Source organism: Cryptomeria japonica, chromosome 10, assembly GCF_030272615.1.
Source record: "Cryptomeria japonica chromosome 10, Sugi_1.0, whole genome shotgun sequence".
Classification (NCBI taxonomy): domain Eukaryota; kingdom Viridiplantae; phylum Streptophyta; class Pinopsida; order Cupressales; family Cupressaceae; genus Cryptomeria; species Cryptomeria japonica.
Window position 1 is genome coordinate 59,769,631 of NC_081414.1, and position 144,179 is coordinate 59,913,809.

Here is a 144,179-nt window from a genome sequence, read left to right on the forward strand (position 1 = left end):
TTGGTAAATTCCCGATGAGGATTGTTTGATCCATTGAATACTCTCCGCATCCTTGGTCCTGTGTCTTAAATTTTCCTTTGACAGCATCTAACAATTCATTAGGATCCACATAACTATGTGAGTGGGCCTCTCTATTGACTGGGACTTGCTGCTGAGGGGAATCCCTTAGAGTAGCACAAAATTGAAATGGATTAGGATCTCCTGGAATTGTTATCTCAGTACAATTGCAAGGATATTTTAAACATTGATGATAAGTGGATGGAACTGCTTTCATTGCATGGATCCATGGACGGCCAAGAATCATATTGTAAGGGAGATCGAGGTCTAATAGGAAATGTAATTATCATATGTAATTATCCCTTTAGATGGGCGCTCAGCATCATCATATGCTTTGATTGTTATTCTTCTAGAAGCATCAATGTCATTTTCTGTATAACCAAGGCCAATGACCACTCTCAAGGTACAAATATTAAGACCCACTCCGCCATCTATCAAGACTCGTTGGATTTTGCAATTATGGACAAAGACTTCAAGATGTAAAGGATCATTATGAGGGAGCTTATCAGGTGAGATATCATTATCAGAAAATGCAACATTTTGGGAAACAACTAGATGTCCAATTCGGGCTTGAAATTGGTCAACATCAATGTCTGTCGGGATAGTGGACTCAATTAAAGCTTTATCTAGGACTGCATGATGCATGGGGGACATTTTCAACAACTCAAGGATTGATATTTGTGCAGGTGTCTTTCCTAGATGATCTAGGAGATTATACTGACTCACAGGAGTTGATTTGGGAGGAACTGCAGGAGCTCCTTTCAGGACTATTTTGGATCGACGAGTGGTGACTGCGCAAGAAGGATCTTGTCCCTTTATTCTTAGGGTGGAAACATACTCATTCGACATGCGAAAACAATTGATGACATTGTTATAACCAGTATTTGCATAATTTGTTGTTTGGGTAGAGTTTGAAGAGGATGCTTTACCCTTGTCATGATCAAGCAAAGGAGTTTTGAAAATTGTATGATCAGTGTTAGAGGTCGCATTGGGCGGATCTACCTCAATTACTCCTTGCTCTAACAAGTCTTGAATCATATGTTTCAATTGAAAACATGATGTAGTTTTATGCCCTTTTGACCGATGGTATTCACAATTGGCATTATCATTCCACCAATGCGGCTTTACCACTGGTTCCGCCTTGATATCTGGTAACTTGATAAATTTTGCTTGTATTAATTGTTTCATTACTAACTCAATAGGCTCTCCCAATGGCATAAACTGTTGAGGAGGTCCATCGCTTGACCGGAAAGGTTTACGTTGCTAGTTTTGTTGCTGGCCTTGTTGTTGATTATATTGTTGAGTGTATTGTTGAGTATGTTGTTGGTATTGCGACAATTACTATGCAAGTGACCCTAATATGATATGATAATGACCTAAGCTTAATGAAGAAACCTAGGGTATGCAAATGCAAATGTATGACAATGTCAACCTGAGTTTGAATTATGAAAAGGTATTACTCTAATGCAAGAGGACACATGCAAATGGATGACCCTTTGTGTGGGGGAAAAAGCGAGACTAGGTTAATCATGCTCTAATCCTACCTTTTGACACACATTACGGAATATGAAAGAGCCTAGAGATATCGCACAATTGGCTACTTCTTTTTGTGAAAGAGAGAGCCACGGGATATCTATTAGGATTTCTATTCCCTTGTTGAAATTGTAAGATCAAGTAATGCAAGTTCAAACCCTAATCCCAAAATGCAAGTATAAACTAATAACAAGATTGCAGAATAAGAATGCAGATGTGTACCCGGAGTCAAAATCCGACTGAAAATGTTCAGGACGGGGGCGTAGGCGCCACTGTCCTGAAAACTGCACCGAAAACTGTCGTTCTGCACTCTGAAACACTGTCGGGAAGCTGTCTGAAAGTTGTTTGTCCAGAGGACCAAGGCGCCCAGCGCCTCTGTCCCAGGGACCAGGGCACCCAGCGCCCCTGTCCTGGCAGGACCAGGGCGCCCAGCGCCCCTGTCCCAGTCTTCTGCTCTGCAATTTCATACAAAGTGTTGTCTTGACCTTCTCTCTCCGGATCTGTATCCCGCGGTGTCATCTGAATCCCGAAACCTGCAATGATATCTGAAAAAGGGTGTATGGGCGGCTATATAGGGTTTTGCCTTAGTCAAACCCCCGCTTCGGTGATTTCCACCTCCACAAATAGCCAAGTTGTTTTGTAAAATGTATTGTGTGTGCAGACCTAGTGTGTGTGCAAGGTCCTAAAATGCAAGAAAGCAAACTAGAGCAACCTAGAAAGTAAACCCTATTTGCATGTAAATGATAACATAAATGCTCTAAATCAAGATGTAAAGTGATCTAAAGCATGAATAAATGATGTATTGAAGCTTATGTAAAGACATGAAAACAACATGAAATCATACCCAACCCTCAAGGGAGGAGTACAAGCCAATCTTCAGTCGGTAATCTCCTATTGTTCTTCAATGTCTTCCAAGCCCTAAGTGGATGAATGAATTTGATAGATGTTTGATAGAAGTATGTTGAATGTTGTTGAAGTCTTCAAAGATTTTCTCTTTCGCTGCATATGAAGTTCCTGAAAACAAAATTCGGATCCCTTCAAATGAAGAAAGAGAGCTCTTATGTATGAAACCCTAGGTCACAAGTTCGTCTTTTGGCCGACCTAGAGATTGAATATCCTGCTAATTTCTTGGGGTTAAGCTTTATTTTATGATTGGATCACACTCCTAAAATTTCAAGAAAAATGTCCAGGACCGTGTGCACTCCGGGTGCCACGGTCCCAACAACTTTTCACCAAATTTTCAGGAACGTCAGATATGATGATTTTAGAGAGAATCCTGAAGTTACAGGTGATTTCGAGATGTTTTGACCCCCGAAATTAAGCCCCCAAGCTCAGAATAGGGCCTAATTAGGGTTTTTGATTAAGTGATGTATTGGAGGAATAAAATGAAAGGGGCACGCTTTAATGAAAGGGCCCGACTTTGTGATGTGGAAAATGGTGAAATAGAACCTTTAGACCTAATTAATTTGATTAATTAAGTGCTAAAGGGGAAATGCCATGCAAAGTGCAACTGCGCCAAGGCGGGTGCTAAACTAGGTGTTAAATTGTACTGCTTTAGCAAGTGCGTACAATTTATGACGTTACATTTAGCCCCCACTTTAGCGGTCATATGAGTACTACGTGCATATGCAAGCTAAAGTACAGAAAGTAAACATTATTTGAAAAAGGATATATCCATAAGTTGTCGGACGAAGCCCCCAGCGGCATCTGCAGTACATAGTTACGAACCGCACCCTACAAAACACACGTTAGATCACAAAAATCACCTAATGCTTACTAAGGAAAGTGATGAAATCTGTGAGTAGCTGTATGCCCCCCCCTGTTTCGACTTGCTTATTAGGGAGGTGAAACAGGGTAGCATGTTTACTTACGACAAATTGTGTAAGAGAGTATTGATGAGGGATGTTCACTGAAAAGGCTTCATCAGAGCACTTTTTGGAACATCCCGAGAGTAGGGGAATGAAAATACGATTCCTACACAACAAACGGTTCGAAAATCGCATCTCCCAAACTCAAGTTATGATGAAATGAGTGAAAGAGGAAAATTAGGGTTTTGAAAATAAATGTACAGGAATGAACGTATATACCTTGAAAGAGACACTTGCATTTGTCACTTTGTTGATTCTGAGTACTGTTCATTGCAGCGGAGCCCACATAGCTATCATCATGCCTTCACAATGACCGGAGCATCCCACGAGGGTTGAGATCCTGCGCCAGGCCGTGATTGACGACGAGCCACTGGACGAGGTGAGTTGACTGAACTTTGACTTTTGATTTTCTGCATTTTGACTTTTCTGTGATCGTATGCGGGCCCTGAAGGCTGACCCGGGGCCCACCCAGGGCGCCATGGTCCCTGTGGGGCGCCCTGGTCCCCCCGGGGCGCCATGGTCCCTGACAGGGCGCCATGGTCCCCTCAGGGCGCCATGGTCCCCTCAGGGCACCATGGTCCCTGACAGGGCGCCATGGTCCCTGACAGGACACTATGGTCCCCAATCAGGGCTTGGCGAGGGGTTTCAGGACTAGCACACGATGTTCGACAGTTTGCATTAGCGATTTTGATGATTGAGTACTGATTACGGTTATGTTTTTGTGTTGCAGGGCCTTCCGTACATGAGAGAGCATACAGCGGGACATATTCTTCACAGTTTACGAGATCAAATTTCGCGGCTTACTCAATTAGAGAGAGACACACTGTCGATAGTAGGATTATGGTATGTGATCCTCATGCCAGCCATTCGGTTCCATCCTGCGATGCTGATGGCATTGATGGAGCGATGGGATCCTGACACATGCACATTTCATCTTCCAGTAGGGGAGCTGACGATTACACTCGAGGATGTGTACCGTATACTTCGTCTTCCTATCAGAGGAGCGACTGTTACATACGCGACTGATCGGTCAGCGGAGGATCACCAGAGAGAGCAGGTGTATTGCATAGGGAGAGTCATGTTGAGCGAGACGAGAGGTCGCATCATAGTCAGCTGGCTCTTACATCCTACAGGGGAGGTACCCCTTCTGAGACGCCTTATGATAGCCATCATAGCACTAGCCGTCTGCCCTAATGGGCGAGGCACGCACATGCATGGGGGTCTCACATGGTGCATCAGAGCGATGGAGAGACACAGGAGAGTGTATGCTTGGGGTCGGAGTATGCTTGCGCATCTCTATCACGACCTTGAGGAGTACGTATTTGGACAGGGGTTCAGTCTGATGACATGCACACTTCTGCAGGTGTGGATTTTAGAGCACTTCACATGCACCAGGCCCGTCGGCTTTTCGCTGAGTACAGCGAGCGAGCGACCTAGGGTGTTCGCTTATCCACTTACCAGCGAGTGGAGATTTGGAGATTTGTTATATTGGAGAGTGATTTTTGATAGACTGACAGCCGAGGTGATAGTGTGGAGACCTTACCTACGGATGCACAGATGGGATGGGATGGAGAGATAGTTAGCGTGCCTACAGAGGAACCGCCTACTGCGGGGACAATATGCACACATCATAGTCCCTTTCTACTTCGACCGAGTACGGACGCAGTTCGGGCTAGAGCAGTGTGTTCCAGCCGATGTGCCCATCTATACTCGACACTCGCGGGTCCTTCCCAGACCTAGAGCAGTAGCGAGACCGACGATAGATGACATCGAGACTACAGACTTAGAGGGATCTGAACAGGATGTAGTCACTGACTACTCTGCAGAGCCTGGAGCACAGCGCAGGTACGTCTCATGGTTTATGAGATCATATCCAGGTCCTATCTTTCCACCAGATCATCCGACAGGCTATCCAGGCCCATGGAGACATGGAGACCAAGACAAGGACCAGGGATCTAGGTCAGAGGAGCCAGAGGAGGGAGAGGGTCATGAGGAGGCGGGAGATCCTGATCCACCTACAGGCGATCAGCCCAGTGCCGAGGAGGAGGAGGAGGAGGATACAGATAGAGAGGAGGACGAGGGAGATGCAGGTGATGATGCGGATGAGGACGAGGATGAGGATGACGAGGAGGACAACGAGGAGGAGGATAGAGATGATGAGGAGGAGTCGGATGTAGCTCCCCACCATTCAGGAGACGATACCATAGCTCTGGATCCACCTCTTATTCCCCAACAGGGGGAACATGAGGCGATACGGAGACCCGTTCCTAGTACCGTCCAGCCCACACCCATCATGCATAGATTATTCGAGCAAGGGGAGCCAAGTGGTGCCCACACACAGATGCTACCATATCATGATCCCTACTGGCGTGAGGGAGATCCAGGTATAGTAGTTTTATATTGATTGATTAATGTTTTGATGATATAGAATGGTACTAACAAAAAATCTGTTCTACTGCCACAGCTAATGTGCAGGAGTGGCGTTCCTTAATTCAGCAGGCAATGACAGACATTTCCATGATAGCACAGATCCCCAGTTCCTCACAGATTGCCTATAGGCCTCAGGGGAACGCGGGTCGACATGAGGACTTGCTTTCCCCATTCCGAGTATAGGTAGATATATGGAGGGAGAGAGAGAGAGTCCTATCAGAGGACCTCCAGCAGGCACGGTAGAGAGAGAGAGTCCTATCAGAGGACCTCCAGCAGGCGCGGCGAGATCTAGCAGCGGCTCAGGCTGAGGCTACCACCTATCGCGCAATCCTTATGGATAGGGATCGTAGGAGTTCCTCTCGGAGTCACTCACGGTCTGTATCGCACTACACACCCATGGGTCCACCTTCACGGCTAGATCAGGAGGGAGCATCCAGTCGACACTCTCCAGCCACTAGCCCTAAGGATAGGAGATGATTTTATGATGTAAAAGAGAGGTCACATTTTGGATATACAGTGACCTATATTTGTATACGATCCACACATATATATATGTATATATACATGCTTCTCTTTTGTCTCAAATGTGTTATCTTTAATGCTTAAAACAATGTATATTTTGTTTTGATTAAATCTAATACATCTGGTAAATGTACATGTATGTTCAAAATTTAATTTCCATGTGATTGATTTCTCAATGCTCCATGATTAAATTGATACATGTGTGAAAATATTTAATCAAGTACTACATTGATGATAGGGAAGAGATATGCATTAAGTCTAAGAATCATATAACTAATGTGATTTAATTCTGAACTTAAACACAACATGATACGATTCTACTTAACACATAAAGACACTGTATAATATGCTAGCATAATGGAATGTAAATCTTTCACAATTTACATAAATGAATTCAAGACAAACCATAAAGTAAGAAGACACGCTTGTTAGGAACGAAGCAATATAGATTAAACAACATAACATTTAATTCTATTTTGCTTTTATTAAGAGACACTAACATATTATCCAATGTTGAAGAATTGAAAAAGAAGATAGATGAAGAATGAAGAATTAAGCATGATATCTACGCAAGTGCATAGCATTGATAGGTTCTTTAAGAGGCGTACCATCTACATCCGCTATTTTGTAAGCACCTGATCCATAATCCTCAATAACGATATATGGTCCAAGCCAATTAGGACTAAATTTTCCCTTTTCTGCAGGTAAGGCATTCACATTGCGCTGATTCTCATAGAGGACTAAGTCACCTACTGAGAAGGAACGTTGAATAACCTTATCATTATAGCTTCGTTGTAGAGTTTTGTGATACGCTTGAATATGCTCAAGAGCGTTTATACGCTATTCATCAAGCATCTCAAGCTGTTGAAGTCGTTGTTCTCTATAAGAGTCATCATCTACTATACCTTTGAGAGAAACCCTAAGTGATGGAATCTCTAATTCTAAGGGCATAATAGCATCAGCACCATAAACAAGATTATAAGGAGTAGTTCCCGTAGCAATTCGTACACTCATTCGGTAGGCCCAAAGAGCATAGATTAGCTGGTTACTCCAATCCTTACCATGCTTATTCACGGTTTTGCGAAGAATTTGTTCAATTATCTTATTGGATGATTCGGCTTAACCATTTGACTGAGGATAGTATGGTGTAGAAAATCGATGTTTGATATGATACTTCTCGAGGAATTTCTTCACGTCGTTGTTCTTAAATGATGTCCCATTATCTGAGATTATAGTAGAAGGTATCCCGAATCGAGAAATGATGTTTTCTAGAAGAAATTGACAAATCACTTCAGCAGTGGTAGAGCGAAGGGGAATAGCTTCTACCCACTTCGTAAAGTAATCTGTTGCGGTTATAATGAAGGTGTGTCCTTGAGATGAAGGAGAGATTTTACCAATAAGATCCAAACCCGATGCGGAAAAAGGCCAAGAAGCTACTTGAGAACGGACTTCTTGGGCAGGAGCATGAATCAGATTATTGTGTTGTTGACATTGATCACATTTTTTAACAAATGAAAAGGAATCCTTCTGCATAGTTTGCCAATAGTATCCCATACAAAGCAATCTATGAACAAGGGATTTGCCCCCAAAATGCCCCCCACAGGCACCTAAATGTGCCTCTTCAAGAGCAATAGGGATTTCCGACTTGTTAAGACAACGAAGGAGAAGACCATCATAACCCCTTCGGTAAAGGACATTAGAAAGAATGATATACCTAGCAGACAGCTTGCAGATTCTAGCCCTAGTGTTCCTATTAGCAGAATCAGGAAAGGTACCATCAGTCAAATATCTTACGATATGCGAGTACCATTCATCTGAGTCTATAAAATCACAACATGTTACCAAGCTAGAATCGTCTACAATAGCTGGAGAAATAAGGTTGTGAATAACAAATTTAAGATCAACCACAGGGTCCTCTAAAGATACAAGAGAAGCCACACATGCCATTGCATCCGCATGTCGATTATCTTTTCGAGGAACAGGTTCCATGGTATAAGAATCAAATTTCTGTAATAAAGAGATGGCAAGATCTTTATATTGTGATAATTTGTCTTGTTTTGCTTGATATATTCCTGTTACTTGTCTTATAATCAATTGCGAATCTCCATAGATATGTATGTGTTTTATGCTCAGGGCTAAGGCTGCTTTTACTCCCGCTATAAGAGCCTCATACTCAGCAATGTTATTAGTACACAGGAAATTTAGACGATATGATAAGGGAATGGGTTTCTTTGTAGGAGAAATGAGAACAACACCTGCCCCCGATCCCGTACGACACTTAGAGCCATCAAAGTATAACTCCCAAGTTTCATCTTTCTCATAGAAAAAATGAAGTCGTCAAGAAAGGACTCAGGGTTAGAGAAGGAGAAAGGAGAAGGGGCCTCAACTAAGTGATCGGTCAATGCTTGTCCTTTAATTGCCCTTTGTGAAACAAATTTAAGGTCAAATTCAGTTAACATCATAACCCACTTAGCTAGACGTCCTGATAAATCAGTTTTAGAGAAAAGATGCTTCAAAGGATCAAACTTTACCATGACATGGACTTCTGAATTTAAAAGATAATGTCTCAATTTCTAAGTCGCAAATACCAAGGCCAAGCATTGTCTTTCTATCACAGAATATCGGGTCTCATAATCGAGTAAGATATGACTTATGTAATAAACCGGACATTCCTTACCATCTTTATCATGTTGTGCCAACAATGCTGCGAGAGCATGAGAGGAAGCAGCTGTATATAGAAGGAAGGGTTTAGAAGGTTCAGCAGGTTGAAGAATAGGAGGACTAGCCAAATACACTTTTAAATCTTCAAATGCTTGCTGACAATCCTCATTCAATTGAAAAGTGATATCCTTTTTAAGAAGTTGAGTAAAAGGAAAGGTACGATCCGCAAGCTGAGACACAAACCTATGAATAGCTTGAATCTTTCCTTGTAAGCTTTTAAGTTGAGACACATTTCTAGGAGGTGGCATGTTGACAATAGCATCTATTTTCTTAGTATCCACCTCAATCCCACGATGCGAAACTATGAACCCTAATAGTTTTCCACTATCCACACCAAAAACACATTTTCGGGGATTCAAGCGCATGTGATATTTACAAATCCTTTCAAAGATTTGACGAAGGATTTTAATATGATCCATGCGAAGAAAGGATTTGGCTAAAATGTCATCAACATAATCCTCTAAAATCTTATGCATATAATCATGAAAGATAAGGGTCATCGCTCATTGATAAGTTGCACCGGCATTTTTAAGTCCAAAAGGCATCATTATCCAACAAAACGTACCCCAAGGAGTGGTGAAAGCGGTTTTGAATTGATCTTGAGGGTTAATAAAAATTTGATTGTAGCCTGAAAAACCATCCATGAAGGATAACAAGGCATGTCCTGTCGTAGAATCAACTATCATGTCAATGTTTGGAAGAGGGAAATCATCTTTTAAAGAAGCCTTATTTAGATCCCGAAAGTCAGTACACATTCTTATTTTGTTGTCTGGTTTAGCCACAGCGACAATATTTGAAATCCATGGGGAATAGTCAATAGGGCGGATAAATCCAGCCTCCAATAATTTTTCAATCTCAGCCTTAACAAGCAGAGCCACCTTAGGATTCATTTTTCGAATCTTTTGTTTCACGGGCTTAGCATCAGGAACTAAGACAATATTATGAGTAACGATCTTAGGATCTATACCAGGCATGTCAGAGTATGCCCAAGCAAAGATCTCAGGGAATTCATGCAATAGTTCTTCATATTGTTTCTGTTCCTCTTCATCCAAACATTTCCCAATTTTAATGACTTTCTCTTTATTGCAAGGATCCATCTTAACATCAGTGGTGTCACTTATGAGAAGATTACTTTGTTGAGGAGTATCCTTTAACTAAGGGAATTCTTTCATAATCTCATCATTATCAATCTCTTTTCCAAAATAGGCTTCAGTGTTCAAACAATAAGGGAGTCCCCTATTGTGATGATAACGAGGAAGAGTGTCATAGGCTCCCAAGAACTCAGCTAAAGCATCGTCGGTAGGGAAGACATCCAAAGCACAAGCACACGAAGGATCCCCATCAATATACTCAGGATGTTGTATTGATAAAGATGTAGAGATAGCATTAACACTAATGCATGGTCTTTTAGAAGCTTTAGTACGTTTGCAGGGATTAAAGCCAAGTCCAAAGGCATAATTGTGAAAATTAGTCTCTAGAGGAACTCTTATCCCTTGTTCATGAGCACCACAACCTTTTCCATGATATCCATGCTTAGCAAAAATGCGAAAACCACGACCATAACGATCAGCCATTTCAGGAAGAGAAGGTGGTTTTTCATAAGACAAAGAATCAAACTCTTCATAATTAGAGATGTGAGGAGAAGAAGTTTGAGAGGCGGCCACAAAATTATTACTCATAGATTCAGGTAAGGTTGATTGATTTTTAGTTTCTTCTTTCTTTTCAACTTTATGATTTTCAGCTTCTTCCTTCTTTTCAACTTTAATTTCTCTAGAAGGAACCTTATATTCACCCACAAAGGTAGGATTAAAATCAAGGGATCCCCAATCGTCGTCTTCGAGGATCTTCCCAGGATCAAAATCCTTCTTATGTGTAGTTTCAAGTCGAGAAGAATCTTCTCCAAGAACTCCAGACTCGTCCAAAGAATTTTGATCATCGGAGAGCGAGGATTCACCGATAGGTATCTTATTTAAAGATTCATCACTAGATGAGGACGGCTTAGAAGAACCCCCCTTAAAAGTGGATGTTTGCAAACAAGCTTGAAAATTAGTATCACCTATCAAGGTATATGTCTTATTGTTATAAATAAATTTAACTTGTCTATGCAATGTAGAAGGGACAGCTTGCATACTGTGAATCCAAGGTCTCCCCAGTAGCAAGTTGTACGTTAGATTTCCCGACATAACATGGATAGGTGTAGGCAAAGTAACAGGCCCCACTGTGATGGGTAAGGTGATAGTACCTAATGAAGTTTTAGCCACATTATCAAAGCCTCGAATAGGACGAGAGTCCGGTTCAATTAAGGATGTATCCACATTCATCTTATGCAAAAGATTAATGCTACACACATTAAGACCAGAGCCATTATCTACTAGTGTTCGCCTTATAGCCGTGTCTTTCATGATAACCACAATCATCAAGGGATCATATTGATGTTGGATTTCACTAGTAGGCAACTCATCTTGGGTAAACACAATTTGAGCTTTAGGATTCATCACAGAGTTAACCAAAGATGCTATATTACTAGATGTATTCGGTGGAGGAACATTCAAATCTTTCAAGGCATCTTGTAACATTCCATGATGAGCGGAAGAAGTTTGAATCAAATCCCAAAGGGATATCTTAGCAGGGGTAGCTTTAGGTTGTTCTATGAGATCATATTCCTTTCCAAGAACTTGTGAAATATGTGGAGCTTGTGGAAGAACCGGTTGAGGATTCGGAAGGGAAACTGGGATAACAGGAGGAGGACTAGGCTGCCTATTATTTCTGGTATGATAAGTATGGGCAACCGCATGATAACTCTCTCTAGTTATTTGCTTGGCATAATTATAAGGACTTATAGGTTTTCTTCCTTGCACAGTGATGATTGGTTTATTCGGAGTACGAAAGGAATCATGATCATACCCTCCTTGGACAGTAAGGAGAGGTGACTTAGAAACTTGAAAGGTGGGAGAAGGATAAGCTCCTTGGACTTCAAAGAGAGGCTTTTTATGCTCATTCAAGTTTATCATGTTAACTAATTTAGAAGTTTTGTTCTTGTTTAAAGATTTCGATAAAGCCACAAAGTCATCAAGAGCATCATCCAACAAAGCATGATCATATCTATTGAAAGGTTTATCTTTTGATTCAAAAGGAGACATCTCCTCATAGAGGGGATTGGTGAAAACAACCATGTTACTAGATTTAGTGGAAGAGTTGATAGGAATTTACCCTTGAGAGGACTCATTCAACTTATCTTTCTCATCACAACGAAATGCCATAGTAACAAGGTTTATGAGTTTTTGGTAAAATGAAGGTTTGGCATCTTTAGGGTTTAAAAACTCATATAAAGCTTCATCTAATTCGTCTTGGCTATACTCATAATAATCATCGAAAACATGAACATTTTGCAAATAAAAATCTGACATTTTGAAAAGATTACACAAAATTTAAACACCCAATGCAAAGAAACACACTTTTTTTTTTCTTTTTCTTTTTAATGAAAATGAAATGAAAACACACTAAATCTAGATCTAGATCTAACAAATGCAATGCAAGAGGAAGCAATGATAGATTCACGTCGGGTTCACCAAAATGTGTGGGGGAAAAAGCGAGACTAGGTTAATCATGCCCTAATCCTACCTTTTGACACACATTACGGAATACGAAAGAGCATAGAGATATCGCACAATTGGCTACTTCTTTTTGTGAAAGAGAGAGCCATGGGATATCTATTAGGATTTCTATTCCCTTGTTGAAATTGTAAGATCAAGTAATGCAAGTTCAAACCCTAATCCCAAAATGCAAGTATAAACTAATAACAAGATTGCAGAATTGAGATTAAACAATGAACAGCTGTAAATACAAGGATGAAATAAGAATGCAGATGTGTACCCGAAGTCAAAATTGGACTGAAAATGTTCAGGACGGGGGCGCGGGCGCCACTGTCCTGAAAACTGCACCGGAGACTGTCGTTCTGCACTCTGAAACACTGTCGGGAAGCTATCTGAAAGTTGTTTGTTTGGAGGACCAGGGCACCCAGCGCCTCTGTCCCAGGGACCAGGGCGCCCAGCGCCCCTGTCCCAGTCTTCTGCTTTGCAATTTGATACAGAGTGTTGTCTCGACCTTCTCTCTCCGGATCTGTATCCCGCGGCGTCGTCTGAATCCCGAAACCTGCAATGATATCTGAAAAAGGGTGTATGGGCGGCTATATAGGGTTTTGCCTTAGTCAACCCCCGCTTCGGTGATTTCCACCTCCACAAATAGCCAAGTTGTTTTGTAAAATGTATTGTGTGTGCAGACCTAGTGTGTGTGCAAGGTCCTAAAATGCAAGAAAGCAAACTAGAGCAACCTAGAAAGTAAACCCTAATTGCTTGTAAATGATAACATAAATGCTCTAAATCAAGATGCAAAGTGATCTAAAGCATGAATAAATGATGTATTGAAGCTTATGTAAAGACATGAAAACAACATGAAATCATACCCAACCCTCAAGGGAGGAGTACAAGCCAATCTTCAGTCGGTAATCTCCTATTGTTCTTCAATGTCTTCCAAGCCCTAAGTGGATGAATGAATTTGATAGATGCTTGATAGAAGGATGTTGAATGTTGTTGAAGTCTTCAAAGATCTGCTCTTTCGCTGCATATGAAGTTCCTAAAAACAAAATTCGGATCCCTTCAAATGAAGAAAGAGAGCTCTTATGTATGAAACCCTAGGTCGCAAGTTCGTCTTTTGGCCGACCTAGAGATTGAATATCCCGCCAATTTCTTGAGGTTAAGCTTTATTTTATGATTGGATCGCGCTCCTAAAATTTCAGGAAAAATGTCCGGGACCGTGTGCACTCTGGGCGCCACGGTCCCAACAACTTTTCACCAAATTTTCAGGACTGTCAGATATGATGATTTTAGAGAGAATCCCGAAGTTACAGGTGATTTCGAGATGTTTTGACCCCTGAAATTAAGCCCCCAAGCTTAGAATAGGGCCTAATTAGGGTTTTTGATTAAGTGATGTATTGGAGGAATAAAATGAAAGGGGCACGCTTTAATGAAAGGGCCCAACTTTGTGATGTGGAAAATGGTGAAATAGAACCTTTAGACCTAATTAATTTGATTAATTAAGTGCTAAAGGGGAAATGTCATGCAAAGTGCAACTGCACCAAGGCGGGTGCTCAACTAGGTGTTAAATTGTACTGCTTTAGCAAGTGCGTACAATTTATGACGTTACACCCTTATTGATATGCAAAGGAGTATGACCTAGGTGAAACCTAACCTTGGTACTTGACAATGAACTTTGCAAAATGCAAACCTAGGATGAACCTAAATCTAAGTGACATGAATGTTGAGACAAGATTTTGAACAATGTTTGACAACCATGTTTGAAGGTGTTTTGAACTTTGTTGGATGAAATGCTCTTGTGTTTAACCTTGTTTTGAATCAATTTGTCTTGTTTTTGAAATGAGACACAACTCAACTTTTGACAAGTAAAGAAGACAAGATATTTTAACTTAGACTCAAGACAATCATGCTCATTCACACATTTCTTATGGATGGCAAGGGCAGTAGGTACTTGAGAGGTAGACTCGTTATGAGATTCAAGGAAAATACATAGATGCTTGACCCCATGGGCTCCCCTCCACAACACTCACTTCTCAGGGCAGCCAAGCATCAGTCCCCATGGAAATCTCCCCATGGCGAACTTAGTATCTCTTCCAAGTATCCGAACTTGTCCTTCTCAAGCAACTAGAAGGATTTTTGGCCTCTAAATACAAGGTGTTTAGTAAGGATTTCTATTAAGTGTTACTCCTTGGTGTCACGCAAGCGTGATTGAAACATTAAGCCCACCAAGATACCAAACAAATGTAGTCGCGCAAGCATGAGTTAGACCGTGAGGTCCTACTTAGATGTTGATATGAGAATGAGTCCAAGGGTCATCACTTCCCAAGTAACTACAATTCTCACAAAACCCTTCCTTCAAAGCTTTCGCCCATCAGGTATTTATTTATAGTGAGTTAGAATGCCAAGGTATTCTAGCTGTACTCACTTTGGGTCGTTCCCTTCTCACGATTGTCACTTGCTTGCAAAAGAAAGCAAATGGTCGGGAAGGTAAGCCCTCTAAAGGTAACAAACAATCTGAACCAAGAGAATGGTATCGAAGATCTGGATTTATGATCACCCTAAGAAGGATGAGAGCATACTCTCCTACTCCAATGTCAAACTCAACAATCAAAAAAAACACACATTCATTCCATCCTATTTAGCAATCATACTGGGTGCCTAACTATTTATTACAAACACAAAGTTTAGTTGGAGTACAAGGCAACCTGCAAAACCACCAAGTCAGAAGTTTGATTTGTTTGATCTTTGACTAGCGAACCTGCATAAAATTCATTAGTAGTTTCATCTTTGTCTTTGCCATGCGTAATGCCAAGGTGTTGCACAAAGAATCAGTACCAAAAAAACAAAAAGCAGAAACAGAATGCAAAACAAAACAATTTGCAAGTAAAAAACACTGCTTTTTACCTCTGTTTCTGGCCCTACACAGGCGCAGAATGCAGTAACACAGGCACAGAATGCAGTAACATAGGTGCAGATCCCTTTGACACAGGCATAGAAGTCCTTGACATAGGCGAAGAATGCTTGACACAGGCGTAGATTGATCCTACACAGGCGCAAAAGTTCTCAGAAAGCCCTGCATTACACTGTTTCTTGGGTTTTTCACCTGCAAATCAACTCAAAAGCACTCAAAAGCATGATTAGGGGGTTAGTTCACGTCGGGTTCACCAATTAATGTAGATAGGAAATGTGTAAATCATAAAAGCAAATCAATATTAGCCTAGTTCAATCATGAAAACTCAATTGCAATGATAACAATCCTAATTACACTCAATGAAAACATGAAAACAAGACATTCAAGATTGAAAACTAAGCAAACCAAATGCAAATGTCTTCTTCATGTGGCTCCATTGTCCTTCTTTCTCCTTCAAATAGCTTTGTTTGTGGATCTCACCTACTAGTGCATAAGCATGATGTGAAAGCAAGTAGACAAGACGATAGCGCAAGAATACTAGAAGCATGATTGATTCACCCAGGGACTTTGATTGAAGAAATTCATCCAATTTATAGATAAATTGGAGAAAAGACAAGATTAGCATGAAGAGATTTGAAAGGAAATTTCAAATCAAGAATGACAATTATGACAAATTATGATAAATTGACACTTTCTATGCAAGATTGATTGATTGACAATTATGACAAATTGCTATGTCAAAATTGATTGATTGACAATTATGACAAATTATGACAAATTTGCTATGTCATTCCCATGAAATTAGGAGAAATATTAGAGAAAATAGAAAATTAGGAATTATGAGAAATTAGTAAATTAGGTAAATTAATTAATAATTTTTCATCCATTAATTAATTCACAAAGAGAGGAGAAATTAATTAGCCAATTAAATAAACATTTAATTGTGACAAGAAGACTTAGGATAAATAAATAAATTATTTAACCTAGAGGGAAAATGACCAACAAGGTTAAATGAACAAGTCATAAAAACCCTAGAAGATGAATTAGAAATGCAAGGACGATAATTAGGTCTTGATGTAGGATCGATTTGATCATGATTTTGACTTGATAAAAGACCAATGCTGATAAATGATTTGATTGATAAATGCGCCAATTGATGAGGAACAATGACTAATTGATCCAAATTGACATGATTGAGAAGGACGACGATCAATGACAAATTGATCGCGAGACGACAAGATTGAAAATAACAATGATCGATGACAAATCGATTGCAAGTCGACAAGATTGAAAATGACAACGAGCAATGACAAACTGATCGCAAAATGACAAGATTGATAAGAGGACAATAATTGATGACAAATCGATCGCAAAATGACAAGATTGATAAGAGGACAACGATCGATGACAAATCGATCACAAAAATGACAAGATTGATAAGAGTACAACGATCGATGACAAATCGATCGCAAAATGACAAGATTGAAAAGAGGACAAAACCCTAATTAGGATTGACGATGTCCAAAATGATGACAAATGAGCATGCACATTGATGCGACAGGATAAGATCAATCAAAATCATGACTGAAGATTGTTATCGACAAGACCTAATTCGAAAGTGAGAAAAATGAGGAATGCAGAAGAAGGACTCGATGCTCGCAAATGATAAAGACCAAGTGCACAACATAGAAGAAATGTTAATGCGACACAAGAACCCTAAAATAAGGCAATGTGCAAATGTTAAAGTATGACTCCACAAGCGTTGACCATTTTTAGATGTCTACAGTAAGTATAAAGGAAAACTACCTTTGAAATGTTTCAATTGTGATAAGATTAGACATATGGCTTCTAACTGTTCTGACAAAGATTTCACTGAAACGAGAGATTACTGAGATGACAGACAAAAAGATAATCATTAAAGAGGACACCGAGACTTCAAAAGAAGAGATAGAAAAACATGCTTAATTGCTGATGAGGAATCTGAAGATGATAAATCAGATGAGACTGATACAGAGGAAGTTGTTTGTGTGGCCATCAAGGATGGATCAGATGAAGAAAGGTATGAAGAAAAATCCCTAATATCTCACATAAACACTAATGATTCTTGGATTATAGATAGTGGACGCTCACATCATATGACAGGAGATAAACACAAGTTTGTTATGTTAGAAGATTATGATGGAGGCTATGTTAGATTTGGTAATGATGCACCATGTCCGATAAGAGGTAAAGGATCCATAACACTTCTTGATAAAGCAAGATGCAATGATGTTTATTGGGTTGAAGGTTTGAAATATAATTTGTTGAGTGTAGCACAGCTAAACAACATAGGTTACCGAATAGAATTTCAAAAAGGAATTGTCAAAGTTCATGACAAGAATGGAAAGTTAGCTGCTACCGGGACACAAACAAAAGGTAATACATTTCACCTTGGCTCTACTCACAACAAGTGTTTGCATGCAAAGATTGATAACACCTGGTTATGGCATAAAAGGTTTTGTCATGTTAATTTTGATAATCTGATCAAGATAAGTAAGAATCACAAAGTAAGAGGTCTACGGAGTCTTGAAAAACCTGAGAATGCTATGTGCCGAGGATGCCAGATGGGTAAGATGACAAGATCCAGCTTTACAAGTAAGTCCTACACTTCTAAGGGAATTTTAGATCTTGTGCACACTAATCTTTGTGGTCCTATGAAAGTTCAAAGTTATTATGGTGATAAGTATTTCATATTATTTGTGGATGATTATTCAAAGATGATAACAGTAATGTTTTTAAAAGAAAAATTGGAAGATTTTCAAATGTTCAAGTGGTACAAGGCTAGAGTTGAAAATGAAACAGGAAGACAACTGAAATGTCTTAGATTAGATAGAGGAGGAGAGTTCACATCTGATGAGTTCAACCTATTTTGTAATGATCATGGTATTAAAAGACAAGTCTTTGCACCAAGAACTCCATAGCAGAATGGAATAGTTGAAAGAAGAAATAGATCTATTGTGGATTGTGCTAGAACACTGATGATTGAGAAGAAGGTTCCACAAACATTTTGGAGAGAAGCAATAAGCACGGTTGTTTACCCCTTGAACCGAGTTCAATTGAAGAAAAGTACTTTGAAGACACCTTATGAAATCCGGTATGGCAAGAAACCTAATGTAAGTTATTTTAAGATCTTTGGAAGTAAATGCTATGTTCATAAAGATGATAGAAATGGAAAGTTTGATCAGAAAAGTGAAGAAGGAACATTTATAGGATATTCTTCTAGAAGCAAAGCATTTAAATGTCTGATCAAGTCATCTAACAAAATAATAGAAAGTGCAAATGTGAAAATTGATGAAATTGCTGAAAGAACTAATGAAAGGAATTCCAAAGAACCAGAAGACTATGATGAATTTGTCTATGTGCAACCGAGAAGTCCTACTAAGATAACTGTTGAAGGAAATGAGGAAGATATCCAGTTACCGAGTGATGAAGAAGATCATACAGAGCCTACCGAGCCTGTATTAGCCAAATATGTCAGAGGGCACCATGCACCAAGTCAGATTATAGGAGATAAGGATGATCCAATGATGACAAGGAACAAACTGAGACAGAACACATGTTTGATATTTGAATTTGAACCAAGAATAGTGAAAGAGGTATTCAACAGTGAAGATTGGATAAATGCTATGACTGAAGAGATTGATCAAATCAAGAAGAATGACACATGGACACTGGTCCCAAGATCGAAAGACAAAAATGTAATCGGTACAAAATGGATCTTCAGAAACAAGCTAAATGAGAAAGGTGAGGTCATTCGGAACAAAGCAAGATTGGTTTGCAAAGGTTATGCCCAAGAAGAAGGAATTGATTATGGTGAGACTTTTGCACTTGTTGCTAGACTTGAAGGAGTTAGAACATTGTTGGCATATGTTGCTTTCAAAAACTTCAAGGTATATCAAATGGATGTCAAATCTGCATTTCTGAATGGAATATTAGAAGAAGAAGTTTTCATTGAACAACCTGAAGGATTTGTTGAAGACAATAATGAAGATCATGTATGTAAATTGAACAAAGCTTTATATGGTCTGAAACAAGCACCTAGAGCATGGTATGAAAGATTGCACTCTTATTTGATTAAGATTGGTTTTATAAGGACTAGTGAGAACAGCAATATGTACATGAAGAATGATGAAAATGGAATACTAATCTCAGCCATATTTGTTGATGATATTATATTTTGTGGAAAAGACTCTTTATGCAAGAAATTTGGAAATGAAATGAGCAAAGAATTTGAGATGTCATTAATCGGTGAGATAAAGTAGTTTATAGGCTTACAGATACTGCAAATGAAAAATGAGATTTTCATTACTCAATCCAAATACATAAAGGAAATCTTGAAGAAATTTGGAATGGAGGATTCAAAGCCAGTAAGTACTCCTATGACTACAAACTGCAAACTATCAAAGAATGATGAATCCGCATCTGTTGATGAGACACTCTACTGATCCATGATTGGAAAACTACAATATGTTGTTCACAGCAGGCCAGATATAGCACATGCAGTAGGTATTGTTGCAAGATTCTTTGTAGATCCTAAGGAAATACACATGACAGCAATCAAAAGAATTTTCAGATACTTGAAAGGCACTGAAGATTATGGCTTAGTATATCAGAAAGGAAATGATTTTGATTTAAAAGTTTATATTGATGTTGATTGGGTAGGCAACATTGATGACAGAAAAAGCGCAAGTGGAGGAGCTTTCTTCTTAGGAGAAAGACTAGTGAGTTAGCTTAGCAAGAAACAAGGATGTGTTTCTCAGTCAATAGTCGGAGCTAAATATGTTGCTGCAGCACTGAATTGTACCAACATTGCATGGATCAAACAATTGTTGGAAGGTATAAATGAGAAAGTTACCGAGCTAGTAACTATATTCTGTGACAATACTAGTGCCATTAATATTTCAAAGAACCCTGTTATACACTCTAAGGCAAAGCACATATCTATCAAATATCATTATCTTAGGGAAGAAGCTCAAGAGAAGAAAGTGGTGTTGAAATATGTTAACACAAAGGAACAAATAGCTGATATCTTCACCAAGCCACTACCGAAGGACACTTTTTAATATCTCAGAAGTAAGTTAGGGGTCCTACCCCTATCTTTTACTCACTGACTGAGTTCGATGACAGCATCACTTCGATGACTCTATTGAATATCTTTTGGGGAGCTGATGCTGGAGTGATACACTTTAGAATGTTTTTATGAAAGTGTATTGGAATAATACTGGGATAATACAGAAAATGATATAGGGAACAGGAATTGTAAACAAATGCTCTGACCGAGACTCAGTTGATACACAACAACAGGAAATAACTTCTTACAACAAGAAATTATGTTTTAATTCTATTCTTTTTGGCATTGTTGTCAAAGGGGGAGAAGACCAAGGAGAAGACCAAGGAGGAGAAGACCAAGGAGAAGACCAAGAAGGAGAAGACCTACCCAGGGGGAGAAAACTGAGAAAAGACTACAGATTGAAGTAAAGAATGAAAACAAAAGAGAAGTCTGATGTATGGGGGAGAGCATTTCAGCATTTTAGAATCACAGAATCCACATTTTTTTAAACAGGTCAAATCAAGTGGTTTTGCCATCAATGCCAAAGGCGGATATTGTTGGCAATATTACAAGGATATTGAGAAGGTTGTTGATGATTATGGACATAACTGATTAAAGATGTTTTACTATCTTGATATTATTATTTTTTCATTAATGTCAAGAAATTGATTTTCTAATTCAGTATGATGTTGTCATATCTTAAGAAATATGATATGAAGATTATAAAGAAGTCGGTAAAGACACAGGAAAGAATATAATGAATAAGGGGATAAGTTATTCAATGGGCAACTCTACCGAGTCAGACAATGATGAGATCTTGATGTTTTAGATTGTTTTAACATCATACATATGTTGTAAAATGTAAAGGTTAATATTATACTATGTTATCAAACAAAGAACCTAGTCGGTAAACCCTAAGGAACCTAGTCGGTAACGTAGTCAGTTAATGAAGACAGAATGTCTACTGAGTAAAGTTTAGTATTCACCAAGTTGCAACCGAACTATAACAGAATGCATTAAATGTTTACATGTGATATTTAATGAAAGATGCTGATGAGCTGGAGCGGATCAATGATTGGCAAGCCATGAAAGAAGTTTGTTAACAAATCTAAGGCAATGGAAAGTCGGCAAGAAGATCTATAGCTCAGATTAAACTGCATTACCCTAACACAAGTTCCAAGGTGAATGTGCAAGTTTCGAGGCAGGGTAAAACATTTTTAGATCAAAAAGATACAATGAACCAGGAAAAGATTGAAGATCTGATGGCTATGATTGATCATGAGAAATGTGATCAAGGAGATTAAGCTGTTAGAAGATTGTTTATAAATAAGGAACTGTTGATAAACAATGTATGCGGGCAAGTGTATGCACAAGGGATGCTACATAGTTATTATCGAGCATAGAAGCTTGAAGACCTGTTAGAATAACAGAGTATTGATGCCCAGAAGATAGACAAGATTAGTTCTATGTCTAGATTGTATTGAACAAATAGGAATCTGCTTTAGCATTTTAGATGTGAAGTTGCAGATAGATTTTGTTACTGTTATTTTGTGAAAGTGATAGGAAATCTCTTAACCGAGTGGACTTAACAGTCTTATATGTAAATCCTCTAACAAGGTGACATTTTGATTGAGTGTTTGAAATCCTTTGACAATGTCACTTCTAACAAAGTGAAGATCCTAACAGATATGAGGGAAATCCCTTAACCGGGTCACATCTAGTAATGTGTTTTGTAATCTTTAACAGGATTTGCTTTTAACCGAGCATACTCTAGAAGAGAATATTTCTTAGTGGGTCTGAAATCCCACAGTGGTTTTTCCCAATTTGGGTTTCCACGTTAAATCTGGTGTTATGAGGTTTATATTGTTCATATGCTTTTGAGTTTGCATGTTTGACAGTTTTTTATTATATGACTGATATATGTTACCGAGGTTGAATCTGATGTTTTATGGGTAATTAAGTTTGTATGATTCACCCCCCCCCTCTCATCTTGTTGGCTATTGGATCTGTACTTATATTAAGTATCAGAACTATTAGTTTAAACTTGAGTTGTCAAATTGAGCTTCCATATCGGGAAAGCTCTTATTCCATAGCATTTGACGCACTTTATCGTGAGGGGGCATCTAAACCTTCATTTGATAAAAGTTGACTTAAGTTTCCAAACAAAGTATCTCAATCGAAAACAAATCAAAGGAAACCATTGATCACTTGTGTATGACTAATCCTCATATTTTGAGAAGAAAAAGTCTTCATCATAACACTAAGTTACGGAAACAACAACCTAGTTCCCAGAAACTTGCTAAAAGGAATAGATTTCTCTACATCAATCGCCAACTCTTCAAATCTCATCACATCTTTCTGCTTCATATATGCTTATATCTTGAAGACAAGTCAAAATAATTTGACGAAGAGCCATTGAGAAGTAGAGCCTTTTGCCAAAAATCAACATTCAGTCAACACCTAAATCAAGGGGGAAAGATCAATCCAGCTTTCTTCCCAGACATTTGCATCACTTACAACATACCTCGATTTGAACCACCAACCCCCAAACAACACACAAAAGAGGAATTAATCCCCTTTGTCACCGAAAGTTTCTACTAGATGTTCGTTGTCACTCGCCCTCAATGAAACAAGAAAAGTGAACCACAACCAAAGTCCAGTATGGGTCGAAGATTATCAAATCCTTTTGAGTATCCAAATATAAAAGACACAGAAATTTCTGAGGAGCTCCTCCAAGAATGTCAAGAAAGCGCTTCATTTCAAAAACTTGTGGAAAAACTCATAGAGGCAGACAAACAAAAAATAATTACTCATGCTAACAAGCAAAGGAGTTAGGATCCCTAAAGACTTTGATACCAACATCTTTAGGACAAGGTCTCGACATTATGCTTATCAAGAATGACAAAGAGAAGAGGAAGCACGTGACCCTGAACAAAACATTCTTGAACGAAACATTCCTGACCAAAACATACCTAAACAAAACATGTCAGAACCCACGCATACTCGAACTAGGGATAACGAGAGGGAAGAATTGTTCCCTCAGCAAGCAAATGTACCCTTGGTTGCTCTCACCCAACAAATACAAATGCAGGATATGCAATAGGGGACGACAGTGTGGTATTCCTTAAATGAAATTTGTCCTTACCCCCTTGACAAAAGGTTAAACATGATACCTTTTCCTCCAAATTCAAATATTCCCAAATTTGACAAATATGATGGGAAAAGCAATCCTCGCGATCATGTTTGGGAGCTTTGTACCATGAGCCTTGAATTTGCCCGTGATGACACCTACTTGATGAGACTATTCCCAAGAAGCTTGGGAGGACAAACAATGGAATGGTTATCCAAACTCACACCTCCTATCAGATCCTTTGATGAGTTAGTCAACAAATTTATCACACAATACTCCTCCAATATTCAGCATGCAATCACCATGCTAGATGTCTGCAATACCAAACAGAAAAATAATGAAACATTCATGGTGTTTCTTGAACGTTGGAGATGGATGGTTTCAAGATATCCTCAAGACGTACCCGAAAAGGAAAAGATGGAAATTTTCATCAACAATTTGAATAGTGAGATGAGTTACTTACTCAAGCTCCAATGCATACCATCTTTTTCTAAGTTGATTGAAAATGGAATCCAAGTAGAAGAGGCATGTGTTAAGAAAGGGACATTGAAATTCTTCAAAGAAGGAACTAATTCATCCAACTCTCGTTTCAACAACCAGAACAACAACAACAACAACAACAACTTTGATAAATTCAGGTTCTGGACCAGAAACAAAAATATTGGAAATGAAGGAGGAAACGAGGCTAATGATGTAAAGTCCAAACAACCAGTATTGGCTTTATTAGGTAATCCTCGGGCTACCAAGAATCAAAAGGATGCTAACCAAAGCACTAACACTTATGCACCCAATACCAACCCAGAGCCTTCAAATGCAAACAACACCAACAATACCCAAAACAACAACAAAAATTGAGGACCTAATACAAATTCAAGGGGTAACACCAACAACTTTCCTAAACACATTTACACACCATTGGGGCAATCATTAGAGTCAGCATTCAAAGAACTCCTAGCAAACAAGATTATCTCATTACCAGCAATAAACAACTTTGAACAACAGGTCAAACCACCTTGGTGGAATGACTCACACTTTTGTGATTTTCATCGAAACAAAGGACATCAAATAAATGACTGCATGAGGCTTAAAAACATTGTTCAAGACATGATTGATAGAGGTGATTTCACAGTCGATGGTCTCAAAACAATGGTGATCATGGCGCCTTTAAAAATCCTCTTCCAAATTACAACAAGGATGGAGCTTCAACATCAAATGATACATGTGGAGCTCGTATCAATCACATATACAATAACACCATCAATCATATATCAATAGTTGACAATCAAGTCAATGTCATTAAAATCAAGGACAAATGCGAACATGAATCAATCAATGTAACCACCAAAGCTCAAAAATATGTCTTAAAGGGGCATACATCAACAACAAACACTATCCCCAAAATTCAATGTGATTTGGTTAGTCAACTACGTAGAACTCCTGCTCAAATATCCATACTTGAGTTATTACAACTTTCACCAAAACATAAAGACATCTTGGAGCAAGCACTATTGGAAACAAATGTACCTCAAGATCTGGATATTGACAAATTTCAAGCCATGGTGGCTCACATGACAGGGCCTCATCATCTCACCTTTTTTGAGCAAGATAATATCTCATTAAGCCATCCACATAATACTCCCCTTCACATCGAAGTCTTGGTCTACAAATATCGAGTTAAAAGAGTATTAATAGATGGAGGAGTTGGACTCAATATCTGTACCTTAAAACTTATCCGTGCATTAGGCTTCTTTGAGCAGTCTATTGATCCACACAAAAAAATCACCATCAAAGCATATGATGATGAAGAAAGATCATCCAAGGGAATAGTAATCTTGCCTATTCAGGTAGGACTAATACAAAGGGACACTATGTGCCAAGTCTTAGACATAGGCCTCACATATAATATTTTACTAGGTCATCCTTGGATACATGAAATGCAAGTAGTACCCTCAACCTACCACCAGTGTGTTAAATTCCCTTATAATGGGCAAGAAATTTATAATTCCCTTTTCAACATTGCAATGCTATGGGGGCAGCCCAAGAAAGCTTAGTTCCACATAATAGGGAAAAACAAAATTCTTCAGCAATGGATCATCATCAAGAAGGGCTCAAATCTTTATCCATGGATTTTACATAGAAGATGAAAATCAAAGAGCAAGGCATGGGAGAATACTCTTTTGAACCCATGTGTCTAACCAACTTACCAGCATCGCCTAAATCTCATGGTCAACCTTTTGCATCAACACATCAAACAACACAACCCATCACCAAGTTTGATGGCAGATTTATCCAATTGGGCACACCAGCACATGAATCAAAAGAGAAGGACATCCTTAGTTGGATTTACAAAGATGAAGAAGTCAGAGCTGCTACTATGGAAGTAGCTATACCAACACAACTGTATGGGAAAGGCTACATGATTATGCAGTAAATGGGATACAATGGCAAAGGACCTATCGGCAAGCATCGAGAAGGTGTCACAGAGCCATTGGATCTTCCTTCACAATTTTCTAAAGACAAAATATGATTGGGCTATGAACACAAACTAGCCCCAAAGCAGAAACCAAATAAATATCAAAAACCTCAATAGAAAGAAAAGAAGAAATACAAGGAGGACTCATGGCAGGAGGCACTACATGAATCAGCAGAGACAATAAGGAAAGCACGAGAACAACAGGAAAAAGAGAAACAACAAGAGGAATTGGCCATTCAAAGAGAAGAAGCATCACATAGAGAAGTACATTACATGAAAGAGCCTATTCCAAAAAAATCCGAATCACCCCCTAAGGAAATCATTACTCCCCAAGGAGAGACAATATATGAGCAGATGCAAAGAGTACAAGCGGGATCGGATACAGAATTAGAGAAAACTATCAGACTAGTATCAATTATCAGGGACCTATTTTCACCCTACAACATACCTATCCACAGCACTGAAAGAATCTGGGATAATACTTTTGAGACTAATTCAAATGACTATGAATGGGGAAGCTGTTCAAATGTTACTGAAGATATTCCTGAAAAATACTAGTCATATGCCCCTTTCTCTAGAAGGACAAGGCACAGAGCCTAGACTACTTGAATTTGGTCCACAAAATATCTATGATGCCAAAGAAAATGAGCAACGACATTACGAGCAATTCTACATAGAAGATGATACCATCGAAGACCTCAACAAAATCATTAACATATTCAATATCTCAGCCAACCTTAACGATACCTCCATCATGACACTTACAGTAGCTGAACTCGGCCCGCCCAATGACTCTTTACCACTTGTCTTTCCTGATCTCATAGACTGGGATGAACCTGAAAATCATGACATACCTATTTTCCCAGATGATGATTCTATTATCCATTACTTATGTACTGTCAACCCGGAAATAGACTCTACTAGCAAACAAAGTAATGACATCTGCAATCAGGAGAGTGCCAAGTCTCTCAGTCGCAAAAATAAAAGAAATAAAGGATCTACTGCTGAAAACCAGTCAATGGCAACACTAGATCACAAAAAAGTAAAAATAAAGGATGCATCTGCAGGTGAAAACCTTTTTAAGGCACCTAAAGATGAGAGACTTGACACCCTTCCTGAACACTATTAGGAGCGATCACCCATATTGATTGAGCCCACTCAATCAATCAACATTGATACAACAGAAGAAGCCAAAAACATACACCTAGTAGAGTCTCTGACAGAGGAAGAAAAACTAGAGTTTATCAAATTCTTCAAAGAAAAGCAAATCAATTTTGCTTGGTCCTATGCAGATATGCCTAGGATTGATCCAAACTTAATCATGCATCACTTATCTATTGCTCCAGGAGCTAAGCCAGTTAAGCAAAAATTGAGAAAGATGAATCCACATGTAGCACTCATGGTCAAAGGTGAACTAAAGAAACTATTAGACGTCAGATTATCCAACCTATAGACTATGTTGAATGGATTTCCAACATTGTGCCAGTTTCAAAACCAGATGGCAGCATCAGGATATGCACTGATTTTAGGGATGTCAACAAAGCTTGTCCAAAGGATGACTTTCCTTTGCCCAGTATCGACATAATTGTAGACCTCACAGCAGGCCATGCAATTCTATCATTAATGGATAGTTTTTTTGCCTATAATCAAATCAAGATAGCTCCAGAGGATCAAGATAAAACAACATTCACCTATCCTTGGGGAACGTATTGTTAGAATGTCATGCTTTTGGCTTAAAGAATGCTGGGGCAACTTATCAAAGAGCAATGACAACAATATTTCATGATATGATGCATACCTTCATGGAGGACTATGTGGATGATTTACTAGCTAAGTCATTTACCCGGGCAGAACATTTGGGCATACTAGACAAATGTTTTGAGAGATTGAAGAAATTTTAAGTCAGGCTCAACCCTAAGAAGTGTGTCTTCGGGGTAACATCAGGCAAATTATTAGGCTACATCACGTCAGCAAAAGGCATTGAAGTAGATCCAACAAAGGTACAAGCCATCATGGAGATGCCACCACCTAAGAACATTAGCCAACTCAGATCTCTGCAAGGACGGCTCCAGTCAATCAAGCGGTTCATCGCTCAACTAGCAGATAAAATTCTACCATTCAATCATTTGCTACATAAGAATGTACCATTCAGATGGGAAACCAAATGTGTAGAGTCATTCTATCAAATCAAGCAATACCTAATGAACCCACTAGTTTTGGTACCCCCAATAGTAGGAAAGCCACTTATTCTCTACATATCAACAACAGACATATCATTGGGGGGCACTATTAGCACAAGAAGACCAAGAAGATAAGGAGTGAGCTATCTATTACATCAGTAGAACTTTGAATGGATATGAGCTGAATTATACATTCATTGAGAAGGCTTGTTTAGCAGTGGTATTCACTTCTCAAAAGTTCTGACACTACATGCTAGCTCACACGATCAAGCTAGTGGCAAAAATTGATCCTATAAAGTATGTACTCAGCAAAGCAGCTCTCACAAGCTGATTGGCTAAATGGGTAATGATTCTCAGTGAATTTGATATACACTATATAGAGCGTCGAGCTATCAAAGGATAGATAATTCCAGATCAATTAGCTGAAGCACCACTACCAGATAAACAACCCATGGAGATCGAATTTCCAGATAGGGATGTCCTTACCATAACCACCAAGCAATGGACATTGTACTTTGATGGTTCCTACACTCAACATGGTTCAGGTTTTGGCATTTTGTTCGTCACTCTCGAAGGACACACCATACCAAGATCATATAGACTCATGTTTTCATGCACAAATAACATTGTTGAGTATGAGGCACTGGTTACAGGAATCAAAATGGTCATAGAATGGAGAATAATAGAATTGAAAGTCTATGGAGATTCCCAACTAGTCATAAATCAGATCAACAATGACTATCAGACAAAAGATGACAAGCTGCTGTCATACAAATGAATGGTGGACGATTTCAAATAGTATTTTGTACACATCACCTTTGAACAAATACCAAGGTTGGACAATAGAGCCGCCAATGCAATGGCTACTATCGCTTCACTACTACAAATTCCAGAGCAACAGAGTCGTTATGAGTTTCTGGTAGAGCAACTATTTTCCCCAACCCATGACAATTCTGCATCCCATGTTATTTATGCCTTAGCAGGTTCAGACTCTCCTTTATATAGAACAATATATAAGTATCTTAAAACCAATACCCTACCCATTGACCTATCTCAGAACCAAAAACGCAACTTTATCCAGCAAGCTGCCCATTATACCCTCACTGTTGATACTCTTTACCGTCAAGGTCTAGATGGTACTCTTCTTCATTGCCTTGATCATAATGAATTTGACTCTTCTTTACACGAGCTTCACGAAGGTATCTGTGGTACACATTCAAGTGGTCCTACTCTTGCTAAAAAAAACTTTTAAGAATGGGATATTACTAGCCGACGATGGAAAAAGACTTATCAATTTGCAAACAAATGTCCTAAGTGCCAAATCCATGGCAATCTTATACATGCACCAGCACAGGAGTTGCAGCCATTTACAACATCTTGGCCTTTCTGTCAGTGGGGACTAGACTTAGTAGGCAAAATACACCCTTCATCATCAAATGGACACAAGTTCATTATAACTGCAACAGAGTATTTTACAAAATGGATTGAAGCAGTCCCAATGACCACAGTAACTGGAAAACAAATTGCCTCTAAAATTCTCAATTATCTAATCTGCAGATATGGCATCCCCAGTTCTATTATCACAGATAATGGACGTCCCTTCAAAAACCAGGATGTATGAGAACTATGTGAACGATTCAAAATCCAACATCATTTCTCCACACCTTACTATCCAGGGGGGAATGGTCAAGCAGAGGCATCAAATAAAACAATATTGAAAATCCTCAAGAAAATAGTAAATGCTGCAAGAAAGGATTGGCAGGTGCAACTCAATCTGACACTTTGGGCGTACAGGACCAGCATCCGGACACCTACAGGAGCTATGCCATATTCATTGATGTATGGATCAGAAGCAATTTTACCTCTTAAGGTAGAAATTCCATCACTCAAAGTATCTTTGAAAGGCCTCATTCCAGATGAGGAGTATCAAGTAAACAGACTACAAGAGCTAGAACTTCTGGATGAAAAGCGACAACATGCCTATAATCACCTCAAAGCCTACCAATAGTGCATGTGCAGAAGCTACAACCACAGATTCATCCCTAGGATTTTTAAAGTCCATGATCTTGTACTCAAGGAAAATCCCAGAAATCAACAGGATCGAGAGAACAAGGGGAAGTTTGAACCTAACTGGTTGGGTCCCTATGTCATTATCTCAGCCTATGGATTAGGCACCTATCAGCTAACAACTTCAGAAGATGATGTTCTCGATGAACCAACCAACAACATCCATCTAAAGAAATACTATACTTGAGTAGTCTAATGCACAGACAAAGTGAAAAATACAAAAAAATCAAAAAATACAAAAAAAAAAACTCAAAACAAGAAAAAGGTGCCATAAAAACAAATGGTGAAACCCTGGCAACGGGTGCTACTTGTGAGATAATATCTCCTTTATCTATCTTTACTCATATCTTTTATCAGAAGTCCCTGGCCATCGCCCAACACTTTATCAAAATAAGCATTATTCAGGACATACTTAGCATAGTCACTGTCCTTGCTTATCTGACTATCAGTTCATCATATCCCACCATGGCTTGGTAAATCACTGTACATATCCACATTGATAGGTAAATCTAGCTAGGGGCAACATTCATCTAAAATCCATCATGTCAGCAAAACAAGCAAGCCGAAATCGCAGCATGTCAAGAAAAACTCCAACAGCCAAGAAAACAAAACACTGATCCACTTAACAACTTCAAAACACATGATGGATGATTTTCTGAAGTATAATTTGTTTACATCTTGCATGAAGTTTTGACTATTTTCGCACTTGAACTTTTTTTGAACTATTGGATCCCTTCAATTTTCTCAACGATGCATCGAGCTAGAGAAAGTGATTCGAGACACTAATTTTTTTTAGTTTTCTGTCTGTGAGGTGATCATTTATACTGTAAAAAGATTTGTCTCAAGACGTGATTCATATCACTGAAGACATTATTCCACTTTGTGCATACAAATGGTTAAATCTTGTATACGCATGCAACACTCAGGTCATCTTGGTTCAAATATACCTCGACGCTTGTGCCACCTTGCAATATCAAAATCCATGTAAATTTTTCTCAGGTCATTATGGTTCAATTATACCATTCTGTTTGTATAAATTTTCAACATATCAATAGCTCAATGATGATAAACACAATGAAATCAAAAACATGTGACTATTCAAGAATGACAAATAGAAGAATGAGGATGATCAATTAGCTGCATGTCATTTTACAATTAGCTGCATATTATTTTACAATTAGTTGCATATCATTATCATACATCTCATTTTCAAGATACATCTCACAAATCCTATCATTAGATCATGCATCATCCAATCCAAATCAAATCACAAGCATTTATCTAAGCAAGGCACCATCACATTAATGTATAAAACATCATCCATAAAACACATCACATGTGGATCAAAGAAATCGGTGTCGTATATATATATATATATATATATATATATATATATATATCTCAAAAATGGTCAGGTATACAAAAAAATGTCATGTTTGTCCAACATACAACACAATGATCAAAATACAATGGAGACAAGGTCTCTCAGGTATGACTATCTTCTGAGGGTGATGGTCTTGCAACAGATGTCCCAGCACCTAGATCTTCGGGCGGATCATGTCGAGACGACCCGATAACACCTTTTCTCTCCATCCCCGAATGAGTCTGCCTGGATCAACTAGCTCTAACCGCAGTATAGCTCGGAGCTCTCTGATCTCTAGGAACCACCTCCTCATATAGACGTCAGTAGTACTCAGCCTCCCTGGCTGCATACTGCATCCCTCTTAATGTGTCTCTCACTGAACCACCAGCTGCCACTCTCTCCAGACTATCCGCTTGAGCCTCTTCTCAACCTAAGCACTCCACCACTGTATCCCGCTCTGCGGTAACCTGTGTAATCTAACGTTGTTGCGCTAGTACCTATGTCTAAAGTTGTTGCACTGACAACTGTAGGGATCTAATCTATGCATCCTCTCAATGGGTGGGTACCCGCATCTAAATAGGTACCTATGTCATGGTACCCCCTATCCTTGTCCATGTCCTAGGCGTCGGTGGAGGTAGCACATATGATCTCCTCCTCTAGGTAAGACACCTAAACTCATCCATCCCACCCATAGCTGCTAAAACCTCGCCTGCTCGGCTAGCTCCACCAACCCTGACCACCAAAGCTCCCCTCTCTCCCTCACCAACTACTCGTCTGACTACTCCAACTCTCCCTCCATCTCCACCTCCTCTCCTCCCTCTGTCTCCTCTATCTCCTCTATCTCCTCGTCTCCCTCTACCACCTCCCCTACCATCTAAAAGGTGTTGGTGTCACCATGCCACCTCTCTGCCAATGCTGTCAGTAAACCTCAGTTAATGATATACAGAGGCATGTCCAACAAAGAGGACAACCCACATCTCTCAATAATATCTCTATTCACCTGTGTCAATCACGGAATCAGAGACCATGGCCTCGAAAATTACTCTCGCGACTGAAGAACCCCAAGCCGCTCCTGTAACAAGCAAAACATGTCCAAATATCAGTTCCCACATCAAATCCATATCAAAATCACAATTCATATCAACTTGAAACAATAAAAATCAAATCAAGTTTCATATCAGAAATCAAATCCATTCCATATCCAATCACAAATTTTATATCAACTTGAAACAATGAAAATCAAGTCAAGTTTCATATCAGAAATCAAATCCACTCCATATCCAATCACAAATTTCATATCAACTTGAAACAATGAAAATCAAATCAAGTCTCATATCAAGAAATCAAATCCATATCAAAATTACAATTCATATCAACTTGAAACTACGAAACTCAAATCAAGTTTCAAATCAAGTTTCATATCAGAAATCAAATCCACTCCATATCCAATCACAAATTTCATATCAACTTGAAACAACAAAACTCAAATCAAGTTTCATATCAGAAATCAAATCCACTCCATATCCAATCAAAAATTTCATATCTACTAAAAACAACGAAAATCAAATCAAGTTTCATATCAAGAAATCCAATCTATATGAAAATCACAATTCATATCAACTTGAAACAACAAAAATCAAACCAAGTTTCATATCAAAAAATCAAACCTATATCCAATCACAAATTACATATCAAACTTGAAACAAATTCAAATCAAATCAAGTTTTATCTATCAAATCCATATCGCGAAATCAACTCAAATCCATATCACAAGACTCATATCAAACACCATATCAGAACTCATATCAGACATCATATTCACGACACAAAAATCAAAGATCTAAAACAACAGACAAATCAAGATCATCATTCAAACACACAACTTGGAAGTTCAACAAAGACAAATTCAAAATTTATCAAAATGAAACACACATCAGCATAGCAAACACACAGATTGGCTACCGCACCCATCCAGGAGCACTTGGCAGACACCTACTTACCCCAACCTATCTCCCTTCCTCTAATTTTACTCCACAGCATCATATTTTTCTCCTAAAACCCTGCACTTTCTGCCCATGCGCTAAGACACCTTCCCTATGCGCTAAGCTGCCACCTATGCGCTAGTCAGCTATGTGCTACAAAATTTACCCCGCGTGCTAGACTTACCCTGTGCACCACCCATGCGCCACTATCTTTTCCCTACACGCTAGGTCTACTCTATGCACTACCCTTCTCCCACACTACGCTATCCTACTAGCCATACACGCTAGGTCTACTCTATGTGCTTCCCTTTTCCCGCTATGTGCTATCCTGTTAGCCATATGTGCTATCTTACCCCTATGCGCTAGCCTAAACCTGTGATGCGCTACCCAAACCCCCCCCCCGCCCCCCCCGACGCTACCCTAATTCATTAACCCTACGTGCTAGAGATTTTATCGTATACGCTACGAAATCAAACCTACGTGCTAACATGTGAAAATACGACACAAAAAATAAAAAAACATGCTCAAAATCGACCAAACAAAAAGAAAAAGGGGCAAAATTTAGATGACTTACAGGTGGACCATACATGGTAGGCCTCGGATATCGACGAACGCGCTCAAATCAATGCGAGGCATAGGGAACCGACATTTTGTCACTCTCCAAATGTCACTCTCTCCAAAAGTCAACAAGCACAAATGATACAAATAAAATCACTTTTCACCTTTTTATAGTGTAAAAGGAAATTAGGGTTAGTGAGAAGGGCATGTATTTTGCTCATGCTCTTGCTTATAACCCTAACAAACATCATTATCGGGAGATGAATCAATTAAGCACGCTTTCAACATAGACAAAATTTAAAAATGCGATCAAATTTACCAACTCTTGTCAAATCAACAAAAAAATTCAAAATCAATTATTCATCTCCCAAGGGGACATTATCAACATCATTTATCAAAATCTAGGGCACGACATCGACATTTCGACATCACATCAAATTTTGATGACACATCAATTTTCTTTGAATCAACATGTGCACACACGTCACTTCAAAGAGGGGCAAAATGTAGACGTGTAAAAATGACCACATTTCTAAATGAATATTTAATGTTCATTTTATTCTCATTTCTCTATTTAATTAAATCTAATTTAATTAAATCATCCACATTCTTCTATTTAATTAAATAAATTATTCAATTTATTTATTTAAATTCAACTAAGCCTTTCATGTCATTTAATTGAATAAATCATTTTAATTAATTAAATCCCTTGTCTCTCCTTTTAATTAAATTATTCACTTGAAATAAATAAATCTAATTTATTTAAATCCTCCACTTACATCTATTTTGTTGAAATAAAGCAATTTATTATCTTCCATCCACTTGCATTCTCCTACATCTCCCACTTGCCTCCTGACCCTCTGTCTAAATTCTTCGAGAACCTATCTAATCCTAATCAATTAATATAAACCCTTCGATTATCCCCTTTTCCCTAAATTTGAGGATGTCACTTCTCAAATTTGGAGTAAAGTCTTCCAAAGGCATTAAATCCTTTATGCCTTCAACAAACTAACTTGTTGAATTCCCCCAAATTTGGAAGGACTCTTACAAATTTGTCCCCAAAGTCTTCCAAACCATTAATGGTTAACTAACCCTTTTGGCATGGTTAGAGACTTTTTTCCTAACTCAACCTTTATCTAACCCTAGGGTCTCATCAAGCATTTAATGCTTTGACCATGGTTATTCCTTTAACCCTTGCACAAGAGTTTATCCTTTGGGTAAAATCTTTATCCAATCGGTTTTCTTAACCTAACCTTAACCCTTACCTTCTAAGGTAGCCATGAGGTCTTCTCAAGCATTTAATGCTTCTTACATCTCCTCTCAAACAGTCTTATGTTGACAATTGTCACCATTTCATTGGTGAGAATTGTAAACATGGATTGATAACTTTAAATCCTGGCCCTTGATAAGATCATCCAATCTTGACCATCCATTGCCCTATTTTTCCTATAAATAGAGCCCTCATTTTCTCATTCTCATATCCAAGTCTTTAGCATCGCACTTATACTCAATTTTATCAAGCATTTAGTCTCTCTTTGAAATAGAAATAATCTAATAAACATTTTAGAAGCATTTATATCATCATAAATAATCATATTAAACTAGTATATCATGTTAGGATAGTTCTTTTGCTAATCTTTTCAGCTTATCATCATTTACACACTAGTTTAATTCATATTTGTTAAAATCATGCATAATTAGGATTGCATTCATGTTAGATTGATCAAAAGCATCCCTCATTCTCATGATTGTCATTCCTAAGTCACTTTGCTCAGTGATCTAAGAGTACAGGCATTGACTTGAGGGGTCTTGTGAGATAGAGAAAAATGGAACACCCCTTGGGAAGTTGAGCTATTCCATACAGCTCCATAACTCGCACCAAGAGTCCCATTGGTGTGTGGACAAGTCATTGATTTCATAAATTCTCGTTTCATTGCACCGCTTTTCCCGCATACAGTGTTTATAAGGTTAAAATTCATCATTTCGATAGAACACTAATTCACCCCCCCCCCCCCCGCCCTCCTCTAAGTGTTCTTGGATCCCAACAATTGGTATTAGAGTCTGGTACCTCTGAATAAGTTAACAGCTTGAGGAAGATCTTGTATCCGGAATCTATGTAGATAAGTTTGAGGAAGGAACTTCAAGTAGCTCTTAAAGACTATCATACTGAAAGGTTGAGGAACATGAAGCTAGAAGATGAGTTGAGATCTATGAAGGAATTTATTTTTACTCTGCAGGAGAGGTTGTCATCTGCACAAGCTAAAAGGAAGGAACTTAGTGATCAATTGCAAAATCAGGATGATGGAGAGAAGAATGCCCTTAAGGAATTGTGTCAAAAGCTGAGTCAAGAGAATGGTGTCATGAAGAATGAAATGCAAGCTATAACTATGACGATGTCTAAGGAGATTGAAGACCTGAAAAAGAATGAAGAAAATCTTGCTATGTCTCTGAAAGACAGGTCTGAAGAATGCATTAGGTTGGTGCATGAGAATGATGTGTTGAGAACTGAATTGGTACAATCACAGAACAATGAGCAAGGGTTGGAAAGAATGATGATAATCCTAAGAAGTGTTCCGGATGCTGCAAATGAATACAAAGATAAGTTCAAGGTCAGTTCTACAAATCTTGATGAATTATTGAAGGATCAAAGAGACAATGGAGACACTAGAGGTCTTGGAATTGAACATGGAGAAAGCTCTGGTACTGCAAATTAGGGGAATCCACCAAACAACTGGAATCATAAATCACTAGTAAGGCGACCCAATGCACCTAAATTTAATTGTAATAAGTTTGGTCATAGAGCAAGTCAATGCAAGAATAGAGAAAATCAGAATAATAATGTAGTTCTCGGTCAATGTTCAAATTGTAAAAAGTATGGTCATAGGATAGAAGATTGTAGAATGAATGTGAGATGTCATGCGTGTGGAAAGTTTGGACATATGGCTAATCAATGTAGGTCAAGAAATGGTCAAAGTTATAGTAAGGAAATTCAGAAGATTAATGTTACTTGCTATGCATGCAACAAAGTAGGACATATTGTTAAATTTTTGCAGAAGCAAGAACCTACTGGCAGGAAGTGAAAAATGTAATGACAAGGGAAAGCAGAAGGTTGATGATATTTGGAAGGAGCATAAGGAGAAGTGGGTGATGAAGTCTGAGGGTCAGCAGGTAGAATCAAATGCCTCAGATGTTCATTTGGTTGAAGCATATACCCCAATTACTCAACTGACAGAGCTGAATGTTCCTGCAGTGATAGGAAACTCATTCGGTATCTAAGGCATTTGCCTTACCAGGAGGCAAATTAATGATAGATCTTGCATTGCCCCTAGTAGTGATTTGAAACAACCAACAGAGCAGAATGTTCCTACACTGACAGGAAACTCATTCGGTATCTAAGGCATCTGCCTTACCAGGAGGCAAATTAATGACAGATCTTGCATTGCCCCTAGTAGTGGTCTGAAAGCCTCTTTCAGATCTTTGGAAAATTTAGTTTGAAGGTTAACCGGCAAAGATTTGTTGGATCTTGGATCTGGTTTGGTTTACCAATAAGTCACTTTATGAGTTATGGTTTGGTCATACACCTACAGTTAAGTACTTCAGAATCTTTGGTAGTGAATTTGAAGTTTGATCCTAGATGCGATAAAGGGATATTTCTTGGTTAATTCTAATGAAATCAAAGCATATAAATGTTATAACAAAAAATTATAGAGAATTGTGGAGAGTGCTAATTTCAAGGTGGGTGAGTTGTACAAAGGTCAAATCAGAACTTATGAGAGAGAACTGGAAGTGGAGATGATCATAACTAAACTGGTAGCACCTATACCAGAATAGAATGTTGAACCAGTTACTCCAGCAGTATCAAAAAATTGAACAATAACTGAAGATCAGAGCAGAGAAACAGAAAGTCAAAAGACTCCTAGGTATGTAAGGTTAAATCATTCAGAAGATCATATCATTGGAAACAAGAACAAAGGAGTAATGACAAGAAGAAGGTTGGTAGTTAATGAGGTATGTTTAATTTCTCAACTTGAACCGGCATCAGTTATTGAAGCTTGTAAAGATGAATGTTGGATGAGAGCTATGGAAGAGGAATTAAATCATATTGAAAAGAACAACACATGGACTTTAGTTCCCCGACCTAAAAATAAGAATGTTATTGGAACTAAGTGGGTTTTTAGGAATAAAATGAATGAGGATGGACAAGTTGTGAGGAATAAGGCTAGATTGGTATGTAAAGGATATTCTTAGAAGGAAGGAATCGATTATGATGAGACTTTTGCTCCGATAGCTAGGATTGAAGCTATGAGATTTATTCTTGCTTATGCTACCCATAAGAAATACAAGGTTTATCATATGGATATTAAGTGTGCATTTGGTATGCTAGATTGGACAAATATCTTTTGAAGCTTGGTTTCACTAAAGGTAATGCTGGCAGTAACCTATATTATAAGATCACTGATGATGACATACTGATTGTTGAAGTCTTTGTTGACTATATCATTTTTGGAGGTGAGCATAAGTTATGTATCGAATTCTCTGATAATATGAAAAATAAATTTGAGATGTCTATGACTGGGGAGATGAAATTTTTCTTAGGTTTGCAGATTACTCAGAATGATAAAGGTATTTTCATCTGTCAAACTAATTATGCTAGAGAGTTGTTGAAGAAATTTGGTATGGAAAATTCCAAACCGGTTGGTACTCCTATGGTTACAAGTGAGAAATTGACAAAGAATGATGCATCAGCTCCGATAAATCCTACAAGGTATAAATCTATTGTTGGAGGTTTGTTATATCTGACTCAGATTAGATTGGATATAATGAATGCAGTTTGTATTGTATCAAGATATCAGAGTGATCCTAGAGAGAATCATGAGAGTGCGGTGAAAAGGATTTTCAGGTATTTGCAAGGAACAACTAAGTATGGTTTGTGGTATCCTAAAAATCATGACTTTACATTATGTGCATATACAGGTGCTGACTAGGCTAGAGATATTGATGACCGGAAGAGCATATCTAGTGGAGATTTCTTTCTTGGAAAGAAACTTGTTTCATGGATCAGCAAGAAACAGTCATGTACTTCTTTATCTACTATTGAAGTTGAGTATGTTGTTGCTGCTAGTAATTGTACGCAAGTTCTATGGATGAAACAAATGTTGAAGGATATAAAGGTAGATTTTAATGAACTGGTAGCTATTCACTATGATAACTTTCCTGCTATTGACATATCAAATAATCCGGTATTTCATTCTAAGACTAAGCACACTTCTATCAAGTATAATTTTCTGAAGGAGAAGGTGGAAGAAAATGAAGTCATATTGGTTTGAGGAATCATTTGAGTACTTCAGAGATAGATTGGGAGTTTCTGCCCCTCTGATAGAGACTTGAGTGATGTTGATTGGAATCAGTTCAGCATGCATTATCAGAACTATCATTCATTCTAGATTGATGTGTTGATACTACTACTCAGGGGGAGTAGTTAGATGTGTGGTTCAAAGGTTTTATGACTTTTCTTTGATGTTTATGTCAGATTTCTGGAACTGATGTCAAAGGGGGAGAGATATTTATGTGAAAAATAGAGCTTAACAGGGATATCATTCACAGGGGAGTTTGGTATGTTGGTTCAGAACTTCATTGTCATATCATCTTGGAGAGTTTCTTGGATGTCTTCCATTGGGGGGGACTTGTTTGGCATTTCTTCACAGTTGGATGTTTTCATATCTAGTGTTGCCATCAATGCCAAAGGGGAGATTGTTGGCAATTTGGAGGATTTGATTATGTGTTGCATTGATGTTTGTCATTGATGTCTACCGGCTTCCGGTAGAGTGGTTGGACTTTGATGTTGATCTAGAGATTTGTCTCTGATTTGGTCTGGCTATTGGAATTGGTTTGGATTGGTTATTCATATGTTCCTGATGTGTATCACATTCAGTTGGTTCGAGATTTGATAATCCGGATGCTATCATATGTTCTAGTAAGCCTTTTGGTTATCGGTAAGGGTTTTACTAGCAGTGCTTTGATGAAGATCTTTTGATGAATCCGATAAGTGGTGTTGGTGCGGCTTCTAGAAGATTATCAGGATGCTGATGATTATCATATTTGTGTTCCAGTTGTTCATGGTGTTTCATTTGGCTTATGGCAACCTATTATTGGTCTCGTGTTATTCTGCTAGGTTATAGACCGGTTTATGTAACGTGTTGGTTGATGCTCCCGATGCGTCACTGGTTGGATTTATTGTTTAGTTTATGTTGTTTTAGTCTTAGGCCGACTTGGTTTATCATTGGTTTGCAGGATTATGTAACCGATTTATTATATTATCTTTTAGGTGGCCGACCTAATTGTTTAGGTCTTGGGTTGGTATAAATATAATGTAAGATCTCTTTGTAGATCATGGAACAGGACTGAGGTTATGGGATTATCTATATGCGAATAAATTTGTAATCATATGCAAAGGTTTTGGTTGATCATAGGTGATCAAATTGGGTTTGTGAAAGAGGTTTAAGACCTTCGGTATTGAGCTTAACCGGAACTGTACTCAAGCATAGGAGATGCTATACTTGCAGTTCAATCTTCATTATGGATTGTATTCTGATATTTTTTGTAGTCAATGAGACTCCTTTTGCGATGACAAATGTGCTCTAGGTTGTTGTCCTTCCTGCATGTGCAAGCCCCTTATTGTAATATTTATTCATTTGATCAGTGGATAGATATTGTGGGTCTCCAATCCCACCATGGTTTTTCCTCATTGTGTTGGTATTATGGATGTGTTGCATTGGTTTTGTCATTGATGTCAACACTTATCAACACTTATCTTTCTGGAGATCTTTGGTTATGTCACCGGTAGGTTCAGTGACTTATGTACAGTCACCGGTATCTGGTTCACCGATAGCTTATACTATTCACCAGCACTGAGGATGAATTGTTATCATCTGGAGATTACTTGTTTATGTCAAAGACATGGTTTGGACACCCAGTTTTGGTGATTTGGTTATTGTTCTAATTGAGTTGGCATATTTGTTGTTACCAGCAAATTGGTCTAGGTTATGGACCAGCATGTCTTATCTATTCCAGATCAGCACAACACATTGTGGAGATGATTTATTGATTGGTTATTATTGTAAATGCATTGAGCCGACATGATACATCACATATTGATTCATTTGTAATTGATTTTATTGTAATATTCTTAATGAGCCGACCTACACATTTGGTCTTAGGTGTTGGTATATATGTAAGATCTCATTTGTGAGATTATGTAGAGGAATGTAATATGGTATGGTAAGGTTATGATATTTGGTGTATGCAAATATAAGCAGAGCTACTCACACAGACATCATTTGAAGATTCAAGAAGATAATCAGAGCTTAACTGGTACTGAATGCAGCATATGAAGATGTTATTTTGAGAAGTACATTATCTAGGATTTAATCATCCTATTGTAGTCAATGTGACTCTCATTTTGTGTTTGAGCAGTGAGCTCTAGGCAGTTGGCCTTTCTACATGTGCAGACCCCATTTGCACAACATACTATCTGCAGTAGTATCATCTGATTGTGGGTAAGGTTTCCCACCATGGTTTTTCTCCTTACAGGGTTTCCACATACAAATATTTGTGTTATGTGTTGTGGATGGTATTTCTCTTTTTGTTTCATGCATTAAGTTTCACCGATATTGTTATTAACTGTTAAACTGTCAACCGACATTAAGTTTGTTTTACCGGTATTATGCATCAAGTTTGATTAAGTTATATTTGGGTTGAAATTAATAGACAACTGATTCACCCCCCCCCCGGTATAAATTTGTGGTGTTATGGTATTCATCTTTGTGGTTGCATTGTTACTTATTGTTATATGCTTTTATGTTTACTAGTTGCTAAGTTATTGTGTTTATAAGGTTAAAATTCATCATTCCAGTAGAACATCGATTCACCCCCCCTCTTAGTGTTCTTGGATCCCAACAAAAACATGTGGCATAACCTCCTTACATGAAGAAAGGAAAAGAGTTGAGAAAGTTGGCACATAAGGCCAAAAGAGAGTGTGAAACCTAGCTACCATATAACCTACTTAAGAAATGAAAAAAATAGTGGTTATGAGAGGTGGCACAACAAACCAAAAGAGGGTGTGTAACTCAACTACCCATGTGAGGTGAAGAGTTACAAATATAGTCGAAGTATTTTTCCATGGTGGTGTAATTATTTATTCATCTTGGATATAATTACACTTTACTTAAGTTTACTTAGATACATGCACCACATTGTAGTTTGTATATGAAACACTTAGGGAGATGTGCATACATTTGGAGTGTGTATGTAGGATAATTTCTACCTTTTATGTTGTAATATTGTTATTACTTTATCATATCTACTTATTGTGGAATGATAATTCCACCTTCGATGGGTGATCCACGTCATGTGGAATATTTTACTATTTCTCCTACATACCCCTACCTACCCTTGCATCTCATTGAGCCACATGTCATCATTATGTGCTCTCTTGTCTCTTAACCTTGCCTTTATAAGCAGGCTCACCTACATTGTATGTTCTTGATGATCCAGTTGATCAGTATATTCACCTTGAATAGAATACAGTTTATTATTATCAAATATTTTGACTCTCTATTGTGCTATTCATTGAGCTCTTGATCTTGGCTATTTTCAACAAATTCTCACATGGTATCAGAGCCTATAGGGCTTCATTGATTAGTCATTTTCGAAAGCTTTTGGGGGTTTCTATTTTTGGATCTGAGGAGCTGCTTATTTTGGGTGTGTCCTGTATTGATTTGGACCTCACGTTGTGTCCAAGTGGTCGTTTCCATAAATTTTGAGTATAAATTTGCCTATATTTGGTGAAAATCGGATTTGGGGCTTTAAAGGAAAAATTTAGCCAATTTCGCTATAGGGTACAAATTTATTAAAAATAAATAAAAAATTCTATGAGAAATATTTTCATTTTTTATATTTTAAAATTCTCGCAGAGTTTTTTATTGTAAAAATTTATTAAAAATCAAAAAATAAAAATAAAAATTGTATTTTTACGGGGGGCTTTCCCCCCGACACCGTACTGTGTATTAATTTCTACAGGGTTCGATTATTTTTGGGGGCACCATCGCCCACATCCTCATACACCATCCCCTATCTTTTTGTTATCCACAACACCTACCGCCTGTGCCAAGGTCCTCCTACTCCTCCAACCGTCGACCGCCACCACTCCTCCAACTACCGGCCTCCTTTCTTCCCAACCACCTCATGGTCGACCCTGCATGTTTTGGTTATTGTGTCTCCTCTGCTGACATCATCCCCCAAGGTTATTTCCTGATGTCGCTCAAAATCCCGGCCACCGACGTGTCCTCCCTATCATCCTGATCGCTAGCAGCTCCCATGACCGACCACCGCACGTGCTATGTCTTTCGTCAACCCCCTAAGTTTCTGCCACTCGTTCATGATCTGCCCTCCGCCCAGGCCTAGCCTGGCCTGTGCATGTGCCTTGCCACCTCCGATTCTGCATTGGCTACCACCGCCAATTCTTTGGCGGCCTCCACTTGCACCTCTGTGACCCCTCCACGTGATAGTTCTTTACTGGCCCGCAACACCCCACGTAAGTTGCCCTGTCATTTGCTAACTCACCCACCACGCGCGCAGACACGTCAACATCCACGCAAGTGTAAGGATCTCAGTCACCAGCCATGTCACCATGAAACATCAGCCTATGAAAGATACCTTAGTAGTTCGTATAGCCATGCAAACCTGCACAGTCACCCGTCGTACTGCCATGTCATCTATACAGACCAATCGCATCGTGTCACGTCATCATTCTCTACAATATGGATGCCATGTCAATGGGGAGGTGAAGTTTTTGTGACGACCAAGCATGCATCAAATTTAAACCAGTCGAATGCTGACGTCAGTACTGCATCAACATTTTTTTTTTAAATTTTGAGCCCCCTTTCATTAAGCTTTTTGATTTTATAGTTCAAATTCAAGAGGCCATATCTTGCTCATTTTAGCTCCTTTTTTGGTGCAATTTTTTTTATTTGGGCTAATTTTTCATGCTCTTCGCAGTGGTGGAAGAATTTCTAATTTTTATGTACATATTTTTCACAATTTGCAATTTTTTATGATTGTACCTATCCAATCCTCAATTTTGCAACTTCAGAGGCTTTGTTTGGAGTCATACGAGCTCCTTTTTAGGTGTTGTTGTTTTTTAAAGTGCATAATGTTTCATCTTCTTTCATAATCTGCCATCAGTTTACAGTGATTTTGAGTAGGAATTGTACTTTCAATATTTGGTCATTTTTGGCCTATTTGCTAATTGTATTTTGCTTGGATCTCAATTTGAGTAGGAATTGTACTTTTAGAACAATAATAGCACCACTTGATCCTAAGGGTGATCCTAATACTCAAGTTGAATGGCTCACTAAAAATTCTATGGCACTTGGAACATTGAGAAAGTATGTATCATATGACCTCATTTTTCACATTGAGAAGTGTACAATAATTAAAGAGGCTTGGGATATTTATGAGAAATTGTATGGTCAAGTTGATGAGATTAAGGGCTACAAGCTTGATAGTGAACTCACAACATTGGATCCCAAGTATTTTGATACAATCCAAGATTTTGTCACAAAATCAAATGAGCTAAGAGCAAAGCTTAAGGATTGTGGCATTGACAAAAAGGATGCTCAATTGGTTTACAACTTGTTGGACAAGCTTTTACTAGAGTATGCAACCTTTGTTTCTAGCTTTCACACCCATCGATTGGCTCAAGGTGTCTCCTACACTCCACCATCATTTGATGCATTCACAGAGATGTTGATACTTGAGCAATCTAAGTTGAGTAAGATGGGGATTCTCAAATCATCAAAGTCACAAGCTTTGATGGCTAATAAAGGGAATCAAAGCAATCAAGGAAAAAGAAAGAACCAAAAGCAACCTAATCCTAAACAAGATGGAGCACAATCATCCTCTCCACAACAAGGTGATTTGTCATGCTCACCTAAGAGGAAATCAAATAAGGACAATCTTTTTTGTGCATATTGCAAGAAGTCAAGACATGATGAACAACGTTGCTACAAGAAGGATATTGATGAATTGAAACATCTTCTTGAGAAGAACAAAATCAGTTCGCCTTCTAGAATCTCTACATTGGCTTCTTCTTCCAAAGAAAAGGATAAAGGGAAGTATCACACTTTTGAGTCAAAAGGAAAGGGACGAGCTCTTTGTGCTACTTCAAGCCATGATTTAGGGAGATGGCTTCTAGATTTGCGTGCTTCTCATCATATGGCATCTTCGCAGTCTATGTTCTCTTCATTTGAGTCTTGCACCATGCCACATATTTTGATGGGAAATCATACATACATGGATGTGATTGAGAAATAATATATTTTCATTGGGGATAACTCCTTCAATGATGTGTTGTGTGTACCCCATTTGATAAACAATCTTCTTTCCATCTATCAAATCACACATGGGGCAACAAGGAAAATTGTGGAGTTCACACCTGATTCAGTTATCATTAGAGACTTGGAGACTAGAACTATCATTGCGAATGGGGTGGTTGATCATTCATCTCGGTTGTACTCCTTTTCACATTTTGGTCCTATTAATAAGGTTGATTCTTCACATGTTGATTTAGATTTTGAGGAGAACTTTGGGTACTTGAACTTGGGGATTCTCACATATTACCCTGTTCTTGAGACTTTCATTTTATCTCCTCCTATTGATATCACATCACCTATTGCACCTAATGATGCAAATGTTGCAATAGTTTTGCCTTTTGTGATTCAATATAGCAAGATATTTCTTGACTTCCAGCTTCAGTTTATTGGGATGAGTACTTTACAGACATTGCAAGTTTGTTTGTGGAGCCCTCTATTGCAGATTTGGGAGACATCAATGCGTATATTCATCCTCTCTTTGATGAAGATGATCCTTCTTCAATTGTAGCAAGGTAAAACTTTAACCCTCTTGTTCATTCTCTACATGATCATTCTTTTGAGGTTGACATGATTGTGGATTCTTATGTACAACAGTTGGAGGAGGTCTCTTTATCCTTAGAGGAGACATGTGAGTCTTTGGATCTCTTTCTACATTCATCTCTACTAGATCTTGGAGTGCCTTTTCAGTAGTGTGGATCAGTACACCACCTTTGGAGGGGGCAACTTTCAACATTTTCATGGGGACACTTGAGCAGTTTTCAGAGACTCTACTCATCGTGAGTTTTTCTCCTACATCTTTACTTCATGATTGGGGACTTCATGAATACACCTTTGTTTTTGTTTCTTCCTAAGGGGAGGAACGTTGTTCGACATTCGTGGAGTGGTTTCTTCATTTAGCTTCGAGCTTCTACCATTGGTGCATATTGTACATTGAGGGGGGGCTACTTGGTCTCTCTTCTTCTCTCATATGGGAGGGACTTTTTCCTCACATGGGGTTTTGTCCTTCACATACTTCTTTGAGAGTTCCTTTGTACATAGTTTTCATCTCTCTTTTGGGGGAGGGTTTTTTCCCATTGGGTTTTTCTCTCTTTCTTCGTTTGTGAGACATTGCATTGGTTTGCATGCGTTTACATTTGTACATGGGTACCTAACATGGCCATGTATTTGGGACCCATCTTGTATTGCTTAGTTGCATTATATACTTAAGTGCATTCCCCTAAGTTGCACTTAAGGGGGGGTGTTGGTGTAATTATTTATTCATCTTGGATATGATTACACTTTTCTTAAGTTTACTTAGGTACATGCACCACATTGTAGTTTGCATATGAGACACTTAGGGAGATGTGCATAAATTGGCAGTGTGTATGTAGGAGAATTTCCACCTTTTATGGTGTGATCTTATTATTACTTTATCACATCCACTTATTGTGGAGTGATAATTCCACCTTTGGTGGGTGATCAACCTCATGTGGAATATTTTACTATTTCTCCTACCTACCCTTGCATCTCATTGAGCCACATGCCATCATTGTGTGCTCTCTTGTCTCTTAGCATTGCCTTTATAAGTAGGCTCATCTACATTGTATGTAATTCTTGATGATCTAGTTGATTAGTATTTTCATCTTGATTAGAATACATTTTATTCTTATCAAATATTTTGTCTCTCTATTGTGCTATTCATTGAGCTCTTGATCTTGGCTATTTTCAACAAATTCTCACATGTCACTTGTTCTCATATTAACCACTCCTAATAACCTAATCAAGCTTAAAAAAAAATATGTAGGAAAAATAAATAGCCCCTAACATAAGGAAAATAAAAAACCTACACTAACAGATGTTGCTCACTTGATCCAGTTGTTCAAGGACAATTTCATGTTCAGGAGATCATTCTCATTTTTAATTCTACTATTTCCTTCACTGTTGATTAATAATGAGTCCTTCGACAGTAGATTGTATCTTGCCTTAAGTAGTGAGCCTTAGTTGTGCAAGTCCTTGTATCTTTCCCTAAGGTAGTGTGTCTTATCCTTGCAAGTCCATCATTGTTTTTATATGGAGCCTAATCAAACTCAGAGGTTAAATTTTCCCTACTTCTATCGATGCGGTTTTCCCCCATATTTTTCGATGGGGGTTTGGGGACAGTACCCCCAAGGTGGGGTCAAGAGGCAGAGCACCTTGCGCGCTCCCTATCGTGATACAAGGCGGGGTCGAGGGGTAGTGCCCTGTGAGGCCAAAAAGACTTCTTATTTTATAATGGCGTTGGGTGTTATTGTTCTATTGGCTGACATGTTGTAACCCTAATTTTGTAACTAACATAAGTTTTGATAAAAAAAGGCTAAGGGTTAGGGGTTTTATTTTGTAGAAATAATCTCATATAGCATTTTGCAGCGGTATTGAGTTGCAAGGAATTGCTAGTTGTAATTGATTTTGATTTACTAGATAATAATATTGGACTCTGTCTGGTGGATGTAGCCCGAGATTGGGTGAACCACATTAAATATTGTCTCTTCATTATTATTATTTATGTGTTTTTCATTCATGTTTTAAATATTTATCTGCATATAATTGATATTTTTTGCATGCAATTCCTAACAATCAAGTGTTGTTTCTCCTTAGCAGTGAGCCTAAAACATTATAATAATTCATATTCATATTGTGAGTTAGATTCTCACTATGGTTTTTCCTAGTTTGGGTTTTCCACATAAATATAGTACCCATGTGTTGATGGTTGATACTCATGTTTTGATGATTTATGTGTTGTTTCTATGTTATTTTTTGTTGTTTATAATTAATTTTTTAAGTTTTAGATTGATTCACCCCCCATCTCAGTCCTACCATGTGTTCAACACAACTTGGTCCTATCAACTTTTTTCTGAATATCTAGGGATGTGAGTGTTGCAAATGTGTTGTTGATGAGTATGATTGGTTGTCATTGATGTCAACATAATGGTTGTCATTGGTGTCAACATTTTATCTTGGTGTTGGTGATCTGAAAGATGTGTCCCTAAAACCTTTGGTTCTCCAAAAGGTGTTTCAATATGGATTAGTTGAGTTGATGGTCATCTAGATGTCTTTGTTTATCAGATATGGTGTTGATTGATTATATTCATGTATATCTTGGTTCTATTCCTATTTTTTTTGCATTGGGTAATGGTTTTTGGGTCTAGAATTTGAGGATGAGTAGCAGTATTGGTGCAGCGTGTGAGCCATGATATGGATCTGAAATTTGTAATGGATGTAACATTTTAATCTAATCGATGACGTGTGTTGTAGTATGGTATACTTCTCATTCCTTCCCACCACCAGTGTGTTTGGTGTTGACCTATTTTAGAACTCTATCTTGACTGACTTAGAAGATTATGCTTCCTAGAAGACAATATATATATGAGAATGATTTGATTGTGTTAGCATGGAAAAAGTGTGGCATTGTTATTCAATATATATGAGATTGAAAAGAAAGGATCTGATTATTGTTGATGTGCGAAATGTGTTGGTGTTGAGGCACCAAAAGCAATTCCGATTTTGTACTATGTGTTATAGTGGTGGATTAACTTTCTTTCTTTCTTTCTTCAACAGTGAGCCTTTTTCTTGGTAGTGAGCCCTCCTGTAGTGAGTACTCTAGTAGTGAGTCACCCTTTGTAAAAATCACCTTAACTGGTGTTTTATATTGAGAACTAACATTCTCTATGTTTTTTCCCTTCTTGGGTTTTCCACGTCATATTTGGTGTTCATTGTGTGATGTGTTGTGTGTATGTGTTTTTCATGTTATATTTGTTTTAATTAATTCTGTTGGTTATTCTAGAAGTGTGAAAGCATTGAAGAAATTATTTAAGTTGTCAACTGATGCACCCCCCCTCTTAGTTGCTCGAATATTCAACCGTGAGATAATAAGAATCTAATATTGAATCTAGCTCAGTAGCTCAAACAATAATGCATAGGTATGTGAAATATGTTTTGAGAGTTGAAATTAGGGTAAGATTAAGGATTAAATCAAGATAAAATGATAATAGGCACACCTAGAATTAAGGGCCCAAATAATAGTGTAATGATTTAATAAAGTGGAATAAAACCCATAATGTTAATTTAAATCAATAAAGGTCCTATAATATTTAGAGGAAAGTTCAATACTAAAATAAGTGCTAGGAAAGTGTGAAATTGGACACATTAATAAAGGTGTACAATCTACAATACTACAATATGTTTGTATGTATCTATGTATGTATGTATGTATGTACATAGGTATGTCTATATGTATGTATGTAGGTAGGTATGTAGGTATGTAGGTATGTATGTATGTTGATGTCTATCTATTTATCTATCCATCTATATATGTACATGTATATACACAAATCTATATAGGAAACTAGTGAAGTTGTGTGTTGTATTATCTACCCAATGTTTGAATGTCAACCAAAATTGATAGATTTACTAAAAATGATCAATTAGATTCATTAGAGTAGTATAAGACAGCTTAAAAGACACTTGAATTAGGTTTCAAGCATCAAAAGTTGGAAATTTATAGACAAATGGGGTATTTGAGGTTTTTGTGTGAAACTACCAAAAAAGTAGACAACAAATTCATACTAAAGTGGTAATTGTTGAAAGATGGAGGTTTCATTATGTGTTAGAAACATGGGCAAGGATGTTTTTAATTCCTCTTTTGATCTTTTTTCTAAAGTCTAATGAGATTCTTGACATGATTAAATTAGTCTTCTTAACATATGTAAAATATCTGGAGGTAGTAAAAGAATGATTGGAATGCAAATAGGCTTCAAAGATTCATTACTCTTGTAGGAAAAATAATAGCATTGATATAATAGAGATGTTGTATTAATTCTAAATATTTAAATAAGTTAATTTCCAACTAGTTTGGTGCTCGAAAGGTCTAAGATTGTATTCCCATTTCAAGATAGGGGGAGCGAGTGTTTTTCTTGACTATTGCTAGAGTTTTCTCTTAGAATTCATATTCTTGAGGCTAATTTTTTATGTTTCTTCATTTTATGTTGGTTGTTGGTCTCATTTTACTTGAGTTCTTTTGTTTTGTTTTACTTATAATATGCAATTTATCCTCTATTAAGAATTATTTGTGTTGACTAGTGGTAATGCATAGCTTTCCCTAGTTTACAAATCAAATTTGCTATAAGATTAAGTTCTAACCTTGTCAAAGTTTTGTGATTTAGTTTGTAAGTTCATGAAAACAAGAAGAGAAAGTGGAAAAAATTTGTTTAATTTACAAATAGACATTAACTCTCATAGTTGAAAAAGAGAACTAAGAAGCATGGCAAGAAATGCATAAACCTTAGATGAAAATTGAGGCACCTCAAACTATAAGTCGATGTTCCAATAATATTTAATTAATGAAGAACATGAAAGGCCTAATGGAGACTCTCATATAGAAGGTATGCTAATTAGAAGATAAAAATAATGATGAAAAATCTTTTTTGAAGAATAGAAAGAATTTGATGCTGAAAGTAGTCTACCGTGAATGCCCCAATTTTAGGCTACAAAAAGGATTGAGTTTCTGCCGCTCAAAATAGATGTAGGTTTGAAGAGTCTTGACCATTGGTTGGCTTAATTAGATGCATATTTTCACATTTTGTTTGGAACCAAGTATTTTCTTTGGTAGATTGAGAATGACAATTATTTTGTCATGGTTTGAAATTGTTTTATATTTTGTGGCATTAGGAAAACAAAACCTTGTTTGTTTATAGATTCAACTTAATGATATGATTAAGTCAGTTTTACCTGATAGGTCAAACAGGAGATTTATGAAGTGATCATTTTTTAAATAAAAAGATGAACAAAGTGTACAAAATTACACAAATGAATTTAAAAGAATAATCCAAATGGTGAAAGTCATGCTAGATGAGGAGGTGTTAATTGAATACATCAAAGACCTTCATAGCCATCTTTATGATAACTCAATGATGAACGAATAGTACCAACCAGTACTGAGAGGGGGGGGTGAATTAGTACAGGCAAAAATACAGTCTTAAACCGGTTCAACAGCAAATACTCCAAATGACTGGCAAACAGTGACACCAGTTTGAAACAGAGTGCAACGGGTAAAACCCAGAGCAACTAAAACAATCATAAACTGGTTACTCACTTAGCTTTCCTCATAGCTCAATACTATAGTACCATTACACCCTCATGCATGAACAAATAATCTATCATCGGATCTTCACAACAATTAGTTCAATATGTTTAATAGATAGGCATAAAACACAAAACCATCATATGCTTAACAGGTAATAACAAAGCATCACAAGATAAAAGCATCACACATGACACACATATTTTTCACGTGGAAACCCAACTGGGAAAAACCACAATGGGGATGAATACCCACAAGCTGCTTTTTGAACTCTTTAGAAGTCCGCTCTGTTAGGAGCCTTGTCCTGTAAAGACATTACAATAGGTTCTGCTAGGAACCGATCCTGTTAGGGATCACCCGATTAGGGGATGGCTACAATACCCGGTTAGGGTTACCTTGTTAGAGGATTTCAAGAACTCAATAGCTAAAGGATCTCCATAGATCTATAGCTTCTCAGAACTCAATAACTTCGAGTTACCCTGTTAAAGGATTTGTATCAAGTCGGTTAAGGCTACCTTGTTAAGGAATTTCACAACTGTTGAAGTGGTTAAAGATCAACAGGAATTACAATGATCTGGTAATAGCACTCAATGTTAATGTAGATCCGCTTTGGCTCCTCTTCACCTTCTGCACATTCACTTTGTAGGTATCACTTCTCTCCTCTGGTATGACAAGAAACATGTATCCTTTCTCTTGGATACTCACACACACCTTTTGCCAACAACCTTAGAAAGAAACACAACATCGACCTTACAGGAAACAGACAGGTCGGTAGCATAAACCCTAAACCCTAAACCTGTTAGGTTAAGAAATTCAAACGGTTCAATCCTAACCGTTGAACATACTACATTAAATGCAACAGATATTGAATAAATCTCAAGGCATTCTCCATCGTTCATTATCCATCGATTTCATGGCGGTTGATAATCCATCATGTGTTTCCACTGTTTACAAACTTCGCACATTCTTGAGGTAGATAGGGATAGTCTTCTTCATGCAAGATCCTTCACACGCATAGGGCTTACGTGGCAACACGATCTGTTCTCTGTTACCATACTAACTCATCACACAAAAGATCACCAATTGAGTCACACAGGCTTGAGATACTCCAACCGGAAATCCTGAAGTGGAAACTACCTACCAACCCGTAGTCATACAGTGCTTCCATGTGTCGATTCCCATAACTACATGCCGGTTCACCTTGACATGTCGGTTCACCTTGAACAAATATACCACTTCACTTTCCCATATATACCAGTTCACACATATGTCGGTTATCTCTTCTCATACCGGTTCACTTCATATCACATATTGACATCAATGACAACATACCATATCATTATGTCCTCATATTGGTTCACATAATGCCAACAATATCCCCCTTTGGCATTGATGGCAATATACAAAGATATCTTTCCGCTTTACATCTTTTCCCTCAACTTCTGCAGATATCTTCTTCGCGTCACATCTTCTCCCCCTTTGACAACAATGCCAAAGTGGAGGCACAAGCTTCCCTGTTCCATTATGCTGCTCCCCCTAAGGAGTAGCATCCTTCAACACATCAATCAACAAAAATTTGACTACGCAATATCTGACTGATGTGGAACAAATACTTTTAGTTCACCTCTTGAAGGGGCAGTACCCCCAATTCACCTCTTAAATTTACAAATGTAGTCTTTGGGAGAGGCTTGGTGAATATGTCTTCTAACTGCTCCTTACTGGAAACATGTTCCAGTGCAATCTCTTTATTCTGAACCTTTTCTCTCAAGAAATGATACTTAAGCTCAAAATGCTTGGTTCTAGAATGTAAAACCGGATTCTTTGAAATATTGATAGCACTTGTGTTATCACAGAATATACTTACCGGTTCAGACACAGGAATTTTAAAGCCATTTAAAACTTGTTCTCTCAAATCCAATCTTCACAAGATGGGAGTGTAGACGTTCATACCATGCTCTAGGTGCCTGCTTTAGACCATATAAGGCTTTATGTAGCCTGCACACCATATCACTATCTTCAGATAGGGAAAACCCATCTGGTTGCTCTATATACACCTCCTCTTCAAGTACACCATTTAGGAATGCAGATTTTACATCCATTTGGTATACCTTGAATCCTTTAAAAGTTGCATATGCAAGAAGCATACGAACACCTTCCAATCTGGCTACAGGAGCAAAGGTTTCTCCATAGTCTTCTCCTTCTTCTTGAGCATATCCTTTGCACACCAATCTGGCTTTGTTTCTAATTATTGTGCCATCCTCATTCAGCTTGTTTCTCAAGACCCATTTGGTACCAATGACATTTTTATGCTCTGATCTGGGTACCAAGGACCATGTATCATTTTTCTCTATCTGGTCAAGTTCCTCTTCCATTGCCTTGATCTAGTCTTCATCTTTATGTGCCTCTTTGAATGATTTAGGCTCAACTTCAGAGATCATACATGAGTTCTCTCTGATCTTTCTTCTTGTAAGGATTTATGCATCCTTATCTCCTATGATGTGCTTAAGATCATGATTCAGCTTGACATACCGAGGAATAGTCTTGACTGGTTCTTCTTGCTTTTCCTCTTCATCCTCATCTTCATTAGTATCAGCATTCACCGGTTCAGGAACACTGTTACTGGTACTTGGTTAACTGGCAACCGGTTCCCAGAAGGTTGCAACTGGTTCATTTACAGCTTGCTCACTGTCGGTTTCTTCCAGTTTCTCAAAGGTTTCATCAACTCTCACATTGATGCTTTCCATAATTCTCTAAGTTCTATTATTGAAACACTTGAGAGCTTTGCTCTTGGTGGAATATCCTAGGAATATTCCCTCATCACATTTAGCTTCAAACTTGCCCTGATGTTCACTCTTCTTGATGTAACATTTACTACCAAATACCCTAAAGTAGCTAACCACAGGTGTCTTACCGGTCCAATACTCATAAGGAGTTTTATCCTTACCTTTCTTGATGAGTACCCAGTTCATTGTGTAGACTGCAATGCTTACCACTTCTCTCCAAAAGGTGTCAGCTACCTTTCCTTGAATCAACATGGTTATAGCTGCTTCAACCACTATCCGGTTATTTCTCTCTGCTAGGCCATTCTGTTGTGGAGTCCGGGGGGCAGACAATTGCCTCTTGATGCCAAATTCTTCACAATACTTATTGAATTCACCGAAAGTGAATTCCCCTCCTTGATCAGTTCTGAGGCACTTGATCCTTTTACCTCTTTCCTTCTCCACTAATGCTCTGAAAGCTTTGAACTTCACAAAGGCTTCAAACTTATCTTTCAAGAATGTGACCCACATCATTCTTGAGTAGTCATCAGTGAGAATCATGAAGTACCTATCACCCTGCACACTTCTAGTTTTCATAGGACCACACAAATCAGTATGCACAAGATCAAGCAAGTTGTCAGTAGTGAAAGATTTACCTTTAAAGGTTGAGGAAGACATTTCCCCAATTGACACTCTCTGCACAAGGTATTATCCGGTTTTCTTAGCACCGACAACCCTCTAACTGCCTTGATCTTACTAGCCTTCACAATGTTATCAAAGTTTACATGGCAGAGTCTCCTATGCCATATCCAACTATCATCAAATTTAGCCATAAGACATGTACTTATATTTGCATTCAACTGAAATAGGTTACCTTTGGTCTGCATGCCGGTGGCCACCAATTCACCATCTTTTCCTTTGATTCTGCAAACTCCATTCTTGAATTCCAAAGTGAGGCCACTGTCATTCAGCTGGGCAATACTCAGAAGGTTGTGTCTGAGACCATCAACCCAGTACACATTGTCAGCACTACTCTTTCCATTCAAAGAGATGGACCCTCTGCCTTCGACCATGCATGGTACATCATTGCCAAAATGAACCACACCACCATCATACTCCTCCAAAGATAGGAACTTGCTCCGGTCACCAGTCATACGGTGAGAATAGCCACTGTCAATGATCCACTCGTTGGAATTATCAAACTGGGAGACAAGAGCCTTCTTGTCTAACACTTCTTCCTTGACAACAACAAATACAATATCTTCATTTTCTTCATCCTCTAATTCTTCATCTATGACACCTTCATCAACTGCCACAAAACAGTTTCTCTAGTTTCCTCCTTTGAATTTCCTGAACCTTTCCAGTTTGTCCTTGTTATCGCCATTAGGACAGTTTATAGCAATATGTCCTATCTGGTTACAAGAAAAGCATTTCAAAGGTAGCTTACCTTTGTATTTACCGGTTCCTTTAGGAAGCTTCCTAGCAAGGAGAGCTTCAAATGCCATTAGAATCTCCTCATCATCCATTTCTCTGCTCTTTCTTGGTTCACCACTAGTGCTAGCTTCTTTTCCTTTTCTGGATGGAATAGCAGAAGCTTTAAAAGTTGATTTAGTCTTTTGAACACTGTCATCGAAACTATTTAGCTCATAGGTTGTCAGCTTGGCTATGATGGAGTCCAATGATACCTTAGTCTTGTCTATTGATCTCAGCTCCTGAATAGCAGCAACCCTTATTGCATAGACCGGCAATAGGGATCTCAGGACTTTGCTTACCACAGTGGAATCTTCTATTTTACCACCTACACTCTTGATATCTCCAACAATGGTTTTGATTCTTATTCCATACTGTTGAATGGTCTCACCTTCAATTATCCGCATATCTTCAAACTTCCCTCTCAGGCTTTCTTCCTTAGCCTGTTTTACATGTTCATCACCACCATAGATATTTTCAAGAGCATCCCATACCTCTTTTGGATTTACCTTGTCCTGAACATCAATAAACTCAATGTCAGATAGACTACTAATAAGGGCTTCCATGACTTGCCCATTTTCTTGTATCTCTCTCTTTTGTTCATCGGTGAGAGTATCGGTAGGGGCAACATAGGGATTCTCAACATAGCTCCAGTGTTGAGCACCCATACTTCTTATGTATATCTTCATTCTGTCTTTCCATATACTGAAATTTTCTTTGTTAAACTTTGGACCTTCCCTCTTCATCATTACAAAAGGATCTTTCCCTCAAGCAGTTAAGCTTACAACACAGAGGACCTGGAGGAAGCTCTGATACCAATTGATAACTCAATGATGAATGATAGTACCAACTAGTACTAAGAGGGGGGGGTGAATCAGTATAGGCAAAAATACAATCTTAAACCGGTTCAACAACAAATACTCCAAATGACTGGCAAACAGTGACACCGGTTTGAAACAGAGTGCAACGGATAAAACCCAGAGCAACTAAAACAATCATAAACCGGTTACTCACTTAGCTTTCCTCATAGCTCAATACTATAGTACCATTACACCCTCATGCATGAACAGATAATCTATCATCAGATCTTCACAATAGTTAGTTCAATATGTTTTACACACAGGCATAAAACACAGAACCATCATATGCTTAACAGGTAATAACAAAGCATCACAAGATAAAAGCATCACACATGACACATATTTTTCACATGGAAACCCAACTGGGAAAAACCATGGTGGGGATGAATACCCACAAGCTACTTTTTGAACTCTTTAGAAGTCCGCTCTGTTAGGAGCCTTGTCCTGTTAAAGAGATTACAATAAGTTCTACTAGGAACCAATCCTGTTAGGGATCACCCGGTTAGGGAATGGCTACAATACCCAGTTAAGGGTTAAACCCGATTAGGGTTACCTTGTTAGAGGATTTCAAGAACTCAATAGCTAAAGGATCTCCAGAGCTCTATAGCTTCTTAGAACTCAATAACTTCGAGTTACCCTGTTAAAGGATTTGTATCAAGTCGGTTAAGGCTACCCTGTTAAGGGATTTCACAACTGTTGAAGTGGTTAAAGATCAACAGGAATTACAGTGATCTGGTAACAGCACTCAATGCTAATGCAGATCCGCTTTGGCTCCTCTTCACCTTCTGCACATTCACTTTGCAGGTATCACTTCTCTCCTCTGGTCTAGCAAGAAACATGTATCCTTTCTCTTGGATACTCACACACAACTTTTGCCAACAACCTTACAAAGAAACACAACATCAACCTTATAGGAAAGAGACAGGTCGGTAGCATAAACCCTAAACCCTAAACCTGTTAGGTTAAGAAATTCAAACGGTTCAATCCTGATCGTTGAACACACTACATTAAATGCAACAGATTTTGAATAAATCTGAAGACATTCTCCATCGTTCATTATCCACCAATTTCATGGTGGTTGATAATTCATCACGCGTTTCCTCTATTTACAAACTTTGCACATTCCCAAGGTAGATAGGGATAGTCTTCTTCATGCAAGATCCTTCACGTGCACAGGGCTTACGTGGCAACATGATCTATTCTCCGTTACCATACTAACTCATCACACAAAAGATCACCGATTGAGTCACACAGACTTGAGATACTCAACCAAAAATCCTGAAGTGGAAACTACCTACCAACTGGTAGTCATACAGTGCTTCCATGTGTCGGTTCCCATAACTACATGTCGGTTCACCTTGATATGCCGGTTCACCTTTAACAAATATACCGCTTCACTTTCCCATATATACCGGTTCACACATATGTCGGTTCTCTCTTCTCATACCGGTTCACTGTTAGGGGTCCCACAGATACTGAGAGGGGGGGTGAATCAGTATCTAACCGGTAATAAGAATTTCTTAAGTTAAAACATGCAGAACATAATATAACAGTGTACCGGTATGCAAGAAATAATGCAATAAACAGAATCAAGAACATCCACATGAAAAGTACACCATAACACAAGATGTTTAATGAGGAAACCTGGTGTGGGAAAAACCTCGGTGGGATTTGTGACCCACAATATTCACTCACTGGCCAATAAGAGAATATTACTTACAATAGGGGCATGCACATGCAGGAAGGCCAACTGCCTAGAACTCACTGCTCAATGGGAAGTCACACTGACTTACAATAAGGATTATACTAATCCAATGACTTGTACTGCTTTACAATAGCATCTCCAATGCCAGATTCAGTACCAGTTCTTGCTCTATCCTTTACATATACCCTGACCTATATTTCACACATTAGGTCTGCCTAATATTTTCCTTTTTGCTTCTACTATTACTACTACAAATGTCTACAATGATCTCCTTTATATACAAGAGTCATTTTACAATTTTCCAAGTCGGCTTACAATAATAAACAAAATATTACATAACAAAAATCTTGTCGGCCTCTGTGCCGGTATACATCTTTTCTTTTGTGTCGATGTCGGTGTCCTTGTTGATGTCGGTGTAATGCTTTGCCGGTATAATGTCTTGCCGGTGCCATAGGATTGCAAGGTTGCCATCAATGACAAAACCTTCAATCACATACAATATCTCATTGGAGTGTCCATATGCCAACAATCTCCCCCTTTGGCATTGATGGCAACACTCATGAGAAATTTCAAAAAAGTATCCAAAATGTGTAGTCCAAAAAAAGTTACCAAAAATGTTTGCCAAAAATATGAGAGCTCCCCCTGAGCATATGATTCCTGTATTTTGAACTTTCTCATCCCACTACTCCCCCTTTGGCATCAATGACAAAGGTTGTCAAGATGTCAGTAGAGTTTGTAGTTTCATCTATCCATATCTTCAACCCTGTAGCTGGGTAGTTATTATCTGAAAAAGATCTCCCAAAATTAAGTTTATACTATCCATAAACTTTTTACTATCTTTTATTGTTGTTTCAGTCCTCTTTACTGTACCGTTGAGCTGCTACAAATGCTCTACCGGTGTTTTGCTGCCTTGTCTTAGTGCCTCTAAAATTTACTTCCGCAAAGATGCTAAATAGTCCAATCTTGGACTCGGTTTAGATCTCAAATGCTTTGCCTTGTTTATTATTCTCTCTTTTTCTCTTTCCAGTTTGAGCAATTCTTCCTCAAAATTTGCTATCTTCTCTTCAAAAACTGATAATGCATCCGATGAGTTGACAAAATTGTCTGCAAGCTTATTTATCCCATCTTGTGTCTTGCTTATTTTCTTGTCAATATCTACAATCAAAAAGTTTGTTTTACATGTATCTTTATACAGATTTTTGTATTCTTTCAACAAACTACATAGTTCTGGTAGAAGTGTGTCAAAATTTATTTTACACTTCTTTATTTCCTCATCAAAGAATTTTTGTTTCTCTTTTTCTACATTGTCCTTTACTGATTCTTCCTTTATTTTCTCAATGTTTTCAGAAATATGAATCAGTATCTAACCGGTAATAAGAATTTCTTAAGTTAAAATATGCAAAACATAATATAACAGTGTACCGGTATGCAAGAAACAATGCAATAAACAGAATCAAGAACATCCACATGAAAAGTACACCATAACACAAGATGTTTAACAAGGAAACCCGGTGTGGGAAAAACTTCAGTGGGATTTGTGACCCACAATATTCACTCACTGGCCAATAAGAGAATATTACTTACAATAGAGCCTGCACATGTAAGAAGGCCAACTGCCTAGAACTCACTGCTCAATGGGAAGTCACACTGACTTACAATAAGGATTATACTAATCCAATGACTTGTAATACTTTATAATAGCATCTTCAATGTCAGATTCAGTACCGGTTCTTGCTCTGTCCTTTACATATACCCTGACCTATATTTCGCACATTAGGTCTGCCTAATATTTTCCTTTTTGCTTCTACTATCACTACTACAAATGTCTACAATGATCTCCTTTATATACAAGACTCATTTTACAATTTTCCAAGTCGGCTTACAATAATAAACAAAATATTACATAACAAAAATCTTGTCGGCCTCTGTGCCGATATACATCTTTTCTTCTGTGCCGGTGTCGGTGTCCTTGTTGATGTCGGTGTAATGTTTTTCCGGTATAATGTCTTGTCGGTGCCATACGACTACAAGGTTGCCATCAATAACAAAACCTTCAATCACATACAATATCTCATTGGAGTGTCCATATGCCAACAATCTCCCCCTTTGGCATTGATGGCAACACTCATGAGAAATTTCAAAAAAGTATCCAAAATGTGTAGTCCAAAAAAAGTTACCAAAAATGTTTGCCAAAAATATGAGAGCTCCCCATGAGCATATGATTCCTGTATTTTGAACTTTCTCATCCCACTACTCCCCCTTTGGCATCAATGACAAAGGTTGTCAAGATGTCAGTAGAGTTTGTAGTTTCATCTATCCATATCTTCAACCCTGTAGCTGGGTAGTTATTATCTGAAAAAGATCTCCCAAAATTAAGTTTATACTATCCATAAACTTTTTACTATCTTTTATTGTTGTTTCAGTCCTCTTTACTGTATCGTTGAGATGCTGTAAATGCTCTGCCAGTTTTTTGTTGCCTTGTGTTAGTGCCTCTAAAATTTCCTTCCGCAAAGATGCTAAATAGTCCAATCTTGGACTCAGTTTAGATCTCAAATGCTTTGCCTTGTTTATTATTCTCTCTTTTTCTCTTTCCAGTTCGAGCAATTCTTCCTCAAAATTTGCTATCTTCTCTTCAAAAACTGATAATGCATCCGGTGAGTTGACAAAATTGTCTGCAAGCTTATTTATCTCATCCTGTGTCTTGCTTATTTTCTTGTCAATATCTACAGTCAAAAAGTTTGTTTTACATGTATCTTTATACAGATTTTTGTATTCTTTCAACAAACTACATAGTTCTAGTAGAAGTGTGTCAAAATTTATGTTACACTTCTTTATTTCCTCATCAAAGAATTTCTGTTTCTCTTTTTCTACCTTGTCCTTTACTGATTCTTCCTTTATTTTATCAATGTTTTCAAAAATATGAATCAGTATCTAACCGGTAATAAGAATTTCTTAAGTTAAAACATGCAAAACATAATATAACAGTGTACCAGTATGCAAGAAATAATGCAATAAACAGAATCAAGAACATCCACATGAAAAGTACACCATAACACAAGATGTTTAATGAGGAAACCTGGTGTGGGAAAAACCTCGGTGGGATTTGTGACCCACAATATTCACTCACTGGCCAATAAGAGAATATTACTTACAATAGGGGCCTGCACATGCAGGAAGGCCAACTGCCTAGAACTCACTGCTCAATGGGAAGTCACACTGACTTACAATAAGGATTATACTAATCCAATGACTTGTACTGCTTTACAATAGCATCTCCAATGCCAGATTCAGTACCAGTTCTTGCTCTGTCCTTTACATATACCCTGACCTATATTTCGCACATTAGGTCTGCCTAATATTTTCCTTTTTGCTTCTACCATCACTACTACAAATGTCTACAATGATCTCCTTTATATACAAGAGTCATTTTACAATTTGCCAAGTCGGCTTACAATAATAAACAAAATATTACATAACAAAAATCTTGTCAGCCTTTGTGTCGGTATACATCTTTTCTTCTGTGTCGGTGTCAGTGTCCTTGTTGATGTCGGTGTAATGCTTTGCCAGTATAATTTCTTGCCGGTACCATAGGATTGCAAGGTTGCCATCAATGACAAAACCTTCAATCACATACAATGTCTCATTGGAGTGTCCATATGCCAACATTCACTTCATATCACATATTGACATCAATGACAACATACCATATCATTATGTCCTCATACCGGTTCACATAATGCCAACACTTTGGAGGTCTACATAGCTATTTAATCTAATAGACATTGATGAAGCATGTGCATATGCTCACTACCTTGAAATAAATAATCTTGTGTCCTTTCCAAAAGCATAAAGAACCATGGCCAGGATAAAGAAGGTAGTGTAACAAGCACAAAAATACGACGTGCAAAACAATTTGACCGTTATGATGTAGATGGTCATATAGACACAACTTGCTAGAAGTTGTCTCTTGATTGAAATGTTTTTTGAAAAGGAAAAAAAAAGGTAAGAAAACCACCATGCTTACCATGGATAAGGGAAATAAATTGAATGTACTTTGAAGGTTGGCTAGAAAATTTCACGTGTTATAAAAAAGTTGTTAGTTAAATAATGTTTTGACAATATAAGAAAAGGAGCACTCAAAATAATTTAGCAATGAAATTTAGAATAAGGGGGTTAAAAAATTGAAGCATTTTTATAATTCTTGTCCCCAAACCTAAAGCATTAAAATTTAGAATATGGGTTTTTCGCATCTTCGTTAGAATGGTGTATAGTGATGTGGAAAATGTGTCATTTACTACGAGGGGAATTGTTTTGTGTCTTCATAGATTTTTGTATTGAGGAGGTTTGATTAATTGACTTCAAAAGATTATTGGAATGCAACTCAAAAGACACATGGAACAAGTTTTAGGTATTATAAGTTCAAATTTTGGAGATAAATAAAGTATTTTAGGTTTGTGAGAAAAAGCTAGTTTTTTACAAGTGGTGGTTTCGTAACCATTGGGTATTTTTGTACAAAAGTGGTGATTTCATGATAATTGAAAAGTACTAGTTTCATCACAAATCAGAAACAACAAAAATAGTCGAAGAACTGTTTAATTCTTCTTGTTCATTTTAAAGTCTTATGAGATTCTTGACATGATTGTTCAAGTCTATCTAAAATGTGTAAATACCCATAGAGGAAATAGAAGAAAGATCAAAGTTAAATTTCTTTGAATTATAGGTAGACTTCATAGGCTCAATACATTATTATAGTTGAGCAAAAAAATCTAAGTGTATATGAGATTTATTGTAAAAATATTTGGGACCTAAATAGGTTCATTTTAGGTTGTGTGTATGCCTAATAGGCCTAGGACTATATTAACCTTTTACCATAGTGTAAAAATGAGTTTTTTTCCTTTGCTTTTATTGAAATTTCTACTTGAATTTGGGTTCTCAAAGATAAATCTTTTGCCTTAATTTTGTGGTGGCTATTACTCTCAATCATCTTGAGTTCCTTTTTATTGGTATTCTGATCATTTATAGAACATATTTCATTTTGAATTTGTACCTGCTCTTGGATCACTAACAGTAATAATTCAACCAAATTCATTAAATAAAATTCACCATTAACATTCAAACAAGATCGTTATGAAAACTTCAGACATTGGATTCATATTTCTCTTTATTATTCTCCTCCCACCCCCCTTTACAACTAAAAAAAAACCTCTTATATCTATTAATTAAAAACATACCTTTTTAGGAAGCTTTCATAATTTTTCATTCTAGGTAATATCACATGCTTATGCACATGCTCATGAAATACTTTATTTCCAACCAACTAAAGCAACACGAACTATCAACTTACTAATTTAATTACACGAAGGAATTCAAAATTAAATAGAAAAAACATATTTTAAAAATCTTGAAAAATACTAAAAATTGATTTTGAACCTCATATGAAATAAATTGGCCTCATAAAATTGTCGAGACATAGTTTAATTGGTATTGGATTCAACTCTTCAAGACACTCTTCATGTAAAATTTTACGTCAATCAAACACTTGAGTCAAAAGTTATGACCTTTGGAAGTTCCTGCATTAAGTAAGGCCTAGTTTCATACATGTAGACACCTAAATTTGACCGTATCCTTTCAACCTATCACCTAGTCATTAATCCTTTTGGCACCACCTTATGTCACCTTGTGACACATTTACCCTATCGCCCTAAATAATTAAATAAATTATATTTATTTAATAAATCAATTTGTTTTCACCATCTCGCCAAATTAATTGAATAATGTTTTACTCTCCCACGTCACCCTTCTTCGATAATTAATTAAATAATATTTTTTATTTAATTAATTATTGAGAAACGGGTGACTAACTAAGACCTTTTATGGATTCATTGAACCCAGACACTTGTCTCAAAATTCAAACTAACTTTGCATCTTATCCATTCATTTCATTTCATCTTCAAATATCAACCATTCACATAAGGATATGCCCTAATGCATATCCTAAGCTCTAATATTTATCCCCCATATGACACTTGTTGCATGATTATTGTTTTTTATCCAAACCCTAATCCTCAATCAATCCTATCCATTAATCCACTAATTCATATAGGCCCTTGATTTCCCTCTTTGAAATCATATGCCTCTCATCCCATTTGAGCATCTTTCTCATCCTATTGTTATGTTGTTGCATTTTATCTACAACCCTCTATTATTGAACATCATTAGGCTATCCATTTCATCATTCATCATCTCAATCTTATCATCGTTTTATTGCTTTTATAAACAATCACATCGCATATCATTATCAAGACCAAATAAAGTGGAACTAGGGTGCACTTTACTTCAGCTCAATTTAAGAAGAAAGAAGGGTATTAGGTGAAGGTATTATGTGTGTATTGCATTGTCTTCTATGTTATTTAACTTTAATCTTTTTTTATTTTTAATAACCAAAAAACTATCACAAGATATCAAACATATAATTTTAATATATAATTACTAACCACAAACCAAATCCCCGTAGATCCAAGTTACTTCTTGTATAATAAAGAAACATGTGCTAGTCAAGTGAACAAGAAATTAGGGTTGATATAATTATTTGTGTTTTACAACGTGCATTTAATTAACAAGATTATTATTTATTGCTTTTGAAAAAATAACTTTAGTTCAATATGCTAAAGTAAGATTAGAGAAAGGGTTTTACCATTTGTGAGAAAATTAGGAGTTAATACTTGGAGAAGTCAACAAAATTGAAATGGTTCAGTATCAATTTATATGGGCTTCAATATTATATATACACACACATGATGATAAATATTATATATGTAGCATCATAATTTGTAACCTTGTACAATTTACATCCTTTTTGTGCCCCTACCTTAGTGTGACCCATTTTAGCTCTCATCCAAGCCTATTTTTTGACCTTTTACCTCAAAACTAACGTCATCTATTTGCATTGTGGTTTGAGCCTCTACCTCGATCTATGTGCACCCCATCCTTGGCATGATCACCTTGTTCTGGGTTGCCAAGGAAGTTTGGGGGACCCTTGTCTTATACAAGGGCATCTAGGACATCCTTGTCCTCCAGAACCAGTTCCAAATTTGAATATTTCGGTGCACACTTCTTGCCAGTCGACTCCCGATCATGATGCCTCAATTTGACCATTGGAGGTTGACCTAATCAACGAAATACCTTGGGAACCCTATATAACAGAATTCTTCCTATTCATTTTCACAACCATCCACAATTCATCATGTTAGAACATATTTATCTATTAGTTGTTTTTTAACAACTAGTTATGCTTTTTTCTTAGGAGTGCGTAATTTAACTTTTATGCATCTAGTTTAGCTAGAGTTGAGCTTTATTTAGTCCCTCATGCTTGCATATTAGTTCTCCCAAATTTAGCTCATTCTTTCTTTATAAGCAGCTCATTGTACAATTATAATTTATTCAAGTATTCTTTGCTTTTGAGTAATATAGAATTCATTTGTGCAACTCTCATTTATGGAAGGTGTTTTAGTTTGTTGTTTGATCTTGCAGGTGCTTGTGTTGCAAAATTCAACATGGTATCAAAGCTCAATCTTTAATACAACATGGTATTAGAGTTCAATCTTTAATTCAACATGGTATTAGAGTGTAGATTTGGCAAGCCCCTTCTCAAGTTTTGAGGGTTTTCTTTGCTCAGAAGCATTGTAGAGTCAAAGATTTGTTTTTTCTGGATTTGGTGGTGGATTAATTATTTATTATTTTGGGAGGAAAATGGGCATCACAATTGCATCTATAAAATAAAAAATCCTAAGATCAACTATTATTTTTGAGTAGTTGAATTTTGGGGTCAAATTGGCAGGGGGCGCATTCTTTGAGGTGAAATCTAGAGGTAGCTAAAACATTTGGCTTGTTTGGAGAAATCCAAAGGTTACCATCACACTCAGGAGGCCTTAGAACCATAAAATCACCTATCAATTTGTTGAAATTGGAGATTGATGAATTCTTTACAAAAAAAAAAAATTTAAATCCATTTTTAGAAAGTTTTTGTTTTCAACAATTTTCCATTTTTTGAAAGTTTCTATTTTGAAAACTTACTATTTTCAAAAAGTCTCTATTTTTAAAAAGTTACTATTTTCAAAAAAATTCTATTTTTGGGAACCCTTCAAGCTTTCCAAACCTTAATTGACATGTAATTGGGCTTTTTCCCATAACTTCATCATACAAAGTCAAAATTAGGCAAATGAGATATCCTAGAAAGCTAGTTCCGGTGTTGATATGATTCTAAAGGTGGCGGGCTATTGAAGTCAGCCTTCTTTTTTTTGCTTCCAGGGATATAACTTGGACAAAGCAACTCCATTTTTTGACTTCCACACATTGTTGAAAAACTCTTAGAGTCCTTTATGTAGACCTACTACTATTGTTTTCAGATCATACTCCAGCTAGATTTTATTTAGATTTTTGTGTTTTCACTATCTGGTAAATAACTTGGATGTTTTTACACTTGGGATGAAATTTTTTGTTAGAGAGGATTCTATTTGATGTGCTTGACATGTTTTGAAATTCTTGGAGTATAATTATTTCATTTGAGGAGGTATCATGGGTTTTTCTATTCACCCTTTTGTTATCACCTTGACAAAGGGCAATTATGAGTCTTGGAGAAAAGGCATCTTGACACATATTAGTTCGCTTGATTTTTTTGCCCTATCTATATGGACTTGTCCCTCAACCAGATTTACAAAGGGGTAAGTATGCTTGGAGGATCATTAATAACCATGTTGTAGGAGTAATTGGTTCTAGTGTTGATCTTGACTCTATGTGTACTTTGATGGATATTGCACGTCCCCACACATTTTGGACTTACCTTTTGGAGATATTTGGAGACCCTCATCTCTCTCTATTTTTAGAGGATCTTGTAATAGATTGTGTCATTCCCACTGCAAATGCATATCATATACCCTATGATAATGGTACTTTTGAGATTCTTGAGTATATCACAAGTATTTCATGTTCTAATAGATCCAAGTCTTGTATCTCAAATATTACTCCTCATATTGAGACACCATCTCGGTCTTAATCATCTTCTATTTTTATTTATCAGATTGGTATTGGATCATGCATAGCTTGTATTGATTCAATTCAATAGGTTGATTCTTCCCTTCCAGTTTCAACTTTGTGGGATGACATATTGCCATATTTTGTAAAGCTATTTGTTGAATCATACATTGCGAACATTGGGAACATATTTGAGGATATCTATTTCCTCTTTGATGGCATTTTGAGCATTCATGTCATCCTATCTTCAGTGCCTTCTAAGATTGTTCATCAGGTATCTTCACAATTGTTTAGATTTTCTTCATTTGATCTAACACATCATAATTTAGACATGTGGATAGTTGAGTAGTCTTCCATAGTAAAAATCTTGAGATTATTCCTTTCATGAAGTTGCTTCAGCCTTGGCCAATGGATTTGTTTCTTCCTAAGGGGAGACGTGTTCACTCTTGAATCATCTGTAGCATTTTTCCTCGAGCCTTCCTCTTCAACGTTGGTGCTTCTATCTTACGGGGAGATACATCATCTCTTCTTTCCTCTCCTATGAATGGAATCTTTATTGTAATTTTTTGAAGGAAGTTGTCCTTGGGGGGTCTACTTGAAACCTTCTCTTTTTAGCAGTTCATGTTTATTTTCATGTATTGTCCTTCCTATTTTAGTAGCTCGTATTTATTTTCATTTATTGAATATATTGCTTATGGAGAAGGGTTTTTCCCATATGTTTTTTTTCTCATTTTATTAACTTAGAGATATTTCATTGGTTTGTACATGGGTACCTAATCAGGACTTTTGTTGTTGAGACTCATTTATGGATTCATCCATTTAGTGTATTTCTACTCACCCTAAGTTTTACATAAGGGGGGTTAGAGCATATTTAGCTATTAGTTTTTTTTTATAACTAGATATGCTTTTTTTATTAAGTTCACTTAGGAGTGCTTGCTTCTAATTTAGCTTTTGTATGTCTAGCTTAGCTAGAGTTGAGCTTTATTTAGCTCCTTGTGCTTGCACTTTAGTTCTCCTAAATCTAGCTCGTGCTTTCTTTATAAGAACCTCATTGTACAATTGTGCTTCATTTTGTATTCTTTTCTTTTAAGTAATATAATATTCATTTGTGGAAGGTGATTTTGTTTGTTGTTTGATCTTGCAAGTGCTTTTGTTGCAATATTTTGTATTTGAAAATTCAACACATCAATCGCAAGTATTCTTTATCATCCACCTTCAAGCATCAAGGTGACATTTCATCCCACTATAGTCTTCAAGTGCTCTTCAAGATCTAGACATCATGGAGCAATGAATTGCATCAATCTTCATGCAAACATATGTTCGTGTTTGATTTCCTTTAGGTATTGCCATGTCATGTTATGTTATTGCATCAACACTTGTGATCACATGCACAGAGAACTACATCATAAACCTTCATCAACTACAAAAGATCTAAGCTATAAATTTAACATTTTAATTCAATTCAAGGGTTAATTCCAAACCCAGGATTTGACTTAGGCAAACCCTTATCCCTAACACAATCTCTCTCCTTTTATGTGTAGAGAATAGGTTCAAAAGTTATGTAGTGTCATAAAATTGTGACCCTTACAATTTTCGACCATATTAGGGTATTCGCATTGGTGAATCAAATCCCCAAGCCTGATTGGAGACCCGAGACTTGCTCAATCCCTGAAACTGCACTTTTTTTGCACTCTGCACTGCCTAAACCTGCTTCCTGTTATGAGTTAAGGGCTGGATAGGGCATGGCACCCCTGTCCTCCTAGGAAAGGGGCATGGTGCCCCTATCCCTGCCCTATCTTGGGGCCCCTTCTTTCAAACTATGCATTGAAATTTGCACTTAAAGTGGGAAAACTTCCCCTGTGTCGGCCTATGACAAAAAATCAGTCTCTTAACCCTAATTGATGAATATATATGTCGCATTTTCCCTCCCATTTGCATAAGTGGGAGAAGGTGAAAATTGGCATAAGTGCAAATACATGAGATCGTGCATTTAGGCATTCAAGAGAATTCAAGCATTCAAGCATTCCCTTCAAGCATTAAGCATTCTCAAGTCTCCCTTCAAGGCTAGGTGTTGCATTTAAGTTAAGGATTCAACCATTGAAGAGGAGATCCCTTTCAAAATTCAATTCCATACAAGAAAATGTACCTACATTTCTATCACAACCTCCCTTGAGGTGAATTACATTTCAATCTTTCATTTACATTTACTTGCACATACTTTCTTTCATCATTTGGTTAATTCCAAAACTAGGATTTGACCTTAAGGCAAACCCCCAATCCCAACCCCTTTTCCTCTCTTTTATGTGTGTAGGTTGTAGGTGCGCAACTGTATTTGCAGATTTGGACTCCATTTACAGAGGTGGAAAAACCCTTTTTGTTTCGCAGATTATTTGGAGGACCGTGTGCACTTTCAACACGGTCCCGACAACTTTTCCTCAAATTCGTAGGACAGCTTTGTCTCGACATATTATAACCAGATCCAAGTGCACAGCTTCATCCCATGCTTCTATCTCAAGTTATAATCAGTTCTTTTCTACTTTTACACTTGGTCTCAAAACACATAATTCAATCATTTTCCATTCTAAAAGAGGGGTTAGCTTGTCATTTCTATCTCATTATCAATTCATTTAGTATTTAATCTCTCTCCTTAGAGATTGGATCTAGTGAATTCGCCCCCCGCCCCCCCCCACCTCTTTTCAATGTAATGTGCGTGAGGTTATTGAAGGCAAATCCGCAATGAAACTTTCATCTCTCCTTGGAGAGAAGAAAAGCTTTCCTCTTGATCTCTCCATCATTCACTTTTCCTCACATTACATTTTGGTGAACCCGATGTCTTGCATGCTTTATTCTAAAAATCATTGCATATTTTTCATTTACAAGTTTAATTTTTCTGCAAACTTAGTGGTTAATTCATTCAAACCCCTAGTTTTTTAAAATTGAAATTGAACTTGTGTTTTGTAAAAATTGCTTGCTATTGTCTTAGATCTGAAAATTTCTTTGTTTGTCAAATTCAATTTTTTCATTGTCTTGTTCAATTTGCAAATCAAATTCACAAAATTAAGAAGTTAATTATCAAAACCCTAATTTTCAAAAATCATCTTGAAATTGTGCAAAAATTGAATTTCCATTTAATTTTCAGATTTGTGACTGTTTTCAGGCTTATCCTCTTTCTTAAAATTCAAATTTTCAAATTTTCAAATTTCAAAAATTAAGTGGTTAGGTCCTAAAACCCTGATTTTCAAATTTAATTGGATTTTATGTCAATTTCAATCAATTTTAAATCAACTTCAATTTTTTAAACATTTTTCAAGGTATCACTATCCATTAGGTTTCACCTTTTTCAAATTGCAATTCAATTCCTCATTTTTTTTAAAACCCTAATAGAGTCCTATTTTCACATTCAAACCTTAATTTTGTCTATCTAGAGATCATAAAATCCACCAATTTTGGGGGGATAGCTTTCAAATCATCGTAACTTTCATCCCTAAAAATTTTGAAAAACGTTGGTGAGACTGTATGCACTTTAAACATGGTCCCCAGTTTTTTTCCCAAAATTTCGGGAGACTATTATGACTATATTTAATAGCTTAAATCCAGAAGATTGGTTGATTTTGTCAATTTTTTATCTTCCTCTAAAATCAAAAATACCTTCAAAATTCAACATTTTAAATTGCAAGAAAATTTTTAAAGTTAAGTGGTTAATTATAATCTGCCCTAATTTTTAAAATTTTGATTTTGTCAATTTTAAGATTAAGTGGTATCCCCTTGGCCCTAATTTTAAAATTCCAATTTCCTTTCATTTATCATAAAATTAATTTTGGAAATTGCGTCATTTTCTTCTTTCAACAAAGTTCAAATTGTTTAATCATTATTTTCTCAGATTTTGCATTATTCATTTTTGTAAACTTTGTTCCTATAATTCAAAATTTCAAATTTTCCCTCTAGTGCATGAGTTTTACCACTATTAGTCCTACCTATACTATCCCCGTTAGATGAAGCATTATAATTAAGGCTTCCCAAGGTTTAATTATAGAGGAGATGGAGCATAATTTGGGTGACTTCTTGTTTCACACAATGTACCACTGAGAGGGGGGTGAATCAGTGGTTCCTAAATGCTACTTGAGAGTAGCCTTTGCAAATGTTTCTTCAAAATCAATGCCCTCTACTTGAGAGTAGCCTTTGCACACAAGTATAGCTTTATGCCTAACAATTTTACTTTCTTCATTCATCTTATTCTGGTAGACCCATTTAGTGCCAATGATGTTCTTGTCTTCCGGTCTAGGGACTAATTCCCAAGTCTTGTTCTTCTTAATCTATTGTAGTTCTTCTTCCATGGCATCCATCCATTCCTGTATTTTGTTGGCCTCATTGAATATTTTAGGTTCTACTTCAGTCATGAGGTAGAAGTTAACTTGTTCATCATTCTGGGCATGTCTTCTCCTGGTTTGCACACCATCACTCTTATTTCCTAGAATCTACTCTTCTGGGTGGTTCATCTGCACATACCGGTTAGGAGCCTTTTTGGATGCTTCTTCTGGTTCATTGTCCGATTGAGCTTCCTCACCTTCATCACCGGAATCATCATACCAGTTTACCTATGATTGACTTCCTTTGTGCATATCCTCGTCAACTCTTACATGCACACTCTCAATGACTCTTCTTAGTCTTTTGTTGTAGCATTTGTAGGCCTTTTGTTAGATGAGTAACCAAGGAAGATTCCTTCATCACTCCTAGAATCAAAACTAACTAGACCATCCATATCTCTCTTGATAAAACACTTGCTTCTAAATACCTTGAAGTATTTGACTGATGGCTTCCAGTCATACCACAACTCATAAGGTGTCATTCTGATGTTTGTTCTTAGTTAAACCCGGTTCAAGGTATATGCAGCAATATGAACCACTTCCTTCCAATATGTGTCTGGCAGATTGGCCTCATTTAACATGGTTCTAGCTCTCTTCTTGACTGTCCTGCTCTTTATTTCTACCACAGCATTTTGTTGTAGTGTCCTATGGGTTGAGTATTGCCTTCTAATTCCATGTCTTTCACAATAATCTTCAAACTCATTTGATGTGAACTCTCCACCCCGATCTGATCTTAGACATTTATCTTACACCCACTTTCCTTCTCCACCATCTTCCTAAAGATCTTGAATCTGTCAAATGCTTGTGATTTGTCTTGCAGCAAAGTGACCCATGTCATTCTTGAATAATCATCAATAAAGAGCATAAAATATCTTTCACTGGCAATATCTCTTGTCCTAGTTGGACCACACAGATCTGTATGTAGAATTTCAAGTGGTCTTGAGGTGTTGTGTTTTTTTGTTCTGAAGCTCACCTTAGTCTGCTTCCCTTTCACACGTTCATCATAAAATGTGCTTACCGGTTTGATGATGGGTGGAATATTTCTTACACATCCCTTTTTGCTTACCGCAACTAAGTTATCAAAGTTTATGTGGCCTAATCTTCAGTTCCACAACCAACTTTCATCAACTTGCCCCATCATGCATTGGGACTCATAGCATTCCTTCAGATTGTAAACATTACCATCTGTCCTCTTTCTTTTTGCTACAATCTGACCGGTATTCTCTTTCTTTATCTGACAGTCGATAGAATCAAAGGTGAATTTATAACGTTTGTCACACATATGACTCACACTCAGCAGGTTATGCTTTAGGGCTTCCACATAATACACATCATGTGCCTTCAGTTCTCCATCAATATTTAGGTACCTTTTCCCTTTATTTTGATGGATGAGTTGTCTCTAAATCTTACTGAACCACCACTCCAGTCTTCAAGCTTGATAAATTTCTTTTTATCACCGATCGTGTGGTTGGAATAGCCACTATCTAAAACCCATAGATTTTTCCTTTCAGCATGTAAGGAAGTCTGCACTATCAGAATTGATTTTGCCTTGTCCTTTTCTTTCTCAACCCATACTGGTTTGGTTTCCTTCTTCTTGTCAGTTGCTATTTTGTGCTATGGTTCAACTATCGGTTCTTGATCAAGATATGTCTTCTTCTACTTGATCTTCCTGTTTTTACAAAAAAATTCTATATGTCTAAACTCTTGATAGTTATAGCATTTCACATTTTCATTTAAAGATGAATCTTTGAAATTATTGTAGGACACCGGTTTATTCTTCCTACATTCAAAACTCCTGTGACCAAATCCTTTGCACTAATAATAGACAACATTCATATCCCAAAGTGCATTAAAAAGATTTCTACTTTCATAACTCATAGTGATCTTATTGGTTAATCTACAATCAGCTATTCTATGCCCAAATTTGTTACAGTGGTAACAATAACCATGGAAGTTTGGAGCATACCGGTTAGTTTGCCTTGGTCCTGCAAACAACTGCCTCATCGGGGGTCTTCCTTTCATGTTGCTAACTCTGGTGAATCCTTCATAGTCAACTCTTGCATTTCTCCTTAGATCTGCATGTCAGTACATTGAGTGTGGCCTCTGGTTCATTTATTGTGTATACCAGTTTGTGTGACAGTTTCCAATAGCATCTGCATATGTCTTCTTATTGGTATCATTGCTTACTGTGAATGTCTTCTTCTCTTCACCTTCATTTGAAGAAGTGAACTATATCTCCTTACCGGATGTGTTTTTACTGTTTGAACTTTGACCTTCTTCAAATCCTAGGCCTCTGATATCTTTGGATTGCTTCTGTTTTTTCAACATCTTATCTAAGGCTTCTCTGTTGCCTTCCTATTTGCTTCTCACTTTTATTTCTTTCTTACTTTCTTCAAGCTCCTTTCTGAGCTTCACTATTTCTTCTTCCAAATCTTGATGCTCATTTTCCTACTTCATCAGATCAGAGGATGTAACTTCACATATCCTCTTAGCTTCTTCCAATTGTTGTTTCAAGTTAGATATAACTTGATTGGACTCATCCAAGGATTGCTTGAAGAAACCTTATTCATCTACTACAGCAAGCTTGAACTTCTTGAGTTCTCTTCTTGTTTTACACAGCTCCTCAAAAGAACTTATAAGCTCACCTTCTAGATCCACTTTGGCTTCAATATCTTCTCCTTCCTCATCTTCACCAACTGGTTCATCAAGTGCCATAAAGAGATTAACTTCTCTAGCATTCTCATGGTAGTCATCTTCTGATGCACTTTCTTCATCTGTGGCATCATCCTCAATAGTCTATAGGTTGCTCTGCTTTCGATAGCCTCTTCTTCCTTGTCGGTAGACATTTCTTTCCTTGTCTTTACCAGTAGATCTACTAAAGCTTCTTGACTCATCTCCACTGGTTTCATTATAAGGACATTTTGCAGCAAAGTATCCAACTTTACCACAATTGAAACATTTGAGTGATAACTTTCCTTTATATTTGTCGGATCCTACTTTGATCTTTCTGACAAATTTTGCTACCTCTGCATCAAAGTCTTCACTCGATCCTTTATAAGCAACCACTTCTTTGCCCTTCTTGATGGAGTTGAAAGTTGCCTCTTTCCTTAAGGATGTGTCACCGCTTATTCTCATTTCATAGGTTGTTAGTGAGCCAAATAGCTCATCCATTGTGAAGATCTTTAGATCCTTGGCTTCTTATATGGCAGAAACCTTAGTATCATACTTAGGTGTAAGAGATCTAAGTACCTTCTTGACAAGAATCTCATCTGTAATTTCTTCTCCAAGTCCTCTAATGGTGTTCACAATTTTATCAAATCTGTGAAGGTAGTCTGCAATATTTTCTTCATCCTTCATCTTGATGCCTTCAAGTTGGCCCCTTAGTGTTTGTAGCTTGGCCTCTTTGACTTTTGCATCTCCTTCAAATAACCTCTGCATTTTATTCCAAGTCTCCTTGGTGGATGCATAGTGCATGACCTTGAAAAACTCATTATCAGACAGTCTGCTCAAGATAGCATGTTTAGCCTTTGCATTGTTCTTATACTCCTTCTTGGCATCTGGATCAGTGGGAAGAACACTAGGGATAGTATACCCATTCTTGACAGACATCCACACATCAAAACCAAGGGAGAAAATATAGTTCTCCATTCTTCTACTCTAGAAGGCATAGTTAGATCCATCAAACATGGGGGATTTTAAGGAGGCAGACTCATTTCTTGTCATTATGTTCTAAGTCCAGGATCTACCCAAGCCTTAATCAACCGAGAACCTAGGCTTTGATACCAATTGTTGAACACAATGTACCGCTAAGAGGGGGGTGAATCAGTGGTTCCTAAATTCTTTTCTTTTTTACTACAACCTTAGAATACTAGTTATTATCCTAAGCACTAAACAATCAAACCGGTAAGACAAATGTGGATACCAAAAGAGACAAACACACAAATTCAACCCACAACACCAAATGTACGAGAAAAACCCAATATGGGAATAACTTCGGTGAGAAATGTTGTTGGAGACTACTGCTTGAATCCAGCCTCACAAGTGAAACAATAAATTACAAAGATTTAGGGCACTGACCCAAGGAGCACCAACCCCTGCACCAAGATCCAACTTGGTGAAGTATATTGAAATGCAATTTTGATACAGTTATAGCTTCTGGTTGCAAATGAGTTCTGCAACACTTGATCAAGTATATTTCTGTCAGTTAACAGCCTTCTCTTCTTCTCTCTCAACCTCACAACACACTTATTCACACTTGGATGCCTTCTTGACCAATCACACCTCACTTGTTAGCTCAACTATTAGACCTGCAACAATTTTCCGGTACTCTGTCTCTACCGGTTAAACCCTCTCACCGGTTTCCTACTAACTCACTCTACAACTTTCTTAGAATAAATTCTAAGAAAGATGATTCTTCTTTTTGTTCAAGCTCTCTTCACTCTCCTTCTTCAAATCAACCATCATAAATCTCTGTCTCAAGCTCACATCTTTATAATCTAAGATTCCCACCAAGAACCTCATTCAAACAATGTCGTGTTAGGTTTTGCCTTCACCAACTCGATCCAAATCTGATTTGATTCAATCTGCTTTTCTAGGGATATGATCTTCATGACATCGATCAACACTACCAAAGCTTCGCATTCCAATGTGCATTTTCTAAATCTGGAGGTCTACACCATGCTTTTCTGCTTTTCTCTGTCATACGCCATTAATGGCTTGGTTGTTTCCTTCAGACAATGGGTACGAAGATCAAATCTTCTTGCAAGATCAGTTCAGTCGCTTGCCAGCTTGCCTTCCTTGAGCCGTAATCCTCTAGCATCCCCCGTGACTTGCAGGTTCTTCATAAAACTCGATCTACTTGCTGACTTGTTACATCAATGCAAACTTCATCGACCTATGCAATATCACCACCTGGAATCCAATTATCATGTTTTTCGACATCCACCTCTGCTTGGATTTCTATGTCGGTTTGACATTCTTTGTTGACCAAGGTTGACTACTGGCTCAATTCATCTTACCGATACAACCAACAAACATCATCTTTACTATCATCATATCCTCCTGACAATTCATCTTGCCTTTTGTTATGTCTTCATGCCATCCTTTATGTTCTTCTCATCGGGAGTTGTTGTGATTATCTTAACATTCTGCCTCTTCATCACAAACAACCAGCCTTGATACGGGTCTAAGCCTTACCAATACTCCCTCTTTATCGACAGATGACACAATTCATGTGTACCAATACCCTTCCTTTTGTGTGCTTATTCACAGGTGGATTGCCATCATATGTCTTGCCTTTCTTATACCAGTCACCACTTCTTACTTACCGATGACCTCGCCAAACTAGTTGACATCAATGACAACTTAATGACAATAATGCCAACACTTATTTAATGAGGATAATGTTAATTCTTCCAATCCTAATCATGTCCCTATCTATCCAATTGATGAATCCCATGATGAAGAAGAAGCTTTGACTAGAGTTTCCATAGATCAACTTTCAAAATTTGACAATCAATTTGATAACTTTCAACAATGGATGTCCCAAGAATACCCTAATAGTGAATCTCTTCCATTAATTGAAGGCCTTAAACACATGATTCAAAGTGATGAGAATGGAATTGATATACTATGTAGTATTTCTCATATTGTTGATTCCAATGTCATGCTTATAAAGAGTTGTGCCAAAACCCTAGGTTATTCATAACTTTCAACACAAGTCAATCATTCTATTCCTTTGACTACTCCTATGAGTAGTGTTCCTACTTTTACCTCTAACATCATGGATACTTAAACTCAAAATGTCATCCCTACAACCATTAGTCATGGGGGAAATCCCTCTTCTTCATTTAATCCTTCATCTTTACCTATGTCTTCAATAAGCATTCATATTATCCCTCAACCAATCAATGTGCCACAAGGGGGAAATTCATTCAACAATTTTATTCCTCCTTTAAGTGTCCCTTTTCCTACTCATTCATCACCTATGCCTGCGTATCATAATGTCCCACCACTTTATTCTCAATCCATGCATTCCTCAAATAATATCACACCACCTTCTCAATCAACCATCTCTAACATCAATTCTTCTACCGAAGCGACCATTAACAATCTTGCTCAAACCGTGTCTTCCTTACAAGAAAAATTTGCTTCTATGAGTCAATCCAAGTTTAGTGTGCCCAAATTTGATGTTGCGAGCCCACTTTCGGTTGATATTGTTAAATTCATCCCACCTAAGCATGTCGAGGTCCCTCAATTGGAACTCTATAATGGAAAAGGTGATCCTCTAATGCATGTCAAAACATTTCAAACCCTGTGTACTAACTTTTCTTATAATTAAAGATTCTTGCAAAATTGTTTACAAGAATACTAAGAGATAAGGCTTTACAATGGTATTGCTCTTTGCCTTCTTATTCTATCACTTATTTTCAACAATTATCAAATGCTTTCATTCAACAATTTCAAAACAACATTGGTCCTAATATCACTTTGACTAATTTAATGCATTGTAAACAAGGTGTTAAAGAAAAAGTGGCTGATTTCATTGGTAGATATAAGCATTTGTATGCTCAAATTTATATTCCTGTACCTGATAATGATATTCAAAGAATTTTCATTTCTAATTTACAAAAAGATATTAGGGAAAAGCTTCTTTTGTCTGAATTTACTTCCTTTCCGCAGTTGTGCGCAACACTCCACAATTATCAACTAGTTGTGAGTCAAATGGAGAAATCTACTCCTATGGCTCTGAGTGATAAGGGGGAGAGTGTTCAAAAACCATTTTCCAAGTTCAAACCAACAAAAGGCTTCATCAAGTTCAAAAAAACAATCAACAACAACAATGTGAATGCTACAACAAGTGTGCCTCCTATTTCTAAATTATTTAAAAGAGAAAGACAATTTACTCCTTTGAATGAATCTTTACATAGTATTATGTCTCGGTTATTACAAAGAAATGTTATCAAACTTCCTCCTATAAAACCAGTTGATCCTTCTAAGCTTTCGTCCCCTTATTTTGATAACAATTCCTTTTGTCAATTTCATCGTCAGCCTGGTCATGATACTGAGAAATGTTTTGCATTGAAAAGTAAGATTCAAGATCTGATTGATAATAATACTTTATTTGTAGTAGGTGTGAATGATAAGGGAAACAAATCAGTAGCTCCTCCTAATCAAAATCTTAATATTTTTACTGATCCTTTGCCTTCTCATACCTCTAACGTGATTGAGACTAAACATACCTCTTTTTCTCCTTCTGATATTACTACCACAACTCCAAATTTAGTGAATATGGTAGAGAAACAAGAGACACCTAAGGATCCTTGTATTACATTTGACCCTAGTGAGACCATTAGGGCACCCAATGGCCCTTTATACATAGTTGCGAAGGTTAAGAACATACCTTGTCGTGGTGCTCTTGTTGATCCCTCTTGCACGGTTAATGTCATCACTTAGGACTATCTTTTCACTTTACAATTGCATGAACCAATTTATGATGACACTAATGTGGTTGTAAAGTTATTTGATGGATTCTCTTGTCCTACTGTTGGTTCTATCACCCTTCCTCTTGAAGTTCACACTAAATCTATGGATGTCAACTTCGTTATCATTCCTTCTTCCGAGCAGTTCCATGTGAAGTTAGGCTACCCTTGGCTATCTTCCATGAAGGCTATTGCTTCTCTAATTCATATGTGTTTAAAATTTCCTCACAATGGAGAAATCATAACCGTTAACCATAGCTTATTTCGACCATCTAAAAGAAGCCCAGGTGATCCTATTGATTTCTTTTGGCCTAAGCAATTTCAATCTCTTCCATCAAGGAGCAATGCTCTTTTCCAATCTTATAAAAACTGGAAGAAAGATATGATCTTATCCTTAAGTCAACCTAGATCCCCAACAATTGACATTCCTATCATTCTTGATGATGAAGTTCTTCCCCTAACGGATAGAACTAATCTTCCTCCTAAGGAAGATCCTCTAACCTATTCCTATGGATGTGACTATGCCTTCTCTTAAGAAGAACAATAATATTCCTCCTAAGGTTAGACATGTACCTCCTCCTCATGATGGACCTAGTCTCATTCCTATACCTAATATTCCTCCTTTATATGGCATAGTTCCACCTCCTTCCTCTTATAGAGAGAAGAGGCATGCATCTCCTTTTGTCCAGCCTAAAAGACCTCAACCTAAACCTTCAATTATTAAAGAGGAGAATATTCCTCCTTCAACAAATGTTCCTCCTTCTTCCCAACCTTCTGCTAATACTCGACGAAATCATTTCGCGAGAGAACACCGACGAAGACAATGTGTTCAATCTCGTGAAGTTGTTACTCAAAATATTTAATCTCCTAGAACTCGACCAATTGACATGATTCCCTTTTCTCCTAAGCAAGATGTTCAACCTAAATCTCCAAATCATAAATTGCAAAAAACATGTGATGGTTTTACTTCTATTCATGTGAGAGCTCCTCTTTCTATAAATCTTGATGAGGAAATATGTGAAAATGTTATTCATGATGGCAATACAGCACCTAATGCTTCTGATAGTGACTATGAATATGTTGATGTTGACAAGCACTTATCAGCAGAATTTTCAAAAGCCCTAATCTTAGCTCCTAGAGTCGAACAAAGTGACTTACCACATGAGCATAGTCCTTGTTTGGATCTTGTGATAGCTCCATTTGCTATGTTTGATGTCACTCCTCTGGCGTGTTGCCCACCTTCCCAAAATAGTGATCAGCAAGATCGGGAGGTGGATGTCGTGCTAGATTAGCAACATTAGCACTATAGATCTTCTCCTTCTCTCCTTTCTTGCTCTTTTGTGATTATTCTTCTATGTGTATTCATGTTCTTCTCTTTTTCCCCTTAACGTCTACTTGAGGACGATGCAAAGTATTGAGATCTCTTTTGGTCTCTCTCATGTTCACTCAAAAATACATTTGTGTTCCCTTTCTTCCAAGGAAGTTTCCTTTCTTTGGGGAATGAGGACTATTCTATGCACATATACATATGATATACATGAGTTATCAAACATCATACTGACCCCGAAGAAAGCAAAACTACCTCATGTTTTGTGTTCATTATCCTTGGGTTTATTCCTTGACTGAGGGCTAAATCCTTGTGATAATGTGCTCTCTCTCACTCTTTTTCTTTTGGGTGTATCCTACCTCAAATAAATTGCTCCCGATAAGGCATGCGCGATCACTTTAACATGGGGGCATACACTCCACTCATATTTTACTTCTTGATACTTAAAGTTACTTAGTGAATTGGGCTTTGCTTTGTAATTTTTGGTATCCTTATTTTTCATGACTCATAGTGAGGGGAACCTTGCTACTTGCAGTCATGGTTCTTCCCTTCTCGATCTTCCATTTTACGTCAATCAAAGTTGTCAGATCCCAAGTCCATTGGGGGCTTGGTGTATCTTGCCTCCTTGACGTGGTAGAATTCTTTCAATATTGTTTCCTTGTTCTTTATGGGTAGAATTGGCGTACACTTATACTCCCACTAAAGTGGGTGCTAAATGTAGTGTCATAAAATTGTGACCCTTGCAATTTTTGATCACATTAAGGTCTTCACATTGGCAAATCAAATCCCCAAGCCTGATCGGAGACCCGAGACTTTCTCAATCCCCAAAACTGCACTTTTTTTGCACTCTGCACTGCCTAAATCTGCTTCTTGTCCTAAGTTAAGGGCAAGACAGGGGCGTGCTTCCCTAGCGCCCTTGTCCCTACCATATCTTGGGGCCCCTTCTTTCAAACTATGCATTGAAATTTGCACTTAAAGTGGGAAAACTTCCCCTATGTCGGCCTATGATGAAAAATTAGTCTGTTAACCCTAATTGATGAATATATATGTCGCATTTGTCCTCCCATTTGCATAAATGGGGGAAGGTGAAAATTGGCATAAGTTCGAATATATGAGATCGCACATTCAAGCATTCCCTTCAAGCATTGAGCATTCTCAAGTCTCCCTTCAAGGCTAGGTGTTGCATTCAAGTCAAGGATTCAACCATTAAAGAGGAGATCCTTTTCAACATTCAATTCCATAAAAGAAAATCTACCTACATTTCCATCACAACCTCCCTTGAGGTGAATTACATTTCAATTTTTCATTTACATTTACTTGCAAGTACTTTCTTTTATCATTTGGTTAATTCCAAAATTGGGGTTTGACCTGAAGGCAAACCCCCAATCCCAACCCCTTTTCCTCTCTTTTCTATGTGTAAGTTGCATGTGCCGAGTTGTATTTGCATACTTGGACTCCATTTACAGAGGCGGAAAAACCCTTTTTCATTTCACGGATTGTTCAGAGGACCATGTGCACTTTTAACATAGTCACGACAAATTTTCCTCAAATTTGTAAGACAACTTCGTCTTGAAATATTATAACTAGATCCAGGTGCACAACTTCATCCCACACTTCTATCTCAAGTTATAATCAATTCTTTGCTACTTTTACACTTGGTCTCAAAACACATAATTCAATCATTTTCCATTCTAAAAGAGGGGTTAGCTTGTCATTTCTATCTCATTATCAATTCATTTAGTATTCAACCTCTCTCCCTAGAGATTGGATCTAGTGAATTCCCCCCCCCCTCTTTTTAATGTAATGTGTGTGAGGTGATTGAAGGGAAATCCACAGTGAAACTTTCATCTCTCCTTGGAGGGAAGAAAAAATTTCCTCTTGATCTCTCCATCATTCACTTTTCCCCACATTACAAGTTGTAATTGTGGAATTAAGAAGAGTAGACAAAGATGATCAGATCCACTTTTGCAGAAGCAAAAAGTAGAGGACAAGGTCACCCCACACACCTATACAGTCCTAAATATCCTCACTTGGAACACTTGGAACACCATTGTCCCACACTTTTAAGCTCAAATTCCAGACACGATTTCCCCTCTATTCCCTGATTCTAGTTCCATGTTTATGTTTGCATATCATATATGAAACTATATGTTCATGTTAATTTATGTTAATTTATGTTAATTTTCCACCTTTAGCCCTAGATCTAGCATTTCATTTTGCATCTATCCATAGCTCATTTTCAATGAAAATAAAGGGACAAACAATGAGTCAATCAACATTCATCCTTCGAAGGTGAATTTATTGATCTTGTTTCCCTTTAATGTAATTGAATCATGAAAAATAGGTTTATTCCTTGTTTACATAGCTAGACTAGTGAATACCCTATTTTCACCCTATTACATTTTAGTGAACCCAATGCTTTTAACATTTTTGCATATTTTGATTGGGTGTTTTTAGATTTGATTTTTCATAATGGAATTTACAAAATCTGATTTTATTTCTATTTCACGTGTTACATTGTTCATTAGCTATTTTTATCAAAACCATGTGTTGGATAATAGCTTCTTTCACTTCATGTTACTTTCATTCATTCATACAACTTTAATGTATTGTATTATGAGGGTTTTTAGATATTTTTCCTACATTCAAGTCTTTTTCCAAAGCTTTCATCCATATATTATGTTTCTATATGATGATATTTTTAAAGAAGTTATTGGAGTATCTAAATTTCATAAAAATTTTGGTAGATGTTTCTAATGGAACCCTTTCTAGTCTTAGACATGACATTGAAATGAATTATACTTGTACCTCTCCTAGAGTATCATTTACTCATGTGGAAATAATCAGCACTCCTATCAGTGGTCTCTCCAATGGAGATGCAACATCGCATCATCCTCTTCTCACAAAGATACTTTGGTGTAAGAGGGATAAGGTAAATATGTTAATCTTAGTACATCTATCCCTCTAGATCCTCCTTATTCCCCTAGATCTTATCTTAATAACCAACACATTTTAAGACAAGATGATGTTATGCACATTGTTCATGACCTATCTCCTAACATAACATTGAGCAAAGATGAATCTTTAGATGACAAGAATACCCATTCCCAACCCAACAAAGGGGATATGAATAGTGGTGATAGGAATGAGAATCTTCCTACAAAGATTCTTCCTCCCTCATCTATTCATCCGTCTAGTCCCTCAACATTTCCCTACACAACAAATTTTAATAAAGATCATAAAAAAATACTCCCCCTCCTTTTTCAATTCTTTTACCAAAACCTTGTCAGACTTTTATCCGTCAAGGGACAAGACCTATCCATGTTGACAACCAAGAAAACCTAGCAAAAACAATCTTTTAGAGACTCAAATATGACAAAAATATTACCTTTCCTTTTGTAAGATATATCAATAATTATAACAACAAAGATGGTATTGTGTATTGCCTCTTTCATTGTAGCTATTCTCATTCTATTGGAAATTGTAAATCTTGTAAAATATGTGTTCAATATTTATGTGATAAATCTTATATTCATATCACACCCGATCTCATGCTTTTTCTCCATCCAAATTTGAAAGTAGTCTGTTAGCACTCCCTTCGCCTATTATGTTGCTCCTCAATATGTGATCTTAGTAGCTTGCCTTTTGGGGGATCTTTTCCATTCATGGTAGTATAATTTCATTTGCAATAATACTTGGTTAGAAACATAATAGTTTTTCTCATTCTAATCTCCATGCTTGGGGGGCAATAATAGTGTTTTTATCTTCTCTCTTTGCAAGGATTCCCTTTTCCTTTGTTGAGGCATATTTCATAACTTGATGTCATTTCTTGCATGGAATTGTTCTCCATGCAAGTACATGTGTCCATTGGTTTGGACCTATTCCTTGCTTGAAATAGTATGTCTTTTATGAATAATCACTCCTTTGTGAATGTGTGCAATCCTTCACTAAGAATCCATTTTTTCTAGAAATGGGGAAGGTGTGCATTCTTAGTGTCCTTCCCCTTTCAAAGATGTCATCTTTATTAAATATCTCCTCTATTTTGGGGGTTAAAAAATTTTAGGCAAAGATCTCTTCCTCCTTTCATTGTGCATCCCTCAAAAGGATCCCTTTACACTTGTTGCAAGATACTTTTACAACTATCTCTTCCTTGCTTCAAAAGAGTTATGCCTGTTTATATTGGAGTGGCACACATTATTTCCTAAATGATATCTAATTGGTGATGAAGGTGTTTATTCTTATCTCTTCTTTCTACCTCAAGAGATCAACATAGCGCTATGTTGATTATTCTCAATTCGAAAAATTGTAGGATTTCCTTATGAACAATGTGCTTTGTTTGGTTATCCTTGTTGTGGTTGTTGGTATTTTGATGATGTTTAGTTGTGGTTGTCATTGATAGACACACACTTATTTTATGTATGAGTTAATCTCCAACGGTAATATGTGGTGTATTCTTCACACCGGTATTATATGCCATTAAATGAATAGTCTTTGTTTGTAGAAGACTATCGGTGTCTTGCAGAAAATGCTTTCCGGTCAAAGCATGTATGAAGACCTCAAGCGGTATGAAGACCTCAAGCAGAACAAGGACTCCTAGTGGTAGTCAATCTTTTTGATCAGAACACTATGTTTCAGTTTACCAGTCTTTGTTTATCGGTATATTGTGCTTAATCGGTAAAATTGTAGATTGTCATGAGTTATCATCCACCGACACTTTGGCGGTGATTGTGTGTCGCGTTACCAAATGTGTCTAGATGCTTTGAACCTAGAAAATTGTAATCCAATCTCATTGGACCGACATGAAATCAGCTTCCTATTTAAGGACATCATGTCTAGGGTTTTAAAAAAAATGAATGTATGTGTGTATGTATGTTGAAGAAGTGGAGTTGTTATAGAAGCATCGTGCGATAGAGATTGAACATGAAAAGGATAGAAGACTGAAGTAATGCTGCAATGCATTAACAAAGAGTTGTCAAGGATCTAATCAAGCATTTTGTGCTATTGTCTAGATCATTCACTTGTTGATTACTAATCTCTTCGACAAGTCTGAAACCCTTAACTAGGTAGACCCAATCAAGCCTTTTGTAAATCCTCTAACAAGGTGGTTCACAGTTGTGAATCTAAAATCTTTTAACAGGGTAGTCTTTAACAGGACTTATCTCCTAACAGAGATCTGGATTCCTAACAGGATCTGTTCTGGTAAAGAACATTGTAAGGCCTTAACCGGTCTGGTTACTATTCTGCAGATAGTTGACTTGTGAGTTTTACTCACCGTGGTTTTTCCCATTTGGGTTTCCACGTCAAAATATCTTGTGTTATAGTGATTGTTCTTCTGTGGGTGAATTCTCTATTTTCTATTTGGCTTATTTTTGTTTTAACCAGTTTGTTGTTTAAACTACTATACCATACTGCAGCAAAATTGCTTAAGAGTTTGGTTAAGCATTTGGGCATACTAATTCACCCCCCCCTCTTAATATTCATCAATTGGTATCAGATCCAACCTTTCTCTAAGTCTAACCACTTGAAAGGAGATATGGGGCAATACATCATGAGGGAACTTACTCACCATTTGGTTGATCTGAAAGAGCCTATGATGAACTGAAGATCAAATATAAAGCCTCTTTAGCCAAAAGAAGAGAGCTTGCTGATCAAATGATGGAAATCACTGAAAACAGCTCTTCCGTTAAAGCAGAGATGGATGCCCTAGTCCAAGAAGTGGAGAAATTAAATTAGTCCAAAACTAACCTAAGGAGGGAGCTGGAAGGACTGACTATCAGGATGAGTCAGGAGCTAGAAAACAGAAGAAAAGTTGAAGATCTAGTGAAGAACAAGGAGCGTGATATTTCTAAGTTGAAACAAGAGATTGGTACCGTCACCGCTTATCTACAAGAGGGTAAGGAAGAGAAAGAATAAATGCAAGTAGACCTCAATGCAGCCATTTCTCAAAATGAAACCTTGATGAAGAACAATGATGCTCTTTCCAAGGAACTTGCTGAGACAAAGGAGATACTTGCAAAGTTCAACCAGAGTGTTGCGGAGTTGGACCAAAAGCTGGAAATAATGAAGCCATCAAAGGATACCTCTGGACTTTTTTTTTTGTATATGAGGAAGGTGAAACCTCTGGAACCAAGACTAGTGCACCAAAGGAGCAATCAACACCTGAGATCAACCGAAGCAAAGGTAAGCAGAAGTTCAAACCTGTATGCTTTAACTGTCTTAAGGAAGGACATACTGCCAATGTATGTAGGAGCAAGGCTTATAACAATTTCCCTTACATGCAAAACAATGTGCATAACCACAAGGCTAGAACTCGTAGATTCAATGGTCATTGTTATGCATGCCACAAGTTTGGGCATAGATCTTTTGAGTGCAAGACAGTTATGAATAACCCTGGAGTCCATGCACCAAGACCAAGAGGGATTGTCCAGGTGTAATACCCTAAAAATGGTCATCTAAACCATGAGCCCCTAATCTCGACAACATCACCAAGGTCCTAACCAAAGGCAATTAAAATTAATCTTGAGTACACAATTAATTTCTTAAATCATCAATGTCACATGGCAAAATTAATCACTCAATATTAATTAAATATTTATTTAATTAATTGATCATTCCAAGTAAATCATTTTTAAATAATTATCTTGTTTATTTTATTGAATATCCTAGCATATTTAATTAAATAAATCAATTTGCCATTTTAAATTTTTTTTTAAGCAAGTTCTGCCTAGGGGGCAGTACCCATTATAATTCCAAAAGAAAAAAACTTTACAAAGGGTGAAGGACATGCCGCTCCAAATACAATCATCCATATGGGATCAATTATAAAGATACTTGATCCCATTACCTATTACCATCAGCCTTTCTCCTACTCCTTCTGGAAAGAGGTCATTATTTTCATTAAGGAACGCTACAAACCTTTCCATAATATTTTCTTTCATTATACTAGCCTTGAAAATGCACCAAGCCTTCTGAGTCTTCTTCTTTTTCCCCACTGACTGCAAACTGAAGTAACCCAACATGTACCCATCTGTTGGAATGGATACTATCCCATCCAAAGCTCTCATCACCTCCAAGTAGATCCCATCCTCCACCGTCCTACGCAAAATGCCATTTGCCGACAGAGCATGTCCTAGCACCTGAATAATCGGTTGGAACAAGTCTTCCATCAGCCTTCTATCGTGGATGTGTCCCCCATACCAGTAATTAGGTCCCATAATATCAACCACAGTCTCTTTCTCCTGTTCGTTTGCTTTTTTGAAGAGTCTTTCCACCTGCTCCTCGGGCGATTCCTCCAAGCTAGCCACCTTATTGCACTTACAGACAATGCCCAAATGCTCTGCCATTTCTTTTCTAGCTAAAACCAGGCTGAGAAAGAGTCCATAAATAGACCTCCCCATTGCTCGTGCGTCAACAACACCCAAAACAATAATGCTTGGGACAATCTATCTGTCAGTCTCCTTGTACCCAAGCTTATTCCCTTCTCTAAAAGATGTCCTCGCTCACGGGAGAACACCACTCTGGGATCCTATCACCGTCAAAAGCTGCACATCTTATCCACTTCCCGATTTTGGGATTGAAAGAAAAAGCAATATATGACCATCTTAATTCCAATCCGCATCATGTCATCCCTACCAAAAGCTCTGCCAGAATCCTCCTCAATCCCCATATCTGCCAGAAAGTCTACTATTTTGTTGTCTTCTCAAAACGTATGATATGGTGAATACGGATTTGATCACTCCATTACAAGTTTTATGACAATCCAGCACCATCTCTGCACCCTCCAAAGTCCCCAAAACTAGAGAAAATCTACCTGAGTCTTAATGTACACCTGCCCTACCTTCAAACAATGAAACTGATAAGAGAGTACTTCTCTTATCCCAATAGTTCCTTCCTGCGGTTGGGATTACCTGACTCCCATCCTTGGGATCTTATCTCTGTCAGCTTCTAGAAAATGACTCAGTTCCTTGAATACCGATTCTGTCGTCGAGATGGCCTTTGTCTGAGATTCAACTATGCCCTGGTTTGCAAGGAAATCCGTTGCACGATTTCCTTCATGATAAACATGTTTTATCTAATAGTCATCCAACTTTTGCATAAGATGGTCTATCCTCGGGATCCAAGCGTTAAGCCTCCAGTTGGTAAATCTTTTTTTATTGACATAAATCAATTTGCCATTCAATCATCAAAAAAAAGGAATTAATTGACAAAAAAAGAATGAAAATTTGAGAAAAGAAATCAATTGGAGATAATCTTGAAAAACAAATTAAAAATTGATTAATAATCTCAAAGAAAGCAAATAAAACAATTCAATCTCAAAATTGAATGGAATAAAGAATAAATCAGTTTTTTCTTGATTTTATCTTAATTTTAGTTCAATTTCCTTTAAAACTGAGAAAAGCACCCAATCACATCAATTCACCTAGATTGTGCTTCCTCTTGGAAAATCTTGACCGCTCATCATCATTTGATCTGAGCCGTTGGTTTCTTTCTGAATTTTCTATAAATTTAGGCTCTCATCTCTCATTCAAGGATCATGGAAAATATATTGTTATTATGTTTTTTTTTGCTCTAGGTTCATTGAGAATTTGCATTGAGATATTGCATATTAGTTATTTCATATTGTTTAAATCATTTAGCTTAAATATTCATATATTGCTCAAATCATCTAGCTTAAATCTTGCATCCATTTAGCTCATATTCATGCTCATATAGATTTAAAAATCTTTCGTTTAGGTGTTGTCTAGTCACTAGATAGCTTAGCAATCTAAGAGCAATCTAAACTCGCATCTACTAGAAGGCAATGGGTTGCTTTGTAATGGTTTATTATTCATTGATTATTGATTTACTAACCATGCATCTAATGACTTAATTGAAGTGTTGTGTATTTTAGATACAGATACAGGTTCACTTTTCACACACACATTTTTGGCACCCACCGTGGGGCAGAAGACTACTTTTTTCAGCCTCAAAATCACTTTTTTTTATCCTGCAGGTTTCGTCCGTACAACCTCTGCGAAATATCGTACGAGTGGTATTACTGTATCGTACGACATTCTGTTGAACTCTCTGTTTTATCGTACAAACCAGTAAATGGACTCGTACGAATTTCTGCTCTGAATATCTGATTTTATACTCTGTCGTTTTATGCTCATTTTTAACTCGTACGATAAAAGGATTTTGTCATTTTATTCTATGAGAATTGTCGTACGATGTTGTATTCTGTTGGGCTAAAACAAGTTTTATTCTTCAAGTTTTCAGTTCAATTTTCATTACACTAACGCTAGCCCTGAATTGTCTTCTATCTGCCTGAGATTTTCACAGCCTAACCAATTGCTTGAAGAACGCTTATCAAAGAATTTATCAATCAAACATACGCCGGTCAAAGAATAAAAACAACATGACTACTGATGCGTTGTTTTTGCAGGTTGCCTAAAGAGAATCAACCAAACATCATGTATTCTTTAAATTCATTTTTAGGCACCTAACTTGCTATCTAGTTAAAGAACAAATCTGTATTTTGAGTATGCTCTTGTCTGTATAGACAATCAGAAATTCAAACCCTTGAGGCATGTTCTTTAAGTTTTTGTATATCTTTAGCGGGCCTGCCCTCCCAAGGAGCTAATAACTCTATAGCCATTACGGTCGGTGAGAGGGGAATGACCCAAGTGGGAACGACTAAACGCCAAGTACTCCAACCCACTATAAAACAAACATGATTTCATGAAAATCAATTCAACGACAGTGCTCGGGAATAGCTTTCCTATGTACCTTCGAGTATATTAAACCTTGGTTTCAAGGCAAGGAGACCTCTTAATTGAGTTTATACCTTGACGCACTGAACAGACCCCTTACTAGTTCCAAATCAAATTAGAAGCTACCTGGTTCACCTCCGAAAGGTTGATAATCTTTGTGCAAGAGAAATAGTAACTCTCCCAAGACACTTGCCATATCGTGCCCCCATTAGCGTTTGGAGTTGGCTAATACGGTGTTGAGAATCCATTGTGTGAGACTCAGCGACTGTATTCTGATTAGCTATTGGGTGTGTACCTAAGTCAGCAAGCAAAGGTTTTCTTCTCTAAGACAATTCCATAAGGGTTTGCATGTTGTGATTGGAGTTATTATTTGTATTACGTGTTTTCTGTGTTTTCATCCCTGAAACTAAAATTGGAATACCAAAAATGGAGAAAACAATACCAAATAACTTAGTGATAAACTCTATCAATGTCAAAAACTAGACCCTGTCGGTCATTAAAAATCAGTCCTATATCAAAAATTGGTCCTCGTTAGTCAGTAAAAACTCAGTCCGCCTCAAAACTGGTCATACTCAATCATCGAAAACTCAGAATTAACCTCTACCCAGACACAGTCGTATGAGTCTTCTGATTTATCATCCTGCTTCATATTCTATGTCGTACGATATTAAATCAGTCCTAACAGTCTATCGTTTGACCCTGAATTTTGTGTCGTACGATACCTGATTATTTGTTGTCTTGTTTAGGGAACTTTCATTTTATCCTGCATTCTCTACCGTATGATAAATCATTACATTGAACAGTTTGTCGTTTCAGAAATACCTTCCTGAAAGCATACCAGATCTTAGTTACTTCACTAAATCACTACGTTAAACGAACAACTAGCTACAATTTGATCTTGACTTCTGCAACACATCTAGCTCTCGGTCTCGTCGGTTGTAATGCTCATTCAAACCAGAAGTTCTCACAACAAAATAGACAAAGGAAAAGAAACACCATTTTCATCAAACAACAATCCATTCTTCGTAGAAAATCTCATCTCAAATAAACCGTCATCATCACAAATATCAATTTACGATCTACCAATCTTTGGTCAGCCCCTATCTCCCACCATGTCTGGAGAAAGGCAGGAAAGACAAGCTGCTAAACACAAAACTTATGACGACATCAGTATCCATGATACCAATAGTGATTCCTCATCAAGTGAATCTAAAGCCTCTGAACCTCCAGAAAAAGATATTCATAAATGTCAAAAGGATAAAGATTTCCGAAAAATGATGAAGGTTATCATGGCTAGAGAAAAAGAAGACTATTTCCTGGAACTAGCAAAACAAGGCACTAAGCTTCCTACTGGTTATGATGTGGAAACCCTCATCACTAAAGAGGAAGAGACACCATTGGGAATGCTAAACAAACAATTACAAGCATTGCGAACTGAGATCACAGAACTGAAAAACAAAGATAAATCGCAAAAACAATATTCTCTGGACACAATATGCCCTTCCCATTTGACAAAAACCTTTACATGCCTCCATTTCCCTCAAACGTAGAAATGCCTAAGTTTGACAAATATGACGGGAATGCAAATCCTCAAGATCATATCAGAGAATTTTGTGCTTTATATATGGAGTTCATGCACGACCAAACGTATCTCATGTGCCTTTTCCCGAGAAGTTTAGGGTGGCAAGCTATGGAATGGTTCTTAAGTCTACCTATGGGAATAAAACTTTTGAAGAATTAATCTAGCTATTCCTACAAAAATACTCCTATAACATTCGTCACCCAGTCACTATGATAGAGCTTTGCAATACTGATCACCTTTATTTTCCCCCGATGTAAGTTTTTTGGCGGGCCCGGTTGTGATCATTTTTTTTTTAGCCAGCAGGGCAGAGCGCGCGGGACACTTGGTGGCCCAGCGTTGATCCCTCGTTACGTCTTTCGCATCCAGTTTTTGAAGCAGCGCAATATGCAAGCGGTTTCTTGTGGTTGTGCCCTTTTCTGCAGTCCTTTCTCTTCTGGCAGAATCTTTTCAGTTCTTGGTAACCTCCAGTCCATTGCGGGTGTAAAGTCGAGTTGCAAGGTTTGTTTTGCTCGGTGCAGACTCCGTAGTGACACGCCATGTTTTTCTGTTCAAAGGGAGTTGTGCCATTTTTGGCTTTTAGGGAAGTTGTTTTTAGGAGCAGTGGCCTATTTAAATGCAGTGTTCTTCTTTGCCAAAAAAAAAAAAAAAAAAAAAAGAAAAAGGGGAGAGAAATTTTTGGAGAACACAGAAAACAAAAGAATAGTCCATTTTGCTAAGTAGGAGTTTTCTTTTGTTTCTAGCCTTAAAAAACTATTTTGGTCTTGCTATAAGAAGATTATTCAGATTGTGCCTGCAGCCTTTATGATGTCTCTTTTGGCCTACTATTAATAGTGTTTTCTGTGCTATTGTTGTTGAAAATTCTGATAAACTTTGGGAATATATCTATCCAAGACTTCATTGATTAAACTATGTTTCTATACTTGTTATCTTGTGAATGTGTGATGAATGTTTCCCTTATATTTTTAAGTAAATTTGGTTGTAGCTTTTGATTGTGTTCTTGATCCGGATTTGTGGATTATCGGATGGACTTACAGAAGTTATGTATGTTTCTGAATTTCTGTTAGTTCATTGTCTCTTAACGATCTGGTGTATCGCCTAAGTATTTTAACATCTCTTTTTTAAAAGAAAAAGGTATTTGTCTCCTTTCCCTTTCCTCAAAACCCCAAGGAAGAGTCGGCTTCTCAAATCCCGGAGGTCATTCAGTGTTTCCTTGTGCAATTTGGTTCCCCAACATTGAATTTCCCATAAGGCTATTCGTCCCCAAAACAAAATTTAGAGTCAACGGTTCTTTTTCTGGAATGCCCAGTGGGACCATTATTTTAAAAAAAAAAAAGGCACATCCCAGCTAGTTTATGAGTCATAGGCCCGTCACCAAGAGTCAAACGGCCCTACATCCTCATCTATTTTTTCCTCCATTGGTGACCGTCCATTCCGCCTTAGTTTCACCTCCATAGGGTCTCCCCACTATCATATACGTTGCAATGGCCCAATTCCCTCCCCGAAATTTCGTGACATGGGACAATGGTAGCCCTCTTATTCCTCCAGTTCCACCCATAGTTTGGGGAGCCATTCCGGCAGCCACGCTAAAGGTCGTTCCTAAATTCACGAGAGAGTGTCATAAAACCCCTAGAGAACATCTGCAGGATGTAGCTACTATTTGTACTATACATGGCATCACTGAGCAGAACATGGCTTTGCGGTTGCTCGTAGCGTACTTCAAAGGAAAAGCTCTAGGCCCTAGTACCATAGGGGACTGGGATCAGTTGGGAGACCACTTCTTTCAAAGATTCTCAAACAAAGCTGATAGATCGTCCCTAATACACCAACTCATTACGATCAAAAGAGCTCCTACAGAGGCATTAACTGACTACAACCTAAGATTCCAACGAACCTGGCAAAGGATACTGTTGTCCACCCGCCCCCGGCAGATATGGCCTTCGTATTTTATCTAAAAGCTTTCAATTCTGACATATCAGTAATGATTCAATCCTTAGGTGTTAGCACTCTTCTGCAAGCTTTTGACTTAGTGGTTCAGGATGAAAATAACCTTATCGACGCTGGAAAGCTCGCACCTCGCCCTACAATGTCAGTGTTCCCCAAAATATCTACCCAAGTAATGGAGGGAGCCGCCCCGAGCACCTCCGCTCCACAATCTATGTATTCATTCCCCACTCCTCAAGCTACTCTCCAAACCACCTCTCTGGCTGCTGAGGTCAACGATATGAAAAAACTCTTAAGATCCTTCTCTAATGAAATTGTCAACCTAAAAAGGGCCCAGGTCTCTCCTACCAAGCCTCCTTTTCAGCAAAACTTCCAAGGAAACCGACCTCCCTATCAACATCCTAATTATCGGGCTAAGAAAAATACCCCGCCGAATGGCCAAATAGTCCCCGTCCCTAATCCATTACAGGCCATCCACCCAAACGGTGGTAGAGAATTGATTGTAGGTCAAAACAATTTGGCGGACAATACCAATTCTTGGTGTTTTCCATGCAACAATGCTCATGCCCCGAGGAATTGCCCAAGGGGGAATTTGCAACAAAAGGTCGCGGAACAAATGAACTCAGGTATAATATCGGATGAATCCGTGTATACATCCCCGGGCATGGATAATGCGGCTTTTGTTGCTCAGATGCAAGGAATGTCATTACAACCAGAAGCAGAAATCGCCCCTGATCACGCGCTTTTTTCATGGATGGAGGATGACGATATAGTGCTATCTATTGATGGAGGAACTCCGAAAGACGGAGCCCCTATGGTGCATTCAGACTACAACCTTCGCTCTAAAGGGCGTTTGATCGGGGAGGATGATAGCAATATAAGGTCAATACTTGTGAATAGGCCCCCGGAACCATCAGTCATCATTTCTGCCTATCCCAAGAAAGAGTTCATCCCTTACAAACCAAAAGAGCCTAAAGTTTTCACGCCCCCAGTGCTGGATGTAGTAGATCAGTTGAAGAAATTTCTAGCTCATGTCTCTCTCTAGGACCTCCTGAGTATACCAGAATAGAAAATCTGGCTAAGGGAGGCATTGTCCCATGATCAAAAGGATACAGGTGCGGTAGCTCCGCCGCTCTCTCAGACGAATGGAATGGATCACCACCCAGCAGTTAGCAAGGCACATCCCCTTGCTACTTTGACGAATGAAGGCTCACCCTCCACTGCACAAGGAGAAGGTAAACCTAAGACGAATCCTTTTTACCTTACCCTGATAGTTGGAAATAAACTTTTTCATAACTCCATGATAGATTCTGATGCTAGTACCATGGTCATGCCTAACCAAATTGCTGAAGTATTAAACATTAAGTATGATCCTGTAAGTAAGGGGGTAATGCAGCTCGATGGGAATAAAGTCCAGACAATAGGTCTCACCAAAAGCCTCCCTTTGACTTTATTTGCATGTCCAAGTATAACAGTATCCCAAGAAGTAGTGGTCATCGACATCCCTCTTGTCTTTGGGCTCTGTCTGTCCCGAGACTTCACCGCTAAGATAGGAGGATATATGTCCCTGGATTGGTCCCACCTGATTCTCTATACCCGACACGACGCTAAGATGAAGATCCTTTCAGAACCCCTTCACGCCGAGCATATAGCTGAACAAACCTTGATCAATTTCGAGCCTACTCACACCTCTATAACCCATGATGAGCGAAATGTGGTAGAACTTTTAGAAGATGAAGAAGTAACCAGGGAAATCCCACCCAAATAAGAAGCTTCCCTAAATGAGTTCATAGACTCTGATCGCTTCTCTAATTACCATGCCACCGGCCTAAGAACTTATTGCATTTTTTAAGAGGATCAGCTGATCCCAAAACTCACCAAGGATCCGTTCTCCAAAGATCAGTTGTCTTCGACACTATGGACCCTACACTTTGATGGTGCCAAATACAAAATGGGCTCCGGAGCTGGAGTTTGTCTCACCCCTCCTGCGAGCGATCAAATACGAAGATCTTTTTGACTGCAGTTTGCGTGTTTGAATAATGAAGCAAAGTACGAAAGGCTAATTCAAGGTCTGAAAATGGCAGAAAAAATGGGCATCACGAAGCGTAAAGTCTTCGGTGATTCCGAATTAGTAGTACACCAAGTTCGAGGGATATCGAGTGCCAAGCATGTCCGTATGAGATCCTACCGCTCTAGAGTCTAGGATTTAATAGAAAGTTTTGATGCTTTCAATATCACAAGCATTCCCTGGACACTAAATACTGAAGCAAATCACATGCCGACCATAGGAGCTCATTTTGATCCAACTGTAGACCTCTTGGTCAGCCACTCAGCAGTCAACATGGTGGTCCATCCGGTTGTTCCTGATAATGATACATATTGGCAAGTTTTTGAAAGTGATGAGCAGATTGCTCTGTTTATTCAAAGCTTAGGAGAATTTGCCGACCACTTGCAACCCAGGGTTAAAGAGGCTTACGGAAACCAGATTATCTAGCTAAAATCCAACAAGCTCCCTAATGGTTTGATCACCTTGGAGAATTCGTTTGATCATGAGGATGTTAAGAAGGATAAGCGGAAGCTCACAGCAGACAAAGGAGATTACGCTGAAATGTAAGTTGGAAGCGGAAGAATCCTCAAAGTGGGCAAAGGTGTTTCCTCTAAAGACAGGGAGAAATTGGCTCGATACTGTGATGAGTATGAAGGCGTCATGGCTTGGTCTTATGATGATTTAAAAGGTTACGATCCTAGCATCATTCAGCACACCATCGAGCTCACAAATGAAGCTAAGCCAGTCCGACAAAAACAGAGACCTGTTAATCCCAAGATCAAATCCCTGATGGCTCAGGAGTTGAAGAAACTGATCGAGTCAAGGATTATTTACCCTATAAAACACAGTACATGGGTGTCAAATCTGGTCCCTGTGAGAAAAAAAAATGGAAATATTCGACTCTGTGTGGACTTCCGGGACCTGAATCAAGCATTGCTCAAAGATCATTATCCCTTGCCGTCAATGGAGCAATTATTAAGCATTGTAGCTAGATCAGAAATGTTCTCTATACTCGATGGTTTCTCAGGATATAATCAGGTAAGTGTCAAAACAGAGGATCAACACAAGACCACTTTCACCACCAAGTGGGGAATGTTTGTGTATCAAAAGATGCCCTTCGACTTGTCAAACGTTGGGGCCACTTTACAAAGAGCCATGGATTTGACTTTCAAAGAGCTAATAAATAAGATTATCTTGGATATATTTAGATGACCTAACCGTGTTTTCTCAACACCGGGAGGATCATTTTGATCATCTTGAGTTAGTCCTGCCAAAACGTTTGAATTTGGGATCTCCTTGAACCCAAAAAAGTGTATTTTTGGGGTTCCTCAAGAGAAGTTGCTGGGGCATATAGTTTCTAAAGAAGGCGTCTCTATCGACCTTGACCGAGTCAAGGCTATTAAAGAGCTTCCCCTTCTGGTCAACAAAAAGGGAGTGCAATCATTCTTGGGAAAGGTTAATTTTGTCAGTCATTTCATTTCCGACTTCGTTGGGATAATAAAACCTGTCATCCTCATGCTTAAGAAAGATATACATTTTAAATGGACTGCTGAAGCCAAAAATGTCTTCGACCAAATAAAGCATACCATCTGTTCAGCTCCAGTATTATCTAATCCAGACATGTCGAAGGATTTCATAATGTATGTCTATTCCGGTCAGCATAGTATCGCAATGGTGCTAACTCAAAAGGACACCCAAAAGGGAGGACAGCACCCTATCGCTTTCCATTCAAAAACTCTCAAAGATTATGAGCTAGGCTATAACTTTGTGGAAAAGCAAGCCTTAGCTGTCGTAAAAGGGCAGAAGAAATTCAGGCATTTCATTGCCTGCAACAAGACCACAGTGTATGTATCTCATCCTGCAGTAAGAGAGTACATCATGGAGGGCGACATCGCAGAAAAAAGAGCGAATTGGATCACCAAGATCCTAGAATATGATGTCGACATCAAGCCCACAAAGCTGGTCTGCGGGAGAGGTTTATGTGAGTATATAGTAGAAGACAGTGAACCCCGTGGTTTTGAAGCCATCTCAGAAGAGATGGTTATGTTTATGCTTGACACCCCCAGCGAAAGTTGGATTGACAAAAGAAAAAATTTCATGAAGACAGGGACCTTTCCCGAAAATCTTCCCTCGGCCAAAAGGAGATTCTATCGACTCCAAAATAGCGGTTTTCACCTCATAAATGAAATTCTTTTTAAAAGAAATTTCGATGGAGTTCTACTCCGATGTGTGGACCAAGGCCAAGCTGATAAAATTCACCAAGAATTTCACTAGGCCCCTAAGGAGGCCATTTCTCCGCATCTACAACCACGATCAAAATTACTCAAGCTGGATACTTTTGGCCATCCATGTTCAAAGATGTACACGCTCTAGTAAGAAGATGTAAAGAATGTCAATATTACACAGGGAGGGGTAAGAAAGCGGCCATGTCACTCAGGCCTGTGTCAGTAGAAGAGCCCTTTGCTCAATGGGGCCTTGATTTTGTCGAGATGATCAATCCTCCAAGTTTAGCCGAACATAAATGGATCCTGACCACCATCGACTATTTCACCAGATGGTCTGAAGTCATTCCCCTACGGAATTCACCTGAAAATGAAGTGCTATCTTTCCTAGAAGAACTGACTTGTCGGTACAGTCCCCCAAAAACTGTTATATCAGATAACGTGCGTGCATTCACTGGCTCGCGAATCACACAGTTCGCTCTTAGCAGAGGTATTTATCTCAAAACCTCCTCTAACTACTACCCCCAAGGGAACGGTCTGACTGAATCTACTAACAAGAACCTGATCCGACTTATCAAGAGGATAGGCGCAGAATATAAGAGGGAGTGGCACCATCACCAAAGGAGTGCATTATGGGTTGACCGCATAACACCCAAGCAGATTCTCAAAACTTCCCCGTACAAGCTAGTATATGGGAAAGATGCATTTTTTCCTCTGTCACTAGAAATTCTGGCGTTACAGTTGCTAAAATCTATGGATATTGCCGAAAATGGCCCAATGGCCGTAAGGCTAGCAGAGATTATGGAGTTAGAGGAAGCAAGGGAAGTTGCCTTCATAGCTCTCCAGGACAGGCAAGAAGTCGTAAAAAGGTAGTTTGATAGTAAAAAGAGTTATGATGTTATATTCACCCTTAGAGACCTTGTTCTGAAGTACAATGAGAGGATGGCGAAGCCAAGTCAGGACACCAAGTTCGACTATCTATGGGAGGGTCCTTTCTGCATCATAGGATGTAAGGGTTTCAATGCTTTTGAGTTAGAGGACATGAATGGAGACTCCCTCTCCATCCCGGTTAACGGTTTTCATCTTAAGCCTTATTATTAAGGGTCCCTTCCCCTTTTGCATGTAAATAATGTATACTATGTGCATATGTGTGGTGTGTATTTATTTTAATTATTTCTAGCTCAGCAAGCATCAGGAAAGAGAGACTAGATAAAGAGAAAAGTAAAATTATTATATTAAGTCTTTCTCGTATATTGTTACAAAATGTGCGGGCCCTTGGCCTCTCTCTTGTTTACATCTTACAGTTTCAAGTGCAAGTCATGCTCTGCCACTCTTCTCAGAGGCTAGCTTCAGTATCTTCCTCCTCAGTATCGGAGTCCCCTTCTTCCCCTAGCCATTCTGAATCAGAAGAACTCTCAAGCTCCCCATGCATGAATATAACCACCAGGTTAGGAGGCTGATCCGGCATAAGGACTCATTGGAAGATACAATCCCTAAAGCCAGTATACCATTTTGTGCCTTCTGGAATGGGGACCATCATATGTACTCGCAGGAGAAACTCTGCAGCTAGCTCGGCGCGGTACCTATGGGAAGACAATGACATGGTTTTCAAGTCATTAATAAGTGGATGCCACCTCACTACTTCATTCTGTAAGATGAAGCGATCTAAGTCAGACGCCACAGGGAGTCCAAGGAAAGGTACATGATACGCAACTACATCTTCAACGCCTCCTAGATAGTCTAAAGGAAAGAGTGCTTGAATCAGCTGCGTTGCCAGTAGCCTAGATTGGCCGCAATCAATCACAGAAGCCACGAAGCGTGAGCAAATAACCATATTCACCCGGTATCGGTCTGGATTGCCAATGAAATCTTCCCCAAGTATCCATTTGATGGCAGCAATTATTAATGGATTTTTCCTTCTCGTCATCCCTTGCAGCCTCCGGTCTAATTATTCCCTAGGAAAGCGACTTGCGCCCTTCTGCTGACGAGTCGAACCAGAGTATCCATTTCTTCAGAAACTCCGTCGTTATAGCTTGCGTTGTGATGAAAGAATGTCTGAAAAGACATATTTATAGCAAAAATCTTGGCAGATAAGCAATCGGCAACTTGAGCTTACCCTTGTCCCATTTTAATGTCTCTGTCACACCTCTATTAATTCGCGTCACGCGAATGGGATTATTTCCAAGATATCGATGTCTCATCAGTCGCTTCAAAAAGAGGAATGGATGGAAACAAAGAGCCATACATACTTTCAGGTATGTCACCCTTAAATGTGAAAGCTCCGCCAACGTGTTTCAGCTCACGCGGCCATTATTCCTAGCTGATCCTCTCGATTAAAGAAAGATTTTGCCTAAGGAACTTTTCCTAAGGAACGCCAAATCAACCAAGTAGTTTTTTTTAGGAAAGTGGGAATGACGGCTCCCCTCATTCGTGGAGGTTCATCACAACAGCATTTTGAGTTGGCGTGCATGTAAGTCGAGCCTTAGCTTTTGCGAAAAAACAAGGCATGTCATGCATTTAAAAGTTCAAAGGTTCTCCTGGTCATCAATCTATTCATTTTGTTGCCAAGGAGTGAGGCCAGAAGAAGATGTGCAGGTTTCCATTCCTTATCTCCGGTTTGATAGCAAAACAAGAAAAGATGATTGTCTGTCTTGATGGATTCTGAGGCTTCATCCGCAAAAGCTACTCCCAAAGGTTTCTGGGTTGATATTTTTGAGGAACTATCTGATGAGGAGGGATGATAGAAGGTTAGTCTTCTTTTGAGGTTGGTGGGCTTTGTTCTCAATGTACTTCCCAAATCAATCCCTAGGCACAAATGGGATTCTTCTAAACCTTTCTCCTATCTCCTCCTCTCTATTCAACACTTCTTGCACCCTATTGTATTGGACATCACTCCTCCTTACCTTCCATGCTAAGGCATTCAAGTCTGAAATGAGATCCTCTTGTGTGTCACCAAAAATGAACAAGTTTCATTGTCCAACTCGCTGAATCTCCTCTCTTCCAGGAATGCGCAACTGTTGGAGAACCATGGTTTACCTAACCTTGTTTGCACCTTTGAGGATTTCAATCATATTAATGTGTTGACTGAGCATCTAAACAGGTCTGCAAAGTGTGATGACTGTCCTTCACCTTTCAAGAATGAAAATTTCCAAGTTGGGTGCAAAGAACGTTGTTTTACTCAAGGCAACTTCTAGGTTCAAATGGTCATTTTGATCAAATGACTTAGTGCAATGCTGAGGAGCTTGTAGTACGGTGTCTCAGGTCTTAACCTATCAGTTTTGATGATTTGAAACCATCACTTACTCCTCCTTCCTTACCGATTTCATGAAATTGTCAAATTTGCTCCAAAAAGGCTACTAGAATTAGCCCTAGTTTTTAGTGAAATTTGTTCACCCTGCTCAATCTGTTATACTTCATGGAAAACCCTTGGAGATGTGGTCTATTGATGATGAAGACTCAAGGATTTTTGCTATGGCAAGTACTGTACGGACTGTTTGAGGACTGCCCCACAAAATAGGCACTTTTCAAGGGTTTTTAAGAGTTTTGGTGAGGGTTTGCAAATTAAAGGTTTCCTCCATGATGCTAGACCCAAGTTAAATGTTCACACCTTGCTTTAACATATGCCAAACACTTCCAAAGATTCAAAACTTATCTTAGACTACTGTCATTATATCAAACAAGTGTGATACTGCTGCCCTTACACAGAAATAACAGTCTAGATGACTGGGACAGCAAAGTTTTTAAGATTTTGCATACACTTTGATCATTGATAAACCAAATACAATGAAAGTATGTCAATTAGGGATGCAACAATGGTTTGACATCAATTGGAACACCCTGCACAGCAAATAAGAAAGGATTTTATAACTGCTGTTCATACACAGTCAACACTGCATTTTTTACAGCAATAAAGTTAATGCAACTTCCTTTCTTTGTTTTGTTTGCTTCTTTACTCTGTCCTTGGCCTGCAAAAGGTGTTAATGGCAAGGCAAAAACAAATACATATAATCTCTTCAAAGATCTTTTAATTTGTACACTTGAAAGATGCCACAAGGCATGGCAAGATTATGAGACTATGACAGAAAATACACCTTTCTAGGATCCTTATTTAGGTCCTTTACAACCAAAGTGTGTATCTTGCCTTCTTAACATTGAAGACATTTACAAATACATTCCATGATGCATAAACAAAGGAATCCATCATTCCATGTTGTCCTTGAGGGAGGTTGGCACTGAGGTTTTAACAGTGAAACAGTGACACATTGTCTTTCAGTCTGTTTACACCTTTTCTTCTTGCATCCAACCAAGTCATGAGAGAGACAAGGATGGTAAAGTGCAATAATAACTCTTGCCAACTTAAGTCTACTTCAAAATTTCAAAGTACAGTGCTATGAACAGCAAAGTACCATTCAAACAAATCTAAGAATACCCAAGCCAAGTTGCTCACTCCACATACTTGCCATGGGTTTACAAACACCTGTGCATTGTTAGAAAAAGAAAATGGATGTATGGTACAGTATGTACAGATCCAACAAATTCCCTCAAAGCCATGGATGAAGAGACTTTAAAGAAATTAGTTGGACCATGAATGATCTTCCATTGGAACCACAAAACAATGCCTTTCTCAAGAGCACTTCAAACAAAACTTGTTCCAAACCCCAAGAAAAGATCAGAGTTCGCTACTAAAACATCAAAGGAGATCACATCAATCAAAAACAGGTTCAGTACGGACTCATGGAGCCATGGTACGGACTATACTCTAAAAAGTGCAGAAAACTAGTTAAAAACTCACAAAATACAAGCACAAACAAGTATTTCTCTTATTTTTCCACCATGAACAACCCATACAATGATTGGAACATGGTTTTTATACATGTGCCAACTTATGGAAGCCCTTGTATGGACAGGTACAGGCTGGAACTAACCAAAACCACCAAAAACCACTTTTTTGACAACTTTTGACAACTTTTTGACAACTTTTTGTTGCTCAAAAATTGCATTTTGACTTCCGGTGACTTGGCACTCAAACCAATGACTCAACATTATTTAGAAACACTAAATAAACATGCTCCAATGCCTTTCAAGGCTTTACAACATCAAAAATTCATAAATGCTCATTTGGACCCAAAATTGACAATTTTTAGCCTACCGAGCAAAAAACCAAAAAAATCTTGGAAACTCACAAAATGAGTTCCAAACCTTATTACACCACAAAACAAACCTATTAAACCTACTAGAAGCATAAAAATAAACACACATGCTTAATTTGCAATAAAATGTTATACCTGCTAGGATTTGAGCATTCAGGTGCTCAGGTGCTCCTGCACCATACTCCCCTAAGGACAAAGAAGTCATGTGACTCCTTTGGGCAGTAAAGAAAGAGGAATTCCAGCTTTGAGAAAGTCACTTTCAGGTATCCATGTGGCTTCAGAAGCTGGTTTATCCTTCCACTTGATAAGATGCTCCATGTAGGTATGGTGTCTTATTTTTTTGATGATTCTTGAGTCTAGTACCTGCTGAGGAATGGGAGTAGAAGAAGAGGGGAGAGAAAGATCAGAAAGGGAATGAGAAAGATCTGAAACTCTTTGTGAATCTGATGGTAACTCCCCTTTGAATGGCACCAAATCTGCAACATTGAAAATAGGAGACATAGAAACTTCATTAGGCAAATCAACTTTGTAAGCATTATGGCCATATTTAGCAAAGATTTTGCATGGTCCTACTCTTCTCATTTGCAACTTAGTAGGCACTCCTTTCTGTAACCATGACTTGTTGAGATGGACCATCACATAATCACCCACTGAAAATTGAACATCTCTTTTTGAAGCATCAACTCTCTCCTTAACTTTTTGAGTAGTTTCCTGTAAAGACTTTTGTACCTGCTCATGAATTTCTTTCATAACCTGTGCCATATCTTCTGTTGTACCACTCACTTGCTGCAAATTAGTGACATCATTTAACTCAAAAACACCTCTAGGATGCATTCCATAAACAATCTGAAATGGGCTCTTACCAGTGGATCTGTTTACACTGTCATTGTATGCAAACTCTGCCTGATGGATGAGTTGATCCCAACTTTGCCCATATTCTTTGGTAAGACATCTGAGTAGATTACCCAATGTTCTGTTCACCACTTCTGTTTGACCATCTGTCTGGGGATGGTAAGCTGAGCCAAAAGACAAGTTAGTACCCAATTTCTTCCATAAAGTTTTCCAAAAATGACCCAAAAACTTAGCATCTCTATCAGATACAATGCTGGATGGCAAACCATGAATTCTTACAACTTCCTTAAAGAAAAGAAAAGCAATGTGACTAGCATCATTAGTAGTTTTGCAAGGTATTAAATGTGTCATTTTACTGAATCTGTCAACAACCACAAAAATACTATCACATCCTGTTTTTGTTTTGGGCAAACCTACCACAAAATCCATACTGATGCAATCCCAAGGCCTAGAAGGTATGGGAAGAGGCTGATACAAACAAGCATTAGTGCTAGTACCCTTGGCTTTCTGACATACCATGCATTGCTCAACATATTTCCTGACATCTGCATACATCTTAGGCCAAAAATAGAGCCTCTGAACCAATTCCAAACTCTCATTAAGACTAAAGTGACCACTCAAGCAACCATTCTGCTTTTCCTGTATCAGATTCTCCCTCATTGAACCTTTTGGCACACACAGCTGTCCACCCCTGAATAACAATCCATTCTGCAAAGTATAGTCAGCATATTCACTATGAAAGGTATTCTGAAAATCTTGACAAACTTTGTAAATATCAGCAAAATCAGAATCATGTGAATATAAATCCTTAAAACATTCTATACCAATACTTCTAATCTGAATTTCTTGAACAGTAAGTAACCTTCTACTCAATGCATCAGCTACTTTATTGCACTGTCCTTTCTTATGCATCAAAGTAAAGGTATATGCTTGCAAAGACTCTACCCATTTAACATGTCTGTGACTAAGCTTATCCTATGAATTGAGAAAACTAAGTGCCTGGTTGTCAGTGTAAACCACAAATTCTTTAGGAAGAAGGTAATGCCTCCATTTCCTAAGTGCCTGAACCAAAGCATACATTTCAAGATCATATGAAGAATATTTCTTCTTAGCATCATTAAGCTTTTCACTGAAAAATGCAACAAGTCTATTATCCTGACTCAAAACAGCACCAATAGCAATATTACTTGCATCACACTCTAAGGTAAACAATTTATCAAAACTAGGTAGAATCAACACTGGTTGGGTAGCAACGCTGACTTTCAGCAATTCAAATCCCTTGTTGGCTGCTTCTGTCCACTGAAATTTCACTTTCACACCACCCTTAATGGTTTCCAACATAGATGCACATATTTCACTGAAACCTCTGATAAATTTCTTATAAAATTGAGCAAGTCCATGAAAACTCCTGACATCACTAGCATTCTTAGGGGTTGGCCAATTAACTATGGCTTCTACCTTATCTGGATCCATCTTCAAATCACCCCTTGAAACAACAAAACCCAAATAGACCAGCTCTTGCTTAAGGAAATCACATTTTTCTAGGTTGATAGTAAGTTGTTCTATCATTCAATCTTTGTAAGACAATCTGCAAATGTTGCAGGTGTTCTTCCTTGGTTTGACTGAAAATTAAGATGTCATCAAGGTACACAACTACAAACCTGCCTATGAAGTCATGTAACACCTCATTCATCAATCTCATGAATGTACTGGGTGCATTTGTTAACCCAAATGGCATGACTAGCTATTCATACAACCCCTCATTTGTCTTGAAAGTTGTTTTCCATTCATCTCCCTCTTTGATGCGGATTTGATGATAACCACTTTTTAGGTCTATCTTACTAAAATATTTTGCTCCCCCTAAACAATCCATAAGATCTTCTATCCTAGGAATGGGGAATCTATACCTGATTGTGATCCTGTTTATTGCTCTTGAATCTGTACAAAGTCTCCAAGCCCCACCTTTCTTAGGTGCTAACACTATGGGTACTGCACATGGACTAATACTTTTTCTAATCATTCCTTGGTCTAATAGCTCTCGGATTTGTCTTGCCACTTCCTGATTTTGTTCAGGTCTCATTTTGTAAGCAGCTTTGTTTGGTAAGGATGCACCTGGGATGAAATCTATCTGGTGGCTAATGGCTCTCTGAGGAGGTAGAGAGGTTGGTTGACCATCATTAACAATTGACTTAAACTGATCTAGAAGTTGCTCCACCTCATTTGGGATTTCTATCTTCTTTTCTTTCTTTTCATCAACTCGTTTAGTTACTAATGCAAAACCTATGCCATCACCTTCTTTTAGGGTATGAATGAACTCCTTTTCACCAACTAACAAAATGTTGGGAACTTTTGGTTTGCTGCCCTCACTCTCTTCATTAAGGGACTGAATTTTATAGTTGATACCATTCTTGAAAAATGAGTATGAGTTCTTTTCTCCATCATATTGTGCTTTCCTGTCAAATTGCCACGGTCTTCCTAAAAGCAAATGACAAGCATCCATAGGTAGTATATCACACAAAATCTTATCTTGGTACTCACCTATGTTAAACTCTACCCATGTTTGTTCACTCACCAATACATGCTGCCCTTTTTCCAACCATGTGACCTTGTAGGGCTCATTGTGTTGTATTCTAGGTAGATGAAGTTTCGTAGCAGCTTCTTCTGATATGATGTTATCAGTTGATCCTGAGTCAATGATAACTTTGCACACCTTTCCTTGGATCTTACATTTGATCCTGAAAAGAGCTTTCCTTTGAGACATATATTTTTGAGATGGCTCTTTCATGAGGTTTTCCCCTTCTTCTGATGGTAGACACCTTTGATTTGGTGTGGTTTCCTCTTGCACAAAATGGACTCTCTTATCACCTCCTTGAGATGAGCTTGGCTTTTCTGGGCATCTATATGCTGGATGGCCTAGTTTCTGACAGTTGTAACACTTCATGGTGGAGAAGTATGAAACTCTTCCAAGCCCATTAGATCTACCCCTTCCTAGGTTGTCTGATCCCCTACCCCTATAGTTGGGTCTCCTCTGAGAATCCCCGCTTTGCTCAATAAGCTTAGACTCTCCCTGGGACCTATGATCTGTGTACCTTCCCCCAAAACTGCCTCTATGACTGCCTTTGTTTCCTCTGCCTCTGCCTCTACCATTATGTTCTTGTTTCTTCTTGTTTCTCTCTTCTACCTTCAATGCTAATTGATAACACTTCTGTAATGTGTTGGGACACCATAGGCTTAACTCTTCCTGAATATTCCATCTTAACCCATTGAGATACCTAGCTACTTTGACATTTTCATCTTCTTGTACCTTAGATCTAAGGCTTAGTTTTTGGAATTCTTCAGTGTAACTACTGACATCTAGGTCTTTCTGTCTCAAGTTTTGTCTCTTCCTATGTAACTGGATTTCATAATCTTCAGGCATGTAGGTGTCTTTGATTTTAGTTACCATTGTCTTCCAGGTGGTTATGGGTTTCTTTCCCTCTTCAACCCTTTCCTCTTGGATGAATTTCCACCAGGTCAAGGCTGCCCCTCTCATTCTGGATTTCGCTACCTTCACTTTCTGTGCTTCAGTAATGCCATCACATTCAAAGTGATTCTCTAAACCCTCTATCCACTCCATTAGTGCTTCTAGTTCCATCTTACCACTAAAAAGGGACACTCCATCTAGGGCCTTTCCAGTCAAAGCTTTCAAAGCTTGTAAAAAGGTTTCTTGTTCTGGGACTTCTTCCTCTAAGGTTTCCTTCTTATCTTAAGCATTTTCTACTCTCTCACTGACTTCTTCAGTCTTGACTTCTCCTTCGTTCAACTTTCTTTCAAGTTGTTGTAATCTTTCCCTAAGGAGTCTATTTTCTTCACCCTGATCCTCCATCCTCTTCGCTAACTCTGCATTCGTCACCATGTTGTCGGTGTTGTCTCCCACTGACTCACTACCAGACATATGCTAATCTCTCAACCCAAATCTGAATTGGCTCTGATACCACTATGATGAGGAGGGATGATAGAAGGTTAGTCTTCTTTTGAGGTTGGTGGGCTTTGTTCTCAATGTACTTCCCAAATCAATCCCTAGGCACAAATGGGATTCTTCTAAACCTTTCTCCTCTCTATTCAACACTTCTTGCACCCTATTGTATTGGACATCACTCCTCCTTACCTTCCATCCTAAGGCATTCAAGTCTGAAATGAGATCCTCTTGTGTGTCACCAAAAATGAACAAGTTTGGTTGTCCAACTGGCTGAATCTCCTCTCTTCAAGGAATGGACAACTGTTGGAGAACCATGGTTTACCTAACCTTGTTTGCACCTTTGAGGATTTCAATCATATTAATGTGTTGACTGAGCATCTAAACAAGTCTGCAAAGTGTGATGACTGTCTTTCACCTTTCAAGAATGAAAATTTCCAAGTTGGGTGCAAAGAACGTTGTTTTACTCAAGGCAACTTCTAGGTTCAAATGGTCATTTTGATCAAATGACTTAGTGCAATGCTGAGGAGCTTGTAGTACGGTGTCTTAGGTCTTAACTTATCAGTTTTGATGATTTGAAACCATCACTTACTCCTCCTTCCTTACCGATTTCATGAAATTGTCAAATTTGCTCCAAAAAGGCTACTAGAATTAGCCCTAGTTTTTAGTGAAATTTTTTCACCCTGCTCAATCTGTTATACTTCATGGAAAACCCTTGGAGATGTGGTCTATTGATAATGAAGACTCAAGGATTTTTGCTATGGCAACTACTGTACGGACTGTTTGAGGACTGTCCCACAAAATAGGCACTTTTCAAGGGTTTTTAAGAGTTTTGGTGAGGGTTTGCAAATTAAAGGTTTCCTCCATGATGCTAGACCCAAGTTAAATGTTCACACCTTGCTTTAACATATGCCAAACACTTCCAAAGATTCAAAACTTATCTTAGACTACTGTCATTATATCAAACAAGTGTCATACTGCTGCCCTTACACAGAAATAACAGTCTAGATGACTGGGACAGCAACGTTTTTAAGACTTTGCATACACTTTGATCATTGATAAACCAAATACAATGAAAGTATGTCAATTAGGGATGCAACAATGGTTTGACATCAGTTGGAACACCCTGCACAGCAAATAAGAAAGGATTTTATAACTGCTGTTCATACACAGTCAACACTGCATTTTTTACAGCAATAAAGTTAATGCAACTTCCTTTCTTTGTTTTGTTTGCTTCTTTACTCTGTCCCTAGCCTACAAAAGGTGTTAATGGCAAGGCAAAAACAAATACATATAATCTCTTCAAAGATCTTTTAATTTGTACACTTGAAAGATGCCACAAGGCATGGCAGCATTATGAGACTATGACAGAAAATACACCTTTCTAGGATCCTTATTTAGGTCCTTTACAACCAAAGTGTGTATCTTGCCTTCTTAACATTGAAGACATTTACAAATACATTCCATGATGCATAAACAAAGGAATCCATCATTCCATGTTGTCCTTGAGGGAGGTTGGCACTGAGGTTTTAACAGTGAAACAGTGACACATTGTCTTTCAGTCTGTTTACACCTTTTCTTCTTGCATCCAACCAAGTCATGAGAGAGACAAGGATGGTAAAGTGCAATAATAACTCTTGCCAACTTAAGTCTACTTCAAAATTTCAAAGTACAGTGCTATGAACAGCAAAGTACCATTCAAACAAATCTAAGAATACCCAAGCCAAGTTGCTCACTCCACATACTTGCCATGGGCTTACAAACACCTGTGCATTGTTAGAAAAGGAAAATGGATGTATGGTACAGTATGTACAGATCCAACAAATTCCCTCAAAGCCATGGATGAAGAGACTTTGAAGAAATTAGTTGGACCATGAATGATCTTCCATTGGAACCACAAAACAATGCCTTTCTCAATAGCACTTCAAACAAAACTTGTTCCAAACCCCAAGAAAAGATCAGAGATCACTACTAAAACATCAAAGGAGATCACATCAATCAAAAACAGGTTCAGTACGGACTCATGGAGCCATGGTACGGACTGTACTCTAAAAAGTGCAGAAAACTAGTTAAAAACTCACAAAATACAAGCACAAACAAGTATTTCTCTTATTTTTCCAACATGAACAACCCATACAATGATTGGAACATGGTTTTTATACATGTGCCAACTTATCGAAGCCCTTGTACGGACAGGTATAGGCTGGAACTAACCAAAACCACCAAAAACCACTTTTTTGACAACTTTTGACAACTTTTTGACAACTTTTTGTTGCTCAAAAATTGCATTTTGACTTCCGGTGACTTGGCACTCAAACCAATGACTCAACATCATTTAGAAACACTAAATAAACATGCTCCAATGCCTTTCAAGGCTTTACAACATCAAAACTTCAAAAATGCTCATTTGGACCCAAAATTGACAATTTTTAGCCTACCGAGCAAAAAACCAAAAAAATCTTGGAAACTCACAAAATAAGTTCCAAACCTTATTACACCACAAAACAAACCTATTAAACCTACTAGAAGCATAAAAATAAACACACATGCTTAATTTCCAATAAAATGTTATACCTACTAGGATTTGAGCATTCAGGTGCTCAGGTGCTCCTGCACCACTATCTTACTCCTCTCATGCCATTCCACCAAAGAAGGATTATCCAAAGACAAAGGGCAAAAAGAAAACGGCGACCCGGAACTCGTCGGCTGTTCTGGATTCCTTAGAAAACATCTATAAGCCTGAGGTCTGAAAGTAGCCCAAAAACCTTAGAGAGGTCGCTTGTTTGAGGATACTGCATCACAGAAATGATTCTCATTCTGTCGCGATTGGTGCTCCTCAATCTTTGGTCCCCGCAGTTCCCTACTATCCTGAACTCGTGGCCGCCTATACGGAGGTTTTTGATCCCACCTCATTTTCTGTCAGTGGTTCGCACCTGAAACTGATCATATCTCCGAAGGCCATTAGGGAAATGCTATGCTCCCCAATCTTGGAAAATACTGAAGTCTTCTCAGAAAATCCATGGAGGAGTTCTGGAGCACCAAGAGAGATGCGTTAACTTTCTGTCAAAACGCCCTCAACTGAAGTTTGTCAGCGGGGCTTCCAAAGTTCCCTTTGTCTTATAGCGATCTGAAACAAGATGACCTCAGAGATATCTTGTCTACCCTGGCATGGTTGTGTAGTCATAATAACGACCGAGATATCACAGCTTCCATGATGGGCTTTCTTTTTAAATGCAGGAAGCAAAGGGAACTTTTCCACTTCAACTTCTCCACGACTATTGCTAAGGCCATGGTCAAGCAGTTATCTGAGTTTCAACAGTTGTGACGTTTCAGGTTCTCTTCAGTATTGGTGCATCTGCTTCTGCATCAGAATGAAGCTTTCTTCGCACAGTTCATCCGCTTGGCCACTTTCGATGAGGCGGGAAATGTAATGGCGGTGTCTTGTTGGACGCCTCTGTTGCTGGCCTCTTATGACTCCTACCAGTTTTCAGATTTGTTCTTGGCTCCTGTGCTCAAGGATTTTGGAGTGATTCCTAATGAACCTCTCGCCTGTTTCTCATAGGTTCAAATGAACTGGATGTAGAATGAACGCCCTCCTTGCGACTGGTTCTTGGGCCCTGATTTCTCTTTCATCCGCATACATGGTTTCTCTGAAGAGTCGTTCTAGCTACCTACTTACGTGACTGACAAAACCCTGGCTCTGGAAATAGCAAGGCAGTTGACAAGATTCAAGAAAGCGATTGGCACTGGGAAGCACGATATCTCCATTACAGAGGATAACAAGGCCATTGGCTCAATTACCCTAGTAAGAAGAAAAGTAGCTGAGGAAACCCTCACTTCAAAGATGGTGCAACTGGGTTTCGTGGTAATTGATGACTCTTGGAGTTACGACCCAGATAGCTGCTTAAGCAAAAGGAAAAACGCTATGAGGCATGAGCCTTGAGACTCATGGGCGGAACGTACCAACCCCCGAGTTGACGACCCAAGCAAATATGTGAGTCCTGACGATTTTCCTATTTTGGATCGCCCCTCGTGGTTAAAATTTTATACCCCAGTATAAAGTTTCAACCCCACAAAGCCTATTCCTCGGGCGTTGTTGGAGGGCATGAAAACTTTATCTTGCCCCAAAAAGAAAAAGGAAAATTTTTGGGTCTATCGTGAGGAAGTAAATCAGCTTAGAGCTAGCCTTGGAAATGCACCCCTGGATGAGCGTTTCGAGTAGGAAAGGAGTAAGGTAAATAAATCTGACGTTGAGATAGGTGACAGCTTCTCGCGCGGGGACTCATCTCCCGAGATAGCTACTCAACAGGAAGTTGGGGTTATACATATCGAAGGGCAGGAGCCAGAGCCAGAAATCCCCCTTTTCTTAGATAGTGCAACTCACAGACCTCGTTCGCAGTCTAGTAAGAGGCGGTCCGAGAAGAAGTCTTCTAAGGGCCCCTTGAGGAAGAGGCCATATCTCAGTGGGTCAAAAGGGGTAGCACCTAATACATCAACGACAGCATCTACAGATCTTCAGCCGCTGCAGCCTTTGACCGATCAGGTACGCCCCTTTTTCCACTCTCCCCGTTCTCTGAATGTTCTTGCAGCTACCCTCGCACCCATCATGCAAACCTCAGTCCGTACTGCTCTTACTTTGCCCCCAGCGGGTATGACGGTTAATCCCCAAGATGTATTCACACAAGCTTTCATTTCTTTCTCGCTCGCGATCCCCATATCTACATTTTTTCAGTCGCCCACATCAGTAGTACTCCCTGTGTCGTGTAGGCTAGGTTTTGAAGAGTCTTCCCCCTAGAGTATGGCTGCGACGTCTGCCAGTTCCTTCCCATTAGTGGGCTCCCCTTTTGTCTCATTATTTTCCCCGCTGGTAGTGACTCATCTGGTCCAATCCTTTTTCGCTGCCCCTTTTTCGCATTTCCCTTTCGCTGTCCCTCATGGTGCAGTTTTTGCAGGTCAAGCCATCAATCATCCGGATAGTTTCCAGCAGCAGGTTGTTTATGATAGAGCCGTTAGTTTGAATAGAGCAAATAAGTGGAAGGAGAAGGAAGATGCTCGTCATACTCGCCCTCGCCTGCAGACCCATTTTAGCGAGCAAAGAGATTGTCTTTACTTTGCAAATCTAGTTCCCAATGTTGACAAGCCGGAATCTCAGATGAGGCCCAATGATTATGAGCTATAGGTAATGGGCATTAGTCTCCAAAGCGCCACAGCATCCGACAAGGTCGAAATGATGGAAGAAACTTCTAAAACAGTGTCCACGGACTTTATTAAGGAGAGTCGTCGTTTAGAAAAGGTCCAAGCAAAAAACGTTAGCCTCCATGATTCCCTTTCCCAGCAAAGGAAGGAAGATAAGGCTCGGGTATCAAAGATCAATCGTCTGCAGAGCCTGCTAACTCAAGCTAATTCAGATAAAGGAAAGTTGCAATCGGCCCTTAACAGCATAGGTTCCTAGCTAAAAGGTCAAGAAGTGACAAGAAATGTAACCCTAAAGGAATTACAAGATAAAGACTCTGGGATACAACGATTGAAAGTTGCTTCCAGGGATGTCCCCCGGGTTCAAATACAATTGCGCGAAGAAATCCTTCTCAAAGAAGGTTATGCCCATCAACTGAGTGAAGCCCAGGTATCACGGTCGAATGAGAAGATGAATTTCAAAGCCAAGCTGAAAGCGAGAGAAACTCGTCTCGAACAATCCGGCAAACGCGTTTCAAAATTGGAGACTCTTCTGCAACAGGAGCAGAATCATACATTGCAGTTGCAACAGACCGTCAGGACTGGGGAGGCAAAAATCTTAGCCTTAAAAAATCAAGTGGCTATTGAGCAAAGCAAAATCCAGCAGCGCCAGCAGGAGACAATTGGGAAAGATAATGAGATATCTCGATTGATAAATCTCTCACCCTCGCAGCCGATTGCTCCAGACTTCTCCACCATGCCGATAGAGTTGTATGTTTCCCATTGGGAAAAAGTAAAGCAGTACTGCCCATCTTTGCAGCCGGTGTTAAGATTTCTCAGTGATGCGCAGTCCGAGGCTGGGCACCTTATTAATAATTTTATGCTTATCATCGATCTGAAGTTCCCAATAGCCCAGAATCTTATTCAGTTGCTTTATTCCGCTCAAGAGGAGGAGCTTAGGGAGAAAAGGATAGCAGATTGCCGGCAATTAATCAAAAAGACTAATGTCTTCATAAACCGCCACAGGATAATTATGCAGGTCTTAGCTGCTCTGGAGCCTTTGTAATTTTCAGTACCAGACATTAAACAGTGTGTCGAGAAATTTGTTTCTCTAAGCTTACCTTCTCCTTTCCCTATGGATGGTTATGTGCTACGGATTGAGCAAGTATTGCAACAGATCGAGAATGTGCAATAGGATAAAATTTTCCTATCACGACTGGAAAGCCCTATTTCAGTAAATGAGGTAGAATATCTTTTGCATGCTCTAGCCCAGCTTTTTGCCCTCCTGAACTAGGTCCAAGAAGAGCTAGTACCTCTACCCTTGGATGAAGTAATTTCCTTGAAGCAATATTTCCAGGATTTGGAAGCGCAAGTTACGCTCTCTGAAGACGAATGGTTGCCTTTGCAGCAAGCTTTTGATCTTTTCCATCCTCTTGTGGCTTGAAGTCTAGTCTATGAAACCAGTAATTTTGGGTTCTTCTATTCCGCAGGCAGAATTGCCCCTGATAGTCACTAGGAAATGTTGTGATCCTTTTTTTTTTAGCCAGCAGGGCAGAGCGCGTGGGACACTTGGTGGCCCGGTGTTGCTCCCTCGTTACGCCTTTGGCGTTCAGTTTTTGAAGCAGCGCGGGAGTGACAAATGGCAATGCTTGCTGACTGTTCTTCTAGGCGGGCCCACTCGTTAGCGCAATATGTGAACGGTTTATTGCGGTTGTGCCCTTTTCCGTAGTCCTTTCTCTTCTGGCAGAATCTTTTCAATTCTTGGTAACCTCCAGTCCGTTGCGGGTGTAAAGTCGAGTTGCAGGGTTTGTTTTGCTGGGTGCGGCCTCCGTAGTGACACGCCGTGTTTTTCTGTTCAAAGGGGGTTGTGCCATTTTTGGCTTTTAGGGAAGCTATTTCTAGGAGCGGTGGCCTATTTAAATGCAGTGTTCTTCTTCGCCAAAAAAAAAAAGAAAGAAAAAAGGGAGAGAAGTTTTTGGAGAACACAGAAAAGAAAAGAACAGTCCAGTTTGCTAAGTAAGAGTTTTCTTTTGTTTTCAGCTTTAAAAAACTATTTTGGTCTTGCTATAAGAAGATTATTCAGATTGTGCCTGCGGCCTTTATGATGTCTCTTTTGGTCTACTATTAATAGTGTTTTCTGTGCTATTGTTGTTGAAAATTCTGATAAACATTGGGAATATATCTATCTAAGACTTGACTGATTAAACTATGTTTCTATACTTGTTATCTTGTGAATGTGTGATGAATGTTTCCCTTATGTTTTCAAGTAAATGTGGTTGTAGCTTTTGATTATGTTCTCGATCCGGATTTGTGGATTATCGGATGGACTTACAGAAGTGATGTATGTTTCTTAATTTTTGTTAGTTCATTGTCTCTTAACGATCTGGCGTATCGCCTAAGTATTTTAACATCTCTTTTTTTTTTTAAAAAAGGTATTTATCTCCTTTCCCTTTCCTCAAAACCCCAAGGAAGAGTCACCTTCTCAAATCCCGAAGGTCACTCAGTGTTTCCTTGTGCAATTTGGTTCCCCAACACTGAATTTCCCATAAGGTTGTTTGTCCCCAAAGAGAAATTTAGAGTCAACAGTGCAATACCAAACAAAAAACAGGAGAACCCTTTGTCACTTTTCTCCAACAATGGAAAAAGATGTTCTCTAGATATTCACGAACAATTCCAGATTTTGAGAAAATGGATATCTTTGTTAACAACTTAATCCCTGAATTAAAATACAGCATCCAGATGCAAGTACATCCTTCATTCAACAAAATGGTAGATAATGCCCTCGGAATGGAAGATGTGCTTATAGAAAAGGGAGATATATCACTTTGGAAAGAAACATCGCAAGGTTCCAGTTCTAAAGAAAAGAACAAATACTGGAAATACAGAAAAGATAACAACAGAAATGTTGTTAATGATGGAGTGGTAGACAATGTTAAAGCAAAAACAAAATCCACAATATGTAACTTACCTAGTGGCACACAAGCACTCAAGGCAGCTGAAACTGCAGTAGAAAAACCACCAAAAAAATTAAGAGAATGGTTTAAAGAGAAACCTTGGCTTTCAAAGCTTAAGCGTAAGTTTACACCTCTAGATGAATCATATGAATCATCTTTTAAAACTCTATTGGAAAATGATCTGATAACATTGCCAGACAATTCTAGACCATATGATCGAGAAATTAAACCCAAATGGTGGAGAGAAAATGAATACTGTGACTACCATCGGAACAAGGGACATAACACAAACAACTGCATGAAACTCCGACATTGAAATTCAACATCTCATCGACGCTAGAAAAATCATTGTTGTAAATCACGCGACTAATGTTGATCATAAGGCCTTTAAAGATCCCTTACCGACTTATCAACAAGGAGATTCCTCAAAGTCCAAGGGAGGTGCTAGAGTCAATTATACCTATACTAACAACGACAACGTGATCAACATGATTGAATCTTCCCAACCTAAATATTGCAATGTGATTATAATCAAGGATAAACAAAATCAAGCACAAACTGCTAATGTTGTGACCCACACTCAAAAGAAGGTTACTCTCCAAGGAGCTAGTTCCTCAACTTTCGATCAAACAACGTCAAACCTACCAACTCCATCAAATAGACAAACAGACACAATCATGGCCAAATCAAAGCAGTTGGCTTCATCATCCTCTCCTGGTTATAATATTGTTGAACAATTGAAAAGAACTTATGCTCAAATCTCCATTTTGGAACTTCTTAAGATCTCTTCTGCTCATAGAGAGATCCTGGACAAGGCTTTGCTCACCACTAGTGTCCCTAAAGATTTAGACGTAGATCGGTTTCAATTTATGGTGGGTCACCTGACTTCATCTCATTACCTCAATTTTTCTGAAGAAGATGATAAATCACTGAGTCACCCGCATAACCAGCCATTACACATCAAAGCTATGATCCATAAACACCGAGTTAAACGTCTTTTGATAGATGGAGGCGTTGGGTTGAATATTTGTACTTACAATCTACTGACACAGCTGGGATATTCTAAAAACGTTACTGATCCAACAAAGAAAATAACGATCAAAGCTTATGATGAAGAAGAAAGAACCTCTAAGGGTTTGGTACTATTACCAATCAGGGTAGGACCTGTAGAAAGAGATGTCATATTTCAGGTCCTTGATCTTCCTCTTTCATATAACATCTTACTGGGCAGGCCATGGATTCATGAAATGAAAGCAGTACCATCTATGTATCATCAGTACTTGAAATTTCCTTATAAAGGAGTTGAAGTCAGTATTCCTGCTAATACAAGCTATACCTGCAATGCATTAACGCAGAGTGTTGATGCTTTCGTTCCTCATAATAGAGTAGCCTCTACAGTTGAAAGTTCAAAATCTTTGCTAAAAGATTTAGAGAAGAAATTGAAAATCACAAACACTGGCATGGATGGCTACAAGTTAGAGCTTGTACTCTCACTAATGTCTCTTCCTCCATCACCAAGACAGTCGGGAAAACCATCAGAGGTTATGAAGCCACAAATTTCAACTCCAAACATCATTTATGATGGTCTCTTTATACAGTCCTCTACTTCTCTTGCAGATGAAATAGAAGAGGATGTTGCTCTCAAATGACTTTTCAAAGAAAATAGTGCGAACAAAGAAATACAACATTGTGAGATTTCCCCGATACAATATGGTCTAGGCTATAAGATGCTTCAATGCATAGGATATTCAAGTACCGGTCCTCTAGGAAAGCATCAAGAAGGTATTGTGGAATCTATTCGGTTAAAAACTAAGTCTGTGAATGGCAAAGCTAGACTAGGATACGATCCAAAAAAGTCATCAGATCATAAACGTACTCCTCACCATCAACCTAATAGGAGGAAAAAGGTACTACCTTCAACATCACAGGAAATTAATACTCAACAAACTCAAGACGAGTGTGGCGATGAACAAGAAGAATTACCAACCCAGAGAGAGGAAGTAGATGGTAATCAAGTTTCAATTGTATCAGCTATAACACTACAGGAAGTAGAAATCCCAGAAGATATGAGAGAAGAAGTATACAGAATCAAAGAATTGTTTGTGCCACTAAACATTCCGGTCACATATACTGGCAGACGACAAGTAGATGATTCAGAAACTGATTCAAATGAGTATGAATGGGGTCGAGACCATCTCTCAGATGCAGATACTACAGAAACCCTTAAAGAATCGAGTGATATCGCAAATGACGCACAAGAGCTGATACACTTAAAGATGCAAAAAGAAATAGAAGAAATCAAACTAAGAAGACAAGAAGACTATGAACAACAGTTGGAGGAAGAAAGGACACAAGAAATTTCTTCACCTACTAACTCTCCCTCTAATGAGATAGGACAAATTAGGTATGGAACTACAAAAGAGGAATTAGAAGCTACAGAAGTAGGACCAGTTATCAGTCCAGAGGAAGTTGAATGGAAAAGACGACAAGGATTAACAGAACCATCAAGGTTATATCCACAAGTGTGTCAAATACAAGTGATCAATGACCCAAATCACGAAGGAACTTGCAGCATCAAAGATGTAGGTATTGATACTATATATACTTTTACCAAACCACTGGAAGATGAGTCGGAAACTTCATCTTATGACTTTGATAACTCAAATAGAAGCTCTATTTATAACAACTATTCAACAAGACATTATGACTACTCTGTCATGAATGTTGAGATGTTGTCTGCTGGCCCTTTACTATCACACCACAGTATGTAGTCCAGTCTAAAGTAGGGGACAATGCTAGGAGTAGGTCGGTTGGGTTAGGTCCAATAAATACTAACATAAATTTTGATAATCATATTTGAACTCTTCCTGGTCTCGAGGCACCTAAGCAAGGTAGTCTTCTGGAACTCGACTGGTCGGTCCGAAGTTATGATGATAGTACTATGAACTCCATTGAACATGTTCAAACTTTATCTTTGATAATTCCTGAACTGATTGACTGTACTCTTTATAACCAACCTTTGAATATACCCACCTTCGCCAATGACTACACACTATCCTGCTACTTTAATGCAATAGAACCAATGAACTCTTCCACCAATGAGCAAAGCGAGAAAATGACTAAAACAGACATCAAGTATCTCAGTCACAAAAATCAAAAAAGAAAAATAAGAGATTTGATGGCGAAAACCACATTTTAGCAGTGTAAGAATCAAAAATAGTAAAAATAAATGACGTACCTAAATGTGAAAACCTCTCCGAGGCACCTGAATGTGAGATACTTGATATGCTGCCAAGTCACTTCCAAGAAAGGTCTTCGATATTGATTGAACCAACTCAACCAGTCAATATTGGAAGTCAAAAAATGCCACATATCATTCATTTAACTCAATCACTATCAGCAGAAGAGTTAAAAGATTTCAGCAACCTCTTTTCAGAAAAGAAGATCAACTTTGCATGGACATACTCAGATATGCCAAGACTAGATCCTAATATCATCATGCATCATCTCTCTATTACATCAGGAGTTAAACCAGTCAAGCAAAAACTTTGTAAGATTCATCCTCATGTGCCACTGCTAGTCAAGGCTGAGCTAGAAAAATTGTTAAAAGTTGGATTTATCAGAGCTATAGACTATGCAGAATGGATATCAAACATACTACCCTTATCAAAGGTAGAAAAAACTATTAGAGTTTGTATAGACTTTAAGGATCTCAACAAAGCATGTCCGAAAGACGATTTTCCATTGCCCAACATTGATATGATAGTAGATATGACTATTGGATATGAGATGTATTCATTAATGGATGGATTCTCTGTTAGTTCAGATACTTAATATAAAGAGCTAATGCCAATAGCTAACAAGATGAGAGGGGGGGTGAATCATACAAACTTAAACTTCCATAAAATCAACAGATTCAACCTCGGTAACTTATACTTCAACATATTAACCAAAAATGCTAAACATGCAAACTTATGAACACATAATCATAATAACACTCATAACAACAGATTTAATGTGGAAACCCAAATAGGGAAAAACCACTGTGGGATTTCGAACCCACTAAGAAATATACTCTTCTAGAGTATGCTTGGTTAAAAGAAAATCTTGTTAAAGATTACAAACACATTGCTAGATGTGACCCGGTTAAGGGATTTCCCTCAGATCTGTTAGGATCTTCAATTTGTTAGAAGTGACCTTGTCAAAGTATTTCAAACATTCACTTAGAATGTTACCTTGCTAGAGGGTTTACAAATAAGACTGTTAAGTCCACTCGGTTAAGAGATTTTCTGTCACTTACAAAATAACAGTAATAAAAATCTATCTGCAACTTCACATCTAAAATGCTAAAGCAGATTCTTATTTGCTCAAAACAATCTAGTCATAGGAATTATCTTGTCCCTTTGCTGGGCTTTCTACTCTGTTATTCAAACAGGTTTTCAAGCTTTTATGCTCGGTAATAACTATGTAGCATCCCTGTGCATACACTTGCCCACATACATTGTTTGTTAACAATTCCTTATTTATAAACAATTGCTAACCGCTAAATCTCCTTGATCACATTTCCCATGATCAATCTTAGCCATCAGATCTTCAAACTTGACCAAGTTGAATGTATCCTTCCGATCTGAAAAACATTTTACCTTACCTCGGGACTTGCATTCCTTTCTTGGAACTTGCACAAGGTTATTGCGGTTCAATATACGTTGTAGATCTTCCTGCCGATTTTCCTTTGCCATAGATCCTTAACAAACTTTATGCACGGCATACCAATCATTTATACATTTCCAGCTAATCATTGTCCTTCTTTAAATAATGCTTTAATCCATCCAATGCACACTGTCATAACTCGGTTGTAACTCGGTAAATACTAAACTTTACTCGGTAGACATTTCGCCTTCATTAACTGATATTGATAACTTTAGGGTTTACCGACTAGGCTCCTTAGGGTTTACTAACTAGGTTCTTTGCTCGGTGACATAGTATAGTATTAACCTTACAATCAACAACATATGCAGGATATCAAAACAATCTAAACATCATGATCTCATCATTGTCTAACTCGATAATAGTTTCCCATTGAATAACTTATTCCTCCTCTTTATTCATCACATTCTTTCTATGTCTTTTACCAACATCTTAATTCTCTTCTAATCAATCTTCTCAGGATATGGCAACATCATACTGAATCAGATAATCAATTTCTTGACATCAATGACAAAATAATGTTATAAAGATAGTTATCATCCTTCTTCAGTTATATCAATAATCTTCAACAACCTTCTCAATATCCTTATTGAATATCAACAATCTCCTGATATTGAAATGCCAACAATCTTTCTTACTGAAATGCCAACAATCTCCCCCTTTGGCATTGATGGCAAAACCAATAATTAAATGGTAATACCAACAAGATATTCAAATTGATTCGGATTCAGATTGTTGTTGAACTCCTCCTGTTATCCTTGATCTGTTGTCTTCTGAAGTCTACTCCCCCTGCCATTAGTCTTCTGTTATTTCCATCATTCAGGGCTTTACCATTCAGTCAACCATTTAGCCTTCTCCCCCTTTGACAACAATGCCAAGAACTAAAAGAACTAAATCATGATTTCTTTCTCTGTGAAGCGATTTGCCTTGATGTGTAACATCTCAGTCTCAGTCAGATCAACTTGTCTCTATTCACGTTTTATTGCACACCTTTAGAAAACCTTCTAAAGTGCGTAAATCAGCATCAATCCACACATAATATTCTGTAATTTCATCGAATTTATGCTTTCACTGAACTCAGTCAGTGAGTAGAAGATAGGGGTAGGACCCTAACTTACTTTTGAGATACTCAAAAGTGTCCCTTGGCAGTGGCTTTGTGAAGATATCTGCTAATTGTTCCTTTGAACTGATATATTCCAGCACAACTTTCTTCTCTTGAACTTCTTCTCTGAGATAGTGATACTTTACAGATATATGCTTTGTCTTAGAGTGCATTTCTAGATTTTCTGAAATGTTAATGGCACTAATATTATCACATAATATAGTTGTTGGCTCGGTAACTTTCTCATTTATACCTTCCAACAATTGTTTGATCCATGCGATATTGGTACAATTCAATGCTGTAGCAACATATTCAGCTTCTGCTATAGACTGAGAAATACATCCTTGTTTCTTGCTAAGCCAACTTACTAGTCTTTCTCCCAAAAAGAAGGCTCCACCACTTGTGTTTTTCCTATCATCTATGTTGTCTGCCCAATCAGCATCAGTATAAACTTTTAAATCAAAATTGTTCCTCTTTTCATATACTAAGCCATAATCTTCAGTGCCTCTCAGGTATCTGAAAATTCTTTTGATTGCTATCATATGGGTTTCCTTGGGATCTGCAGAGAATCTTGCTACAATACCTACTGCATGTGCTATATCCGGTCTACTATGCACAACATATTGCAATTTTCCAATCATAGATCAGTAAAGTGTCTCATCAATAGATGCAGATTCATCATTCTTTGATAATTTACAGTTAGTAGTCATAGGAGTACTTACTGGTTTAGAATCCTCCATTCCAAATTTCTTCAAGATTTTCTTTATGTACTTGGATTGAGTAATGAAAATCTCATCTTTCATTTGCAATATCTGTAAACCTATAAAATACTTTATCTCACCGATTAATGACATCTCAAATTCTTTGCTCATTTCATTTCCAAAGTTCTTGCATAAGGAGTCATTACCACAAAATATAATGTCATCAACAAATATGGCTAAGGTCAGTATTCCATTGTCCTCATCTTTCTTGATGTGCATATTGTTGTTTTCATTTGTTCTTATAAAACCAATCTTGATTAAATAAGAGTGCAATCTTTCATACCATGCTCTAGGTGCTTGTTTCAGACCATATAAGGCTTTTTTTAGTTTGCATACCTGATCTTTACTCCTATCTTCAATAAATCCCAAAAATATTCAATCCCAAAAGCTTACAAGATTCTCTTCCCTTGCACAAACAACATTGCAGAATATGAAGCTTTGGTAAACAGGATCAAGCTAGCCATCGAGTGGAAGATTGTTTAATTACACATCTATGGAGATTTTCAACTTGTTATCAACCAAATCAATGATATATATCAAGCAAGAGATGAGAAACTGATGTCTTATAAGAGAATGGTGGATGATCTCAAGAAATACTTTACCTTTGTATCATTTCAGCAGATCCTCAGATCAGCAAATAGAGTCGCGAATGCAATGCCCACCTTGGCATCTATACCACAGCTACAAGAATCTAATTTTCACTTTGAATTCCTGGTGGAAGAGTTACATTATCCTGCCTATGATTCTCTCGAGTCCCAGATGGTATGTTCTATTATTGGACATGACTCATCTCACTATAGCCACATTTACTCTTACCTGCATGACCAAGTTGTCCCTGCTAATCTTTCTCGAAATGAAAAAAGGAACCTAATCCAAAATGTGTCACGGTACGTCATCATTTCTAATGACCTATTTAGGCAAGGTTTAGATAGTACTTTGCTTAGATGCCTAGAAACTAAGGAGTCTCAACGCGCATTATCTGAGGTTCATGAAGGTGTTTGTGGATCCCATTCGAACGATCTAACTTTAGCATGAAAATTACTAAGGGCTGGCTACTACTGGCCAGACATGGAAAAAGAAGCTATAAAATTTGCTTAAACCTGTGAAAAGTGTCATCTACATGGGAACCTTATACATGCTCCAGCAAGGGATCTCATACCCTTTGTTACACACTGGCCCTTTCAATAGTGGGCGTTCGATCTAATTGGCCAAATATATCCTGCATCATCTAACAGACACAACTTTATTATAACTGCCACTGAGTACTTTACTAAGTGGGTAGAAGCAGTTCCGCTCATCAAAGTAACCGGTAAATAAGTAGCTCTGTTCATCCTTAATTATATCATCTGCAGGTATGGTATACCTTCATCCATTATAACTGACAATGGAGGACAGTTCAAGAACAAAGATCTAAATGAACTCTGTGAAAAAATCAAAATAAAACAACACTGGTCATCTGTGTACTACCCTCAAGGTAATGGACAAGCTGAAGCATCTAACAAGAATATGTTGACTATCTTACACAGAATAGTAAATAAATCTGGAAAGGATTGGCATCTCCAACTCAATCCTGCCCTGTGGGCTTATAAAACAAGTATCAAAAAACCTACTGGGGATACACCTTTTTCTTTGGTGTATGGGTCCAAAGCAGTATTACCTATTGAAGTGCAAATACCATCTCTAAGAGTTTCTTTGCAAGGTCTTGTTACTAATGAAGACTACAGAATGGCTAGATTGCAAGAACTCGAATTGTTGGATGAACATCGACAAGTGGCGTTTGATCATCTAAGAGCATATCAAAAGAGAATGTCTAGAGGTTATAACAAAAAGGTTCGACAACGAGAATTTCAGGTTGGTGACCTTGTTCTAATAGAAAATCTTAAGAATCAACAGTTTCGAGACAACAAAGGGAAGTTTGAACACAATTGGCTGGGTCCTTACATCGTTACTGCAACCTTTGGCTCTAATGCCTATCAACTCTCAACATCGGAAGGAGAACAACTCCGTGAACCGATCAACACCATCCACCTGAAGAAATTCCTCGCCTAAATATTCTCTACTCCATCAGCCTATGTAGCTAAACAGTCCTAAAGAAATCCAAAAAAATCAGAAAAAGTCCTGAAGAAATCCTAAAAAATTAGAAAAAGTCCTGAAGAAATCCTAAAAATCAAAAAAAGTCCTGAAGAAATCCTAAAAATCAGAAAAAGTCCTGAAAAAATCCTAAAAATCAAAAAAAATCCTGAAGAAATCGAAAAAAAAAGAGATAAAGAAAGGAAAAAAAGGAAAAAAATGAAAAAGAGAGAAAATGTCTTGGTGAAAACCTGGTAAACAGGAACCTTGGTAAAAAAAATTAAAAAAATAAAAAAATGAATCTCTGCCAAGCAGGTGAAAACCTGGCAAACAAGCGCTCCATCTATCAACGCAACATTGGCATTCTCATTTTCTTGCATCTTTGCTTTCGCTTGTACATATTTCAGTCACTTTTGTGACATCCTGGTTCGTTGGAACCCTCATGGCTTGAAGCTGGTCAATGTTCTAGTCTTAGGATAATTGACAGAGCAATTTACATGTCCTAAGCAGTATTAACCAAGTCATCTTTACATTAGTGAAACCTGGTCGTCCACTCCGAGTCAATCACTTGTCTCCTGAATACTGAAGAGTTTTATCACTGAGTATACAAGCAAAACAACATTAATGAAAACAATCACTAAACAGTTTGAGATATGCATGAAATTTTCCTTGTGTGTTGTCTTTTATATTGGTTTTCAATTATTATCCCTCTGAGTAACTCGGGGAAGTCTATCTTGACTAAGAGGAGCAAGGATTGGGGGCATAATATTTTCTTTGTTTTCTACTTGTAGGAATGATTTTGATGATCTGGAAACATCTAAATTAGCTGGGTGTCTATGATAAGAGCTTTCACATCAAGGTGAAATTGCCACAGATACCTCGACTCCGCTTATTTGAATGCTACCGGGAGGTTCACATCATTTCTTTGTCTATTTTGAGGGAATTTTTTATCATGCAATCCAAGTCCCTGCGAAATCTGTCCAATGATATGAGTTAAAAAGGGTCATTGCAGACGAGATAATTAATATTGCACACGAAAAGCAAGGAACTCTAATATGCCTGTTATGGTTGTAAAAAGCTCAATGATGAAAATTAAGCATTTCAAATCCAATGACTAGGTTTAGGTTGCATTTCATTTTGTACTTTGTGAATTGAGAGTGATTTCGGTATGGTAACAATGATCTCTTTATCTTCTGAATGAAAGTTGGAAGCATCATCATTTCTTAGCTAAGTGGTCTCTTTTTCATCATTTCTTCGATCGAGTACTTGTGTATTGAGATGTTTAGCTGCATACATTAGCATTTTATATCAATTCATACATTCATTATCACTCATTTACATTTATCTTATTGCATTGAAAAATGAAACAAATTTGCATTACTAGTTACTCATTACTCATTTGCATCATCCATGTTATTTGCATATAAAAACAAACAAAAACAAACATCAATATTCATCTGCATTACATACATCTGTACTAAAGAGATATGCATACATATAGAATAAAGCATATAGAAAAGCATCTCACAAATCGATTGACACAAGTAAAATGAAGTCAAATCAAGATCTCGTATATATAAAATGATCAAGTCGCAGGGTACAAAATAATGTCAACTGACATATACAAACTCCCATCGGAGCAAGAATCGTAAGGGCTACAAAAAATGGGTGTGTCTACAAAAAATCTTAGAGCTACAAAAAGAAAATCTATCTCTTTGCCTCTCCCTCATCGCCAGGTGGTGGAGGAGGAGGAGCCTGCTGACCCAGATCCTACCTAGGTGCCCGAGCTCCCTCTGATCGAGCCATATACTGAGAGTACAGTACAACCTGTTGCGCTACTAGAACTGCTACGCTATAAGCCACAATATAATAGGTTACCTGACTCGTCTGATGGAGAACCCCCTGCTAAAGAGTGTCTCGCTCTGCCCTCATTGTTGCGACCTAACGATCGTGCTCTGCTCTAAGCTGAGCTAACTGATGATCTCTCTCCGCTCTAAGATACGCTAGTTGTCGGTCTCGCTCCTGGTGCAGGAGCACCCAAGACAATATTGGCCACCATAAGGCCATAATGAAGATTTATGAGATATTAAGTCTATGAGGTTAAAATGACCATTTTATATTTTAAACATGGATAATAATGTCATTTGGAGTCATCAAACTCATGTAATGAGTCATTTTGTAATAAGTTGTCAAAATTGTCATGTTGGGCAAATAATGTCAAATTGAGTAATGTAATGGGATCCAATGGGTAGAATAGATTTTTAATGAGAATTTTAAGTTTCATAAGGTCTTGTGTGACCATATTAATGTAATAAAGTTGATTAGAAAGTGTCAAGATGCAAAAAGGTTAAAAACTTGTCAATTGACAACTAAAACTATCAATTTGACAATAAATTAAAATTGTAAACAGCCAAAAGTGGTTGTATGGGTGGTTAAGAGTTGGTTTTCGGTTTCCATAAGGGAAGAGGTTTAAATGTGTTTTTTATGATCCAAAATGAAGAGGTAGAGGGTCGGATTTGCTTGGCATTGTAAGAGTTTGGGGTTTGGCAATAAAAATACAAGGTTTTCCTTAAAATTTTGGTCTAAAATCTGCACTTTATTGGTCTGAAACTCTTCTTCTTTGCTTCATTTTTTATTGGAAATGGATTTGGCAATGTAGAGGAGTGTTTGTACTATCATTTGATACTATTATTGAAGGTCTTACATTCAAATCTGATATATTTTCATTGGTTGTCCTAAAGACTATTGTAGGTGGCCATTTTATTGTTGTTTTGAGAGTCAAAATACAAATGTGACCTGTTCCACTTTATGTAGTTGTTGTTTCTTGTGTAATGGGTTAGGAATATTGTATTATATGTGTCTCTAACTTTACATGTTCAGGTAATAACGTAGAGATGAAGTGTTGATACCCTAGGGTAAGAGATTGAGTGAGGAAAAGCATGAAAATTGAGGCATGAGTATAGCAGAAGAAGATCTACCTTAAGGAGGTAGTGTTTTTATGTGAAAAAGTGTTGGGGATGGTAAATTCGTGGTGAATACCATGTTTCAAGATCTGGAAGTGAGTTTTGGGGTTTGAGCAAGGAGGCCCCAATTTTTTAGGCCTAAAAAGGGGGGTTTAGTATCTAACCTATCAAATGAGTGTGTATTGTCTTGAAACATAGAAAATATATGGTTTTGGAACATTTGTCAAGAATTTTTTTTGGTATTTGCTTTGGAAAAGAGGGCTGATTGGGCCTAGTTGGCGTGTAGCAGGGTGCTGGTCTGAGTATTTCATCCAAAAGACCCATAGTTGATTTTCAAATATGTTAGGTAAGTTCCGAAAGGGTATCTAGATATGCAATTTATTTGTCAAGTTTTTCAAATTATTTTGAGTAAATGTCATAATACCCGTTGAACAGGGCTACTAGGGAATTGGCCTATTTAGGGACCCGGGTAAGGGTTTGACAGAGAACCAGTTGATAGGATGAGTGAAGCCTATTGGGTAAAGTGGAATAGGCTATTTTGAGACCCTAGGAAGTTTTGGAACAAGTTGGTGAGGTTGAGAGTTCCATTTGGGCATCTTGGTGAAGCCTAGTGAAGGAAGATGAAACAAGAAGAGTTGAGTTTTTTAAGAAGAAAGAATGATAAGTTGCAATGTGATTGTGGGAGGGTCCATGATGCTCTGCATCAGCTTCGCTAGCTAAGTCTGTGTCACTATCAGCTGTGACTGCAAACCCACTAGGCGTGCTCTCATCGACTGCGTTGCGTCGGCCCCCTGATCCCTCATAGGCTCTCTGCCTCCATCGCCTCCTCCCTCTCTACCTCCGACTCTCCCTACTCCTCACTCCTCTATAGAACATGTCTCGAAGCTGCTCTCTCCTCCTCTCCACGACCCTCTTCTACCCTCACTCTGCTCAGCCTCACTCCAACCATCCCTAGGGATCCACCCTCTCCTCTCTACTACCTACCACCAGCTGGTACCCTGCTGCTGCTAGCACCAAGATCACCACCTACCTGCCTCATTGCCTTGGCTCTCTGTCCCTGCCTCTTTCCATGTCCATGTCCCTATGCGGGGGCATAATCCTCTACCTCCTCTATGCGAGGTGCCTTCTCTGTTGGATCTGTAAATCTTGGAAATGGATGTTGTTGAAACCAATCCCTATATTGTGGCATTACCCCCGCATCTGCAATATCATCTAGATAATCCCATCTCATCCGTTGTAACCCAGTTATCTCATACATGCCCAAGGCGTATGATAGCCTAAGTCCCTACCCTTTCCTCTCCTCATCTGCATAATGCGCGTATGCAGTAAACTCTTGCGAGATCCCCTTAGGTCTACCATACTGCCTCATCACTTGAGTAACAATAAACCGTTCAACCACTATCTGTGATCTGCCTATGAGAGGTCGTGTCATGAAGAGGTCTCTATGAACAGCTCTCTAATCATCCCAAGGCTCCAGACCCCTGTAAGGTCTCCATGTGACAACTATCAGATCGTCCAGCTGCTGACTCCAATAATCGGTCTTGCCCAAATGGGGTTGCGTCACATAACCAACATATCTATAAACAATGGATTGTTGTGGATCTCTGGCCTCATCAACAATCGGCTTGCATACTGGGAGATGCTCTCAAGCCCATATCTGCAAAATCAAAACTCCGACAGCCATACTCTTCCCCTTCCGGTAGACGATCTCATGCATCTCACGATACATGTGTGCCAGTATACATGATCCCCATCCTATTCTCTGGGGGTTCTCCACAAGTCTCTGCAACATCCTATCCCATCCACATAAAAACCTTTGTTGTCCCCTGTTTGGCATAAGAAAACAGCCGATGAAACCTACCAAGATGCAAGTCAGTGGAAAGTCCTCACTATATCTGGTCATCATCTCATCCCAACTGATCGACCATGTTAGAATGTCTGCATCATGAAATACCTACCTCAGGGCTAGAAGGTCAGGATGTTGTGCTGAATCATAATCTACCTTATCCATACGGAGAATCCGGTATACATCCTCGGGAGTGATGGTCATCTCCCCAACTGGCAAATGAAATGTATTATGCTCTAAATGGAACCTCTCCACTAATGCAGTGAGCATACTATGATTCACACGGATATCAAGCGACCCGAGAAGATGAGTCAATCCACACGCATCAATATGTACCCAGTCTATATCTGATAATTGACGCACTAAAGTCATCGTAGGTGGATATACACATCTGAATAATACATGGGGCAATCGAACCTACAAAAATCAAATAAAAGAAAATCAGGAAACATTCCAAATTAGCCTATAAAGGAAGCAAAACATCATGCAAATCCAACTACATTAATTGCAAAATCAGAATTTCCAGTTTACACCTTCAAAAATGCTCACTATTTTCCAAACGGCAAAACATCACAGAGGCAGCAACTCGTACGAGTCAGGAATTGGTCTCATACGACAAAACAGGTTGATACGACACAGGTCTAGCCCTTAAACGACAAAATGGACTCTTTTGAAGGTTCTCGTACGACAAAAGGGTATGTCTAGAAGGACAAAACTAATGACCTTAAATGATAAAATAAAATTGATCAGTTTTTCATACGAGACAGGATCCTGTCTCGCACAACAAAACGAGATTGCTCGACTTAAACATGCCCAAAAATTGAAAAATTCAAAATTGAAATGAATAACAAGCTTAAGATCAATCACTTACTATTGGCTCATAGTTTTGAGGTAGATTATGTCATCTTTGGCGCTCGAATCCATGCACATGAGTGGGAACCACCATTTTTTTCACAGAAGGCTTTTTGAATTTTCAAACTTGGAGGGTTAAAATGAATTGAAAATGACACCTTGACCCCTTATATTGCCAAAACCCTAATTTTTCAACTTGCTCTGATGGACATGAAAATTGTACCCTTAGCTAATTTGCCCATCTTCATTCCATTTCCGAGATCAAAATCAAAATTCAAGATCATTCTGCTAGTCAATTTCATAAAATTTGGACCTGTAGACACCCAAAAATGGTCAACGCTTGCGAAGTCATACTTTAACATTTGCGCATTGCCTCATTTTAGGTTTTTGCCTCGCATTAACATTTCTCCTATGTCACGCACTTGGTCTTTATCATTTGCGAACATCGAGTCATTCTTCTACATTCTTCAATCATCTCGTCCTCGAATTTGGTCTTGTCAACAACATTATCCAATCATGATTTTGATCGATTTTATCTTATTGCATCAATGAGCATGCTTATTTGTCATCATTTTGGACATCGTCAATCCTAATTAGGGTTTTGTCCTCCTAGCAATCTTATCAATCTTATCATCAATCTTATCATTTTGGACATCGTCAATCCTAATTAGGGTTTTGTCCTCTTTTCAATCTTGTCGATTTATCATCAATCCTTCAATCTTGTCATCAATCGCTATCATGTGCAATCTTGTCATTTTGCGATCAATTTGTCATTGATCGTGGTCGATTCAATCTTGTCATCTTGCAATCTATTTTGTCATCGATTCTTGTCCTTTTGTCAATCTTGTCATTTTGCGATCATTTCACTATCGATCATTGTCTATCTCAATTATGTCAATTTGGATCAATTTCTCATTGTTCCTCGTCAATTGGCGCATTTTCTCAAATCAAATCATTTTGTCGTATTGGTCATTTATCAATTCAAAATCATGATCGACATTAATTATCTTCAATCAGGACCTAATTGTCACCCTCGCATTTCTAATTCGCCTTCTAAGGTTTTATGATTTAGTCATCTAACCTAATTTGTCATTTCTTCCTTTAGGATTAAATAAATTACTTATTTATCCTAAGTCTTCTTATTACAATTAAATCTTTATTTAATTGGCTAATTATTCCTCTTTGTGAATTGATTAATAAATGAAAAGTTATTAATTAATTCACTAATTCCTAAATCCTATTTTTCATCAATTTCTAATTCCAATTTCCTAATTTGTCATCAATTTCAATTTCCTAATTTTCAAATTTCTAATTCCTTTTCCCTCCTAATTCATCTCCTAATTCTATGGGAGTGGCATTTCAATTTGTCATGAAATTGTCATAATTGATAATCAATCAATTTGACATGAAATGTGTCATAATTTGTCATCAATTAACAATCAATCAAATTGTGCATGGAAAGTGCATAATTTGTCATAATTTGTCATATTGATTTGCAATTTCCATTTGAATTGCATCATGCTAATCTTGTCATTTATCCAATTTCTCTATAAATTGGATGTTTTTTTTCAATCAAAGTGCCTTCAATCACTTCATGAATCTCGAATTTTTACCGAACTTTCGTTTCTAGTACTCTTGAGCCTTTTTGCTTTCAATTGTGTGAGCACTTGTAGGTGAGATCCACAAAACTATTGAAGAGGAAAGAACAACAATGGAGCCGCATGGAAGGAGTATTCCATCTTGAATCTGGTTTGCATAATGTTTTCTTTTGAATGCTTCATTTTCATACCTTCATTGAATGTGCATTGTAATTAGGTTCATTGCAATGAGTATTTCTTTGATTGAGATATAATGTTTAATGTTTTGATTGATATATCTTATTTTGATGATTCCTAATTTCTACGTCACAGGACCACTTAGCGCTTTTCATCAAAAGCTCATTCTTTCTTCAATTTGCACTCAATTTCTCATGAATCAACGCTGAATCTTAATTTTATTCTTCAAATCAACTTTGCGCTCAAATTCTCACTGAATTTTCAAATATTCCTTTGAATCATTTGTGCTCAAATAACTTATATCATCGCTAAACAATTGCCTATAATCATGTACCCTCTCTATCTTTCGATTTCACTCCCGAGGGGGCATACTCATGACCTTATGACCTCACATCTTCAAATGTCGAGAAAATTTTCAAATCTTCAAGCAACTAAGCTTCATCAAATCAATCTCTAGGGGCATATCAGTTTCGTCGCTTCAAATCAAGATGATGTTGTCTTTGTCTGAATCAGTCTCTTAACGTTAATCAGTTTCATCGTTTTTCATCAGGCTAGTTATTTGTTTAAACTCAATCAAGGGTTTAAAGAGTAGCTTTGATCACACGCTCAATCTAAGCGAGTGTTCAGTTTCATTGAATCAAGCTAGACAATTTATCTTCACTCAATTGTATCTTAATTCATCAAGTTCAAGATCAATTTTATCTTCGCTCACTGTGTCTAGATCAATCAAGTTCTAGACCAGTAAGATCCGCTTCTCGATCAATCAAGTTCAAGATTCGGTATCTTTGCTCTTCATCGGTCCTAGTTCAATCAAGTTTAGGATCGGTTTCACTTTAATCAACTTTGTTCAGTTTCATCACTTCAAAACAAGTTGAATACCTCGCTCTTCATCTGGTTCGTGATCAATCAAGTTTAGAACTAGTATCTCCTAGACATCAAATTTTCTTTGAACCAACGCGCTGCTCGCACATTAATTCAAAGAGGGGCAAATGTAATACCCAAAATGATCATCTAAACCATGAGTCCCTAATCTCGACAATGTCACCAAGGTCCTAACCAATGGCAATTAAAATTAATCTTGAGCACACAATTAATTTCTTAAATCATCAATTTCACATGGCAAAATTAATCACTCAATATTAATTAAATATTTATTTAATTAATTGATCATTCCAAGTAAATCATTTTTAAACAATTATCCTATTTATTTTATTGAATATCCTAGCATATTTAATTAAATAAATCAATTTTCCATTAAATCATCAAAAAAAAGGAATTGATTAACAAAAAAGAATTAAAATTTGAGAAAAGAAATAAATTGGAGATAATCTTGAAAAACAAATTAAAAATTGATAAATAATCTCAAAGAAAGCAAATACAACAATTAAATCTCAAAATTGAATGGAATAGAGAATGAATCAGTTTTTTTCTTGATTTTATCTTAATTTTAGTTCAATTTCCTTTAAAACTGAGAAAAGCATCCAATCACATGAATTCACCTGGATTGTGCTTCCTTTTAGAAAATCTTGACCGCTCATCAACATTTGATCTCACTCGTTGGTTTCTTTCTGAATTTTCTATAAATTCAGACTCTCATTTCTCATTCAAGGATCCTAGAGAATATGTTGTTATTTTATTGTTTTTGCTCTAGGTTCATTGAGAATTTGTATTGAGATATTGCATATTAGTTATTTCATATTGTTTAAATCATTTAGCATAAATATTCATATATTGTTTAAATCATCTAGCTTAAATCTTGCATCCATTTAGCTCATATTCATGCTCATATAGATTTAAAAATCCTTCGTTTAGGTGTTGTCTAGTCACTGGATAGCTTAGCAATCTGAGAGCAATCTAAACTCGTATTTACTAGAAGGCAACGGGTCACTTTGTAATAGTTTATTATTCATTGATTATTGATTTACTAACCATGCATCTAATGACTTAATTGAAGTGTTGTGTATTTCAGATATAGATACACGTTCACTTTTCACACACACAAACACACACACCCCCACCAGGAACCTCCTATGAACCAAAACCCGAACCAGTATAGAACCTATGACCACCGGTCAAATGGTTATGAAGCGTCAACCAGTTGGAGAGCAACCTATTTGATCTGTCGTGGTAGCGATCATACTGCTGCAACATGCACGAGGAAGAAAGGAACTGTGAACACCGAACCATGGAGAGCACCTGGTATGGTATGCTATCATTGTCACAAACCGGGACATATTGGCAGAACATGCAGACTGAAAAAGAATCCATCGGGAGACATACCAGTCGACCCGGAAGGAAAGGTCGATGTTGAAACCGTTCAGGCTGATATGGATAAAATTTGGAAGAAGAAATCTGAAGAGGAGCCACAAGATGTACCAGTTTCTGCACCCAGTGTAGAGACCCCTGAACCGACAAACTGAGCTTTGAAAAGCTTAAGGGGGAACATACGGTAACAATGCTTCGGACCCCCGGTGTGTATCGGTAAAGTGTTTTATCGGTATTGAAAACCTGTCAACCGACAAAAGAAATGAAGTGGTAAAGTTAGGGTTTGTACCCTATCGATGATGCATTTATTATGGTAGGTAGGAGTATGCTTAAAAGTGACTTTTGTCATCATTTTTACTTACCTATTTTCAAAAGAAGAATTTATCTATCTTGAGCAGCACAACAAGAGCGATTCATCTTGCGTTCAAAATAATCAAGGAAGAAATCTTGTGCAAGATCCAGCAGACATTGCAAGTTATCCAGAGTGGAGGGCAGAATGGTAAAACAAGCTTTTGAAAAAGTGTATTGTGTTCGACATCGGCGAACCCTAGTTCGAATTCGACATTGGCGAATCCTAGTTTGGAGTGAAAAGGTATTCTTCATCGAAACATTCTTGTCATTCGAAATTATTTAGTCATGGCATCTACATCCTAAATCCCTTCTAGTTCTACCGAACCTGAGGAATCATTTGAGTTTCTTAGAAAGAAGGCGGAATACAATGCCCTATCTCGAATTCCCATCAGAGTCATTGTCGTAGGGGATGTTTTAGGATACATTGATTGCGAACTGGAAGACCTAGGGTCTCTAGTGGTTCACTTCCAGTTGAGTTTGATCTGTGGAGATGATAAGAAGATTAAACCAGAGTACAGCATGATCGAGAAGAATAAATTCCACAATGCAGTATATTTTCTCGAGGAATTCACAGAAGATCACATAAGGATCATTCCAATTAGGGTTCATGGTGACAAGATGTATCTTGAGTGAACCCATGATATTACACCAGAGGCAATCCATGTCGTAACAGGTTTTTGCAATGTTGGAGAAGTCCCTGTTCTTTGCAAGATCACCAAAACCAAAGAGACAGAGCTCACCAGTTCTGTGAACGACCAACGGGCAATGACTGTAAACACCATAAAAGATGATTTGGTGAAGTATGTGTGCATGGCGATCGGGTATAGAGTATTCTATGCTAGTAGAATGAATTTTGTTCCTACAGCTGCAGTGCATGTCGATTATCGAATGATCAAGGATGATGCAGAATACGACTTATGTACCTATATGCAAAAACAACTCATGGAGAATCTGAAGTCCATCAAAGAGGACAAGACACTGAGGTTTAAGTTCAATCAACTGCTTGTTAGTTTGTTTTTCTATTTTCAAGGGTATTTTCTTGGAGTCGGTGATGTTCAATGGTCAACTGACCTACCGGTTTCAAGATAAATAAAGGAGAGTCTGCAAGCAGTGGGATCTGCTTATCCGGAGACTCTGAACAAGTATTTTGATGAGTTTAGACTGAACATGAACCAGAGAATGAGAATATCAGGTGATCTAATTAAAAAGTATGAAGAGGATATCTGTTTCACAATCAAAGTGGATCACTGCATAATGGAAGCAGTTGAGCCCAGAAAAGATGAAGTTGAGCCTATGGGCTATGAAGTGGTAAATGATATACTCACAGGGTATGCCTCTACCCTACTTGCCTCACATTGGATCCCAAGAAGAAGAGGACCGGTACTTACTCAGAGAAGATCAAATCTATTGTAGTACCGAAGCAGAAGAAGAGGAAAGTTGTGCCATCAGCATCGGCACCAGTTACATTTGCTGCTAGTCCTAAAGTGACTAAGAGGTCACCAGTCAAAAACGAAACCAGAGGCCATTCCGCCAAAGGTATTTGAAAGGAAGAGAAAATCCAGGAATAACACATCGGATTCAAAAGACACTGAACCAAAGGTAGAAATGAAGAAGACAAGACAATCAAATAAGAAGACAAAGACAACCGGTAATGTACCTGCAACCTCTACAGTAGTAAATATACATGTTGCTTCTTACTAGCCTATGACACATTTTCAAAGAATTATGAAGAATGTTAAAAAGAAAGTTCTTGACAATCTAAAACATTATTTTGATGATCTTAGCGATAGTGAAAAGGAAGAAGTAGAGCTAGAGGTCATTGAATATTTGTGTGATAATGATCGGTCTTCGATTGACATTAAATATGTTGTTCCTAATTCTTTATATAATTATTTAGATAATAAATGGCACATTGTCATTGAAAACGAGAAAGAAATTAGAGAAGAAATTTTTGCCCAATATTTTCCTAATGCCTCTAATTCATAATTGTTTGAGATTCTTAATCGGTACAAAGGCATCCATTTCATGCGAAAAAGAAGACTTCAGCTACTCGGAGGCAAAACCTCTGAAGTGGAAAAAAACACCCATCTGTAGGTTAAAGCAGCTGTCAAAATGTAGAACGTATCTGAAGCTAATCGACAGGCTAAGCAACAACCTAACCTATCTACAGCCAAACCGGATGAAATATTCGACAGTTCGGGTGAAAGAATAGCAGAACAAAATGACCCCATTGATGTTGACGCACTACATGTTGAGGACACCACTCTAGAGAAGGAGAAAGCTAAAGAGGAGAGAGTGGAGAAAGAAAAAGATGAGAAAGGAGAAAAAGAGAAACAAGAAACAGAAAAAGCAGAGAGAGAGACAGGTAAAAGAGAAAGCGGAGAAGGAAAAATTAGAAAAGGAGAAAGCGGAGAAAGCAAGACAAGAGAAAGAGGGAGCAGAGAAGGAAGAAGAGAAGAAGAAGGAAGAAGAAAGGAAGAAGGAAGAGGAGAAGAAGAAGGAAGAAGAGAAGAAGAAGGAAGAAGAAAGGAAGAAGGAAGAGGAGAAGAAGAGAGGAAGAAGGAAGAAGAGAAGAAGAAGGAAGAAGAGAAAAAGAGAGTGGAAGAGGAGAAAGAGAAGGCCGCCAAGGAAGCCCAAGAAAAAGAAGAACAAGAGAAGAAAAGACAAGAGGAGATCAAGGCAAAGGAAGGAGGACAGACCCCTAAGGCAACCAGAGATCAAGCCAAACAAGTTGATCCCACCGGTCACACCGATTTGACTCTTGCTTGTCTTACACACTTGGTAGATGAAAATGATCTACTGAGGAGCATTCAACCGGCTCAGGATAGATTGGAAGAACTGAGGAAAAAGAAAGAACAAGATGTCATTCAATTTGATGTTGACACTCTTTCCAATCTAATCCCCGGTACTAACCTCCCCAGTATCGATTCCTCGTTGGCCAAATTAAAACTTCTTTGCACAGTAGTGGATGATCAAGTACAATGTTTGGAAGATGCTGCCCAGGCCACTGCAAAGAAAAATCATGAAAAGGAACCCAAAGTTGCACTAGTGAAACAATTTAATGAAGACAAAGACAAGTTGATCCACCAGAGGGATGATATCAGTCTGGCAATAGCTGAAGGCCATAAACTGTTGAGCAAAATCTGCCAGCCAGATATATTCTGTGATGATGGTTTGAAGAAAAAGACTCAACTCCAATCAGAGTTCAAGAAATACATCGACAACTTCAAATTGCTATATGATTCCTTCACAGTGTATGGAAAGACTGTCCACACTCACCAGCAGCAGATGGCAAAGATTGAATCGGAGATCTGCAAGCGGACACAAGATCTGTAGGAGCTCCAGTTGCTTCTATTACCCAAATTGCACGTTCTTCAGAAGTGCTTTCTGAACTTGGAGGCTATTACTGTTACACAAGAATTAAGGACCATCGATGTCATGGAGGAGTTAGCATTCCAGATAAAGACTCAGAGTGAAATTGTTGCCTCACTCCTAGATACCTGGTCGACAGGCATGAAGGATTTCATGAAAAAATTTATATATATTTTTCAAAAGTTTTACTCTTTATTGTCATGAACATATACTTTGTTTTTATGTTATCCAATATAACTTTGGTAAATTTCTGCGAAAGAGGGAGTGTTTGCATTACTTTGTCATTGTTGGAAAAGGGGGAGTAGCATTCATGAAAATTTTAGGGGGAGTAGTATTGAATTTGCACATGCTTATAATTTTGGCAAAGGGATTAGTGTATATGCTTAGGGGGAGCAATTTTGATTATGACATCATTTTTGTTTTGTAAGCACTTAGATGTCAAATTTTTCTAAGTGTTGCCATCAATGCCAAAGGGGGAGATTGTTGGTATTTTGATGATATTTAGTTGTGGTTGTCATTGATGGACACACCCTTATTTTATGTATGAGTTAATCTCCACCAGTAATATGTGTTGTATTGTTCACACTGGTATTATATGTCATTAAATGAATAGTCTTTGTGAAGACTATCGGTGTTTTGCAGAAAATGCTTTTTGGTGAAAGCATGTATGAAGACCTCAAGCGGTATGAAGACCTCAAGTGGAACAAGGACTCTTAGCGGCAGTATAAATTTTTCATCGGAACACTATGTTCCAGTTTACCAGTCTTTGTTTATCGGTATATTGTGCTTAACCGGTAAAATTGTAGAGTGTGATGAGTTATCATCCACCAACACTTTGGCGGTGATTCTGTGTTGCGTTACCAAACGTGTCTAGATGCTTTGAACCTAGGAAATTGTAATTTAATCTAATTGGACCAACATGAAATCAGCTTCCTATTTAAGGACATCATGTCTAGGGTTTTTTTAAAAATGAATGTAGGTGTGTATGTATGTTGAAGAAGTGGAGTTGTTATAGAAGCATCGTGTGATAGAGATTGAACATGAAAAGGATAGAAGACTGAAGTAATGTTGCAATGCATTAACGGAGATTTGTCAATGATCTAATCAAGCATTCTGTGCTATTGTCTAGATCATTCACTTGTTGATTACTAATCTCTTCAACAAGTCTGAAACCCTTAACTCGATAGGCCCAGTCAGGCCTTTTGTAAATCCTCTAACAAGGTGGTTCATAGTTGTGAATCTAAAATCCTTTAATAGGGTAGTCTTTAATAGGACTTATCTCCTAATAGATATCTGGATTCCTTACAGGATCTGTTCTAGTGAACCACCGGACTGGTTACTATTCTGCAAATAGTTGACTTGTGAGTTTTACTCACTATGGTTTTTCCAATTTGGGTTTCCACGTCAAAATATCTTGTGTTATGGTGATTGTGCTTCTGTGGGTGAATGCTCTATTTTCTATTTGGCTTGTTTGTGTTTTAATCGGTTTGTTGTTTAAACTACTATACCAGTCTGCAACAAAATTGCTTAAGACTTTGGTTAAGCGTTTGGGCATACTAATTCACCCCCCCCCCCCCGCTCCCCTCTTAGTATTCATCAGTGGTGTCTCAGTAACACCTTTCTTGCAGTTGTTTGCCTTGTGATAAAAAAGCTTCACTTGACAAAACATTTTCTTTCAATCCATGTTTTTTGCAACTTTCCTTACATAAAATGCTTTGTTTGGTTATCCAAGTTACGGTGTCCTAGTAACAGCTTCCTTGTAGGTGCTTACCTTGTGATAAGAAAACTTCACTTGACAAAATCTTTCCTTTCAATTTTCACTAATTCATCGCTTTAAAATATAAAAACTTTGCTTGGCATCTTGTTTGCAGGATGAGTGGACTAGCATAACACAACTTGCTAGACTATTTTGACTCCTCATTACCACATATATCACACCACATAACACAACTTGTTGTTCCATGATAATCCATGCTTCCATGGATCACTTAGCATAATGCATCTTGCTAGCTCATGGAATCCTCTCTCTCTCTTTCTCTATCTCTCTCTCTCATGCTCTCATGGATCACCTAGCATAAAACAACTTGCTAACCTATGCAATCCATGTTTCTTTTCTCCTTTCCCCATGAACCCACAACATAACATACCTTGCTAGTTGTTGGATCATATTTCATCCCTAGATGCATGATCTTTCTCTTTCCATGTGATCACTTGTGATCTTACAATAGCATTCCAAGAATGATATTAGTAGCTGAGACATTTTGATTGTCAAGTTCTCTTCAACTAGTTGACTTGGAGATATTATTTTTAGTATTAACCCTTTTATATGTCTTTTGTATTTTCTTGTCCTTTTTACTTATTGTTTATTTTTGTCTTGTTTTGCGTGTCCTTGTATGTGATTGTGTGAGTTAGCATCCTAAGCTTAGGGGATTGTTCCCTAAAATTTAGTGATGTCATATCTCCTTGTAATATTGCTTGTAGTTGCTTATCTCTTTTTCTCCCTCTCTTTCTACTTTTATGTCAGTATGTGCATCGGTTGATGCTCCCACTAAAGTGGGGGTTAAATGTACAATCATAAATTATAACCTTGTACAATCTATACCACTTTTTGAGCTCCTACCTTAGTATGAACCATTTTAGCTCTCATCCAAGCCTATTTTTGACCTTTTACCTCAAAACTGATGTTATTTGTTTGCATTGTGGTTTGAGCCTCTGTATTGGGTTGTGTGCACCCCATCCTCAGCCTAGTCACCTCATTCTAGGTAGCCAAGGATATTTGGGGTGTTTGGGAAATCCATGTCCCCTAAAACTAGGCCCAAATTTGAATTTCTCGATGCACACTTCTGTTAGCAACAATCAAGAAGGAAGACTGAGAGGGGGGGTGAATCAGTCTTCACCAGATTATAGCAAATTAAACTTCAAAACATAAACTGATAGACTGAAACAATAATAGATAAACAAATTAACAACACAACACACAACACCAATATTTTTGACATGGAAAACCCGGTTAAGTGAAAAACCACGGTGGGAACCTACCCACAGTAAGATGATACTCTGCAGTAGTATGTGAAAATATTACAATGGTGAATGCACATGCATTCAGGCACACTGCCTACAGCTCACTGCTCAAAAGATATATATCTGAAAGGCTACAACCCTTAGGGAAGTCTCACTGACTTACAATATGATTCATACTACAATCTGGAAGGAATGAACTGCAATGATAGCATCTACAAATGCCCGATGACAGTTCTGATTAAGCACAATTATCTACTCTGCAACACCAAACTCACCACAACACTTCATCAAATGATAACTTACTTGTTTGCACAATCAACTCTCTTTGATGATGCAGACATAATACCGACACCTAAATTACATAAGCATCTCACCTATATATACAATTCATCAACCTTGATAACAAGGTTGTCTAAACCCTCAACCCTCAACTCACAATTACAAAAATTACATTGCACGATACAAATATTGACCATTGGACCAATATAATGATTGACATTACATAGCATGGACCTAATTCAAATTCCCATATGATTACATCCACCGAAAATTCTGCCAAGATCAACCGCAACACGCTACACCACTAGAAATACCGCATAACACGAATAATCATCACCAGTTCATAGAAATCACCAAAAACTCGCACAACGATCAATGTGGATCACCAAAATAAATAGGACACAACTAGGAAACACCAACAAGCATGTTAGAATCATCCGGAATAATTGCACCAACACCTCTTTTCAAATCTTCATCGGTCAACGTCTTAAAGCTCAAGAACACAACCAGTCAACAACTGTCACGAGGAAAGATAGCTTGTGGAGCACCAAATCACAAACCATCTAAAATGAAGATACACTAGATCATCCCAAAAAATAATCCAAAGTCTCGGCACAAGATCTGATCACATCGGAATATACCAGAAGAAATATCGAATTCTGCAAAATGGTGATTAGCAAAACCAAACTACAAAACCGGATCAAAAACTCTTTCCAAACTCACTGGAATAAACCATAGGAATATGTTAACATCAATGACAAAAAAATATCCTAGCAGCGGCAATGATCAACTAAATCCAACAATCTCTCCCCCTTTGGCATTGATGACAACATATGAATGTGAAAAACAATCAATGCAAAGAAAGAAGATATCACCAGCAAACTCCCCCTAAGATCGAGATAGATAAAGCAATTTTTCACGTGATCTCTCTCCCCCTTTGACAGAAATGCCAAAGATATCCAAAATAGAAAATCATACTCTCAATATATAATCATTAATCTCTCTCCCTGGGATACACAACCAAATCAACAAACTACTCCAGTAGAGGAGCAGAACCAACTCATCAATCCAAATAAAAGAATAAGGCTCTGAATTCCACTAGATTGATGCAACTCAATGCATCTAGTTCTCATCAGGAGGGGTGGATACCCCTAACTTGTCTCTCAAATAGACAAATGTATCTGTAGGCAAAGGCTTAGTGAAAATATCAGCAATTTGTTCCTTTGTAGATACATATTCCATCTTCACCTTTTCTTCACTGACTTGCTCTCTCAAGTAATTATATTTAATTGATATATGCTTAGTCTTTGAATGTTGCACTATATTCTTAGACATGTTTATGGAACTGAAATTATCACAATATATAACAGTAAGCTCATCATAAATAACTCTGCTATCTTTCAACATTTGCTTCATCCAAACTGAGTGCAATTACTACCAGCAACAATGTACTCAACTTCAGTAGTAAATAAAGATATTGAATCTTGTTTCTTGCTAGCCCATGAAACTAATTTCTTACCTAAAAAGAATGTTCCACTGGTAGTACTCTTTCAGTGATCAACATCACCAGCCCAATTTGCATCAGTGTAAGCACACAATATGAAATCATCATTAGATACCATAAACTATAATCCTTAGTTCCCCTTCGATATTTGAATATTCTTTTAACAACAGTGACATGACTCTCCTTCAGATTAGCTTGATATCTAGTAGACATACACACAACATGCATAATGTTAGGTCTAGTGTGGGTAAGATATAGCATTCCACCAACCATAGATCTGTACAAACTCTAATTAGCTTTAGGAGATTCATCAGTTTTAGACAATTTACAACCAGTCACCATAGGATTTCCAACGGGTTTGGAATCATCTAGTCCAAACTTCTTCAACAATTCCTTCACATACTTAGTTTGAGATATAAAGATGCTTTTTCCTATCTGTGCAATCTGCAAACCTAAGAATTTTTTTATCTCACCAATCATAGACATCTCAAATTTTTTTTATATATCACCGACAAATTTCATACTCATATCATCATCACCACCAAAGATAATGTCATCAACACAGACTTCAACAATCAAAATGTTATCATTTTCAATCTTAAAGTATAGATTACTATCAGCAACACCTTTGATAAATCCATAAAGTGTTTTCTTTAACTTACATACCATGTCTCCATCATCTGAC